General features: G+C 43.9%; 3 protein-coding genes across 3 annotated transcripts; all 3 read left to right on the top strand.

The window, feature by feature from the left end:
• Nucleotides 1-51419: 51419 nt before the first annotated feature.
• LMAN1 (lectin, mannose binding 1) lies at nucleotides 51420-77692 on the top strand (the record flags this gene model as incomplete). The annotated part of the gene is made up of 13 exons (XM_079717088.1): nucleotides 51420-51657; nucleotides 55103-55257; nucleotides 55341-55448; nucleotides 56213-56274; nucleotides 57251-57350; nucleotides 63047-63170; nucleotides 64964-65022; nucleotides 65427-65559; nucleotides 66966-67159; nucleotides 67290-67360; nucleotides 75509-75662; nucleotides 77230-77351; nucleotides 77656-77692. The coding sequence occupies 13 exons, from the start codon at nucleotides 51420-51422 to the stop codon at nucleotides 77690-77692; spliced, it is 1557 nt and encodes a 518-aa protein (XP_079573214.1).
• Nucleotides 77693-83463: 5771 nt separating this feature from the next.
• On the top strand, nucleotides 83464-105025 carry CPLX4 (complexin 4; the record flags this gene model as incomplete). The annotated part of the gene is made up of 3 exons (XM_079718268.1): nucleotides 83464-83630; nucleotides 88580-88667; nucleotides 104798-105025. 3 exons carry the CDS (start codon nucleotides 83464-83466, stop codon nucleotides 105023-105025), a joined length of 483 nt encoding a protein of 160 aa, XP_079574394.1.
• Nucleotides 105026-123068: 18043 nt separating this feature from the next.
• RAX (retina and anterior neural fold homeobox) lies at nucleotides 123069-127204 on the top strand (the record flags this gene model as incomplete). The annotated part of the gene is made up of 3 exons (XM_079717703.1): nucleotides 123069-123357; nucleotides 123643-123899; nucleotides 126704-127204. 3 exons carry the CDS (start codon nucleotides 123069-123071, stop codon nucleotides 127202-127204), a joined length of 1047 nt encoding a protein of 348 aa, XP_079573829.1.
• Nucleotides 127205-144179: the final 16975 nt, after the last annotated feature.

Here is a 144179-nt window from a genome sequence, read left to right as displayed (position 1 = left end):
AAATATGTACTCTGTTTGCCCAAATTATATTTTTCAAAGATGAGACATAATAAGGCATTGTTATTCCTAATGTGTCTTTTAGCTATGGGTGGAAAACCAAAGCTTCACTGTCTAAACAGGACTTCTGCTTAGAACCTAATGGAAAAGGATTTTGGGGGTAGAGGGCATAAAATTTGCTAGTTTTGGTAATCCACTTCATGTGTCATGGGGAAGAAAGGTCTTTTTACACTCCTCAAGTCTTTCCCAGAAATGCTGGCTTCAATTTTTTGCACCCTGATAACTAGAACTTAGAATAGGACTTCATAGATTGCTTCTGTTTCGGAAAGCAATGGGCATAAAACTCTCCTGTTCAGAAAAGTGCAAGGAGGGGATACATTTTAGTTTAAGAAAATCCTCCTCCCTTTCCAATTCCACAGGGAGAAATTATAAGCTTTATGATGCCAAAGCCTATGGGGATACAAAGGGAATGCTGTCTTGTCTCTCCTTCTGTATTAATTCTAACACCTGCCACAGAATGAATTGGTCAACTAAAGTCATTTCTACCGTATAAACTCAGGCAAGTGTGTTCCTAGCCAAATAGGTAAATGACAAATGCACATTGGCATCCAGGGGTCGGGGGTTTGTTACTCCACCAGATACCAGGTGAAGGGCCCCCAGGTTCTGGCCATGCTCCCTTTCTAGGGTTCATACTACTGTCGGCCTCGTGAGGCCTGCTGCCAGGCATACAGGGGGAGGATATTCTTCGTGACTGGGCACCAGGCATCTCCTTGGGGTGATAGCAAATCCATCCTCATACTTCGAGTGTCCCTCCCCCTCTGCCCACTCCAGCCTGTCACAGAGCAGCAGTATCACCTTAACATCTTTCAACTAACCTTTCCTGAAAAGGAAATTTGTTTGCAGGAATCCAGGCCAAACAACTAGAAGAACAGAGCCATCTAAAGTTATTAATAATGAGTTCAGGAAATAGATGAAATCTGTCCTGGCACCATCAGCATGCATGTTTCACAACAAATCAAAAAATAATTTTCCATTTGAGGAAAAAACACAAACATGACCGTAATTGTTAACGCATAAAACCTTGGACTTCACATGCTCCTGCAACAAATATTACTGCTTTAGGGATATCATAGAAAAAAGACCCTTTTACACATCCCCCAGGGGCCTCAGCGTCCTTTACGAGATCCCCAAAGCAAGCACCCTGGGGAATTCCATGTGTGTCGTGACTCTATTTTTATTTCCAGTGGCTAGTCATATACTTCAGTAGCTATGTTCATTATTTATAACAGGTCCATATTAACAGTTGAGCTAGTATTCAATTATGGATGTGATGCTATGAAATACTTTTGATAAGATTATATATGCCTAATAACAAAGTTATTTTTCTTATGTGGTTGTATTGTGCTTTATCCTGATGCTCAGTCCTGAAGAAGTAGTCTATTTATCAGATGGATACGAGGTGATGGAGAGACATGTTTCCCTGAGGAGCCAGAATCTGCCTTCTGGGTGGGCCACCTCCTGGGGGAGGTTGGGACCTCCTGAGGTCCCAACATTGGAGTCTGAGTCAAGGTCTGAGGGCCCGGGTTCCACTGAAGCTGAGTCTCAGAGGCCCACGTCCCCAGATGGGGGGGATCCTCTGGGACCCCTGTGGTGGGGTTTTCAAACCAGAAACTCTGGGGATCGTTGGAGATGCCTTAGGGGGAGGCTTGTGAGGGTTCCACGTCACACGCCATTCTCCCTCCGTGTCTCTGTGTCCCTGTGCCTTCCCATGGCATCCTCCTTTCCGTGTGTTCTGTGTCTCTGTTTTCTCTTCTTATAAAGACACTACTTACAGGATGAGGACCTACCCTAATCCATTATGACCTCATCTCAATTTAATTATATCTGCAAAGACCCTATTTCCACAAAGATCACATTGAGAGGTACTAGGTAGACATGAATTTTGGGAGGACACTATTCAACCCAGTACAAGAAGAAAATGTTCTCCCTAGCCATTGACTCTTGTCACCTGGCTTATTTCCTTTAATAGCATTTTTTTCCAATCTGAAATTCTTACTGGCTCCCTTCATTCAAGACAAGTTTATTGAGGGCCAAGGATAGAGCAGTGATAGTACAAAGTCTCTGCTGTCATGGAGTTTGTCTCTTGGTCCAGGAAGACAAACAGATCTATGTTTTAGGGTTCTCCAGAGAAACAGAACCAATAGGATATATATATATATATGGGTGGATGGATGGATGGATATAGATGTGTATGTGTGTGTGTATGTACACAAACAGAAAGACTTAAGGAATTGGCTCATATGATTGTAGAGGCTGTCAAGCCTTAAAACTGCAGGGTAGGCTAGCATCCTGGAGCCCCAGGGAAGAGCTGATGTTGCGGTTTGACTCCAAAGGCAGACTCCTGACAGAATTCCCTCTTCAGGGTCAGTGTTTTTCTATTAAGGCCTTTGACTGATTGGATGAGGCCCACCCACATTACAGAGGGCAGTCTGCTTTATGCAAAGTCTACTGATTTAAATGCTAATCTCATCTAAAAAAATGCCTTCACAGAAACATCTAGAATCACGTTTGCTCACATATCTGGATACTGATACCAAATACTGGGCCTAGCCAAGTTGACACATAAGCCATTATAATATGTATCAGTATTAAAAAGAACTATGGGGGAATATTAAGTAGGGTAGAGGAATAGAGTGCTGGAGGGTGGGAGTGTCTATTTTATGTGGGATCTTCTGGAAAGACCTCACCAACAAAGGGGTTGTGAGCAGAGACCTGAATGAAGGGAGAGGTGAGCCATGTGGAGATCCTGGGGGAGAATGATCCACACAGGACCCTGAGGAGGACCTGCTTGGGGTGCTCAAAAAGTAGCAAGAGGTCAATGTGGCTGGAAAAGAATAAGCAAGGTGGGGGGAGGAGTGGTAGGAAATGCCTTGGAGAGGCAGCCAGAGCCCAAGTAGAGCCTTAGGACTTTGCATTTCCTTCTGGACCCGTGGAGGGTCTTTGAAGGGGCAAGGGTGGAAGCAGGGGAACCCATTGGGAGACTATTGAAGCAAGTTCCTTGTTTTTTGACTGTCTCCCTCTGTGAGAACTTGCTGCTTGTCTGGTGTCTGCTCCCTTGCTAGACTAGAAACTCAGCGGGCAGGAACTTTCTATTTCTCTCTGCTGTTTTCCCAGCATCTGCCACTGTGCCCAGTATACAGCAACATTTTATAGCGTATTTGATAGAATTACACATTTAGCCTTCCCCAAACCCTATAAGGTAGGTACTTTTATTATCCTTAATATAGAGAGAGGTAAAATTGCTTGCCCAGGGTGACACAGCTAAAACAGTTGTAACAGAGCCGTATTTCAAAACACATTAATTCACCATCTGATTAATCCTGTAGGATACATATAACTCAGCCACCCAGCCCACATTCTCCCCCGACATTGGAGTCAAACATGACTTCACAGAATGGGTTTCCATGGTGCAGAAGACCAGGATCACCATTTGCTTCCACGATGCAATTTCCTAATCTATAAAGAATTAACCTTTCTGACCTTCTGATATGAGGTGACCGGCAAATGCACACAGACTATTAACATATATTCTCAAGGTAATGAAGAAAGACTTACAAAACAATTATAGTGACTATTATGTAGTGTTGGATATGGCCCAAAGATAACTGGGAGTTAAGACTCAAAAAGAAATACAATAGATTAAATAACACATTATCTAATAGAAGGAAACATGCTATTTTTCAGGAAAGATTTTTTTTTCTAGAAGGAATATATCAAATGAGTCTTTATCACTGACCTACATACAAAACCATTTCTTTATAAAGCTTCATGGTGAAAGTGAGGGAGCCTAAGAAAGCATGTTTTCTTTCAGCTGTCAGAGGGGTTAATTTCATGCTGCAGGTATATGTCTGATGGGTGAACTTAAGGAAAGGGTAAAGCTTAGACTGCCTTGAGGAGTAACCAACCAGATCATAAGATCAGCAGCTTTCACGGGACTTCCCTGGTGGCGCAGTGGTTAAGAATCCTCCTGCCAATGCAGGGGACACAGGTTCGAGCCCTGGTCCAGGAAGATCCCACATGCCACGGAGCAACTAAGCCCGTGCGCCACAACTACTGAACCTGCGCTCTAGAGCCCACATGCCGCAACTACTGAGGCTGCGCTCTAGAGCCCGTGCTCTGCAACAAGAGAAGCCACTGCAATGAGAAGCCCACTCACCGCAACGAAGAGTAGACCCCGTTCGCCGCAACTAGAGAAAGCCTGTGGGCAGCAACAAAGACCCAACACAGCCAAAAATAAATTTTAAAAAAAAGATCAGCAGCTTTCAAATGTTTTGACATTGACCCACTGGAACAATACACATTTTACACACTGACCCAACACTTACAATAATTGAAACAAATTTCACAAGATTTACCCCTACTACATATGATGCACTCATATGTTCTCTCTATGACCGCATTTTTTTTTAAATCCTGGTCGCAAGCACTGAATTGATTTCATGACTTACGAACGAGTGGCAGCCCACAGTTTGAAAACCGCTTGCTTAGACCACTTGCGTCTCAAACTTTATTGTGCATATGGATCAGCGGGGGGACTTTACAAAAGTGAAGATTCTGATCCAGTGGTGATGGCGAGGTTGGGGTCTGAGATTTGCATTCTAACAAGTTCCCAGGTGATGTCACCCCTGCAGCTCCGTGAACCACACTGTGAGTGGCAAAGACCCATCTGCAACACAGGAGTATCTGCTCTGAGCTTTAGATGGGAGCAGGAGAGAATCCGGTTAATTTAGGGCTCTGACAGAGAGTCAGGAATGCACATATGGCTATTCTATCTCAGTAATGTAATCCCTTGTGCCTGCTACTGTGTTAAAGAAAACATGGCTTCCCTGGGAAATGGCACATCCTAAGATACCGTCAAATAAAACTGACCTCGCCATTAATGTTTTCTGAGGAATCAAGTTGAAAGCCAGCTGAAGGGGAAAGAAAATGTCTGGAGGGAAAATGGAGACCCTGGTGGGGAAACAGGAGGGTGGCAAACACAAGCTTTGTGCAGGTTGCTGCTACTTGGGAGGCTGGTTCCCAGAGATGGGAGGACAGAACTGAAGTCCACGCAGCCGGTCGACTCAGCTGAGCTGGATTTGCCTCCTGTTCCCACGCGGCGTGGTGTCTTCACCAGCATCCCCAGGCAAGTCAGGGACTCCAGATTCTCGTCCGTTTCTGGCAAGGTGACAACTTATGTTTTGAATTCTAACCTCTTCAGTCTCTTTTCTGTGGCTTTTTATCCCCTTCTGTCTCTAACCTCACTGCCAACCGCGCTGGGAGTGGAAGCTGGATGGGGAAATGATTAAGCCAGAAGGAAAGTTGTATCTATAGAGTCATGTTTTGTTTTATAAATAGTTTTTACGATATATAAGGATGGAACTGTTTCCAAAGTCAAGCTTCATTGGTTTGGTTTTGTTTTTTAACTGTAACCCATGGGTGTTCTTGGCGCTCTCTGCTTTGTCTCCCCCTGCTCCCCCAGAAACACAGTAATTCACGTGGAGCTGCCCTGAGTCAGCTCGGAGACAGCTGTTGACCTTCTTACGCCCAGAATTCTGGAGATAATGCCCAGCATCTTGCTAGTCTGCCATCACGCCATGTAACTGAAAGACCACGTCATGTAGAATATGCCTCCCCTGTACCAACAGGATCATTTGTTTACAATTCAGTAAAAGTCTCAGCCCAAACCAGCAAAACCATCTATATGATTGTGGAGAGCCATATGCGGGTAATTTGCCTTCTGACAAAAATCTGGAGAGGAGAAAGGTGCCACGAAGTGAATTAGGCTCAGATGGTTCAGAAAGGAAATCACAGCTGGAAAACATTTCAAACAGAGATCCCTTGGAAGAGCCTTCCAAGGACCGCCGCCAAGTACATTTTTCTTTCCAGGCTTATTCCATGTGCTGTTGGCTGCTGCAGTCCATGCCACCAGCCAGATTGACACACGCTTTATATATAAATATTCACACCGTGTGGGATGAGAGCCTGTGGATGGACAGGATTTGATTTGGGTGTTCCAAATAAGTGAAAGTGGCCCCAGGGAATTGGCTTTCCCAGCTATAGGGGCGTCTTTCTGCCAAGGATCAAATCCATGGTCAGTGGAAGGAGCACTTTCTCTGAGCAAGGCTCTGTTGAGTTATCAGCACTCACTCTGTTGCACCTGGGTCTTCCTCCGCTTGGTTCTCTGATGACTGGACTTGGAGTTCCACTTGGTGGCCTGTCCGTGGTCAGAGGGGACTGAAGGGCTGCAGCTGTGCTCCTTCCCGTCACCAACTTTGCAGAGAGGTACCAGGGCATCCCTCCCTCGGGCAGTTCAGTCTCTTGCCTTTTACTTGATTCCCAGAGTCTCCAGTGAGACCAGAGAATCTGGCTACTCTTCTCAGGGGAGAGTTGCCCTGGGTTGCCTCAGGGCTAAGGGGTGAAGGTGGATCCTGGATGCATGGTGGGGACCTCAGAGGAGTGAAGGACCACCCTCTGGGGGAATGGGGAAGCTGCAACTGACAACCCCAAATACCAAGCCTCCCCACTCCCCCCGCCCCCGCCCCCACCCCCTGCCATGAGTCTGCCTCAAGTCTGAAATTCTCACCGCTAACTTCCCTTCTTAGGGGCCGTCCACTCAGGTTACCGCTTTCGAGAGCTGGTTTATCCATAAACCAGCAGGTACATGGAAAAGTTAGTTACCTGACTCTACATTAAGACCCAAACAGAAAACAATTTTGAGGGAATTTGTGATATATAATGAGGAGGGAAAAACAGAACTAATCTCAAAGCTAAACTCCAGTATGGCTAGTTCCAGGGAAAGAGGGAGGATTATAAGAGAATCCAAGACAGCAACCCATGAGCTTTGTTATCTCAAACGCACCTCTCTTCCAGTTCAATGAATGTTCTCTCCACTAACAATCATTGTGAATTAGGAGGCTTCTGAGCCACTTCCATTGTAGCTGGGTGACCCCCATGTCACAGTAGGGGAACAGGAAGGAATGAGTTCAGCCTCACTTGCAACAATTCGGATCAGGGCTCTATCCGGGTCAGAGCTGTGCCGGAGGTTTCTCCACCTCCCACTCTTGGCTGTCTTGAAAGACCGGGTCCTTGCTTTCTCCCAGATGGAAGCTGAAGGCACTCTTAGTAGGCAGTCATGCCAACCTGTTTCCTACCCTTCATCATAAACTTTTTGAGGACAGGAATTGACCATCTTCATAGCTTCTGGGGAACCTAGAACAGTACTTGATGCACACACATTAAGAGTTCAGAAAATGTTAGCAGGTAGCAACTAGTTGTTAAGGATACAGTCACGAGTGGCCCCCGATTACTTCCATGCATTCAACTCTTCAACAGATAACGCATCGACTGCCCTCTGTGTGCCAGGCACCGTGGTGAGCACTGGGTATATAATCGATATCAAGACCAGCTCTGGTCCCTGTCTTTATGGGGTGGTGTAGTCTAGTGAATGAAATCACCGGCCTGTGTGAATACATACTGAAGCCCCATCACCTTTTTAATTTTTGTACAAAATTTTCCCACGGATCTTTACAATTCGAAACTGGATTCTTCATTCTAGACGCCACCACCTGCTCTCGCCCATTTTATAGAAGAGCAACCACACTGGCCAACAGGACAAGGCCTGTCACATGCTTCTCCTGCTGCTTCCTCTTCCACACTAAGTGTGTGTTTACAGATGGGTTTAACAAGCTGCAAAACCTGCTCAGGACGTGGAATGTTCCTTTTGAACCAAGATTGTGCTTTGACCCAAAGCTGAGGTCAAAATGCACTAAGAACCCTCACATTCAAAGTGAGCATCTTCTAACAGGCAGTAGCCGCCTCCCCACAAGGCTTGCAGCTCCTGTGCAGGACGATGCCTCTCCCTCTGCCTCCCACACACCCCCAACTGTGGGAGAAGAGGGCTGGAGAGAGGGAAGTGTAGACAGACTTGCAGAGAATACGGTGTTCTTGATGCCGAGTTATTCCCTACCCGTGGGGTCCAGGAGGGGAGTTTCCCATCCCTAATGTCAAGTGAACGGGAGTTCCAAGAGGCTCACCCCTAACAATGTAGGTGCTTCTAAAATGTACGAGGGCAGCTGTTCTCTGGCTGGACGTGCACTGAGCTGCAGAGCTCACGGGCCTGTGCTGTTCCTGCCACTCAAGCAAGGCCCGGCACAAGCATTCATGGGAGGATGCTCTAGGAGGCTAGGGGTAGGGTTTGCTTTCCTTTTCCAGCTACACCTCCAACCACCATGGAAAAGAAGAGAGGGGTGCTAGGCATGGCTGCCTTGAAGAGAGGAGACGTATTTATACCTAGAGATGCCTCACCTGCTGGTGGGAGGAGCCTCTCCCACAGAGCTTGAAGGCACCCTGGTTTCTTGTTCCTGGGAAGAAGCTGGGGATGCTCCAGCCACCCTCCGCTTGCATGTGAAGGAGCTCAGAGGTGAGAAAACGAGTGGGAGCCCAGTAGCAGGGTCCCCTCCCCACTCTGACATGTGACAGTGACCAAAGCCAGCCCTCACACCTCCTGCCTGGCTCCAACCCTCCAGGAGCTTGAATTAGTGGAGACAGGGTGTGGAGGAGCCTCAGAACCAAATCCCTGATCCCTTCCAAGACGCCGGGCCCACAGCCCCGGCCTCCACTGGAGTTGGGGAGGAGGGAAGAGCCAAGCTTTAAGTCAAGTTCAAGTTTAAAGTGTTTTCAATGAACAGGGCTTGGTCTTAAACCCTAAAACCGATGAGAAAGTTAGAATTTGGTCAAGATTTCGTGAAAAGAGCCACAGCCAAAAAAAAGGGGGGGCGGGGCAGAGGGGATTCAACAAAAGTTAAAAAAACACTTTCTATCCCTAATAAATTTAGACTTTTCAACAAACCAGTTACAGATGAGATGCATTTTTTTAATTAGTACTTTCAAGTTCACTTTATAGCTACTTCCTTGGGGTACTACTTCAGTTATTGTAATTAGCCATGGAGATCACCTGTTTTTATCTTTTAAGTATGCTTGGGTCCAATCACCGTCCAAAGCAAGTGCCAGAGAAACTGTAGATCTGAAAAAGTAGACATGTTCCTTCATCTTCGTGAGATGCAGCATCCTGTCGCTGTTAGCACCGTCCATCAGAACTCTGGGCTCTGTTTGCTGAAGAGAGATGTCTCTGCTGTAACCATTCTGGTATTTCACAACTAACGTTGCCCGGGGGATGCATGTGAGGAAATCCAGACATAGGGATTTCTTTCGAATGCCAGGGGAAGTGACAAATGGAAGATGTGCGTGGCAAACCCAGTGTTGAGGTCATTAGGTTTCAAAACGGGAGGGAGAAACACATGCACGTGTGGATTTGCCTGCAAAGATTCTCAATTCTTGGACCTCGGGCCCATAGTTGAGATTATGCTGTTGGCGTCAGGGATGTCCAAATATCTCCGTAATGATTCTTGACTGAGTTGACTCACTTTGGGGGAAGGTGGATGGTGGGGTGGGAAAGAGAAAAGAATTATCTTCTGGCCAGGTTTATCCAATTCTCCTTTGTGAATTTGTGGAGGTCAGTCAGTGACACCATTAAAACATTTAATGTATGTTTCATGATTTTTAAAATCTTTTTAAAAAAATTACTTAAAATATTATGATGTCTGTTATATGATAGCTGTAAATAATCCCATGGGGTGGAGAGACTATAGATAAAAGAAGCTTGTCCATGGGTTGATAATTGTGAAAGCTGAGTGGTGGGTACATAGGTGTTCATTATAATATTCCCTCTACTTTTGTATGTTTGAAAATAAAAAATGTCTGTAATAAAACGTCTTTCAAAATTGCATGAAGGGGGCTTCCCTGGTGGCGCAGTGGTTGAGAGTCCGCCTGCCGATGCAGGGGACACAGGTTCGTGCCCCGGTCTGGGAAGATCCCACATGCCGCGGAGTGGCTAGGCCCGTGAGCCATGGCCGCTGAGCCTGTGTGTCTGGAGCCTGTGCTCCGCAACGGGAGAGGCCACAACAGTGAGAGGCCCGCGTAAAGCAAAAAAAAAAAAGAGTTGTTTGGGGACTTAACGCACAAAGATGGGAGCTTTTGAGCAGATCTGCCCCAAGTTCCTAGAATACACTTGATGGTGTTTGGAACCCGTGCCAAATTCATGATCACACCTGTGACCCAGCAGAGACTGCTTTGCTTCCATGCTGACAGAAACAGCCATGACAGTGTGTCCCTTTCCAGAGAATCAGAAAATGACTCTTGCAGCCTCAGAGAAGTCTCCAAAGTGAGTTGCGTGGAATAATGTAAAGAATTAATAAGCCAGTTTTGAACTTCCTCACCACCCCAAAAGACCCACGTGATTCCTTTGGTTGGTAAATCTAATTAGAAGTGAGAAAGACAGAGAGGTAAGTCTGTCCGCAGAACTGGCCCAAAAAACTCAGGTAAGAGACTCTGGGATATACCTGGGAAGCCAGAAGTGATACAGGTGTGACATACAGCCCTTAGAATTGGACCTGTGAGGCAGAGACTGCTAATTGTCCTTCACCTTCTCCCTTAGTAATAAAACTCCTGGTTTTTAGCTGGGGCTTGTGACCATCCAAAATCAAGACTACCTTTCCCAGCCTCCCTGGCAACTAGAGATGTCATGTGACAAGGTACCAGTCAATGAATATAAGCAAACTTTTATGTTTAACTTCCAGAAGGTGTCCTTAAAGGAAGGAGACAGTCTCTTTTCCTCCTTCCTGCTGGCTGGGATTTAGATGTAATGTTGAGGAGGTAAGCAGCCATTTTATACTGTGAATTGGACCATGAAGGAAGATAAAGCAGAAAGAAAATGGAGCCAGGGTCCCTGATGATCATGGAGCCATTACACTAATCCTCGGCAGCCCACCTCTGGCCTTGTGTGCAAGGGAAACGTGAACTGCCATCTCTTTTAACCACTGGAATTACTGATATTTGTTAGTTTTTCGTAATGTGCAGTCAAACAATCTGATATGATTAAAAAAACCCTCAACAGACAAATTCTCTGCCAGTGAAAATTAGCAAAACCTCAAACCCAATTAGAAGACCCTCCAAAACTCTTCCTCAGGTCAGAGATGGACAACAGTCATCCAGCATCTCACCTTTTGCCCCAGGATTAGTGAGATGGATTCTGAAAAGGGGACTGGAGCTATCTTACTTTCTCTGGCTGTGGCATTGAGCAGGTTTGAGGGGCTGCTTGCTCTCAGACTTGCTTTTCTTCCCGTTCAAAGGCTCTAATCTTAGAAGGGAGGTGGTTAAATCCTACAACTCACGTGTTTGCACGCTTGCTGTTTGGGAATCTGCTTTCCCCAGTCCCAGTGTTTGTAAGAGACTCCAATACCTGTCAGCACCTACAGGGGCAACTGAGAGGGACTGAATATGCACCTAGTAAGAGAAGGAAAGTAGGAAAGGGAGATGTTAGCCCAGGGGCTCTCAAACTTGACTGGGAATCAGAATCAGCTGGAGGGCTTGTTAAAACAGGTTGTTTCACCCCACACCTAAAGCCGGTGAGTCAGTAGGTCTGGGGTAGGACCAGAATATTTGCATTTCTAACAAGTTCTATGAGTCACGTTTTCAGAACCCCTGCTGTCAACTAGAGATCGAAATAATACATGGGTGTCTCCTTTCCATATTAGTCTTCTCTTTGACCAGAGGAAGTGTAACCAGACCAAAATAATTAACATGTGTCAAGGTACTTTACCCCAAAGCAGAAGTGAAGAAGAGACAGCTGAATGAAAAGAGACAGAATCCTTCAGAATGCATCCCATGTTTAAAAGCAGTGAGTGGGAGGAAAATGGTCCTTTCAAGGAAGCTCTGCAGAGGCCTGTCCCCAGGGACAAAGGCAGTCCTGGTGAAGGCGAGGCAGTGGGGTTGGGAGGGAAGGTTTGGGGAAAGAAGCTAAGGTTTAGCTATGCTATTGTGAAAGAGGGGGATGGGAACGAACAAATCAATTTTTTTTTTAAAGAACAGAGGTATTGTGAAACTGTGTCCTGGCAGGAGCAAACACAAATCTACTCTTGAATATATACCACTTGGAAAATTAGCACATGCATCAAGGCTTTATAAGCACCAAACTACTTAAGTAAAGTTTATTGTTGTAGTCAGATCTGATGTGTGGGTACATATAGTCTTCATTCCGTAGCCCTGCAGTTTGCTGGTGGGATAAAAAGTTATTGGAGGTTGGGCACTTCCCAGGTGGTGCAGTGGTTAAGAATCTGCCTGCCAATGCAGGGGACACGGGTTCGAGCCCTGGTCCAGGAAGATCCCACATGTGACGGAGCAGCTAAGCCCATGCGCCACAACTACTGAGCCCGCTCATCTAGAGCCCATGCTCCGCAACAAGAGAAGCCACCGCAATGAGAAGCCCACACACCGCAACAAAGAGTAGCCCCCGCTCGCCGCAACCAGAGAAAGCCCACGTGCAGCAACGAAGACCCAACGCAGCCAAAATTAATTAATTAATTAATTAATTTTTAAAAAGTTATTGAAGGATGACTTCGAACTTTTAAAGAATGTGTCAGAACAAAGAGAACTAATTTGGATAGTTCCAAATTTATATCAGCATCTTACCAGTTCAGGCAGGAGGGACAGCACTGCTAAATATTTTCTTTTTCTAAATATAGAATTCCTGCCAGGATTACATTTTGTTTAGTTTTCATGTCTTTCCTATCTTGTGCCATTTTAGGATGAGTATTTGGGAGGTATATTCAAAAATATTGATTACGTTAAACCAATCATTTGAAATTTTTACTTCTTTCAAAGGGGAAGTCATGTAGATCTTCTGCATTCATCTTCCACTAAAAGGAGTTCCCATTTCCAGGAATATTTTGGAGTAGATATTCTGACAAAACACTCCTTTTGTGAACCTTAACATGATGGATAAAAACGTTAAAACATGTTTTTAAATGCCTGGTTGACCTGGTGGGAAACTAAGAGAATTATTTGGAGGTCAAAAATGACAGATCCAGGGCTTCCCTGGTGGTGCAGTGGTTGAGAGTCCGCCTGCCGATGCAGGGGACTCGGGTTCGTGCCCCGGTCCGGGAAGATCCCACATGCCGCGGAGCGGCTGGGCCTGTGAGCCATGGCTGCTGAGCCTGTGCGTCCGGAGCCTGTGCTCCGCAACGGGAGAGGCCACAACAGTGAGAGACCCGCGTACTGCAAACAAACAAACAAACAAACAAACAAACAAACAAAAACTGATGACTAATAAGAATCTGCTGTGTAAAAAAAAAAGAAAAAACTTTAAAAAAAAGACAAATCAAAGAAATAAGCAAGAAATGTAAAAGTGAAACTTTAAAGCCTGTTTCATCACAAAGGCCCCTTTATCATTTCACATCCATGAGCTCCGTAAATGGTTTAAAACAGTGGTTCTCAAGTGTCACCTGAGGATCCCTGGTGTCCCAAGACCCAACCGTTCAAGGGGTCCAAGAGGCCAAAACTATTTTCACAGTAACAGTAAACGTTATTTCCATTCTCATTCTGTTTTAAGTGTACAGTGGAGTTTTCCAGAGACAAGATATGTGATAACATCATAGCTCTAATGGTTAATAGAATGTATGATTGTGTGTGCTTGTATTTTAAATTTTTCAGTTTTATTTTCCAATACAGTAAACATCAGTAGATACAATCTACTTAAACAAAAAGTTCCTTGGAATTCTCAAGAAGTTTTAAAAGTATAAAAGGATCCTATATCTGGATCATAAAAAAATAACTAATAAATAAATAGATAAATAAAAGGATCTTAAAGCCAAAAAAAAGAAAAAGGTCTCGACAGACGCACACTATTTACTTCTGGGAAGTGTACTTGGAAAGTATGGAGGGGAGTCATATGACTTTACCTGTAATTTTTTTCATTTGTATAAGGAGAACATATACATGAAATAATGTGAAATTTATCTTTTTAATTGAAAGCAAATGCAAAACATGAACACCCATTTTTTTACAAAAAGCTAAATTACAGGTTTATTCCCTGCAACAAAACAATTTGCAATGGAATCTATTTCAGTCGTGAGCATCCTTTCCAAAGTGTTCAGTTGACCAAGGTTCTATCTACACACATTTTCTCATCTCTCTGTGCTGTGTAAAACAAAGTATATCCACTCATTAGAAAATGGTAAGAGTGGTGGTAAATCCAGAATTAATGTAGTAATGGTCCTTATTTATGGGGGTAATATTATTGTGTTTCTATTTGCCCACCTTCAACTCTACATTTATGAGGGCCAAGCTTCAGAACCAGGCAGAATTCTGCCATTTAGTGATTTTGGGACCTCAAATAAGTTACCTAATGTCTCTAAGTTTCAGGTTCCACATTTCTAAAAATCAGGAGAACACCTACTTCAAAGGCTTGGGTACTAAATAAGACAAGTGAAATTATTTAACAGAGTGCCCGATGGATGGTTCTAGGTACTTTTGCCAAAAACATCTTTGCCACAAGCATTTCACCACATAACTCATTGGCCATAAGGCAATTTGCCATAAAAGATAAAATAATGAAATAAACAATGAGGACCTACTGCATAGCAAAGGGAACTATATTCAATATCTTATAACACCTATAATGGGAAATAATCTGAAAAAGAGTGTATATACTGATATATACATATATATGTAACTGAATCATTTTGCTGTACACCAGAAACTAACATTGTAAATCAACTATACTTCAATTTTAAAAAGATAAAATAATGAAAAATAAAAGAGGAACATTAAAAAGAATATAATGAAACATGAGAAATGAATGACGAAATTAGAAAGACTGTTGCAAAATACAAAATATTTGGGTACATTTGAAATGGGTGTAAATTCATGACAATACAAATAACTGATTTTATTTTGGGGGTTGTACCTAAGCACGTGTCTTCCAAGTCTTTTATTATTATTATTATTACTATCACTATTATTATTATTTTGCTTGTTGATTCATCTCCTTGTTTGGCATCATACTTTTTTTTTTTTTTGATGGTGCCATGCGGCTTGCAGTCCCTGGCAGTGAAAGCATCCTAACCCCTGGACCGCCAGGGAACTCCCAGCATCACACTTTTTATTTTTCACTAAAATTTCTTCCTTCATTAAGAGAGGTATCAGCCAAAAAAAAAAATTTTTTTTTAATTTTTTAAAAGGGACTTCCCTGGCTGTCCAGTGGTTAAGATTCTGTGCTTCCACTGCAGGGGGCACAAGTTCAATCCCTGGGCAGGGAGCTAAGATCCTGCATGCCATGTGGTACGGCCAAAAAAAATTTTTTTTAATAAAAAAAATAATTAAAAAAAAAGAGAGGTATCAGTTTCCAAACACTAGGCTGCGTGTTGGCACCTGAGCCTTGTGCTACGCTGAGAGCCTCTACATCATGGATTGTCCTTGGCACATTGTCACATGCCCCTTGATAGATGTTCCAAAGTTCTACTGGAACTTTGTGGGTTCAACTCTGTGCCTTCAAGGCCCTCGGCCTCTTTCTCCTCCAATGTAGTGTGTTTCACAATAAGACAGCAACTCTTGGGGCAAATCATCATCATCTGTCAGCTCCAGGAAGACATCAATAACATCAATAACTAGAGGAAAAGCTAACACATTTCAACTAGTTGAAAACCAACTGTCAAACCAAACCGTCCACCAGTTATTCTATCTTTCATGGCAAAATTGCCTTACAGCCAATTCCTTATGCAACAAAAATGTTTGTAGCCAAAGTGCCTGCAGCCAAGACGTCTATGGCAAAGAAGCTTCCAGTGAACATACCAGCCACCCGGACCAACAACATTAGCTCCCCCTACTTTCGTCAGTGGAAGGCCTTGAAAAGTCAAGCACGTCACTTAACAGTTGTGTGAACTTGAGCAGAGTAATTCAACCTCTTTGAGTTGCTGTTTCCTCACCTGTGAAATGGATATAACGATGTTTTCCTTGTATGGGTTTCTCTGACTCACACACGTGATGACCAGCTCATTATGTGGGCCATCACAGTTACCACGTCCGGCTTTGCTTCCCTTCCTGATTCCTCCCCCTTCCCCTCCAAGTGTCTTCTGCATTTCCTAGTTGACTCGGCAGATGGAGCAATTGAATCGCACGGTGAGCCTCACGGCAGCTAGCCTGAGTCACATCCCCACCAAGCAGCTGCCTCTGTGCTGCTTTCATTGGGGACAAAGCTACATCCCTTCTTGAATGTTTGTCAGACCAAGGCAGTGGTCCTGGCAGGAGGTGGCAACAGCAGCATTGAAATACAGTCTGAGATTTCACTTAAACACCAAGCCCCCGGACGCCCCCGTAGATACAGTCTGTCGCTGTTCATGACTGTGGCAGTTAGACCAAATATCTATTGCTTTTCCACAGGCTCTTGGGCATGCTTCAGAGGTGCTTATTCAGGGCCCAACTTCTTATCAATTAACATTCTGTGTGTAAGGAAAACTTTGTTAATTGCCTGGGTTTAATGAAGTTGTGTTTTTTTGTTTGGGGGGATTTTTTTTGCTTTCGGAATCGAGGAGAATATGTTCACTCTCCATTTTTCGGCCTGCTTTGGTGAAGGGAAGTTGATATTCTAGGCTGGATTCAAGACTGGAAGAGGATATTCAGAGGTAGCTTCCTAAATAGGGCCACCTTTCCTATGCCAGTCCTCAGAATTTTATGAGTAAATCCAGCACCTAACTTACCAGGATCCAACAAGCATTGCCTTGTTTTTCCTGCTCCAAGAAGCTGGTAAGCCCTGGACCAACATAAAGAGTGGAGGGTTGAGGTCGGGGCACCTGCGTTACAGCTGCAGGAGGGCCAGCACCTGAGCAGTCACTAGAGTGTGCCAGGGCAGAGCCCATAGCAGTGATAGCCCAGAGGACAAGCCATTTCCATGTGATTCCACCACAGCAAAATTGCTGGGGGCTGCAAGTTCAATTGGACTAGCACTTCTCCACACTATCAGAACCAATGCCCCCCTTTTATAACAAATAGAGTGTAAATCTCCCTTATAGGGCTTCCCTGGTGGCACAGTGGTTGAGAGTCCACCTGCCGATGCAGGGGACACGGGTTCGTGCCCCGGTCCGGGAAGATCCCACATGCCGCGGAGTGGCTGGGCCCGTGAGACATGGCCGCTGAGCCTGCGTGTCCGGAGCCTGTGCTCCACAACGGGAGAGGCCACAACAGTGAGAGGCCCGCGTACCACAAAAAAACAAAAAACAAAAAACTCCCCTATAGTATCCTAAAATCAAATGTACAGAATACAACTTATCTACACAGATAATATTTTAATCACTCTAATGTCCTAACAGTAATATGAAGCATAAGTATAAACAAAATCATTATAATAAATTAATATGTATTAAATATGTGAATGATACCGTTACAACTAGAAGACAGAAGGAGGTAGTTCGAGGCTTGTGCCTGTGCATATACCCACCCAAATATGACAGCTACGGAGTAAATGTTTGTGACTCAAAATACCATTAGCTGCATTGCATTGGTCAATAACTCTCAGTAAAATTCCAACCAAATGTAAGTATAATCTTTCCGTAATTTAGAATTATTACAGATTAAAGTCATAAAAGACAAATTGGGTTCATTTGTAAAACAGAGTTAGGTTCTGGGCTCTTCATTAGTTGTGACAACAACCCCTCCTACACGCGCGCGCACACACACACACACACACACACCCCACTCATAATTTGCTAAACAATTCCTAGGAGGCAGTTTTGCCACTATGAAGCCCAGGAGTGCACCCAAAGCTTGCGAGTGCCCTTAGCTGCCTTCCAGAACTCCTAGAAAGCATCAGGTTCTCCAGGTAATTACCTAACACCTCTCCCAACTGCAAAATCATGACTTTTGCAAACCTGGTCCCAGATTTGTTTACAGCACAGGGTAGAGACCTATCATGGGTGGCTCTAGGCTAGATTCCTGTGTGATTACACAGCTATTATCTCTGATCTCGGATGGAACAGCCCTGCAGCCCAGCACAATCAGCCTGGGAATTGTAGGCAAAAAAAGGACACCTGCTTCATTCCCCTGGGCCACCTTCCACCCTACCCCACCTTTCCAGGCTACTGAGGAAAGGCCTGGAAGCTAGGCCCACAGCAGATCCCCACAGAACATGGCTGGTCACACTCTGCATCAGCCTCTGGGGTTGTTTGATAATCTGGGATGTCGAGGAGCTCCTGGCTTGGGCTCTAGTTAATTGAATGGTCTGGTTACTAGACAGTTAATTCACAATCCTATGTGCTCCGATCCTTGTAAAACTTTTCTAAAATTCATGAATTCACCCTTCACCAAAATAACGATGGTTTAGTTAGTAGGCAAGATTCCTTTTTCTTTCCTCTTTTTTCCAATTTCCCATAATGGGGTTATACGTCTATATTAATAGAAATGCATTTAGTACACACACGAGTTCGGTTTCCTGGCTTAATCAATAGTTCGTACTAGAGAAGTGAGCTTTTGTTTTAATTAAGAATACAAGTTTCAGGCTTTCAGTTCTCACCACTGAAGGTACCTATGTAGATTGTGTTTAATGTGGATTATGATTTCAGGAAATCTGAAAGCTTAATTGATTTTTTGTTTCAGTTATTATGTATTTTTCTACTGCAATCATTTTTTTCCTACAGTAAATGCAGTTATGGGCTGTGTCAGTTGGGGGTCTTCTGAGAAGCAGATGCAAAGATGGAATTCGATGGGCATGGATTCTATTAGAGGAAAGACTGTGAGAGGAAGTGGGGAAGGAGCCAGGACTGGCTGAGAGCTGTCAGGTCATGAAGCAAGTGTAATCCCAAGTACCTGTTGGCGTAATAATGTAGCTGATTAAATGTTGACTAAATCTACAAACAAAGGAGTACATGAAAAAAGAGAACAAATGTGACTACTTTAAGAGACTTGGTAAAAACAAATAGTTGCTAAAACATTTTTGATCAAATCAGATATGAGTAAGATTGCTATGGAAGTTTAGGGGAAATTGATTAATAGTTATGGGTAGTATAATTCTACTCTTTTATTGTTTGCAATGTCTCTGCATTTTAGAGAAACCAAAACTGGCAGTCATCATCAATACATTAAGGATGTGACTTGTGCAAAACAAGTGATAAAGAACTCTCATCAATGGAGGCTTTGCAAAGAAAAGACAATCAGTTTACATCACAAGACTGGTGTGAATATACCTGTCTATACTTTAAGTAAATGAAAATGTTTACTTTTTTAAAAGTCTATGATTTGATGGACTTCCTCAATTAACCACCCAACTACTCCTGACCATGAGAGGCTTCTACATTTGTTAAACACAGTCCAACTGCATTTACCACAAATTTTTACATGTGCGATAATAATGAAAAAAAGATGTTCCTAGGATGGAAAGAGGATGTGAAGGTCAACTTAGGGTCGTGACTAGGTCCTTTCATCCCCTAAATATTAAGAATGGTTTTAGAACCTTGCCAAATCATAGATGGCCTACTTTGATTTCGTATCTATATTTTGCAAAGCTGTACATATATATATATGGCATAAATTTCTGGACCCCAAGAGATCAATCAAAGGGTTTCTCTACTGTCTCGTATGCTCTCTGCCCAAGATATGCTAGGGAATATTCAGCTATCACCTACATTCATCTCAACTCTCTCTGCAGGAAGCATCAGTTTTAAATTTTGATTTGTCCAGGCCCTAGTGCAACCCCATTTTGTGTGGTTAATTCATTCATGCAGAACTGTCTGCAAACCCTTCACCAGACCCCATCGCGCCCCCAGCGTTGTATGAGGAAAGCACAGACCTAAGCTCCACAACCTCTCCCTGCCACTCACAGGTGGTGTGATCTGGGCAGGCCCTTTGCCTCCCTGAAGCTCCAGTTCCTCAACTGTAAATACAGGTCCTAATGTCTACTTTGAGGACATGTCATGGGGCCCACAGAAATGGGTCGTTAAAGCTCCTGGCTTAATACTTACCTGGCATGGGAGATACCATGATCGCAAAGCTCCTGGCTTACACTGAACACCAGGAGTGGACACTCCCTCCCAGCTAGTTGCATCCTCACAGCACTGCCAAGTTCTGTTCTAGAAGAACCTGGGTCATTGTCCCCTTTGTACACCTCTGTTCTCAACACCCATCATGCAAATACCGTATTTAATCAACTCTTTAAATGCACATCATCTCCCACTTTAACATCTACAGAATTGGATGTGTCTTAACAAATCAAAGGCATTTTATAATTGCTGTCAACCAGGTGACAGTCTTCACATATTTGCCATCACCTGTGCATCTGCCAACTTATCACTGTTCATATCATCATCACTTCCGTTGAGTTATATGCATCCTTGGGACTCCCGTGCCCTTTAAGATGGCTTCCAAAAAATTCCACTCTGATCCGACATTGTAACAAAAAATTATTGTGTCCAGGGGCTTCCCTGGTGGCGCAGTGGTTGAGAGTCTGCCTGCCAATGCAGGGGACACGGGTTCGAGCCCTGGTCTGGGAAGATCCCACATGCCACGGAGCGACTGGCCCCGTGAGCCACAATTGCTGAGCCTGCGTGTCTGGAGCCTGTGCTCCGCAACGGGGGAGGCCGCGATAGTGAGAGGCCCGCGCACCGCGATGAGGAGTGGCCCCCACTTGCCACAACAGGAGAAAGCCCTCGCACAGAAACAAAGAAATAACACAGACAAAAATTAATTAATTAATTAAATTTTTAAAAAAATTATTGTGTCCAGAAAAAGGCACAGAACTAGAATAGCTGGGTGTGGATTTGCTATTAGTAAAGCAAATATTCTTTGATAGCAATATGACCACAATTCTATATTTTCTCGTTAATCACTGTCAAAGATTTAAGAATCATGGATACCCACGAGCAAGTGAAGCTGGGTCACTTCTTGTTTACTGAGATACATGCAAGAGGGTGGCTTACCAGGCTCCAAGAAATGCAACAGCAGGCAGAAAAAAGGGCCAAATCCCTCAGAATGGATGAAAGAAATGTCAAAGCGATAAGAGGCCAATGACAATCAAATAGTGCCTTGCAAAGGACTATTGTTAGGATGGTGTCAGGGTTTAATGGGTGGTGGTTTTTCTTTTTTAGTGATACTTAAGTTAATGGTAGATTTTATAACCCAAGGCCTCTTAGAATGGATAAGGTATGGTACCTTCCCTTTCTTAAAGAAAATAAGTGAAATCAGCATAATGTGAGTGTCTTCTGTTCTGAAGTCACACTGATATCCAAGGATCCACAGGAGAGGCAGCTTGTAGACCACGCTGCCCCAGAAGGAGTGGGCAGTGGCTGAGGACCCTCTGCCTGCCTTCCTTCTGGCTTTGCCTTTCATGATTCCTCTTCCTTACGAGGCCCAGCTGCTCTGTTTAAGACACTCTTTTGTCCTTGTGATAACTCACCGCACCTTTTTCACTTTGTTCTTTGATTGGGTTCTGCCCGTTACGGTCATAACAGTCTTGCTAAGGCATGATGGCTGCATGCAGATCCTCACCCATCTGTCTACTCCTCCAGTCCAGACTTAGTCTCTTTCTCAAGGTGTGATGATGAGTTTTACTGATTCACCCACACCCTCTTGTCCAGGCTTCTAGGAGCCCAAGCCATGCATGTCATGCATGCATGTGGGGAAGGAACAAGAGTCTTCTGAGTGAGAAATCCAAGTGCACACTCCACGGCAACCACTCGGACCCTCTCCATCCACCGGCCTGTGGTTTGGGGTGAGATACTTATATTTAATATTTAACTACCCATTGAATATGAGGCCAAGACAATACGTTATCTGAAGTGACTGAGTGTGGGAAGACTTCTTAAATATTCCGATTTTTAGATAAATGTCATACACACCACAAACAAAAGAAAACTACAGAGAACTTTACAGAACACCATTCTGAGCACAATGTAACAGGGCAGGATGTTACGGATCTTTGTTCTAAAAATCAGTTGTCTTCATCCAATAAACTCCAATTCAACTCCAGGTTTAATAAAGAGGCCTGATTAATTGAATGCCAAATAAACCAACATCTCATAACTGGGTTTTGGAAGAAATTTCTGAGATGTCAGTTGTGTATTCCATGTGTGCCTTTCGACGGTTTCAAGACTTCTGTCTCGTCTAAAAATGACGTGAGGCTCGAACCATTTCCCTTACCCTGCTCTCCATGCAGCCAAGCCAGCTAAGGATGTTCCCTTCTTCTCAGAAGCACATTACCATCCTCGGGTGTGTAGGCTGGACGCAGGTGAACCCTGGACGTCAGATGATTCTCTCCACCCGCCAAGTTCAGCCAAGCTCTGAGTGCCAGAGGCACCGAGTTTTGCCCCATTGGCCACTGCAGTTCCAAGGGAAGGGGAGTAAGATGGTGGGAACAGCAGAGGGCTCTTTGCCCAATCACAGCTCCCTGGAGGTTTTCAAGGAAGACCTTGGGGAAAATCGGGCTGGACCTTCAGAGCAGTCTACGGGGGGATGCTAAGAAAGCTAAGTATTCTGGTGAAGTCGGAGACTGGGATTTCTGACCCTTTTAGGAGGAAGAGGACATGGCTGAGTGTGGCACTGGGGCGCATTAATGCCCACATGCAGAGTGGATGTTTGAGAATTAAACCATCCATAAAGCAAGGCATTATACATGGGCTGTGAGGGTGACAAACATTTACTTTGGGCCACAGAGGTCTGGATTTGCTGAGCGTCACGGGTGAGTGAATGATGGGGGTTGGAGCCAAGGAGGTTACCAGGGGAGCCCCAGTGCTCTGGAGTGTTTTCAAGTCAATAAAACCTACCCAAGTGCAAGCCGGTGGCTGAATAGGACAATATAAAAAACCACAAAGAGACTCCAGCCTAATTCTCTTAATAAAGTTATGTGGGCAGGGGCCGGGGGTTCCTATTAGAAAGTTTCATAGTACTTTCTCAGGAAATTATGAATTCCACTTTGGAACCAAACAAAACTGAACATACTGCTTTCCAAAGCTAGAATAACAGGCTATCAGTGCTGGGTTTGCTAACCCCCCAGGCTAAGCCACCTACAGTCTTGTGGAAGAGAGAAATCGCCCCTGTGGTCTTGTTGCCCTGGCTCACCCCTTAAGGACCCCCTTTTTTTCTCTTTCCTTTTTCCTTCTTTTATGTACATTTAGTTCCCACAGGCTTCCTTTATCAATATTTCAATTGGTTGCTGCTGACCTATACTTGAATCCAAATATTTGCCCTATTCAGTGTGAATTGTGCATTCAGCCAAATGCTTGATTATGTCTGTGCTCTTTTGAGCACAGAATGGGCTACTTGACTAGGTAATGCCGATATAGCCTGGTCATTAGGAATGTTTGTTAGAATTGACTAGATGCAACAAGGAAGGAAGGTGGGGGAGAGGAGAAGGGGGTCTGTGTTCAGTGTTCCTTCCAGTGCAGCCATGGTGAAGAAAGTGAAATTGTGTGCTTTCCAGGGCATAATTACAGATTGTCTCCATGTTCTTCAAAACGGGCCCTTAATCTAGTATGAATCAAATGAGCCAGTTTCAAGCAAAGGAGATGGATACCCCTGAAGGCTCACAGTTTTATTTAGTCATTGGAAAATTATCCTCTGTAAGATAAATATGGTTGTTTTTTTTTTTTTTTTTTTTTTTTTTTTGCGGTACGTGGGCCTCTCACTGTTGTGGCCTCTCCCGTTGCGGAGCACAGGCTCCGGACGCGCAGGCTCAGCGGCCATGGCTCACGGGCCCAGCCGCTCCGCGGCATGTGGGATCCTCCTAGACCGGGGCATGAACCCACGTCCCCTGCATCAGCAGGCGGACTCTCAACCACTGCGCCACCAGGGAAGCCCAATATGGTATTTTTTTTAAGGGTGGCTAGCATGTTTGGTTTCATTGTTTAGATAAGGACAGGAGAAATGCAGTAAAGCAGTATGTATCACTTGCCATCAATTACTCTCACTCTCTACACTGCCATACAACCATGGCATTGTTCTCCATATATAGACTGACCTTTTATGAAAATCAAATGTCACAGGACTGCACAACTTATAACGCTAATATGCTAAACCGTAATCCATACAATTAGGTACTGACCTACAAGATGCCCAGTACTGAGTTATGCTGTGGAAACACTTTGTGTGCAATACAATCATGGAGTTATAGTATTCCTGGCCCTGACACAAGGGAGGAAACCAGCACAGGTCCAGGAGGATTTGGCCAAAAACAAGAATGGCTTTGAAATGGACATGAATTTGGTGAGTGCCCCAGAGCAGGACGTGGTAATAAGAATGTCCCTGTGTGTTTACACTTGCCCTTAAGAAGTTCATAAGTTATTGGAGAAGATAGACATGTCAACAACATAGAAAATGTAGGCATGAGAATACTTGGGACAGGATACAAAGTGAGGTCATTATAGACCAAAACAAAATATGAATAAAATGGCTCCTGCCCTCTGTGAGCTTACAGTCTGTTAGAGGAGATCATTTACAAACATAAACAAATAGTATACAAGGCAGATCGTGTTTAAAGGAACAACATGGCGACAGGTATTCAGAGCTGGAAAAGGCCACATCCACATGCACTGGGTATGTCTAACCTGTGTTTTTTATAAAATTTTTAAAAATATTTATTCACTTGTTTATTTATTTATTTATTTTGGCTGCGCTGTGTCTTAGTTGCAGCACAAGGGATCTTTGTTGCGGCACGTGGGATCTTTTAGTTGCAGCATGCATGCGGGACCTAGTTCCCTGACCAGGGATGGAGCCCGGGCCCCCTGCACTGGGACTGTGGAGTTTTACCCACTGCACCACCAGGGAAGTCCCTAACCTATGTTTTTTATCTTTTTTTTTTTTTTTTTTTTGCGGTATGCGGGCCTCTCACTGTTGTGGCCTCCCCCGTTGCAGAGCACAGGCTCCAGACACGCAGGCTCAGCGGCCATGGCTCACGGGCCCAGCCGCTCCGCCGCATGTGGGATCTTCCCGGACCGGGGCACAAACCCGTGTCCCCGGCATCGGCAGGCAGACTCTCAACCACTGCACCACCAGGGAAGCCCTAACCTATGTTTTTTAAAGTCCTGTTTGAAACTCCTGGCTCTGATGTACCCACAAGCTCACACCACCTGTATTTTAAATTTGTCTAAAGAATTTACCGAAGTGTTTAAGCACCTGCTACATAGCTCTTTGATTGCAAGTAGATTTGCTGCCTGACTTCTGTTTCTGTTACACCTATTGCAAAGGCCCGTTGTATAACAGAGGAGAGGGAAGGATGAAAATGAGTATCTATTAAGCAGTTACTATGTCCCAGCCATTGAACTAGACACTTCCAACTCTGTTTCTCAACTTATTTATGGAGAAGAGTTTCACTTACTCCTTGGTTCCTAATTCCGTCAATGGTTATAAATATATAGTTTCTCCTATAAATTTTTGAAGTGTACATATATTATCTTCATTTTAAGAATGAAAGATGAAAATGACTTCCTGTTTGTGAGAAGGTCACCTTGACACCTGATGATTCTCGATAGTCAAGAACAGCACAGAGTAAAGACAAGACACTGAAGGAGCCTGTACATACGACATTTGATTGGGGGGGGCAGGGAAGGGGGCAGTGTCAGAGAAGTGCCTCAGAAATATTTTTTTTCCTAATAAATATCTAGCAATGATCAAACTTATGGCTTGAAGATCTTTAGAAGAAAAGGATTACATAAATTAAAACTAAATATTGCTCTACTAAGAGCATATTAACATAATTTATATGATAAATTACTATTACTAATGATCATGATGACATAGCAGTAAAGCCCATTACTTATAACGAGGTTAAATAATCAATTCTAAAAATGTTTATATTGCAGTCTATCAGTTTTCCAGAGCTGTCATAACAAAGTACTACAAAATGGGTGGCTTACAAAGCAGAAACTTATTAGCTCACAGTTCTGGAGGCCAGAAGTCCAAAAGAGAGGTGCTGGCAGGGGTGCTCCCTCTGAAGGCTATGGGGAAAGATCTGTCCCAGACCTCTTTCCTAGCTTCCAGTTGTTTGCCAGCAAGCTTTGATGCTTGGAGCTGCATCACTCCAATCCTCCATGTTCACGTGGCATCCTTCCTGTGCCTTCACACCATCTTCCCTGTGTGTGTCTGCCCCTGTGTCCAATAGTCCTTTTTTAAAAGGACACCAGTCATACTGGATTAACGTCCACCGTATTCCAGTGTGACCTCATCCTGACTAATTACATCTGCAATGACCTTATTTCCAAATAAGGTCACATTCCCAGATACTGAGGGTAAGGACCTCAGCACATCTGTTTGGGGGAAATGTAAGTCAATCCATTACAGTGTCTATTTTCCAGTGACCTTCAAGCAATTTGGAATCGTATGTAGAATGCATTCCTAATACAATATGTTTCTAATTCTAGAACTAGATCACACTGTGTAATAATTTATTGATATTAGTGATGTGACAACAGAAGGTCCTAAATTAAGAGGAAGTGCATTAAAAGATTCTTCACAAATCCTTCCCTTTTAGTATCAAAAGCCCAAGGTCAAGTCTAAAAACTGCACTATTGGAGTGAGGGAAATGTGGGCAGGGCTCCAGGATGTGCCCATTACAGATCATACTACATTTAATGAGGTGTGTTGGCCACATCACTGTGTCTGACACGTCAGGATGAGAGAAAGCCTCACAATCCAAGTCAGCTGAGGTCTAACCTTTTCCAATATCGCACACAAACACACATGTACACGCTGTAACCATAAATAGGGAAGGAGAAGCCACTCTGCTGATTTAAATAAAAGAATTTGGTCGTTAACATGAATGAAAGTTTCCCTGAGAAGTTAGCATAAAGATCTGGTGTTCGGGGCTTCCCTGGTGGCGCAGTGGTTGAGAGGCTGCCTGTCGATGCAGGGGACACGGGTTCGTGCCCCAGTCCGCGAAGATCCCACATGCCGCGGAGCGGCTGGGGCCCGTGAGCCATGGCCGCTGAGCCTGCGCGTCTGAAGCCTGTGCTCTGCAAAGGGAGAGGCCACAACAGAGAGAGGCCCGCGTACCTCAAAAAAAAAAAAAAAAAAGATCTGGTGTTCGTTCCCCAGCTATTCCAAAACCTGAGTGTTTCATGTTTGCAAATCAAGAAAATAGGGTCTTGATCAAGAGCATACAGTGGCCATTTCAACAATGACCAAGCCCAGTGAATTCTAACTGAAGGCCAGAAAAATATCGGTCCTCACATACACAAATTATCTATGTGCAAATTATCCTGATAGAGTTATATAGACCTGATGTAGAAAATAAAATTTTTACCCATTCTTGGTATTTTCTACAAGGTCAGAACTACTTGTATTTGTTGTTTGTTGTCCAAGTATTTTATAATCTCAAGTGTTCAGAAACGTATAAAGTATTATAATGGCATGCTTAATATCTGGTGGTTTTAAAACAGTTGTCACTTAAAATATCTTGTAAACGATAACTATTAAATATATGAATTAATGCAAAACTACATGAATTGATGCATCTTGGGACTTTTCTAAGGTATGGAAGGCATTTAGCTTGGGTCAATAAATAGTTATTATTAATACCATTTTTTCCTTATGAAGGGGTCCAGAATAAGCCACTATGGCATAAAAATTATTTTGACCTGAAAGCATTCAAGTTCCTGAAACCCCTTATCTACCTAAAAGCACTCAATTGTCATAAATTCTCTTCCCTGGAGCAACTCTATTCTCTTCTTGGAGAGGAAGAGTTGGCACCACAGGCATTGCCACAAAACTATTGTATCTCTCATCTATTCTCCCATGAGCCCAGTTATCTTTCCAAAAAGTAATTTGCTTTTCTTAAGCGCCCTTTCTCCCTCTCCCTCCACCTTATTCTAAGAAGTCATTTGTTTTCCCAGAAGTGCCCCTCCCCACCCCCTATTAAAATGGTATATAAGCCCCCAATTCCTCCTTGAGTCACAGTTTTCTGTGAATAGAAATCTGACTTTTCTCTTGTTAATCTAGCAGTTGTCAGATTTATTTACAGGCCTCAAGTACAGAATCTAAGAGGGTAGAGGAAAAGTTTTTCCTCCCCAGCACTTACTCTCTGACACTTGCAAGCCACTTGTATTAATGTCTACTCTTTTCATGGGTTTCCTTATCTTCACAAATGGGTTTTACTATCCTCATTGAACAAATGAATCAACTCAGATTGAGAAAATAGAAGTAACCTGTTCACAATGGAGGTGAAATGTTTAAAGCAGATCTGACCCTAAGTCCCACACTTACCGCTGAACCTCTATATTGTTTTGATGGTTGTGTCACGTAATTTCAGGCTTTGAAAGAAAAGGCTACATGGTCTTACTTGGGCCTCTTTCTCTCTCTCTCTCTCTCTCTCTCTCTCATTGCTTGTGCTTAATAATAGAATACCACTTTGCATCCAGAAAGACCCTCTCCATCCATTTGCGATTCACTGACATGCAACGAACCATGTGTTTCTGTGATTGATACTATATATATATTCCACCTAGGATAGTATAGCCTAGTTAGGTAAACTGTCTTCTTTATATACAAATTGAGATTGAGCCAATGTAAACATACCTGATGCTCTGGATGTTACAAAAAAGTAGCTCTGTCCTCAAAATCGAGTATTGCCTGTTACCCCAAGCTTGAGGTGTAGTGGCTTTTGGTCCTGCACTTGCCACTAACCATGCTTTTTTAGTAAATCCCTCAGACTCCCCAAACCCCTGCTTTTTCACCAGGCACTTAATATCTAAGTCTTGCTTCACAGGATCCTTGCATTAAATAAGAAAACATCTAAGAATGAGTTTTTTTAAGGGGTAAATCCCCAAAGTGCTGTAACTTTTAAAAAATCATTATGAAACATATTATCAGAGCTCATGTACCTGGTGCTGCCCTCGCCGAGGTGTTAGGTCAGCAACCCGCTTGCTCAGTCTGTGCACTTAAGGGTTTATTTTCGCCTAGAAACAGGGACATGCACGGCGCCTTCAAGACTCATGTTAGAAAGCATGGATAATAAATTATTAGGAGAACAAAGGCTGAGCTCATCAAAAAGCTATTGCTCTGTGGGTAAATACAACCCCACTGTGTATTAAACAAAAATTAAACCCCATTTTCTTTTTTATAGTTAAGTTGCCATCAATTCAAATAGTGAGAACAAGGCACTGGACACAGTTAATAGTCTGCAGACAGGCCAGGCCCGGCTTTGAAAGCGTTTAAGCTTCACTGAAGTGCTGCTTGTACCCAATTATAACTTACTACTTACCATCTTCATAATTTAAATCTGTCCGCCCCTTAGGGGGGAAAATTTTTTGCTAATCAAAGCCATGAATGCACCTTTTTCCTTTTGACAGCATTAAATTAAAGCTAAATGGTTGGTTTTGAATGAGTTACTGGGAAGAATAAAGGCATTAATGAGGTAATTTCATTATGGAGACTCATCCAGGCCTATGTGAATACAAGGGAAGTAAGTAGAGGGGAAAGCTGAAAGCTGCAGAGGAAATTAGGGTTCCTTCCACCCTAATTAATGTTTGGAGGCATTTAGTACAGGCACCAAATTAACTGCTCCAAAGAACTCTCCTAAAAAAAAAAATACATTGTTGCCCTCCCGTATAATTAGAAGACAGTACAAGGCGAACCCTCAGTGAGTATAAAGCCAGCCTTTAACTGATGCTGTGGTCACAGAGAACTGGCCATTAAGGATGCTGAAGTTTAAGGAAGCAGTAGGTAGACAATATAGGATTGTTTAGGTCCTTGGGTTCTGTGAGCTGTAAACAGGTAGCCTCTGAATGAGGAATTATGAGACTCCTGGGAGGCCTGTCTTCCCAGCAAAACAGTCTTAAATGCATCCAAAAGGAAGAAAGAAAGGTGAATAGGCCCAGCGCAGTTGGCAAAGAGAATGCCCGATGCTTGTCTTAAGTGATTACATGAGGTTGTGCGGGCCTCTCTCATTGAGTTATCTTTACACGGCTTTTGTCTCCTCTAATTGGAGCTGATGAGGTGCTAATTGGAGGCCTTTTTTAAAAGCCCACTACTTTAATCATTGGAAAATCTGGGGAGACCGAGGGAGTGGAGTTAATGAGAAAAAAAAAAAAAAAAGAAAGAAAACTTATAAAGTGTAGCTTGACAAAAAATAAAGCTGTCGTTTGTGTGGATCTAGGAGGGTGAAAGGGAAAGGTTTGATGGGAAAGAAAGGGGAGCAACCGAGGTATTTCATGTAAAAATCTTTGCAAAGCATCTTCACAGGTTAGCTACAAGGGGAATAATCTGGTTAGTTTGGCTGTTCCTGCCCCTTTAATTCCCATCGTGGACCTGAATTCAGGCTAAAACCTTTACGTTTCAACTCTGAGTCCCTTTCAAAATTGTAGAGAGAAATTAGTGTGGAGACAGGACTGCATCATGCTGACCCTCCTCTCAAAGCGGAAGTTTTTCTTGAGCCCATTGGATGAGACCTGCCATTTCTTCTGGCTGCGGAGAGGACCCTTCATTTCAGACCTTCCTCTACATCACAGGCATAGAGTGAAACGTGGTTATGAAAATATCTTTAAGGAATATGACTTGGGGAAAAGAAGGCAGAATTAACTTACCCACCGTACCTCTAAGAGTTGGGTGTGTTCTGATTTTTGTGGGTTTTTTTGGCGTTCCCTTTATGCTTTCCAAACCTTTAGAATGCGGCTTCATCATTTTTATCATAAGAAAAATAGCACTTTAATATCTTCATTCAAGGTAATGTTGTCTACTTTTTTTAAGTAGCAAAGAAATCAGAATGGAGTGTGTGGCAGGGAGGAGAGGAGATGCTGTGGAAGCGTGTTCTTCCAGAAGCACCTTCCTGAGGGCACCACACCTGGCTTGCCTGGTCCTACTGTGTCACAGGACCTCATGGAAAGTAAAGGTGCCATGGAGACTAGAGATAAGCATCAAGCACGTGGGTTACACAGGCTCCCATTCAATTCTCCCTTCCCTGACGGCTTGGAGGACTTGTAAAGTATGCCAAGGGATTTAGCACTTTTTATATTATCTCATATTGTTGACAAATAGTTCTTGAAGGTTTCTTTCCTGACACATTATAACTGACTTTAGGGCAGTGACCCTGCAGGATGTCTTCCATTCCCACCTAAGTATTCAAGTGCTTAAGTTACCTTTTCAAAACATGCGGCCTTAATGTAAAATCCAGCCACACTAGAGCTTATCAACCAATGACATACAAAACTGACATGCCTCAGGTTGGCCTGTAAATACATGCGCAGAACCTTGTGGGATTGCACTCTACGTGAAATGAGTTGATCCACATCAGGTGCTTGGAACAGTGCCTGGCACTACAGTTGGGAGTCAGTAATTTAAAGGTGACACAAGGAGGCTGAGAATGAGAGAGGAAAACCTGGCAAGCAAAGTCCCAAAAGGCAAAAATGATGTGCAAGGGCTTCCCTGGTGGCGCAGTGGTTGAGAGTCCGCCTACCGATGCAGGGGACATGGGTTCGTGCCCCGGACCGGGAGGATCCCAAGTGCCGCGGAGCGGCTGGGCCCATGAGCCATGGCCGCTGAGCCTGCGCGTCCGGAGCCTGTGCCCCGCAACGGGAGAGGCCACAACAGTGAGAAGCCCGCGTACCGCAAAAAAAAAAAAAAAAAAATGATGTGCAAGGAAAGAGATGCAGCATTTGGTTTGAAAGCTAAGGAAGCGTTTGGTTTCAGGGGAGATATTTCCAATGAACATCATTTATGGCATTAATGGGCAGAGGGGGCAGCCTGCCAGCATCTTGACTCTGGTTCGGTGAGGCAGCTCTCCTCACATGCAGAATCTGAGGATCACAGCACTAAAAGGATCCCTACAGGTGCCCCTGTTCTGCAGATGGAGACGTGATGTGCTCACAATCACCCGGGCCGCCATGAGTGGAAGCAGACTCCAGATCTTCGACCTCCCAGCTCAGTGTGTTTTCTTCCCCTAAGAACATGCAGGCCCACAGGACCAGGAGCCGGCCAGCCACCTCCTCTGAAGCGCCTCCTCTGTATACACATACGTGCATTTACACACGTATACTGACACGTAGACCTACACGTCGGCCCTAATTTGGGGACAAATCCTTCTTTCATTTTACATGGACAACTCGTACATCAAGAGGAAAGTCTCTGTGTGTCCGGTTGGCTCTCCATCAAATTGACTTATTTGTTCACTCACGTACCCATGCATTCAGCATCCAGCAAATACTGGGATGCCTGCAAGGTGCCAAAGCCCAAGCTGAGTGCTGGGGATAGGAAGGGAAGCAAAATCTGGCACAGCCTGCCCCCATGGAGCTTGTTGTCCACTGCAGGAGGCAGGCGTTACACAAAGATTTGCACAAGCAGTGCTTTGATTCCCGGTGCTGTGATAAATGCTGTGGAAGAAAAGCACCGTGTGTGATGCCCTAGTAGGTGGATGTTGTAGGAGACGTTTACCAAGGTCTCCAGGTGACGCTGAGGCAGGTGCTTCGAAAACCCTGAGCTACAGACAGCAGAACCTCCCCCACAGCTGCTATCAAAGCATCTTCTAATGAGTTAATGAGCAACCTGAGGATGGAGGGTGACTGGGCTGGGGGAGGGAGGGTGCGCAGCCTCAGCAGATGCTTCAGCAGGAGGCTGGACAAGCTATTTGCCAGTTGGCTGCAGCTTCTGAAAGGGCAAGCAGGAGGGTCAATCAATGCAGCCTCTACCAACTCAGGGACCATATATTTTTTTTTTAATTTTTAAATTTAATTTTATTTATTTTTTTATACAGCAGGTTCTTATTAGTTATCTATTTTATACATATCAGTGTATACATGTCAATCCCAATCTCCCAATTCAACCCACCACCACCATCCACCCCTGCCACTTTCCCCCTTTGGTGTCCACACGTTTGTTCTCTACATCTGTAAGGGACCATATTTTTTAATAATAATTTTAAAAACCAGAACATGTGATCTAACAATTTTTTTTGTTTTACAAATAAATTTGGTAAAATAACTTTCCCAGACAGAAATTAAATTGAACTCTGTAATACAATTATTCAATTGACTTTATTGGATAAACATCTTTATAGGAATTCTGGGGCACATGAGATCCAGGAATTAAGATCTCAGCATTTTAGATTGAGAGGGACATTTAAAGATTATAGAGGCACCCTCCCCCACAATGTGATAAGGAAGAAATGATCCTAAAAGATAAGTGACTTCCTTATAGGTCATCCCAATGGCCAGATTAGAGAACAGGGCTCCTGGTTTACAGCTCAGGGCTATTAAGAACAGCCCACCACCTGCCTGGCCCATGCATTGGTTAGCTGCAAACTCAAAATACACCCAATTAAATACATGAAAAGCCCTGTACCTCACTACTAATAAAAGAAATGCAAATTAAGATTCCATGATTCGAAAAGTTCAGAAAGCAAGAAAACTATCAAAGATTATTGGGACTGTATCAACAGGACTCAGGAGGCACCGGAATGATTTGAGCATCATTAAGGGTAATAACAAGTGGATGAAAACACATCAAATATGTTAAAAAATAAAATAAAATGAAACACATCAAATATGTTAAAAAGCCATGAGCTCGGGCTTCCCTGGTGGCACAGTGGTTGAGAGTCCGCCTGCCGATGCAGGGGACACGGGTTCGTGCCCCGGTCCAGGAAGAGCCCACATGCCGCGGAGCGGCTGGGTCAGTGAGCCATGGCTGCTGGGCCTGCGCGTCCGGAGCCTGTGCTCCGCAACTGGAGAGGCCACAACAGTGAGAGGCCCGCGTACCGCAAAAAAAAAAAAAAAAAAAGCCATGAGTTCAAAATGATAACAAACAAACAGAAAAACAGTGATAGCCAACAACAACAAAAAGATATAGGTCATTTTTGGAGGATGCCTGGAAACTATTTAGCTTGAAATTAGTTTAAATAAAAAAAGGAAAGAATCAAACATTTCTCCTGCCCTTGTAAGAACTGTAGATCAAAGTAAGTAGAGATGAGATGTTTCTTTTTACAGAAGCATCCAACTGATAAATGAAGAAGAAATGATGGAATTAGAATATCAGCATCTTATCAAACCTAATGAAATAATGGCTGTAGGAAATGATCATCAATGAATGTCAGAACCAGACGTTATGTCTCCTTGTGGAAGAACACATTACCCACGGCCTGTGAACTCTGCTTGCCAGAAGTTCCAACTGGGTTGGCCAGTGCTTTTGATGGCTTGGCATTCTCAGACACGGCCTTTGGCCAGGCCTCAGCTGTTCTCACTTATTGTTTTGCAATAAACTCCTAACTAATCCTCCAGCATCTCGTGGTCCTCCAGTCTCCCCACCTCAAACCTCCAGAGTGATCCATGAATATTTGTGTGCATCTCTCCTGTGCTCTAACTGGTCAGCCCCTTTTGTGGGTTGAACTGTATCCCTCCACAAGATATGTTATAGTCCTAACCCCTGGTACCTACGAACATGACCTGATTCGGAAATAGGGTCTTTGCCGGCATAATTAGTTAAGAGGAGGTCATACTGGATTAGAGTAGACCTTGATCAGTGACTAGTGTCCTTATAAGAAGAAGGAAATTTAGACACAGAAACACAGAGGGAAGATGACCACGTGAACACAGAGACAGAAACTGGAGTGATGATGTATCCACAAACCAAGAAATGCAGAGGATTACCAGCAACCACCAGAAGCTAGGAGAGCTGCCTTTCCAGCACATCTGCTGGGGATCCCTCCCTCACACCCTATGTCAGCTGCACCGAACCAGTCCCAGCTCCTTGAGGGAACCAGGTCTTAGAGACCTCCAATTTTTGCACATATGGTTCCCTCTGGCTATGACGATTGTCATCCCTCTCCTGATCTACTCAGATGCCCCCTGGTCTTTGATCCCTCACACTTCCTCCTGGGCAGACTTAAGGTCCTTCTGGGACCCAAAGCACCATGTGCCCACCTCTTCCTTCATGTTTGCCAGGCAGCATTGTAGTTGATTTCCCAGAAGACACGAGCTCTTCCTTAACAGGGAGGACATCTTACTCTCTCCATAATCCCAGTGCCCAGCGGAGTAATCATAAGAGCAGCTAACGGGATTGAGGGACTCCTAAGCTCCAAGCATTGTTCCGTATCTTTTCCATGTATTCACTCAGTTAAACCTCACAACTCTGAATCATTACCCCCATCTTACAGATGAGAAGACAGAGGCACAAAAGGTTAAGTGACTTGCCCGGTTATCACACACAATAACCGGTGGTAGCACGATTCAAGACCACTCCAGACCCAGAGCTCTCAGGCTTTACTGCCTCTCAGGACACGGAGTGGTGGTAGGTGACCGGGAGACAGGACAAAAGTTGGAGTGGGGAGGGGGAGACAAACAGATCAACAATATGCGATAACTTCTCTTCATAGGTGTTCATAATCTAGATCTAACCAATTCCCGGCTCTCCTTTGTTTCCCAGTTTACCAGGTGCAAACCCCACAGTTGGAAGCACAATCTGAGAAAGTATCCCAGAGATACTGAACAGAATAGCAAGGGAACCAGTGGTTTCTGTGTGATCTGTGGTTCCCCAATACCCAAGTCCAGTTACTGAAACTGATTTTTTGTCCAGAGAGCTCCCTCTGGCCATGCTCGCTGACCCCTCAATTTTAATCTCTTGTACTTTTTTTCACCTTCCTGCCCTTAGCAATTGTTCATTTCTCCTGCGTGAGCTCACAGAATTGCATTTTACTTGATTCTGACCTAATTTAGCCAACAAGTTCTTTTACTTTTAGCTTTCAACAGGTCTATTAGTGTGATGTTTTCTCAAAGAAATGTACGTGCATTTTATTTTTTATATTTTTCGGTACACGGGCCTCTCACTGTCGTGGCCTCTCCCGTTGCGGAGCACAGGCTCTGGACGCGCAGGCTCAGCAGCCATGGCTCACGGGCCCAGCCACTCCGCGGCATGTGGGATCTTCCCGGACCGGGGCACGAACCCGCGTCCCCTGCATCGGCAGGCAGACTCTCAACCACTGTGCCACCAGGGAAGCCCAGTACGTGCATTTTAAAGTGTTAGTGTCCAGGTCATTAATAAAATGTTAAAAAATTGAAATACAATTGGCAGCTGCCCACTAAACACACAAATGTCCCTTGAGGAAATACCATTCGGTGTGTTTTCCACTCTTGTTTTTTACAGTCTTTTATTTTTTTAAACTATGGTACAATACACATAACATAAAATTTACCATCAGTGACATTTAGTCCATTTACACTGTTGTACAACCAGCACCACTAGCCAGTTGCTGAGCGTTTTCACCACCCCTAAAGGAAACGCTGTACCCCTTAGGCAGCCACTCCCCAGGTGCCTTCTCCCCTTCCTCTGGCAACCACCAATCTGCCTCTGCCTTTATGAATTTACCTACTTTGGATACTTCATCTAAATGGAATTATACATTGTGTGACCTATAGTGTCTGACTTCTTTCACTTAGCATGATTTCAAGGTTCAGTCATATTGGAGCACATATCAGTACTTTCTTCCTTTTATGGCTGAATAATATTCCATTATATGGATACACCACATTTTGTTTATCCATCTTCAGTTAATGGACATTTGGGTTGTTTCCACTTTTTGGCTATTGTGACTAGTGCTGCTTTGAAGGTTCAGGTACAAGGTTTTCTTCAAACACCCATTCTCAATTCTTTGGGGTATTTACACAGGAGCGGAATTTCTGGGTCAACTGGTAACTTATATTTAAGTTATTGAGGAATAGTCAAAATGTTTTCTAATGCGGCTGCACCATTTTACATTCCCGCCAGCAGTGTATAAGGGTTCCAGTTTCTCCACATTCTCACAACACTTTCCTTTTTTAAGAAAATTATAACCGTCTTCATAGGTTTTCCTTAGAGTCTTTTAAAAACACAAATATGATTACAGCAGTGCTTCTCAAAGTTTCACACCCCCATTCATCCCTTGGATCTTGTTAAAATACACATTCTGATTCAGTGGGTCACACTCCAGTCATTCCGCGCTTCCTTTCCCACCCCAGGGACTTTGTGCTTTCTGTCCCCTCTGCCTGGGACACTCTGCCCCTGATCCTCACTTGGCTGCCTCTCCATCCCTCAGGCCTCCAATCAGATGTGTCCTCCATAGAGAGGCCCTCCCAGAGCCCTCTACCTAAAGCACCGGGTCGCCCTGCCCACCCAGCCCCACCAATCACACTCTCAGCCCCATTTCTGTTTGTTTTGTTATTGTTGTTCCTTGTTTTTGCAGCATTTATCGATACCAAAATTTGAAATTTTCTTTTTTTTTTTTTTTTTTGCAGTACGCGGGCCTCTCACTGCTGTGGCCTCTCCCATTGCGGAGCACAGACTCCAGACGCCCAGGCTCAGCGGCCATGGCTCACAGGCCCAGCCGCTCCGCGGCATGTGGGATCTTCCCGGACTGGGGCACGAACCCGTGTCCCTTGCATCGGCAGGCGGACTCTCAATCACTGTGCCACCAGGGAAGCCCTGAAGCTTTCTTTTTAAAAATTTGTTGGTAGTTTTATTGTCTGTCTCCCCAGATTAGAGTGTAAAACTCTACAAGACCGAGGCCTCCTCTGTCTGGTTCACTGCTCTCTCCCTCATGCTTAGAGCTGTGCTCACACATATAAGTGCACAATGAATGCTTACTGCATGTATGAATGGGTTGGTTACAGTTTCAGGCCTTTCTTGCACATCTCCCTGGTTTTCAGTTGTGGCTATGCACATCTGAAATTTAACCCAGAGCAGGTTATAAATTATTACCTTAATGACAGGCCTGGAGCATCTTCCTGCATACTTCCAGATCATTTAAACAGACAAATAGCTTCAGTTTACCTCTATAGTCATCCCTGGGTATCTGAGGGGGGTTGGTTCCAGGAACCCCACAGACACCAAGATCCAAGGATGCTCAGGTCCCTTGTCTAAAATGGCACAGTATTTGCATATAACCTATACACATCCTCCTGTATACTTTAAATCACCTCTAGATACTTATAATACCTAATACAATTTAAATACTATGTAAATAGTTGTAAATACAATATAAATACGATGTAAATAGTTGCCAGCAAATTCAAATTTTGCTTTTTGGAATGTTCTGGAATTTTTTTCGCCTAACATTTTTGATCTGCAGTTGATTGAATCGAAGGATGCAGAACTCACAGATGCGGAGGGCCGACTGTACATCCCAACAGGCGTGTTCATTGTCTCTGCTCTCAATCGACTTCCCTTCCCACCCCAGTGCTTTCATAGCTGTTTACAAATACTCAGAGGAAGGAAAACAAGATGCCCCCTTACCTCTGCCTGTTCCACGTCCCTTTGTAAACTCACGTGGCTGCGTGAACATAGCTGAGTCATCTCTTTCCAGTCTGAGCTTCCTGTGCCCCATCTAATAAAGCAGCACATTTTCCCCACTCGAGTGCCTTCGCTATACAAGGAGGTGTTTTCAATTTCCCTCGGTAGAGCTGGCATCTCATTTTCTCGTTTTTGCCTTTGGGCCTGAAGACCCCGAATTTCTTTGGCCCTTCTTTGGTGCCCTGCTTCTCCCTCAGTGATCTTAGTTGGGTCTCACCTCCTCAGAGCATTCTGAGCTTTATTCTGTCAGATACGTTTCCTTCTTTTTTTTTTTTTTTTTTTTTGGCAACACCACCCACCTTGTGGGATCTTAGCTCCCCAACCAGGGCTTGAATTGGGCCCCAGCAGTGAAAGTGCCAAGTTCTAACCACTGGACCACCAAGGGATTCCCATAGGTGTCCTTTGGTCTTTCTCATCTTTTGTCAAAATTGGTCCTTCATTCTTTTATCATTAAAACAGTTTCCTAAATAAACATCCAATCTTCATAAATCCCATCAGCCTTTACATCTGTTTCATGGAATCGTACGACTAGTTCCCTATGACTGTGAAACCTGTCTTTTTCCTATTTAGTGCCACATTTAAAGTGAATTCTCTTTCCATTTCCTCTCATCTACACCTGGTCGGTTTGGGCTCACTTTCCTCTCTCACACACTCAAATCCGTCCTGATGGAAGACTTAGCTCAGAAGGATGCATACCTCGGCAGACCCTGAAAACACATCGTGCTGGTCTTATATTCCTGTCAAGGAGGCTAGAGTAAATCTTCACCAAAATATCTTCCTTGCTCCTTACCCTTTTCTACTTTAACCCAGAAATTCACTACTTTCTGTTTTTCTTCTTTTTCTTGACTTGGTGATTATGAGCTAAAAGTTTTCACTGCCAGTATGTCCTCAAAACTTTTCTTCACGGTGTTGCCGTCAACCATGCCATTGGCCTTGGTGATAAATCATCTTCTGTGTCACTAGCTCTCCTTCTTGTTACGGAACATCCAAGAATACACGGCACCAGAGGTACGTCCAGCTGCGTTTACATCCCTCTCAGAGTTCACGACACGTTTCTGCTCGCTTACCTGCCTTTCACTCCCTTCACGGTGAGGTCCTTCTGTCAGACACCACATTTTATTCACCTCTGTATTGCTGGCATTTAGCATGGTGCCCACCTCACCCTTGAGTCTCAGTACATGTTTCTAGAATACTGAATAAATATACCATGACTTACAAGCCAAGAGACACAAAATCAGGGCAAGTGAAACTGTTAACAAGCCTTGAAACAGAATATACAGTTGAGTGTGAAATGTGGTTCAGTGAATGTTTGGAGAAGTAAATAAGGGCTCAAGAGTTGTAGAAAGCTTTATGGAGAACGTAAGACCCAAACTTGGCCATTGGGAAAAACAAAAAGAGAGGATCCGTAAGACATCAACAAGGGCACTTCAATTTTCCACTCTGTCCCCCTGAGTTTTCCGAGTGGGGCTGCCTTTGTTTTTCTGCTCATCTTATCCCAGCCTCTCTCATTAGGTCGGCTGCAGGCTTGCCTTCCACCTTTACCAACCTGGCCTAAAAATCCTCTTAGGGTGCTCATCTGTGCAACTTTATCTTATTTTTTAGCCCAGCGTGAGATATCAAAGACTCTGATGGACAATGCCACTTTTGTCTCTTCTTCCAAAGGTCCCTTGGGCCACTCTCCCAGCCTGGTCTGGTTACTGAGGCTGCCCTTCTGGAGAAATGAGGCTGTGGGGTAATTAGGTCATAGAAAGCACTGAAACCAGAGGATTCAGCTGGAGATGAGGCTAAAATTCATAAATAAAGATTGGCATAGCTTGAATTCAAGATAAGCTAATTTTAGATCCCTAGGCTTGGTCTAGCAGAACAGTGACAATTATATCCTTTCTTGAAATGTTTTGCCTCTGCTGGCTTTTGAAGCATTTCTTTTCTACCGCTGAATCATTCAATAGCAATATAATTGTTATTTCCATGTCCCTGGTTCGACCGGGTCTGAGAGCCAGTTACCATTCCCAGTTCATTAACCGACTGGCCTTCGAATTAACAGCCCCTCCATCGGGGGTTGCCTTGGAGACAAAGCTTCCTGTGGGTAATCCAAGATTATCTAGCTCTTTATCCTGCATGTGACCCTTAATTACTTGCTAAATTAGAATGGTTTTCTGAAAATCACAAGCGGAGGTTAATATGTTCTTCCAGAGCTGGTCAAGCTAAGATGACACTGAATTCACAGGGAATTCAAGTTACATGATCCCTGAAGGCGTCTCTTTGAGGAAGAAGATGAACTCTCCCACTGGGAGGCACTGCCCCCCCATAAAGCCCCTGTCACTCACTGTTCCTCTGCCTGCTTTTCGAGTTGCAGTTTAATCTCCTCCGGACAATTCGCTATGTCAATATTGAGCAGATTCATTCTGGTGCAGGAGCCTGCACCCATTTGTCTTTGATAACTCATGCTTTCAATTTAAGGACATATTTTTATCATAATTGCAGATTTTTGCTCTATGCATTTACTCAATTACAAGGCTTCATGGACCAGTTATGGACAAACAAGGGAATGGAAGAAACTATTTTTTAAAAAACAAACACTTTGGGGGAAAACGTTGGGGCCCTATAGTATTTTCCCTAACATTATACAGACCTCAAAGCAAGATTAGTGGAAAGGAGAGACTCTTAGAATGCACCTAATGGGATGCCTCTTGAAATGGCTTTGGAAATAAGTAAAATATGAGTAAGTGCAGGTACTGAATGAGATTTGTCATGAAAGCATACATTTAGCATTACTAGGTTTTTATTCATTTAGACTATAATGAAATTATTGAGTGTAGTTCCAGAAGATTTTAAAAAACTGTCTTAAAATCTTAAATATTATTAATAGTCCTCATCATTAAAGTATCAAACTCAAAAGAGTACAGAGCCTGGAATCTCACAGGCATCCATCCAAAAAGCGTTTAGGAAGTTGAACTGAATCGAATTAGAAATAAACATCATTGGTGATTCGGCACCTCAAGTAATTCATTCAGATTCCTGAAGGAGTTGCCTGCAAACTGCTAAAATCCTAGTCTATCAGAATGCTTGACTGATTACATATACAGCTTTGTGTGTTCATGATTATATTCCTCAGCTGTGTACCGCCTTTAAACATATTTAAGCATCTATTGTGTATAAGGCATCACGCAGCCCTCATTCTGTTCAACTGTAGCAGTCAGAATAGGAATTATTAGAAAGGTTATATGAGAATCATTTAATTACATTTGTTCATAGCTTAATCATGGTATGTGGGGAAAACCAGGAAATTGACTTTGACTATGGCACCTTCAATAAGCCATCAGAGTGATTTGCTTTTAGAGAGGTTTGGTAAATCTTGGAGTGGTTACCCATGTAAACTGAGATTTTCTTTGACAGTGTTTTAAAGTAGTTTTGTTCAAGACTTATGGTTGCCAAGGGGGAGGGGAGAGTGGGGCTATGGGATGGATTAGGAGTTTGGGATTAGCAGATGCAAACTATTATAGAGAATGGATAAACAACGTCCTACCGTATAGCACAGGGAACTATATCCAATATCCTGTGATCAACCACAATGGAAAAGAATATGAAAAAGAATATATATACTTGTATATATACTTGTATACTTGTTGATTAAAAACTGATTATTTAAACGATAGTGTAATCTTGAACTGAAAACTCTTTGTTCTTATAATCATGTTATCACATCCTCCTAACTTAGATCACTCTTTCATTTTGCATCCTTAGTAATCTATAAACTCTATAAGACATTATCATGTTGTTGCTTGAACAGTGGAGACACTGTTGGTTGCCTTCCGGTCTTGCATTTCAACTTTCTTCCTTCTGAACTGAGCTCCCGGCTTTGGTTAGATATTCACCCCTCACACATATAGCCCATGTGGCTCGGGAGCCGACCCCATCTTCAGCTCCTAGGATAGACCATGATTTGTCCAGGCCAGTGATTCTCAACACGTAGTCCCCAGAGAAACATCACTAGCATCACCTGGAACTTGTTAGCAATGCAAATCCTTACATCCTATCCTTAGCCTACTATGTTATCTAGAAATGTTGGGCATGGGGCTCCCCAGGTGATTCTGAATCCCACTAAAGTTTGAGAACCATTGTTCCTAACCACACCTCCTAATCCCATGCTCTTTACCAGTAACTGAGTCAGTGCATGGTCTTCCCCTGTCTACTGTTAATGTTCCAAAGATGGACATGTAACCTAAGCGGACCTCATCAAATGAAGGGCGGAAATTTTATTCCAAGGTTGGAAGAGAGATTTTCTATCTCTCGTGGAACATGAGGAAGGAACCGCCATCTTAGAACTTGGAGAGAAACCTGAGGACAAAGTCAATGCAAGGTAGGGCCACAGACATGTCCAAGATGCAGAGCAGAGATGGCTTATACCTTCCTGCATCCAGCCCTACCTACCTCTAACTTACAGTTCTGCCCAATGCCAGGTTTCCCTATTGTTTCAGCTATTTCAAATTGAGTTTTTTCATTCTTGCAGCTGAAAGCATCCCATTTATTAAATTTTTTTTTTTTTTTTGGCTGAGTTGGGTCTTTGTTGCTGTGTGCAGGCTTCCTCTAGTTGTGGTGCGTGGGGGCTACTCTTCACTGCAGTGCGTGCGCTTCTCTTGTTGCAGAGCACAGGCTCTAGGCCTGTGGGCTTCAGTAGTTGCGGCTCGCGGGCTCTAGAGCGCAGGCTCAGTAGTTGTGGTGCACGGGCTTAGTTGCTCCACGGCATGTGGGATCTTCCCAGATCACGGCTCGAACCCGTGTCCCCTGCATTGGCAGGCGGATTCTTAACCACTGTGCCACCAGGGAAGCCTCTATTAACATTTTATAACAATTTTTTAAGCTTAAGTCTGAAATCTCCCAGGAAGTTGTATTCCTACTACCTTGCCTCTAGTATAGCGGATCACTCAATATTTTTTTTTATTATACCAGCAAAGCAAGTTTATTTGGGAGCAGAAAACAACTGCAATTCAAGACACGCGATTATAGTAAACCACATGCAAGTCCAGCAAAGAAAGGAGAAGAAACGTTTTGTTGAGGAGAAGGGAAAGTTGGGAGGGGCTGTTATAAACAAAAAGTCCACTAGAGCAGGGGTCCGCAACCCCCGGGCCATGGACTGGTACTGGTCCATGGCCTGATAGGAACCAGGCCGCACAGCGGGAGGTGAGCGGCCGGCGAGGGAGCCATTCAGCCCCATCACCCTCACCAGCGCCTGAGCTCCGCCCCCTATTGGATCAACGTCGGCATTAGATTCTCATCGGAACACAAACCTGTGAACTAAGCATGCGAGGGATCTAGGTGGCGCGCTCCTTATGAGAATCTAATGCCTGGTGATCTGAGGTGGAGCTGAGGCGGCGATGCCAGCCCTGGGGAGCGGCTGCAAACACAGATTATCATTAGCAGAGAGGTTTGACTGCACAGAGACCATAATAAATCAATTGTTTGCAGACTCTTATCAAAACCCTATCAGTGAGTGGCAAGTGACAATTAAGCTGCATCTGGTGGCAGGCTTTAAGTCAGAATTCGACACTTATTTTAGTCCACGCATGGTCTGCCCATTATTTTATTTACCACTTCCATCTGCGCCTCTTTCCCGCACTGTGCACTTGTCTCAGTCACAGTTTTGGTAAGCCCACAAGCTCACCCTAGCCAAAATGGGTAAAAAAACAAATGTTGCTGCAGAGCTTCTTTGAAAAGGGGGACGACCCAATGATTAGGCAGCAGAAGACTCTAAGGCTGCCAACAAAAAGAAAGCTGCATTTAAAAGAAAATACCAAGAGTCCTACTTAAATTACAGGTTCATTGCAACAGGTGATTCACATTCTCCAAGCCCACTTTGTATAATATGTGGCAACCAGCTATCCAATGAAACCGTGAAACCTTCAAGACTGCTCATCTATCTCAGCTTTCAAAAGAGTTTGAGCATTACTTCCCAACCACAAAAGACCCCCCGAACTGGGAAGGAATGGATCTGTGACCCATTTGTGAATAAACCTGGTGAATTGACTTTGTCCATGCTAGAAGAGGATCAGCTGCTTGAGATCGCACATGACGGTGGCCTTAAAAGTATGTTTGAGACAACTTCAAATCTCCGAACGTTCTGGATTAAAGTCACGGCGGAATATCCTGAGATTGCCACAAAAGCACTGAAAAGCCTGCTTCCATTTCCAGCATCCTATCTTTGTGAAGCAGGGTTTTCTGCAGTGACAGCGACCAAAACGAGATTACGGAGTAGATGGGACATAAGCAACACACTTCGGGTGACACTGTCTCCCATCACCCCCAAACAGGAACAGATAGTTGCAGGAAGACAAGCTCAGGGCTCCCGCTGATTCTGCATTATGGTGAGCTGTATAATTACTTCACTATATATTACAGTGTAATAATAACAGAAATAAAGTGCACAATAAATGTAATGCTCTTGAATCATCCCGAAACCAACCCCCCCACGCCTGGTCCGGGGAAAAATTGTCTTCCACAAAACCGGTCCCTCGTGCCAGAAAGTTTGGGGACCGCTGCACTAGAGGAAACTGGGAGTTCGAAGTATAGTGGCTTTCTTTTTTTTTTAACATCTTTATTGGAGTATAATTGCCCCACAATGCTGTGCCAGTCTCCGCTGCACAACAAAGTGAATCAGCCACGTGTATACATATATCCCCAGATACCCTCCCTCTTGCGTCTCCCTCCCACTCTCTCTATCCCACCCCTCTAGGAGGTCACAAAGCACCAAGCTGATCTCCCTGTGCTATGCGGCTGCTTCCCACTAGCTATCTGTTTTACACTTGGTAGTGTATATATGTCCATGCCACTCTCTCACTTCGTCCCAGCTTACCCTTCCCCCTCCCCGTGTCCTCAAGTCCATTCTCTATGTCTGCGTCTTTATTCCTGTCCTGCCCCAAGATTCATCAGACCCTTTTTTTTTTTAGATTCCATATATATGGGAGCACTCAATTTTATTTGATGAGTAAATAGGAATAACTGCATGCATACATGAATGGATAATCACATTCAAGAAGCAAGCAGACAATACCATTTTCATTACTCTTATCAAATACAATTGATTCAAAGTCATTATGAGGTTCCACTAATGCAAGCAAAGAACTGACACGTAACTGTAGTTTTAACACCATTTTTGCTGCAACTAAGTGGAATCCTTTCCAACTAGCTTAAGCAAAAATGAGGATTATCATATCGAATTCTAAAGCTACTGAAGTGTCTCATGGACGATAGATCTCACCTCTGACTCTTTGCTAACAAGAATATGTGCCTTTGGTGAGGGGAGTGTCTGAAAGTTCCCATTTCTCTATATACTAGCCAGTATTTGACATTATCATACTTCTAAATTCTTACTAGTCTGATAACTAGGAAATGGTATCCCATTGTTTTAATTTCAATTTCTCTGATTTAATTCACATTACTTGGGATAAATCTTAACATTTATTTCTTGGCAATTCAGATTTCCTCTTGGGGGAATGGCCAATTCTAATCCTTTTTTTTTTTTTTTTAATTGGGATGTATGTTTTTTCTTATAGATTTCAAGGAGTTCTTCTTCTGTTCTGGATACTGATCCCTTGCCAGATTTATGCATAGAAATTATATTCTTCCTGTATGTGACATTTTCTTCCACTTTGTTTAGTGCACCTTTTGTTGAATAAAAGTTTTTGTGAATTTTCAGTAGGTGAGTATATCAATATTTCTTCTTTATGAGTTGAGCTTTTGTGTTTGTTTGAAAGAAATATTTTCCTACACTGAAGTCATAAATATATTCACTTATATTTTCCTCTAAAAGATTTATAATTTTGCTTTTTCACGTGTAGATTTTTAATTCACCTGGAATTTAATTTTGTATAAAGTGGGAAGTTTGAAATAATATGGTTTTACTATATGCCTGCTGTTTTGGAGAGAGGAGAGGAAAAAAACCCTAATTCTGACCTAAATTGCTTAAAGCATGTTTTTGGTCTGGTGGGAGATTGGCATTTCTGGAGATTTGTTATTAACAAATTATTCTCTTTCCAGCATCATCTTGCCATGGGTGCCACAACTTGGAAAGAATTAAATAAAAAATCCTTTACTTATTGAGCTAGCCAGTAGCTGACAAATTTTTGTTATTGCCTCACATGTCACTGAGATTTCTTTCAGTTTCCATATTGAATACACTCCAGCATTCCAAATGTGTGCAAAAGTCTTTATCTCCAGCGAACGGAGAAATAAACTCCTAAAAGCTCTGGTTCAATTCTTCTTTAATATATAGTGAAGGGGTGTGATTATTCCCTATCTATGTTAATGTCCCCTTTCTTTACACCAAACTTTGACTCCCAATTTAAATGTTTTGCTTAACCTCCCTTTACTGGTCTTTGTCATTTTGCATTGGGAAATCAGTATCTACAAATATTTATTCTGTGGTCAAAAATGGTTCAGGATATCACAGTTCAGATAAGAACATTTTCCTCCCCTCTCCAAACATTTCTTTCTCTCTTCTTTTGCTTTCTGTTCTCCTGCCTACTATTTCTTCCCTTTTTTCCCCCCTCTTAACTTTACCTTGAAGTTGTCAAAGGAATGAAAGATAATGTTTTGTCCCAATGGAAGTATAAAGGGTCATATTATGACTGACCTTTTCATATATGAAGAAAAGTTGAACAGTTGTTTTATGGTGAACAACATATCTTCTTTCAAGTGTCAGGCCTAATTTTACATTTACCAAGATGTAATTTACATTTTAACAAAATCTCACATTTTGGTGAAATTCCAAACTTAAAATTATATATTAAAGGTTGGAATGGGGTCAGTTAGTCTATTTCAACATCACAGGACCAAGAAAAGTATCTTCACATACACCGACTGCTTAAGACAAATATTATTTGATAGCTTATGGATACCTAACCCACACATGACATATTAATACATAGACAACTGAAGTCGACACACACTGTGCCAAATATAGCATCATTCTCCCTTCTCTGTCCTAACCTAAACTGCATCCAAGGCAATTCTTACCTGTATTTTATTCATTGACTAAAGGGTAACCATGAAGAAATTAAATTGCAAATTTAAATGTAACTGGCAAATTCTTTAGCACTAACTACTATAGCATTTGTAATACAATTAAAATAGACCAAATTAGTCATATTAGCTCTGCTCTTTCCAAATCTGTGGCATGACTCTGAGGCTATTCATAAACTATCTGCTACTTACCTAAAAGATGTTGGGCAGTTTACATTACTATGAAGTCGCGAGTTCTTCAGTGTTCACTGTTCAAACCTGACTGCAACTTGGGTGTGTTTTCTTACCTTGAGGAGAAAATAAGAGATGGGAAGAAGTGATGGACTGCGTTTCCTGATGAATGCAACCGTGATGTGACTGATTTAATGGGGCTGAGTTAGGCTTCTCTTTGTTATCAGTGGAAGAGGGAAAAGATGTCACCAGAATAGCTCACGTTTATTGAGACCTTACTGGGTTCCAGGCAGTGAATTCTTTCTCAAATGGAAAATTTTAAATGGCATAGGTACTGTTATGAATCTCCCTTATCTAGATGAGGAAACAAAGCTTTAGAGAGGCTAAACACCTTGCCCAAGACCACACGCTGGGAAAACCAAGGGTCACCCCCCAGTCAGTTGACTCCAAAGCCTTTGTGCTTCATCACTGGTTTATAATTGGCAAAAACTTGGAGAAGAGCCTTTAAGATGTCCAACATGTGACGTTAGGGAAGGTAGTCAAGTACGTTAAGAGGACTGTTTCTTATGCATGAAACAGCTAGCAGCAGAGTAAATGAAAACATTGGGTTAATTTCCTCTTAAATGAGTGAATGTATATTTACCACCCAGAACAGTGCCTGATACATAGTAGCACTCAATGCATGTGAGCTATGGTACCAGTTAGGATTGCAGGTAACAAAACCTGGAAACAGTGGCTTAAATGAGTGAGAGTCTTATCTCAGAAGATAGAAGTCTGGAGATAGGCAGAACGCCCCTGCCAGAGGGGCTCCAGAAAATTGCTAAAGATGGGGTTCCTCTGGCTTCCTGGACCATCATTCTTAACGGTCACAAGATGGCTGCTGCTCTCCGTCATCGCATACACATTTCAGGCAGAAGGTTTTATCTTTTGACTTGGTAAGTGACTCCTTCCTCAAATATTTCTACCTACCTCTCATTAGATGCCCAGCAGGCTGGAGAAACAAGTATTTCCATATGCTGTTGTATAACATAAGCTACAAGGATGTACTGTACAACACAGAGAATATAGCCAATATTTTATAATAACTGTAAATGAAGTATAACCTTTAAAAATTGTGAATACTATATAGTATTGTACACCTGTAACTTAGATAATACTGTACATCAACTGTACTTCAATAAAAACATTTTTTAAATAAAATAAATAAGCTAATATGTGCAGAGCGTTTAGTGCAGTTTCTGGTATATAGTAAGCATTCATTAAGTCTTTGCCATAAAGATAAACGTTAACATTTCTTTAACATTTATTGATTTTTCACTCTATGCAAGGCATAGAGTTAGTTCCCACAGAGATGAAAGAATTGGAGGTAAACTGATTAAATCCTATGAATTGAAAACCCTGAAGAGACTGGAGCAATGACCCACAGGTACTATACAGACACTAAATGTTGGTTCCCACAGGTACTGTACAGACACTAAATGTTTGTTCCCACAGGTACTGTACAGACACTAAATGTTTGTCCCCACAGGTACTATACAGACACTAAATGTTGTTCCCACAGGTACTGTACAGACACTAAATGTTTGTTCCCACAGGTACTGTACAGACACTAAATGTTTGTTCCCACAGGTACTATACAGACACTAAATGTTTGTTCCCACAGGTACTATACAGACACTAAATGTTTGTTCCCACAGGTACTTTACAGACACTAAATGTTTGTTCCCACAGGTACTATACAGACACTAAACGTTTGTTCCTGCTATTGCTGAGGTGGTAATGAGGAGTGTACTTTCGTTTAGTTACATCTGGAGACTGAAGAATGGGGAGCCATAAATCCATATTCAACTTAAAGGTTTGATTTGAGCACTAGAAAGAGATTTAATAGTAATGGCCCATGAATCTGGAGGTAAGTTGAGAGGTCAATGAAAAATAAGTTAAAATAATGTGGGCAGGCAGCTCCTAGGGCTAATGTGGTACGGCCCACATTAAGAGCTAACAAGGAGAGGGGTCCTGATGGAGGAATAAGAGGACGTGAAGTTCACCTCTCCCCACAAGTACATCAAGAATACATCTACAGGGGGCTTCCCTGGTGGCGCAGTGGTTGAGAGTCCACCTGCCGATGCAGGGGACACGCGTTCGTGCCCCGGTCCGGGAAGATCCCACAGGCCGCGGAGCAGCTGGGCCCGTGAGCCATGGCCGCTGAGCCTGCACGTCCAGAGCTTGTGCTCCGCAACGGGAGAGGCCACAACAGTGAGAGGCCCACGTACTGCAAAAAAAAAAAAAAAAGAATAAATCTACAGGGACTTCCCTGGTGGTCCGGTGGTTAGGACTCCAAGCTTCCACTGCAGGGGGCGTGGGTTCGTTCCCTGGTCAGGGAACTAAGATCCCACACACAGCTCGGCCCCCCCCAAAAAAAAGAAAAAAAGAAAAAAAATCTACAAATGGAACAATTTGCACAGAGCACCTGCTGAACACTAGAAGAGCTAATGAAATAAGCTATTTAAATCATACTGCTTATTCTCAGATTTGAAAAAAAATTCAGTAAGACATTTATGAAAAAACTCTGGATGATCATGAATATTTTGACAATATTTTTTTCTAGGTAAGGCAAAGGAGATTCCCTTTTAAAATGCAGAACTTATTTGTTGAATCAAAGACCAATACTATCTCAAATGTCCCGGTTCTGTTTCTCCCTCCCTTCACAGCACATTATTCCTCTTATCAAAACTAAACTCAGTTTCATTTGAATGCCTTATTGCTATGGTTTCAAAATTTGGAAAGCTCTTGGGATTAGATTTTGAGAACGGTAAATGTTGAGTGATAAACTCACACCTGATTCAACACCAACAAAAAGATCTTAGGTTTCTCTGGGCCTGTGGATTGCTGGTTCCCAGTGTGAAATGTCCTAACACAGGTTGGTGGAGCTCAGGGGCTAGGACCATTAGTATTCGTGATTATGCCTTGTTTCTGGAAAGACATAATTCTGCAAAGTCCACCTAATGAAAACCAGCTACTGAACAATGGGTATCACATCAAAAGGAATGCCTTTCTTCTACCTAATATTGAAAAGGTTTATTATAGTCAGGGAGGATTGGTGTGGTGGGTCCACAGGTGTCAGGGCTCGAGAATTCTTTTTATTTTTTTTAATAGTTAAAGTATTTTATTTTATTTTTTTAACCTCTTTACTGGAGTATAATTGCTTTACAATGGTGTGTTCGTTTCTGCTTTATAACAAAGTGAATCAGCTATACATACACATATATTCCCATATCCCCTCCCTCTTGTGTCTCCCTCCCACCCTCCCTATCACGCCCCTTTAAATGGTGACAAAGCACCGAGCTGATCTCCCTGTGCTATGCGGCTGCTTCCCACTAGCTATCTATTTTACATTTGGTAGTATATATAAGTCCATGCCACTCTCCAATTCGTCCCAGCTTACCCTTCCCCTTCCCCGTGTCCTCAAGTCCATTCTCTACGTCAGCGTCTTTATTCCTGTCCTGCCCCTAGGTTCCTCAGAACCTTTTTTTTTTTTTTTTAGACTCCATATATATGTGTTAGCATACGGTATATGTTTTTCTCTTTCTGACTTACTTCACTCTGTATGACAGTCTCTAGGTCCATCCACCTCACCACAAATAACTCAATTTCGTTTCTTTCTATGGCTGAATAATATTCCATTGTATATATGTGCAACATCTTCTTTATCCATTCATCTGTCGATGGACACTTAGGTGGCTTCCATGTCAGCGCTCGAGAATTCTAAAGTATGTTAGGAGGCAGGAGGAAGCTCCTGGCCTTCGGGTCTGCTCCTCCAACACTCCACATCAGGTGGGAAGGGTATGTTGCAGTCCCTTTCCCGCCCTGGGAGAGGATAGGAGGAGCGGGAGGACCTTGCCGCCCCAGGCCCCGCCCACAGATATTCTGGGTCCAGCAGCCTCCTGGACAGCGGAGGCTGGGGGCGGAGCTCACCCTTGCCCTCGGGGTCCCCCGGGCTCCGCCAATCATGGAGCGCCCTGTTGGCCGGCGGCAGCGCCCGCCCCCTCCTCCTTCCGCCGGCCTCCCGTTTCCCAGAATCCAAGATGGCGGGATCCAGGCAAAGGGGTCCCCGGGCCGGAGCTCGGCCGCTGTTCTGCGCTTTGCTGCTGTCGCTCTGTCGTTTCGTTGTGGGCGACGGCGTGGGAGGCCACCCGGCAGCTGCCGGCGCCACGGGCACCCCAGGCGCGCAGCCGCATCGGCGTTTCGAGTACAAATACAGCTTCAAGGGACCGCACCTGGTGCAGAGCGACGGGACCGTGCCCTTCTGGGCCCACGCGGGGAGTAAGCCAGGGCAGAGGTCGGGGGGCCTGGGTCCCCTCCCCGCCTTGAGCCTCCTCCTCTTCACCTTCTCCCCCGCTGCACCCCGTATGCGCGGTGGAGGGGACCTTTCTCAGCAGCCTCGCCTGCACGCCGGCTCTGGTCCGCAGGGTTCCCTCCGCCAGCCCCCCAGCCTTTCCCACATTCTCTCCACCCGACCTTCCTCCTCCCTTCTTTGATGTTGTCTGTACTTTCCGTTTGGGCTAGAGGTTTTTCGTTAGTTCCCGCACTTCCAAGTACTCCCTTGAGCTCGCTTCTGGGCATCACGTCTCACCCCAACGCCACGTCTCCTCCGAACCTGAGATCTGGTCTGGCAGCCCTCCACCTTCTTTCCCGCTCCCCCTCGGCCCTCCCCTGCTTTTTCTCCTCCGGTGTTAGCAGTGGGTAATGCTCCAGTTTGTACCCGATGCCCCCTGACGGCTTTAGAGGTGGCATGTGTTGGCTTTAGAATAATCTTTAAGTCTTTATGTCAGAGGACATTCTTCTCACCCTCTTGGAACTGTACGTTAAGTTTGCCTTTCTCAGTGACTTGGTGTGATCTTTGATCTTTTCTCTTGTATTAACACAGTAGGTAATTTAATAGTCACACTCGTTGCTTTATTTAGTAGAAGAAGGGAGGGGGGTTATTGATTGAGAACTTGAGGCTAAGAATAGCATTATATATACAGCTGTTTTGTTTTTAGTTTTTTTGTGGGGGGGTGAATTGAAATAACCTGTGCTCCATGTGTTACTGATTTTATGTGTTTGGCACTGTTAAGCGCTGTTAGTGGGTAAGAGAGCCTTGCTAGGTATTTACATATGTGAAAGAAACCATATCTGTACTTTAGTGCGGGTGTGTCACCTCTGACTAAGGAATCAGCCGTAGCACTTGGCATGCTGTAAACTCTGTTCAGTGACCATCAGATGCAACCTTTGAAACAAGTGGCAAATGCCTTTATCTGGGGTAAGAAGCACTGGCAGTTTGAATTCCATCTTTATGTGTTATTAAGCAATCATTTATGTAAGGTTTGTATACCTCGTTTTAGATTGTCGAGTGCTTGAAACAAAATGTTCCATTTCTAGAAAGTAGTTGCTGAATAGGAAGCACACTTTTAGGAAGTGCTATTTCACTGAAATTAATATATAATTAAAAGGCATACATTTCAATTTGACTTAATGACCAAGTCATTAAATATTTGAAGTGGAGTGCATTTTGTTACTCAGCAGATATTTATTATATGCCCACTCATCAAGGGTATGTAGCTGGCAACTGTTATCAAGGTAGCATTGTTTGAATACACAAAGACGATGCAGGTGTACGAAACACAGGTTTGGGGGATTTTTGTTTCTTTTCTTGGAATGATGATGAATTTTTCAGTAGTGGTGGTAAATGTGTTGACAGTTTTTCGCTTCTGCCATTCTCCATTGCCGGCTTGCTCTTCTTTTTCAACTACTTAAATTAGTCACATTGACTTCCTTCTCAGAACCTATAACCAACTAAGCTTTTCTGCTGCAGAAATGTCAGATAATGTACCTGGGTGAATGAAAGTTGTATGGCTAGATTGAATTTGAAATAAAGAGATTAGAATTTTAGCTAGTGACTTTTCTGTCTGTTGACTCTGGGAATCACTGCTTATGGGTATCCCTTGCTTTCATTATCACTGTAATTTTTAGTCTCACAGCTTTCTTAACTCCACGGATCATTTTTTCCCCTTTCATTTTGCCCTGAGATCCATTATTTAAAACAATTTTTTTAAATAGAGAAATTTTTAAGATTTAGTTTAAACGTGTCCCCTTATATCATCCCCAAATTAAGACCAAATCTATGGTGTTTCTTCTCCTTAACTCTCATGTTCTTTTGTACTGTCAGTACACATCCTTGGGTCCATAAGGACAAAAATGATAACAGCAATTTGTAAGCCTTTATAGCTCTCAGAGCTCTTTCACCTTCTTCATGCTCTGATTAGATCCTTGGTAGGCAAGGCAGGTGTTACCTGTTTTATAGATGAAAAAAACTGATGTTCAGAAAGGTTAGGGTTCTTGGAAAAGGTTACATAGATAGTGTCAGTAGAATAGTCCTCAAATCCGGGTCTTCTGATTTCTATATCCAGGGCTTTTTCTGTGATGACTGCCCCAAACCTTTAAGTGTGTGAAAGTGATGATGACAAATAGTGGCTGAACTTACTAAAATATCTCAACTTGTCTTTTAGTCCATTTTTCCTACCTGTAAAGAGACAATACAGTTATGTCCCAGCGTGGACGTCAGAATGTCAGAACTGGTTAATATCTGAAAAGGTGTGCCAGAATTGTTCAAATTTAGACCTCAAAGGTGCTCTAATCATTATCTAGTCCAATAATAGGAAGAGCTAACATTTATTGAAATATTTATATGCACTTATATAAGCACTTATATGCCTATGAGGTTGTTAGAGAAATGGAGTAACTTGCCTACGATCAAACAGCTAGTAAGTGAATGGAGATGCAGACCATCATTTGGGGGATCACTGTTCTCTCTGAGAATCTCCTGATGCTGAAGAACTGATTATTGACTTGAAATTCAGTTGATTGACCCTCTCCCTAGAAGAATGTATATATGCTCAAACTTTTACATATAACTTTTAGGGTGTATATAAGTGATTGAGCCTAGCCCCTTCATTTTACAGGTGAACATATGGTGAGCCCGAGAGAGTAAGAGAATTATTTGCTCAAAGTCACACAGCTGAACTGAGACTAGGAATAAGTCTCTTGATTCCTAGTGGTATGTTCTTTTCACACTGTTTGAGCTTTCTAACATTTGTAAACTGGTAAAAAAAAAAAAAAAATCGCAGTTTTAAAAAAGAAAATATGCAAATTTTTCAGGTATTTGAAAAAGAATATCATGAGAATTAAATAGTTGATTTGCCTTTCAAGCTGTAGTTTCCTCCCTGCTGCCCCTTGAATCTTTAGTGTTTGGTTGCAGCTTTAATTTTTTTTGCAGAGATATTGCACTCTTCCAAAGATAGGAGGGGAATATCAAAACCCACTAAAATTTAAAAGCTGAAACTGTCGGGCTTCCCTGGTGGCGCAGAGGTTGAGAGTCCGCCTGCCGATGCAGGGGACGCGGGTTCGTGCCCCGGTCTGGGAGGATCCCACGTGCCGCGGAGCGGCTGGGCCCGTGAGCTATGGCCGCTGAGCCTGCGCGTCCGGAGCCTGTGCTCCGCAACGGGAAAGGCCACAACAGTGAGAGGCCCACATACCACAAAAAAAAAAAAAAAAAAAAAAAAAAAAAAAAAAGCTGAAACTGTCGACATGAAATTTTTTCCTAACAAAGTTACCATACAGGTAACTGAGTTAAACCTAGGTCTCAGTAGGTATATGTAACAGTTTGGTGGTGATTCATTGAGTTTTATCTAATTATAACAAAACTTTTCTTCCCTGATTTCTATTCTAGATGCTATTCCAAGTTCAGATCAAATTCGAATAGCACCATCTTTAAAAAGCCAAAGAGGATCGGTGTGGACAAAGACAAAAGCAGCCTTTGAGAACTGGGAAGTTGAGGTGACATTTCGAGTGACTGGAAGAGGTCGAATTGGAGCTGATGGCCTGGTACGGTAATCTCTTTAACTTGGAAAATTTGTACACATGCATATACCACTAGTCTCTAAATGTCCCGTGTCATGTATTTACAGGCAATTTGGTATACAGAAAATCAAGGCTTGGAGGGTCCTGTGTTTGGATCAGCTGATATGTGGAATGGTGTTGGAATATTTTTTGATTCTTTTGACAATGATGGAAAGGTATATTTGTTTTCAGGACTGTTACCCATTTTAATATATTTGCTAACAAAGTTAGGCTGTGAACAATATAGCTTATTTAACACTTTTGTCAGTTTAATAGTAGAGGACTCCCCAAACTGTATTTTAAGTGTGATGATTAGTCTTTATATAGCTGAGAATTTATAAATTTAAAGCTAGGAGTTCATGATTTGTCATCTACCAACTTAAGGTAACAGTGGAACCTCGGGTCTGAGAACTTTTCAGTACCCACCTCCCCATTACCCTGTTTATGCTTAATAATTTTGATGGATCAGCATGAGTCATTTAGATGTAGGTGGTTAGTGTTTAGAAGATTATTACTGTTTGTTTTCATGAAAATATGTGCATAACTACTACTAGCTCACATGTTGATGTGTTTTCATATATGTTAATCACACTTTTTGATCAGCCGATTTCTCTAAAACAGTTAAGAGCAAAATGTACTTATGAATTGGAACCATTAACTTGTCCTTAGCAGCCCTAAGACTGATGATCATTGTTTTAGTCAGTAGTTTGTCCGCTGATTATCCGAGGTCATGATTAGCAATTTAAAGGAGAGCTTTAACATTGAGCTCCTTGAGTGCTGAGGCCATGTTAGTCCTCCTGTTACCGAGCTCCCATAAGTCCCACCCCAGTCCCATGCTCACAGTGTCCTAGGATTTTAGAGGTGTAAGAGAACTTACAGCACACCCAGAATGATCTTTGGTCTAAAGACTTTAAAACAAATACATTCTCTTTATTTATAGAAAAATAATCCTGCAATAGTGATTATAGGCAACAATGGACAAATCCAATATGACCATCAAAAGTAAGTGTATATTTTTTACATTATTCCTGATTTCAGCTTCTTTTTAGAAACCTTATAAAATATATTGTTTCAAATCTGAACATTTTCCAGATGAAGTAAGATTATTCTTTTCCTTGAGATGTCTTTTGTAACTTAGTGGAAAGGTCTTATCTTAATTTGGTTTTGTTTTTAAGTTCTTTCTGCGGACCACCTAGATTTCAAACATAAAAATGTGTTGTAGTTAACCTGAAATTAAATAGTACCTTTAAAGGTTGATAAAACATTCCTGGCTCTCGGTGATAACAGTAGTCATGTTTTTTCATCTTTATTAAGAGGGATCTTTAAAAAATAAAGTTCAGAGCCTTAACCAACCTAATGACTGAGCAACGTGTGCCCTGTCATTCAGCCTTTGTATTGCCGTATTGAAAAGATTCTCAGTGGGCTACAAAACTTCCGAGTGTTTAGTATATTTATAATGTGTATGAATCACGTATGTACATTTTTAATTTTCACATGTTTGTTGGGGGGATTACCTTTTAGCCAGTCAGTGAACTGTAAGAAAAATTACTTTCCTACCTTAGTGATTTGTAACTCTGGAAGTTCATCATGACCACCCACTGAAATATTTAAACAAGAGGTCCAAGCCTCCCCCTTGTGATTCTGCTTCAGCTGATTGAGGGTGGGATCAGGAATTTGCGTTTCTGAAAGCGCCGTATGTGACTCTGACCCTGCCCTAGTCTTGTGGAGAGGAAGAGTATCCCTTCCCCTTGCCGGCAGGCAGCCGTGGTAACGTTGGCTCCTTTTGTTATCCAGAGTCCTGAAAAACTCATGTGTCAACTTGGTGTTTTCTGCATAAATAACTTCAAATATCCCAAAGCTTTGTCATAACTTGATTTTGTTTTGACCTTTCTGGACATTAATCATTTTAAATAGTGAGTTTTTAACATATCGAGAAGCTTTAAGTTTCTTGTTTGTCTTCCTTTCCCTCACACTATAGTGATGGTGCTAATCAAGCTTTAGCAAGTTGCCAAAGGGACTTTCGTAATAAACCCTATCCTGTCCGGGCAAAGATTACGTATTACCAGAAAACATTGACAGTAAGTAACATGCATTTAGAGATAATCAAATGAACAATATTCTGGTATGACTTCTCATTCTGAATCTTTGATAGAAATTCAATGCATTTTACATTTGGATATTGTTCGCATACTCATCAGTGTTACCCTGAGAGAGCAGAAGTGGCTGCAAAGCTCAGTGTAAGTGGTCACGTGTTGTCACATTTGCCAGTAGGTTTGTGTTTAGTCAGTGAATGTTTAGGCATTCTACTGTGTGCCACACAAGTATGAATAAGACAAAGGTCATTTTCTCCACAAAGAGCTTGTCTAATGGAGGTGACATTATGTAACATTATGCTTATGTAATGTTAGTATGCTGTGTGATAAATTTAAGGGATCAGGAGGTTAGAATCCTGCAACTCTGCCAGGCTGGAGAGGTGAAAGTCAGGAACAGTTTCTCAGAGTTGAGCTGCACCTTGAAGGAGAAGGAGAAGTTTCCTAGATGGGGTGCATATTCCAGGCAGAGAAGACAGGCATCGGGACTGTTGAAAGATTTGGGAAAGGCAAATAGTTGGTATGGCTGGAGGGTAGAGGAGATTTGGAGAGTGAGGTTGAAAGGTTGCCAGTAACAAGTCTTGCAGCCCTCTGTGTAGTTTATCCTGCAAGGAACGGTTTACAGAGTTTTAAGCAGGAATGTGAAATGACCAGGTTTACAATTGAGGAAGATGACTTAGGCAGCAGTGTTTTTATAATGGTATTTGTGAAAGGAGCAAAAAATAGGATGATTTTAGCCTCCTTGCTGTAAATGAGCCACGACCTGTACTTGGTACTTTACATGCAGTTTCTCACTTTTTCTTTTTTCTTCCAGTTTTATTGAGATACAGTTGCCATACAGCACTGTAGAAGTCTAAGGTGTACAGCATAATGATTTGACTCACATACATCGTGAAATGATGACCACAATAAGTTTAATGAACATCCATCATCTCATATAGAGAATTAAAGAACTAGAAAAAAATTTTTTATATTAGATTAGAATTTTTTATTAGATCATATTTCGTGCATGATTTCCAAGCTGAAATAAAACTGCACATGTAAAATAAAATTTTAAAAATAAAATAGTAATGTCAAACTTTTTTTTTCCTTCTGATAAGAACTGTTAGGATTTACTCTTTTAACCATTTTCATATGTAAGATGGCAGTGTTGATTATACTTACCACGTTGTACATTACATCCCTAGTACTTATTTATCTTATAACTGGAAGTTCATCCCTTTTGACTGTCTTCATCCAATTCGCCCACCCCCATCCCCTACTGCTGGTATCCACAAATCTAGTGCTATAAGTTTGTTTGTTTGTTTGTTTGTTTGTTTTTCAAGTAAAATTGACCTATAACAGTGTTAGTTCCTGGTATACAATGTAGTGATTCAGTATTTCTATACATTTCAAAATGATCACAGTGATAAGTCTAGTTAGCTATCACCATACAAAGATATTTCATAATTATTGACTGATTTCCCTACACTGTACATTTCATACCTGTAACTCATTTATTTTGCAACTGGAAGGTTGTACCTCTAACTCTCTCTCACCTATTTCTCTCCTCCCTGCCAATTCCCTCCCCTCTGGCAACCACCTGTTTGTGCTCTGTGTCTATGACTCTGTTTTGTTCTGTTTGTTCATTGGTTTTTTATATTCCACATATAAGTGAAGTCATACAGTACTTGTCTTTCTCTGTCTGACTTACTTCACTTAGCATAACATCCTCTAGGTCCATCCATGTTGTTGCAAATGGCAAGATTTCAGTCTTTTTATGGCTGAGGAATATTCTGTTGTATATATGTACTACATCTTTATCCATTCATCTGTTGGTGGGCACTTAGGTTGCTTCCATATGTTGACTATTGTAAATAATGCTGCAGTGAACGTAGGGGTGCCTATATTTTTTTCTCATTAGTGTTTTCATTTTCTTTGGATAAGTACCCTGGAGTGGAGTTGCTAGATCCTATGGTAGTTCTGTTTTAAATTTTTTGAGAAATAATCTCCATGCTGCTTTCCATAGTGGTTGTACCAGTTTACATTTCTGCCAGCAGTGCACAAGGATTCCCTTTTCTCCACACCCTCACCAGCATCTGTTATTTGTTGTCTTTTAGATAATAGCCATTCTGAACAGATGTGAGGTGATGTCTCATTGTGGTTTTGATCTGCATTTCCCTATGATTAGTGATGTGGAGCATCTTTCCATGTACCTGTTGACCATCTGTATGTCTTTGGACAAGTGTCTATTCAGATCCTCTGCCCATTTTTTAATCTGGTTTTTTGCTTTTCTGATGTTGACTTGTTTGAGTTCTTTGTATATTTTGGATATTAACCCCTTATCATATATATCATTTGCAAATATTTCTCATTTATTCCAACAGCCCTATGGGGAAGGCATCCCCATTTTATAAATGGGGAAATTGAATATGGGAGAGTTTAAGTAACTTGGAAGTGTCTTACCACATAAGTAACAGAACTGTGATTTGAACCCAGCACTATTTTAGCGGCAAGACTCCACTTGTGGTCTGAACGAGGGTAGAGGAAAGAGAAGAGATGATTAGGAGGTGGAGACTACAGAACTTAGTACTAGTTGGCTTGGGGCTGGGAGAGTGAATATAGTTGTGGAGTCAAAGATAGTTCCTGAATTTCTGGCCAGTGTTCAACTACATGGTACCATTAACTAGCCAAAAAGCAGCACGTTTCTTTGTGTTTGAGGGAGGAGTGGGAAGGCAGACAGTTGGTAAGGAGTTTAGTTGTAGACAAATTGAGTTTGGGTTACTATTTAGGTTAGGTGGATATACCCAGCAGGCAGTTATAATAACTAAGGTCACTAATACCATGTGAACATTGCATTTTTAACAATGCCATCAATACCTGGTTATATAATGCTTATAAGTAAAGAATATCTTGTATACATCTTTCTTTTCCCTAAATCATGAGCCAACCTTGCACTCCTTTGTATAAACTCTGAAAAAGACAGTTATTTGGAAAACTTTTTATTGGCTCAGTCTTAAATTTCAAACTAATTTGGAGACCTCAGAATAGAGGCACTGTCCAGTCTATTATGACTAACTTGGATTTGAGTTCCACTGGAATTATTATACATCCTGTACAGTTTCATCAGGGGCATCAGTAGGTCACACTTACCTTCATGTGGCAGAACCCAGATACCAACCGTGGCAAGTACAGACACACACCGGAGTACACAGATCACAGGGAGGCTGCTTACACACCCCCACGCAGTGAGGCCGTCAGCCCTACCAGCAGTTCGCAAAACAGTAATCCTGCAGAACCCCCAAAAAAGTTCCATGGTCAGATAAGATTGGGAGGTCTGTGCATACAAGCACGTTAAAGACGCTGGGAAGTCCCGAAATAAAGAACCCTTATTAAACCCCTCATTCTTTAGGCTTACTGGGCCATGGAATTCTCTTTTCACTTCGTATCTGTGAGTGTCTATAGAGCCAGTGTTCTGAAGAATACATTTTAGAGAGACTTGGCAGGACATCTGGTTGTGACTTAACGGTCCTGGCCTTTGTGTGCTTGCTCCGTCTGCTGTCCCTTCCTGTAATGCTCTCCCCTTTCCTCTCTACCTGGCAGAGTCGTGCTCATTCTTGAAAATACTAGTTCAGGATCCCTTTCCATCAGATTTCCCAAACATCAGCTCGTAATGATCTGTCGCTCTTAAACTCTTAAGTGTTTTTTTTCCTCTGGTGCTTATTTGCCCTTTAAAATATGTTGTCTTGACTTGCTAGTTAATTATGGTTTGTATGTCTTTTCTCATCAATGTGACTGTACACATCTCTCTGCAGGCGCTGTATCCTGCCTTCCTCATACTACCTAATATTGTGCCCGTGTTTAGTACTCAAGAAATGTTTATTAAATGTACTTACATCTTTAGCTCCCAGTTGTTTCAGCTTTGGAGGGAAAAACAAAGCAAGGGGAAAAAGAAATGCTGTTAGTGGAGGAAATATGTCAAAACAAGATATCATACACTTTTTTTTTTTTGGCCACGCCGTGTGGCACGCAGGATCTTAGTTCCCCCGATGAGGGATCAAACCCACGCCCTCAGCAGTGAAAACGTGGAGTCCTGACCACTGGACCGCCAGGGAATTCCAAAACAAGATTTTAAATACTGCAAGCATGGTATTTAACAACGGGTCGAAACTGTAAGATGAATAAGGGATGTTATCAGTAATCTCAAAGAAGCGTTACTGGCATTAATCAGTGGATATATTGTACCTGTACAGTCACAGCCCTAAGGTTCCTCCAAACTCATCGTGCAGTGAATATATTGTACCTTTTTTTTGTTTGTTTAAAGAATTAGAACTGGATAGTAAATACTTCTGATGGATTTTCAATTTCTTAGGGCTCAAGGAAAAAATATTGAACAGTTGAAAGTTCTTAGTATTAATTTTAGAACATGATTAACTTAACACTTCTTTTTTTATCTCTCAAAGGCAAATGTCTTACTGATTGGCGATTTGAAAGACTGTAGGAGAATCAGTTGTGCATGCTATAAACTCAAATAGGAACATTACTGAGCAGAGGAAACAAATATTAATATTAGTCAATATATGGCAGGTGATTTTTTAAAAATTGGTAGGAGTTCCCATGTTGCCGTCCTACATTATATAGAGATTAACCCTTCATATTGCCCTGTCCCTTACTCTTTTGCTAAAAATTTGGATCAGGTACTGTCACATTTTACCTGTATGACTTTATCTTAAGTGTCACTAACGAAACTTTGCATCTGGAGGTAATGATGGAAGTGCCCTTACTCTGGTGCCGTGTACCTACTCCCTTTGCTTCCACTCTATCTCCGTGGCTCTTCTTTAGGGTGGGGCTAGTGGTTGGGTTGCTAGAAGTGAAAGGTATTGAAGAGGCCAGACCACTGCTTGACTGGGCTCATGAGAAGAATATTCACATGCCAGGTGGATTCCTGTGCTTGCTTAGATTTCCAAAGTTCGTTTAAGACATGTAGGGTCATTATTTCAAAAATACATTCTGCAGCGTAGAAGCTTATGTGTCTTTCTGTTTTTTTCATTTTCTGCCTTTTTTTGTCTATGTGACTTGTCACTTTTGTTGACTCTCTGCTAACTTAGTACAGTCCAGTTACCCCCCTAATTTAATGAAGAGGAGCTCACTACTTGCTGAGGCAATCTGTTTAATTCTCAACTTGCTGTAGTAAAAATTGTCAATTTAACTTATTCGTTGTAGCTCTGTCACTGGAGTTTCAGACCAAGCCTGATCCCTCTTCTGTAGGAACCATTAAGAGAAAGTAATCATGGTTGGTTCCTTAAGTCTTCTTTAGAGAACATGCACCACATTCTATTTTAGAAAGATTTTCATGGAAAGTGACCAGATTTTTATTTTTAAGCCTTTGACACACAGTAGGGCAAAAACCATTTTCTGAAGTGAACTATCTCATTGTATAATGATACCAAATAAGTGAGTTTATTTAATGGACAAGGGATTACAGCTTTAAAATTTTTTTTATTTTCATTTTTTCTTCCAATTTTATTGAGATGTAATTGACATACAACACTGTACGTTTAAGGTATACAGCATAATGATTTGAAGCTGATAGCTTTTTGGTGGTTATTAGACCAAATATAAAGATCAAATAGTCATAAACTGACCACTTGAGATTCATTTTACAAGATCTTTGTAAAAGCTATAGCTACTGTTTGTCTTTCTAGGTAATGATCAATAATGGCTTCACACCAGACAAAAATGATTATGAATTTTGCACCAAAGTGGAAAATATGATTATCCCTGCACAGGGGCATTTTGGAATATCTGCTGCAACTGGAGGTCTTGCAGGTAAAATCTTGATATCTTTTAATATTGAAAGGTTTTGAATTGAATTTTATTGGGAATAATATATTTTGGAGATGGGTAGCATTGTTTGCTTTTAACCTTTTAAGACTGGTTGTAACCTTCCATGATCTGGGGTGCCAGTCTTTTGGGTCTCTTAGGACTGCTGATTTTCTACTTTCTGTAGGCTTACAGTTGGCTCGGGCTACGTGCAATTATGTAAATTAGACTGTCAGTTTGGGTGAGATATTTTATAGTGAAGGAGACATTTAAAAGGTTAACTGCCAAGTGTTTTAGGATCCTGAGAGCTGTCACAGCACATTTAAATGAATTTGGTAGCCTGAGGAAATATTATTGGGGGCTAAACTTTAAAGAAGATGTACTTATCCTTTTTTTTTCCATGAGTGGTGATAAATGAACTTATCATTGGATGTTAATACCATCTTTTGTTCATATTGTATAATATTTTTATTATTTTCAAATATGTGAATTTTTCCTTACAATAGAACAAGGAGGGAAGGAGAAAGGGTAGATCATATGTAACCGATTTTTAGGTGACTTTGCCAAATCTTGGATTAAAGGGCTTTCTAAAGATCACATGGCCAATAAATCAGACCCAGGCAGGACTTGGTTTAGATTTCTGGCTCCTGGGTCCAGGGCTCTATTAACACTGCATGACTTCTCCTAATGTTACCTAACCTGCACTATGGTATTAAAATTTTCTCTTTAATCTGGCTGTATATCTAGATCTCCATAAAAGTAGCAGAAAGCAAAGAGATTGCTGCAGTGGAAATTCATCTCTCTTGCTTTGTGGATGTGAACTAGCCAGGATGAGTATTGTAGTTCGATGTTATGAGGTTTGATCTGTTAGCTGTTTTTAGCTTAAACGGCTTGAAATGAATTTGATTTTTTTTTTTTGGCGGTACGCGGGCGTCTCACTGTCTGTTGTGGCCTCTCCCGTTACGGAGCACAGGCTCCGGACACGCAGGCTCAGTGGCCATGGCTCACGGGCCCAGCCGCTCCGCGGCATGTGGGATCTTCCCGGACCGGGACGCGAACACGCGTCCCCTGCATCGGCAGGCGGAGTCTCAACCACTGCGCCACCAGGGAAGCCCCTAATTTGATTTTTTAATAGGATTTTAGGTGAAATAAAATCTGTATGAGGGAAACAAATATAAATGATATATGGAAAAGTAATCATATTCTAATCGAGATGCTTTGGGAGTAACAGGAGACGCTATTAGTAATGCCAGGGCAACACAGATAAATCAGGACTGTCCCAGTAATCCAGGACAGAGCAGTGTCATGGTTAAAACAGGAAAGTAAGGCTGGGATTGGTAAGCAGTATAAGAAAGGCTCAGAGACAGATAGGAACAGGAAGTACCTGAAGAATAGGATTTTGTCTCACTTGACTGGGACACAGTGCATGAAGGAGATTTGTGGAAAAATAAAGGAGGATCTTGGTGCCAGAATTAGGAGTCTGGGCTTGTTTTGACCCTTATTTGTTTGTTCATTCCCTTATCAGACATTTATTAAACATCCATCATGTGTTCAACACAGCTAAATGTTCTGGTTTAGGATTTGAAAAAGTGAATTCTAACCTAGTTCTAATATAAGTCAGATGAATTTTTGTCTCTAAGCTCACAGAGCACCGTTGCCTTTACCAAATTAGAGCAATTTTTGTTATTTCCCTTATTGATTATTATTTTAAAGCAACAGGTGTCTATAAAGTAAATTCACAACCATAAAAATAATCTATTACAGAACTTTTTCAGATTTTTTTTTTTTTTGCTTTGTAGATGACCATGATGTCCTTTCTTTTCTGACTTTCCAGTTGACTGAGCCTGGGAAAGAGCCAGTAAGTACACTCATTTTTTTCCAAAAGTTTATTTGTAATTTAGTGGTACTGCCTCGTAGCTGAAAACTTGAGAAGACTGACTTAGGTTTGGATCTTGTTTCTGCCAGATATTGCCATTATGACCTGGTACAAGTTACTTAACCTCTGTAACACTCCATTTCTTCACTGGTAAAACAGATGTTTGTACTGGCCACCTTAACGTTGTAAACATTAAAGACAGTGCCCTCTGGCAAGCACTCAATAAATGGTAGTGGCTATTTTTATTTTTTGTTGTAATATTAGTAGCAAGAGTAAATTAACCTTTCAGCTAGTGGTAGAGTAGTTAAAATGAGAAAAAGAACATATTGAGGTTTATTATTTTCTTTTTAATTTTTTTAATGATCTATTCTTAAACTCCAAAAAAGCCTTCACCAGATAAAGAAATTTCTGAAAAAGAAAAAGAAAAGTACCAGGAGGAATTTGAGCACTTTCAACAAGAACTGGATAAAAAAAAGGAGGAATTCCAGAAGGACCACCCTGACCTTCAAGGGCAGCCTGGTGAGTTGCAGCAGAGCTGGCCTCCGCTGCAGCGATAGCTGTGGCGCTTCTGTGTCACCCGGCACTTCATTCATTTTACCTTTGCTCTGTGATCTGGCGCGTTCCAAGTAATTTCGGGAAATAACTTTTAAACAAGTCTTCAGTCTTTAAAGGGCTCGGAGATTGATGTTCTTACCAGGAAGAGTATCGCTTAGTGAAGTGTGCAGTCAGGAGTACCTGGGTGATGTGGACCGTGAACCGTTGGAGTGTAAGCTCTGTGAGCACAGGGGTCTTTGTTTGCTGTGTCTACTTCTGTGTCCCCTAAGCCTAAAAAACCAACAGCGGTGCTGACGTAGTAGTTGAGACTTTGTTGAATGAAATCGTCCAAGGTTTATTTCTTTCCTTTTGGTGACACACAATTACCTTAGTAATATAGAGCTAACACTTGAAAACTGTCAAGACTTGCTAGAGTAACGTGAAGTAATTATCTACTCCTCTTACTACTCGACAGAATTCTGGACATTAAAGGTTGAAAATTTTTAAACATTAGTCTAAGCTAATGTAATTAAGAACTTACATGGGCTACATGTCAAAAACAAAACAAGATAAGGCCAAATAGAGGGACTGTATATAATCTGCTAACTTTTATGATCTCGGTTCCCTATGAGCACAAATGATCAAGGCTATATTTAATAAAGCCTGGGGCTAGCTTTTGAACTAAGTAGTGTGTTAATATAAATGATTAACAGTGTGATTCAGATTTAATGAAGATAAAAATGAAAGGTAAGTTTTATTTTTTCCTTGGATTTGTTTTAAACATCACATATGATTTGTGAACATATCCTGAAGCTTATTGTAGTAGGTGTTTGAATGAAACGATCTGATTTAAGCATGGTCAGGCATAAAAGGAAAATCAGCTGTTCTCAACTCCATTTCTTAATCTTTTATGTAAGTAAAATGCATAAATTTTAAGAGAATAGTTTGATGAATTTTGACAAATGTGTATACCCCTTTAACCATCACTCAGGTCAGTATATAGAATATTTTTATCACCCCAGAAAGTTCCCTTACCTCTTTCAAGTCAACCCCCTTCCAGAGGCAACCACTATTCTGATTTCTATTAAGAAATTAGATTAGTTCTGCCTGCCCCTGTAAATAGAATCACACAGTCTATTTAAAAGACAAAATAATTTTTAGGTGAAAAAAAATTCAGACCTAATTTATAAAAAGTATTCAACCACCAGAGATGGTGAAAACAATTAGTAATTAATCACAATTGAATTAATTACATGCATGTTTAACACTGTGGGAAGATCATAACACTGTGTTGATGATGTTCTTATTCTAGTTTGGTCACTTAAGAGTAATTTGAAAACTACCTATGTGTAGGTGATTCTAATAATTTTGATGTGTAATTTCCATTTCAGCGGATGAATTATTTGAGAGTGTAGGAGATCGTGAGCTGAGACAAATCTTTGAAGGACAGAATCGTATTCATCTTGAAATCAAGCAGCTGAACCGACAATTAGATATGATTCTTGATGAACAGAGAAGGTATGTCTCTTCCTTGACGGAGGAGATCTCTAAAAGAGGAGCAGGAATCCCAGGGCAGCATGGACAGGTGAGCTTTGAAAATATGCAGATATGCCTTAGTTAGCCTTTGGTGGCAGAGAGGTAGAAAAGAAAAGCTGTATGTTCTGTAGAGAATGGGGATTATTGAGCTGGGTGGTCATGTTTTGTTTTTTCTCCAGACAGCTCAACAAGAACTGGATACTGTTGTGAACACTCAGCATGAGATCCTGAGACAAGTAAATGAAATGAAGTAAGTATACGAAAGTAATGTCTGAGTATTGCGTGCTACCTTTATCCTAAATTCATGACCTCTCTAGATATGCAAGCACATTATTGTTGTAAGACTGCAGCATGAGTAAGAATCATGTCCTACATTATTTTGTAAATAGGGGAATGTAAAGTATACGGGAACTTCTGATATTTAGGAAACCTGTCTAAATTTTTTTTATTTGTTCCAAGCTAGAAAAGAAAAAGATGCTTTAGCATCTTTAAAAAAAAAAAAAAGGTTTTGTCACAGTTGTTTGACAGCATTTGTGCATTTCTAAAGTATAAAAAGAATATGGGCAATACATAACAATCCTAGGAAAAATAACTGGAGGAATAAGCATGCATAGTATTACTGGTCTGTAGAACAAACATACCCGATGCCGGAACTTCTTTTTGATGGAATGAAACCATTTTGAAGGAAATATGCTATGTGTGACTACCTCTTTTTCATCCTGTGTTGTACCCTAAGAGAGCCTGGGCAAAGGGTTGCTGCAGAGAGGAGACACTGTGTCCTTGGAACATTGAATGATAGGTTTTTAAAAAGGATTCACTTATCAGATAATTAGCATTCAATGCCTGAAGCAGAGAAACAGCGGACATGTCACATGTCATAAGCTAATACGTTAGGGCACTGCCCCAGCCAGTACAGCCCTTGACAAACTAGAATGTTAAGGTGAGTTCTTTAGGACTGGAAAATTAAACCGAATGAGGTTAAACAGAAGGTGATAACATTTAACACCTAGAGATTAAGGCAGCCTAACTTGTAACTGCAAATTTGTATTTCTTTCAGTTGTACTGTTTGGCATTTTTTTTTAAATCTTAAAGTTTTTAAAACTCATGATTAAAATATTTATGATGTTAAATGAGTAGTTAAACTGTTTTAGAAACAGACCAGATCAATATAACATTTTAAAAAATATTTTGATCTAATTTTAGACTTCAGACATTGCAAGAAAAAATAAGGACGTATCCCTCATATATCCCATGTATCCCTCAATCTTACATAACCACAGTACAATTGTCAGAGTGGAGAAATTAACATTGGTACAGTACTATTAACTAAACTAATGATCTTACTCAAATTTCACCAGTTTTCTACCAGTGCCTTTTTCGTTCTAAGGTCCTATCCAGTACTGCACATTGCATTTAGTTATTTCTCTTGACTTCTGCAGTCTGAAATAGTTCATATTTCCTTGTCTTTCATGACCATGGCAATTTTCAAGAACAATTGATTAATTCATTGGACCAATTTGGTTCCTCAGTTTGGGTTTGTCTGGTATTTACTCATGACTGGATGGAGGTTCTGCATTTTTGACAAGAATACAACAGTGCATCATGTTCCTGATGTTGGTATGTCTTATTACTGATGATGTTGGCTGGGATCACTTGGATATTGTGGCTTCTTCCCGGTTTCTCTACTTTAAAGTTACTATCCTTCCCTTGGTGGTTAATAAAGATTTGGGGAAAGATACTTTGAGTCTTTGTAAATATCCTGTTTCACTTTAACCTTTGGCTCACTAATTTCAGCCTCCATTGATGTTTTATCTGAAACAAGAATGTGGTGTTTACCAAATGCTGGTTCTTCTATTCCATCATTCCCTCTATATCTATTTACTGGCATTCTCTAAGGACCACTACTCCTCCCCCATTTACTTATTTAATCTGTTTATATCAGTGTGGACTCATGGATTGTGTATTCTGTGGGTTATCATCCTGTACTATCATTATTTATTTTGTTGTTCAAATTGTTCCAGCTCTGGTCCTTAGGAACTCCTTCAGGTTGGCTTCTGTGTTCTTTCAACAAACCCCCATCTTTTTTAAGTATTTCTTTACTTTCTGGTACTGTAATATGTTTCAAGCTCATCTTGTATTTTCTGTGCCCCAGCTCTAGAATCAACCACTCCTCAGTGAGCCCTGGTTCCTTTTATTGGAGAAAAGTATTTAGAAACCAAGATCTGGGCACTAGGTATACTCATTACTACTGGCGTGCCATTGCTTCTAGGCCCTCTCAGCGGGCAGGTCTAGGGAATATGTGAATGTATACTAATCCACACATATACACATATTTTTGTATCCCTTACTCTACATTTGTATTTTTAAAAAACCACGAGATTATACAGTTACTTTGGATTTTGGTTGGACTGGACTGAACTGAAAACTGAAGGGCTGATTTTAGCCTTCCTCCTTCCCCTATTTGAAAATTGTTTCTCCAATAGGGAGAAACCTGGTTCTTATCTATAATGTATTTACTTATTGGTATAGTTTTAGTGTGTGCATAAAGTATACATAAAGTGGTTTCAAATTATTAAGCCATATCCCTATGAGAAACACATATAGTGATGGATTTATGTAAAGCTCCTTTTGCCTCTAGCCTTACAGTATCTAGTCCAGACACTATTTTCCAGGTAGTTCGTTTAGTTCTCTTCTTCCCCACTCTCTTCAGTATGGTTATGATATTCATTTATAATACAGTTAGGTTTTTTGTTAGTGTTTGCATTTCTCCTACATCCTGGTTGATTTTAAGTGTTTATATTTTGGGTATACGAAGGGTATGTGAATGCGATGGTTCTAGGAGCCAGAATATATTCATTGAGGTGTCACTTCCTCTTCATCACTGCTGCCCCACTTCCATTCTCTCCTTTCTAGCTCTTTCCCACCCACCCCCTGTTGGTAACTCATCCCATTAATTTCTGGTTTGTTCTTCCTCTATTTCTTCTCCACATACGTATTTTCTTAGATCTCCTTCTTTCTGATGTAAATGGTAGCATGCTTTAGATACTGTTTTGTGCTTGTTTTACTTAAGAGTAATAGTAGAACATCTTAAGATTCAGTTAGTGGTTAGCAAAGCCTAGCCATCCAGTTGTATTATCCATGCAAACACTTACTTGGGGTAGTTAGCAATCCATGTAAATTCCCCCTTATTAATGAAGGACAGATGTCATGCATGCAATAAGTTAATGTAAAAACTGAACTCAAATTTCTGAATTTGTCCTCTAAAGCTTTTTCTTCTGAATAAGCTTCAGAAAAAAAATGCAAAGAGATAGGAAATATTTGCCTTTTATAGAAAGGGTGGTTTGTGTCTTCATGGATTTTCACGCTCTTAGGGGATCATAGAATTTTTTTTAGCAGAAGCGTGTAGTTCAGTTGTCTCCAGTTTACAGAAAGAGGGGAAAAGGCTCTGAATGATAAAAGATCATGATATGAAAACAGAACTAGTTCTTATTATCTCTGTACTCTCAGGTGCTATTTTTAGCATACCATAAGTCTTTGCCAATTTTCATTTAATTATAGAAAATTTTAAACACACAAAAAAGTTGAGGCTAATATAAGGGCCTTCTCTCAGATCCCCATCACCCAGTCCAGCAGTTACTAATAACCAGATTTTGTCAGCCTGAGCCATTCATTATAAAGTGCCTCCATCAGCCTAAGTTTTAGCCAGTGATGGCCGTAGCCTAAATCCATGATTTCATTAGAGGTTGAAGAAGGATGACCCTCTTATTCTAAAATTCCCTCTCCATTTAAAAAGAATTTTTCTGATTACTTACTTGTTATCCTGAAATAGTTCAGGAAAGGCAGGATAAATACTTGATTCTTTTTTATCATTTTTTAGAATAACGAGTTGGTCCCCTGGCAGTGACCAAGGTTAAATGATGAGATAGTGAGAGGTGATGTTTGTTTGATTGTTTTTCAACTCGTGGAGTTTAACATGTTTTGCTGTTTTACATTAGTCTTTATAATTGATGTTCAGATTGTTTCATCTTTGGGCGCTAGCTGTCCCTACAGGTTAGCTTCTGCATCCTTTTGATACAACCCCAGTAGTCTTTGGTAGCTTCCTTCCTTTCAGGTGTAAGACTTCCCAGGTTACTCTTGTACATTTCTATCCCACACGTGTCAAAGGCATTTTTCTTTGGAGCCCTGGTCTTTTAGTGAGAAATGGTATTTAAAGACAGTGTCGTGCTTAATGCTACTGGATTGTCATTGCTTCTGGGCCTTTTCAGTGGACAGAGTTACTAATGTTCTTTGAACTTTGCTATTTGTATGTGTTGGCTGTGTTATTAATTGGTTGTAATTTTTTTAATAAGTTCTTTTTGGTGAGCAGGCAGCATTTAGCATTTCATATTTACCTTTACCAAATTTTTTGAGTCCCTATTGCATTCTGGGTACTGTGCTAGGCATTTTCACATGAATATTTTCACACATTCTTCTGGGATCTTGCTCTTAATTATCATCTTCTGTATCTTCAGCCTGTCCCTGTAATAGAATATTTAAGCTATTTAGTGATCTTTATTCATCCTGTATCGTCACTGATCTCATTCAAGATCTTCACCACTCTCTTCAAGCCCCATAACTCAGCCTGCCGTTGACATTCTCCTCCTTCACCTCCTCTTTTGTGCTGCACCCTCCCTCCCCACCCTTGTCTCCATCTGCACAGCTGTTGTCCAGGCCAGTCCTTAGCCCTGGATCCGATTCTTTCTACTTCTCTGACCCTTGCTCTGTCTTCTACCTTTAACTTACACCTCATACACAAGGGCTTGCTCTTCCCTTATTGAAAACTAATCAAAACAAACCTTTAATTGACACTTTCTATTATTTTTACTATTGCTTCTCTTTTTCCTTCCTTTTTAGTGAGTTTCTAAAAAAGTAGACCACACTGCCTGTCTTCGCTTCCAAACCACTGTAATTTGTCCTGAAAGCACCAAACTGTTCTTTCTGCAGTCAGTGGTGCCCTGTAATGAGTACCTTTCAGTGCTCACCCTGCTGGACTTTCTGTAGAAATTGACACCTTTCCCACCCCCTCTATCTTGAGACATTTTTTTTTCCAAGGCTTCTAGCATACCACTTACTCTTGATGTTCTTGGCCTCTGCTGCTTCTTAGTTTTCTTCACTTGTTGGTCATCCTTCCATTATTCCTTAAAAGGTATTTTTTCTCTGGTGTTCTATCCAGCCCTCTTCACTTGACCTATTCCCTAAGCTCCATATGCCCTCCTTCCATCCCAATCCCATCCTCACAGAACCCTCCTTTATCCTTTAACACTCAGCTGTGGGGGCCCAGCTAAGTTAAATGCATCTTTCTTCATAGAACTCTAGATGTGCCTCTATCACATTGCTCTCCTGCTAGTCTATGGGTCTCAGCAGGGCAGGAATTACATTTTTCTCGCACAGTTTATATCCCTAAAAATTGCCTGGCTCGTAACATGTAGCACATAAACGTTAGCAGAATCAACAGGCAAATGAATGAATGATGACTCAGTCTTTGTGTATTAAAAAGACATTTATGTATATGTAAGCAAGTTCATGCTCTGGGAAGCAATATTTTAAAATGCAGATATGTGAGAAGATTGTATATTCTGGGATGCTTTATTCTTGGTAAGTATTTTAGAGATAGTAGAATATAATTCTTAATTTGGGTTTAAGTGGAAAAGCTTAGACTCACATGAATTTCCTTGAGCATGTATGCCATTCAAAGAAGTTTTAATCAACAGATGTCATTTATTCAGAAAGCACTTGAGATATTTTGTAGCAAGTTTTTAACTCTTCATTGCTCGTGTAACTCAAGTAGAATTTTTGAAGATTTTTTATTATACTTAACATTCAGCCTGACCTACTCTGTTATTTCTAAGTAATTTTAATATTAGAGTTTCTTTTTTTTTGCTGGTTTCTTCTAGCAAAGCTTTTATTGATAAATTTATTTATTTGTTTTTGACTGTGTTGAGTCTTCGTTGCTGCGCAACTTTTTGCTGGGCTTTCTCTAGCTGCAGCGAGCAGGGGCTGCTCTTTGTTGCGATGCGCGGGCTTCTCATTGCGGTGGCTTTTCTTGTTGCGGAGCACAGGCTGTAGGCGCGCGGGCTTCAGTAGTTGTGGCACATGGGCTCAGTAGTTGTGGCTTGCAGGCTCTAGAGCGCAGGCTCAGTAGTTGTGGCACACGGGCTTAGTTACTCCACGGCATGTGGGATCTTCCCAGACCAGGGCTTGAACCCATGTCCCCTGCATTGACAGGCAGATTTTTAACCACTGAGCCACCAGGGAAGTCCAACTTGTATTGATACTTTTTAAACTAAATTTTGCTTCAAGGAAATAAGGTAGATAACTTATTTATTCATTCATCCAAATTGCACTGTAACTGTTGAAGGCTGTCAGAAAATCAGAGACATTACTGTTCTCGCGTAGCTTATGCTCTATGAGGGAGAAAACCCATATACAGTATTCCCTCCATATCCATGGGATTGGTTCCAGGGCCCTGCAGATACCAAAATCCAGGGGTACTCAATTCCCTTATATAAAATGGTATAGTATTTGCTTATAACCTCCTGTATACTTTAAGCCATCTCTTGATTGCCTGTAATACCTCATACAACGTATTGCTATGTAAATAGCTGTAAGTACAATGTAAATAGTTGTCTGTGTGGCAAATTCAAGTTTTGCTTTTGAGAACTTTCTGGAATTTTTTTTTCCGAATATTTTTGATCTATGGTTGGTTGAATCCGTGGATGTGGAAACCACAGAAAAGGAGGGCTGACTGTATACCAGATACAAAGGAGAAAAGTATGTGTGATGTTTAGGGAATGGTTGCATTTGACAAGGAAGCCTCAGGGAGAGGAAAGTGTAGAGGAAAGGCAGTCGTTTGAACAGGCCCTTCCATGTTAGACCCTCCCTCTTGGAGGGAAGGGTTGGGACTAGAAGAAGCATCCCAGACACAGAGGCTTTATGTGAAGGATATTCTCAGGGAACATCAGCACCAAGACAGGCAGTAGTAATACTTTCAGGTAAACTGAAATTCAGATATGTTCTTTTCTTTCTTAATAAATAGCCCTGTTACGTTTCTGCCATTATTAAAAAAATTTAATTGTAGTCTCTTACACTATCATGCTTACAGACTCATATCCAAATGGCATACTCAGTGATAGAGCTCTTTATCTTACATCTGAATAGTGGAATCACATCTTACATGGGAATTATATTCTGAAGTCAGAGTGTAAGGTAAAATGTATGAAGTCAGAACTACCCTTCAAAAAAGATACCCTGGTGGAGATTTCCACACCACTGCTCAGTGTGCCATACAACCAGTTTTTCCTTCATATCTGAAACAGATAGATGTTCTTTAGTTGGCTTCTGGTTGAAGCACTAGGTTTGTATATAGGGGACATCTGATAGAACTGCAAAGAGAAATTGAATTATTGATACATTTGTCTTAGGAGTCCCTGAGACCGCCTCTAGATTCTGTGGTCTTCTAGAAGTGCTTACCGAACTCAGAAAAGCTGCTGTACTCACAGTCATGGTTTATTGCAATGAAAGCATATATAATAAAATCAGCAAAGAAAGAAGATGCATACAGTGGAGTTAAGGAGAAACCAGGCGCGCAAACTTTCAGTTGTCCCCTCCCAGTGGAGTCACATGGACAGTGTTTATTCCTCTCAGCAGTGATGCGTGACAACATGTGCAAAGTGTTGCCAACCAAGGAAGTTCACCCAAGCCTTGGTGTCGGGGTTTTTTTTCTATTAGGGGTCAGTCATATAGGCATGGAGCACCCACATGACTGACCTTAACTACTCAATCTTCAGTCCCCCTAGAGGTCAGACTGGTACTGCAGCCTAAGGCCTCAGGCAAACAAACATAAATCATATTGTTGGCCTGGCCCAAGGCCCCAGGTAGACAAAGACACTCTTAACAGGCAGGATATTCCAGGGGCATAGAGATTATCTCCCAGGGGCTAGTCATGGGCCAGGTCTGAAAACCTTTGGAATGTGCGGGGTTTGGGCAGCCCAGGCCTGATGGGTTAATCCTTTACTGCACAACATTAAACACTTAGAAAGATTTAAGCTCATTAAGAGTATCATCCATTATGTTATTCAATAGCCATTTATAATATTGGTTTTAACACAGATTATTTAGTATTATTCTCTGTGGTTAGACAACCTTTAGTAAAAGATAAAGGCATAATCTAGTTTTTATAAATTATTTTCTAATCTTGAAGACAATTTTTTAAAATACTTATTTTGTTTCTGGGGTTTTTTCTTTGTATTTTTTAATGATCTGATGCATTGGGCTTAGAAATATATCTAACCATTTGAAATCTCTGACTGTAAAAATCATCTTTCTAGTGATTCCATTGTAAAAGGATTTTCTGTTTCAGGAATTCCGTGAGTGAAACTGTCAGACTGGTCAGTGGCATACAGCATCCTGGATCTGCAGGGGGCGTTTATGAGACAACCCAGCACTTCAATGACATCAAAGAGCACCTCCACATAGTGAAGCGGGACATAGATAACTTAGTGCAGCGAAATATGGTGAGCTCTTTTTTCTTCTAGTTTATGATTATCACAGCCTTCTTTTGGAAAGGAAAACCACATATTCTACTGAAAATATTTTAATTTTTAAATTAATGCCAGTGCTCCTTCTTAATATTCAAGGTAGGATTACTCCGTATGATTCAAATGTCTACATGTTCCACATCATGCTTCCATAGCCTGTTGAATAGAACTTTTTAAAAAATAAATTGCTATCCCAGTTAGTGGAATCATCACAGTCTCAGACTTTTTTTGTTCTAGGTTCTTTTCTATAAGTTCTCTTTTAAAAACATGTCTCTTGTTATCAGTAATGATACCTTTAAATGGCTCTGAACAAGGTAAATGTCTCTCGACACACCCATTTGTTAGACAGACGGGCACCAGGTAATTCATCTTCCTCTGTCTAGGCTGTTCAGGAAGTGCAGATCTAAAACTGGCTGACTGATAGCAGCTTTCTTTAGGCAAGATTTTTGTTTTTTTTCCAGCTACTTTCCTGTCTTACTTGGTTCATTTTTTTAAGTTTTGTTTTATTTACTTTATTAGGTCTTTTTTGTAGTGTAAGTCCCGTCTACATTTTTGGAGATAGGCAATAAATATTAAAAATAGGTAGCATATTTTTGAAGTTTAACATGCATAGGAGATATTATTTAGAAGACAGATCCCTGGAACTTATAAGTTTTTTTCCTAACTTATTTACTGGCTTTGAAAACCCTTATAAAATTAACAAATGTTTGTAGCATTTGCCTCTTCCCTTCCAGTTTTTCAAATATAGCTTAATAGTTTTCTTATTGACCATTTTACCTCCCATCCAAAGCATTGTCATCTATTCCCTTAGTTCTGTTTGAGTTTCTTTCCCCCCAACTTTTGCCTTTGTTGCAACGGCCAAGTTGATGCTGTGGGTAGTATATATCAATACATAGTGAAGATCTTTGTCCCATAGGTGTGAGCATATTGAGAACAACTAACCTTAGAAGCCATTCTGTCTGGATACCTTGATGAAATCTTTGTCCCTGGTATTTAATTACTTGCTTATAATAGAATGAATAATCATGGAAATAGGACAAGAAACATTTTACAAAATACTAATTAGTGATGTTGAATGTTAGGAGATTGGGGTGGATGAGAGCTGAGAAAAGGCCATTATCTCTGTCAGGTAGTTCATTGGTAGGGCAACCGTGTAATTGTCTGAAATAGAACACTTTTGAGAGTGAGGATGCTGCTATTAATAATTACTCTAGTACAGCAAGTATAAACTGGGAGTGTCGAGGGAATTGGTGATCTATGACCTTCAAGGACACTAAAATCATTGTCACTGTGATGAAGGTAGAAGCCAGACAGCAATGAGTTAGTGATGGGACAGTGAAAGAGTGGAGGCCTTCCCACATTGCCTGGTCTTTCAAAAAGTTTGGTGGTGAAAGTTAAGAGGGTGGAAGGCAATTATGAGATGAATTAATGAAAATACTTGAGTTTATACAGTAAACCATGAGTTTTATAAAGATTTCACATTTATTTCCTTTTCTAAAATACTGATTTGACTAATTGTAATAGAAAGTTCTTTGCCTTATAGCCATCAAATGAAAGACTGAAATGTCCAGAACTACCGCCATTTCCATCATGTTTATCTACGGTGCACTTTGTTATATTTGTAGTGGTACAAACGGTGTTATTCATTGGTTATATCATGTATAGGTAAGTCTCTAAAATTTGACCCAACATTTTTCTGTATTTATTTAACTTGAGATATTCAATAAAGTTATCAAGGTCCATAATAGAACTTTCAATACCTATAAAATTAGGTTCATACAATGCAAATATTATGTCTAGTCTATTTCAGTTCACACGGGAATACATGTATAGGACATATGTTTATCTCATGTATTTCATACTTCAAAAGGCATTTTTAATTTTAAGCAATCCTGTTTCATTCCAATGTAAAGTATATAGAACTTCTTTCAGTTTGTTTTGTTTTTTTTTTTGTTCTCTTTTCCCATAGGACTCAGCAAGAAGCAGCTGCCAAAAAATTCTTTTGACCACCATTTTCATATGTGTACATCATGTATGTATGTACAAAATGTCTTTTTGAGGGAATTTAAGTATTTAAATTGCTTCGTAGTCTAAATTATTAAATTTTGTATAAAATAACTGTTTAAACATTGACTTGAATAAGAATAAACCTTAAAGACAACCATATGTAAATTTGTGCATAGTACATAAATCTATTTAAATTTCAGTGAATTTCTGGCCAGTAGAATACAGCCACTAAACAGAATATTGATAAATCAGAGGTTAAATAACAGAGAGGGGGCACCCCCATATATGAACGTTACCCCTAAGTCTCTGATGTTGGAAGTTTCTATCTTTAGTGTAAACACCCTTGCCCTCTTGCCCCCCGCCAAAATATGAGGTCTGAGAGCTACCCATCCTGTGTATTTTGTAACCAAAACCTTTTTTTTAGAGGCCAGAATTTCCTACTCGAAGACTCAGTCCTGCAGTCCTTGAGTCTAATACAGCTCCCTTTGAAATCAAAGAATATTTTGTCTGAGAGTGTTAGGATCTGGATAATAGGCTTCAGAATGTTTATTGAAGTATTTTTTCCCTTTTGATTATCAATGATATATTTCACTTTTAAAGGAAATTGGAGGGGAGAATTAAGAGCTGCTTTTTGCCTGAAAAACCATTTAGGTGACAACATTCCTCTGATAATGGTTTTTATGTGTATTTTACCTAGTGATGTGTTCATTTCATGATTGCTCATATTCTTGAATGTCTATGTTCCAACAGTGTCAGTTCAATATTATGAAAATTACTCTGTGTTTATATCTCTAAATTCAACTCAGATTGCATGTCCTGAGTATATTTTAAGGTCATTAAAAACTACCACTGCATTCTGATTTACATCACTCCATGCAACCTGGCGTTTGTGATGCTGCATATTTGTGGAAATCAAGAAGGCAATAGTGGAAGCAGTGTTAAAGTTTTTGAAGGCAAAATTTGAAAAATAGTGGTAGTGCTTCTGATTTCTTTCTTTTAATGCCAGAACTAAGGATATATTGTGAAGCACTTGTTAGTAAGTTAACTTTGAAATATCAGGCTGGAAGGGGTTGTTGTACATAGTTCTAGGTATAGTAGAAACAATCTGTAAATGACATTTCATTTTGCTTTCACGACTGATGTAGACTTCAAAATACTCTTTTACTTTACCTCTTCTAGCTAGCTAAAACGATACCTTTCATTTGTCACAGAATCGAAAATAGTACCGTTTTGTAAACAGCACTGTTTAATTCTGCACAGCCTTCATAAATGTGCTCTTCGTTGTCATTTACAGACTGGACTAACTGCCAAAAATCCATACAAAGCCTCTAAAGAACTCTGCATTATAGCAATACCTAACTAGCACTACATATGCAAACGGTCCTAGCACAGCTTTTGTACAGTAGCGTTTATCCTGGGACGCTGAACAAGAACATTCTAACGATCACTCTCGTACCGACAGCCACTCCAACACAGAACTGCTTTGCTAGCACTTTTCCTTGTAGTGTTAGCATTTTGAAATTCATATTTCAGAGACATCATCATCACAGAATTTACTTTTATTCCATGAAAAAAAAATTAATACCCTCAGAAGAATGTTTCAGTTGTAGACTATGAGACTTGGAAATCCTCTTGAGATAAAAGGTTGCAAAATATCTAGTATTATAAAATCCATGGTCACGTGTGCCTGAACTTAAAGAAATGTTAGACCTATGCAGTATACATTTTCCAGGCTAAAATTCAAGAGGAATCATTCTGGTCATTCCTAACACAAGTGAAGACAGGACAAAAGAGTATGAGCATGAACCTTTTCTTTCGTACTGATTTAATTTGCTGAAAATCACTCAGTAAATCGGTTCATACAAGTTACCATATTATTGGAAATTTGGCTTATTTTCCTCAAAATTGTCAACTTTAAGTAGCTCATTTCTATAGAAAAATGTTTGCTCTACGGAAAAATCAGTCACTGCCAGGATTCTTTCATTTCTGTACTATTTTATATAATTGAATTTAACTTCTCTCACACCAGCAAGTATTTTACAGGTGCCTTGGATTAATACAAAATTGATTTTACAATTTTAGTGTAAGTCTTTGTGCTTATGCCACTTTAAAAAAGAAATGCAATTATATTCAATATAATGGTTAGTACTCTTATTTAATGTACCTCTTTGTGTTCTAAGTGTTTGAATGTTTTATTCAGCTTGAAACTCTATGAGGCCACAATATTTTGTTATGTATTAAAGGGATAATAGTGTTTCTCAGAGTGTGGTCTGTGGTCCATCTGGATCCTGGAGTGCTTGTTAAGAATACCGATTCCAGGCTCAGCTCCAAACCACCTGAAGCAGAACTCAGGGGTGGGGGGCTTCAGAATATCAGTCTTCAGCAGGCGCCTCAGGTGATTCTGAGCACGTTGCCGTTGAGGAGCGCTAAGATGGGGGGTGAACAGAAGTCTCTTGTTAACTTCAAAGCTGAGCTGAGAGCTGATGTAACGTTTTCATTGTCAGTGACATTAGCAAATGTGCACTGATTCTCTTATACTTACAATTTTTTACTTAATGTTCTTTTTACTAAAACTCTTGGTTTATTAGCAATTACAAACTAAACCCAGATTGCTGCTTGTAGCTCTTGGTACTTTGGTTGACAGCTCTTAAACGTACAAAAGCATCTTCAGATCATGGTCAAGCCATGAAAACCCCCATCTTCAAGATGGCCTGCTAAAGCTTTTTGCTTTGCTGATTGTGATTTTTGTGACATTTTATCTCAGACAGTTGTACTTTTTGATAACTTGGGGAAAACAAAAATTACTTGAATAAGAGATTGCCTGACCCGCTGCATTGCAGAGATACAATCCTTGTAAAGAGCATAAGTGACAGTTGTGAATATTAAGATGTGATTATCTTTTCCTGTCCATGTGCTTATCGCAGGGAGATAGTGAACAAATGGTTATATTGGGGATTTTTTAATTTATAAGATCCAATGTAAAATCACCACTTGCAACTTTTTAGATCTGTATGTTGCCTGTTTAATATATTTCTTTCAAAGTTTAAAAGGGTTTTCTATCCACTGTTAATTTCAATTGGATAACATTTTGTCAAGTGTTTTTTTCTGATTGTTAATTTGATGCTAGCTGGAATTTAAGAAATGACATTGACCTTATTCAAATAAAGAAATATTTTAGTAAATTTACTTTTTTCCTTCATTCGTCTCGGGTAATAAGTACTTATTTATTTCCCAAGTAGGCCCCGACTTGTGATAGTATTTCATGTGTCACGTGCTTTGCATTCTGCCCGAGGTGGCCTACCACCTGCAGAGTCAATACATGGAAGCATAAGAAGAGAATAAGAAATGATAATGGATCAATGCTTACCCTTGCTGGTAATGAAAAACACAAAATAATTAAAACAACGTATTTGATGTTTTCATCTTTAATAACCAAATACTGGTAATAGTGTGGCTAAGCTGGGACTTTTAGTCATTACTAATGGCAGTTTTATAAAAATCTTTTCCTCTTTTTGTCAAGCACCATTCAACCAAGTAATTCCAATTCTGAGAGTCCATGTGGTCTAGAAAGGAAAGAGTAGAGCTTTAGCCTCAAACAAATCCGAGTTTAAATCTTGACTTTGCCACTTACTAAAGATGACCTTCCGTTTCCTCATAATACTTCTGTCTCAGGGTTGGTAGCTTTGTAAAAGATGGTCTTTATAAAGTGGTTTCAGAAAATGGACACTAACGTAATGGACCCTTGTGCTATAAGCCCACAGAAAATACTGAGTAATGCAAAATAAAAGAATTAAATTAGATAGGTTTGAAAGAGATCAGAGGAAACTTAAAGCCTGATCAGTGAGCCTTCTGGCGGGGGGTGGGGGGTGCTGGAAACTAGACACTGGTTGGGACACTGGGGACATGGCCATAGTAAAAATCTGGGATTTTGTTCAAGTATGATGAGAAGCCTTTGGAGGGGTAACACCTAGTTGTCCTGTTTCACCTGGGGTATTTATTTTCCCTTTCTGGAGGATTCCACACACAGCAAGTAGTTGCTGAATGAATAAAAAGTTTTTAAAGACGTGATCCCATTTCCAATGGAATTATCTTTTGGGAAGACAATGGAAGATTTGATTTCATAAAGCACCACCAGGGAGTATTCATTTGTCACACTGATGTAGTTACCACGTAAGAGTTTCTGTGATACTTGACACCCACCCCTCCCCAGCCTCCCCCCGTCCCACACACACAGACAGACAGAAGAGGACTGGACAAGGAGAGGCTGCTTCACCAACTGGCTTTGGAGTTTAGAATTGAAACCCTCACCATTCATATTTCCTAATTCCTAATAAAATGGAATTTTAATAATTTTATAATCTAATAATTTAATAACTTAGAATAACTTATAAAATGGATTTTTATTTTAAATAATAATTTAGAGATCATGGTTTGAATGTATTAAGTCCCAGGCAACACATCTTAAAGTGGAAGTGGAGCTAAGTATGAATGTACATTCTCAATCAGAGAACACCGAGAAAAGTTTCTATTTCACCCTAAATCTTTGTTAATCTTTCAAATTGAGGCCATTTTAGCAACAATTTTAAATTGGTTAGTAAGATGAAAAGCAGATCTTAAAATACATTTTAAAGAAGCATTTTAGGCAAAAATCCAGTTTATATAGTTCTGTACAATCTGAGGGATAGTCATCTATTTCCTGAAAGGGCCCATGCCTACAGATAAAATAATAAGCATAGGTTACTAATAGGCTGCATCTTTCCCCTCTGCCCCACCTGCTCTTGGAGTGCTTTAATTAGAAAGATACTAACATAGATTAAAGTCTTAGCCATGCTCAAATTCCTCCCTTGACCTGGAGAAAACCACAGCCACTGAGAATCCGTGTTACAAAACATTGTCAAAAGTTTTCTCCAAGTAACACCAGTGAGCTTAAATAGAGCACCTAGGAAGTGACTGCATGTAAGAGGAAAAGGTGACCTCGATACACACTGATGATTTGACTCATATGTTCTTACCTTCTGGATCAGAGCAGTTAAAGTAGCCAGCGCCTCATTTCCATGCAGAAGTGTAACGATGCAGGAGCTGGCTAGGGTAATCCAGATGTAAGCGGAGGACCCCTCTGGCTTGCCCTTTTACACTTGCCTCGGTTGGGTATTTATGTACAGGACACAGTAACCCCTGAAACAGTATAGAATTCAAGCAAATCCTTGCATAGTACTTAGAGTCCAATGAGATAAAATGATGGAGCAAAGGATTATTTTTGCTTAATGAAGCATTTCGGGTTTTGAGTCTCATTGGACTCAGTTTTCAACAGGATGTTGTCCTCAAGGGCTGGAATTTGGAAATTCCACTACAGCCATATAATCAGTCTGCTCTGATTAATTTAATTGAACCAACTCTTGATGAAGCCCTGCTGGCTTATAATTTAAAACTTAGAAATGGGTAGGGAGAGGGATGGATAATGTGAAGGATTTTTTTTCCCTCTGAAATTAGCTTAGTGTATTAGTTCAGAAAGTAGTCGGTTGCGTCTGATTGTATGCTTTAGTAATCTGAACCATCTGCCTCTCTATACTAAGGAGTTCACCTCTTTAATCCAGCTTACAGCGCACACACCACTCTTCTGTATCATTATGCCCTTGAACAGATGAGCCTGTGCGAAGTCCTCTGCTTTTAAATGTGTAGCTGTCGTTGAAGATACTTAGAGGTTTTTTTTGGGGGGGGGGGTTCCTTCAGGTTTTGTCTGAGTTTTTGGTATTTTTCTGGGGCAGAAACAATGGCTTTCCTTATGAAAACTATGATAAGTAATCAGGTAAAGAATTTAGGACTTGGTGGCAGGTCTGAAGAAAAAAAAGAAGAAGGAGGTACATCTGATCCTGCAGCAGCTCAGGGGATGACTAGAGAGGAATATGAGGAATACCAAAAGCAAGTGATCGAGGAGAAGTGAGTACATGCAACTTCATTTCCTTTTAAAAGCACAAAGAAATTCATTCTGGCCGTACTGTCTTCAGCTCCCCAATTTCTACCTCTTTGCTCTTTAGATGCCTTTCCTCGTGCTGTTTGCTTCTAACCTGAGGAAAGTCTGTTCTGCTAAAGTGAACCATTTCCTAGCATCAGCAGTTACTATGTCCTACTTGTATGAATGGAAATGAAAAATATGAAATAAATCTGCATGTTGTCCTGAAAGCCACTGAACACTTTCTGATCCAGACACATTTTAACTGACCTCAATTGTTCAAATGAAAAACTGTGCCTAAATAACTTTACAGTCATCAGGAAACTCACCCTCCTAGCAAGTAGAAAGCTTTCAAATTGTGAAAATTCAGACTTTGCACTTGGAAGAGGACCTTAAAGAACATAGAGTACAGTGTTCTTGATCTTACATGTGCAGAAAAAAAAGCCTAGAAAATGCAACATGACAATTATGTCATAAAACTTGGCTTCTCAAAGACTGAATAAATGTGTGGACTGCCTATTATGAAAAATTTAAAGATGCAGAAGAGTACAACAGTATAATGAATGCCCATATATACCTATGGCATAAAACTGACAGTTGACATTTTGCCATATTTGCTTATAGATGATTATCTGGTTAGATCATAGATAGATACATGGAAACGTAGATAGATACAGAGAACCATTTTTAAAGTAAATTACAGACATCACGATACTTTACCCCTAGATACTTTGGCTATATACCTCCAAAAAATAAGGACGTTCTTCTGGCTATATAAAATGTAATAAAAATAAAACAGTAACATTTCAGTTGGGTATTATGGAATGTGAATATCACCAATTTTTCACTGCTGAAGACTGATCTTTAAATAAGTGTAATATAGATGTAATTTTTTAAAGTTTAAGGTAGAATTAATTTGAGTCTTAAATCAACTGAGTATTGAAGCATCAATCTTGACGTTAAGTGTACATCATATGTTACAAAAGTATTTCTTTTTGCCACCATGGCTGTTTTGCTAATGATCAATTACATAATAGTTGCCTAGGTCCTACTGCTAAGATGATTAGAGGTGAAAGGGTTAATGACCTGGAGGAAACTAAGAAAGCATAAAAGCCTGCATTTAATGGAAACCTTGTCTATTGTATTTTTTCCTGAAAGAAATTGTGACTTATAAAACTACCTAGAAAGTATTATGCTTGGCTCTGTGGTAAATGTAAGATCGGTTTTTTTAAAAAATGCAACTGCAAAAATAATGTTTGTGCTAGAATAATCCTTAGGCAAAAAAAGGCATCATTCCTTGGATGTTTAAAAAAAAACACATGTATAATGAAGAAACAGAAGCAGAATAGCACCAAATGTTCTCAGCTCAAGGGGCCCAATAAAAAGAAAATGGTCAGAAATATAGACTATATACCTGATATTAAAATATCACTCAATATGTCCCAGCAATAAATCTGGTCACAGATACGGCATCTGTTTGATTAACTAATGACCTTGTTTTACTTAATTTTACATCTGGACAGATGAAAGACCAAAACAGTCGAATGGTATGGTCAGTCAGTGGATTGGGTTATTTACCAGCTACTCAGCTCTATGTGTGTGTGTGTGTGTGTGTGTGTGTGTGTGCGTTTGTGTGTGTGTTATACATTTATGTGATCAATTTAAGCAATAGTAGCAGGACGGTGAGGCTGGCCTGCTTTCCCATGGCAAGAGGTATGACTCCCAGTCCATTGCTTGAGTTTTCAAGAGCTTCATCACCTAGAATAGAATACAACATAAAGAAGTAGGCATCAGGGAACTATACTCAATAACCTATAAGGGAAAAGAATCTGAAAAAGAATATGTATATGTATATATATAAAACTGAATAACTTTGCTGTACACCTGAAACTAACACAACCTTGTAAATCAATTATACTTCAATAAAAAAATAAAATGTATAAATGAGAGCAACTATTACAGTGAAAAAAAAATGATTCCAAAACTTGGAGTCAAGAAATAGAAACCAATTTAGCCACCTGAAAATGAAAACAGGGAATTTATTTAAGGCAAATCATGCTTCATGCAAAGATGCTTCACCAAACCCATAACAGAAATCCCCCCAGGCCTCATATGGGCCTGAACCAGGACCAGAGCATTGCTGAGAAGCCACAAGCCCTCGTTTTCAATCTCTTGCCATGGCTTCCACCTCAGTACGGCTGCTTTGTTCTTTCGGGGCAGTCAGCCCTCTACTTGGTCCTCTACCCAAACCACGTGGCCAGTGAAAAATGGCAGCCGACATCCCCCAGATTCACCCATTACAGCTCGAGCCACACTACTGGTCTCTTTCTCAGTCCCAAACCCGAATTCCCAGAGAAGAAAGTCCATTTATCCAGCTTGGTCCAATCCTGTACAGCCAGAGGGCGGGGCCAGGTATATAAATATAGCCTCCAATAATGCACTTCTTTGGGCAGCTGGGAGAAGAGGTGGTGAATGTGAGCTTCACAGACATCCCCGAAGGTGTCCACTTCTCTCTGGATCATCATGAGCGAGGGAGCCCACTTCAAACCAGCACCATCACAAGTCCAATGAGGCCACCCGCAGAGCATTATGGAAATCCATACCCTACCTTGTTTGAGGATGCCTCCCTCCAAACAGGGAAGGATGGGAACACTGAATCTAAATTGGGGCTTAGAAGGTGACCTTGTTTATTTTATTTTATGTTTTTAAATTTTTACTGGAGTCTGGTTGATTGACAGTGCTATGAAGGTGACCCTGTTTAGCTTGTGTAGGAATCGCCGAGGGAGTTTGTTAAAAGTGTTGCTTCTCAATTGTGGGGCTATGATGGAAGCAGGGAGATCATTTAAACGGCCAGGCCCTCTCCAATCAAGTGGCCCGGCATAGTATTTATGATAGAGAAAAGTGGACAGACCATATTTGCTGTTTCCATGCCGGGCAGTAGAGGCCCAGGGAGATTGCTGAATTCAAGAGGAGCTGATTTAAACAGTGCTTGAGAAAAATTAATCTTCCAGCCAGTGACATGCTGGAGCTGACCTACAGCAGCCTGCGCTGACTCATGAAAGCTGATTGTGTTCATCTCTCCCCAATTCCTCATTCACCGACATCAAGTTGATAGTTTGAAATCCGCCCGGGTGGGAGTATTTACACCATGGAAATTGGCAAGTTCTGCAAACAGCTTCTTTCCCCAAAGAGCTGGTTGTGATACATTTGCCAGCACAACACTGCTTCCAGCTCTTCTGATAGAATACTTTAGTCAACAGACTACTATTTAAAGAATCACTGCACGAGATACGGTGTGGAGTAATGGAACATTTGTGAGGCTGCTATAGTTAAAATGAAAGGGGTGGTTATGAGAGACGCTGGGACGAAAAAGTCTGCAAGACTTGGTGGTTTGTAAATGGCAACAATGGGAAGAGAGGATCAGATGTGTTTTCTCCCCTGGACGAAGGCATCGTTTCCAGAACACATCTCTCTTTGGTAAGATTACAGAGAGAACAGTTCACAATTGGATTCCCCGCCGTATGTTTTTTAAATGTCCCTGCTTTAGCTGTCAAGGATTTCAAGTGCTTTTTAAAAGTTCCACATTATTGTAGCTCAGAATTCTGAATTCTATCACAATTTATTGGTGAAATTAAATGAACAGAATAATAACTGAATCTCAGTCACTGAGTGTAACTGTCTTGTGGAAACACAGCTCTGCAGAGATCTGAAGGAGAACATCCTTTAAAACTCAAAACTGGGGATTTCCCTGGCGGTCCAGCGGTTAAGACTCCACGCTTCCACTGCAGGGGGCGTGGGTTCGATCCCTGGTCAGGGAACTAAAGTCCCGCATGCCGCATGGTGTGGCCAAAAAAAATGAAAAACTCAAAAATGTCTTCCACTTCGGGAATGTTGTAGAATCAAGGCAGCATGGGTGGAGATGGACCCGGACCTTAAATAGATATGTGGAAAGTCCACATAAGGGTTTAATAAAGGGCATCAGGAAAGGAACTAGAAGGAGATGCTAGGGGTTTGCTCCAAACATTTTTTTCCATAAAAATAAGTGTTCTGTAGAATTTAAAACTTATGTCCCAGGTACAAACTATTATGTATAAAATAAGCATCAAGGACATATTGTAACACAACACAGGGAACACGGACAATCTGTTATAATAATTATAAATGGCGTATAACCTTTAAAAATTGTGGGGAAAAGGGAGGAGGGGAAAATTCCCCGGCAGTCCAGTGGTTAGGACTCTGCGCTTCCACTTCAGGGGGCACGGGTTCAATCCCTTGTCAGGGAACTAAGATTCCACATGCCACATGGTATGGCCAAAAAAATTAAAATTGTGAATCACGATACTGTACACCTGTAACACAATATTGTACAGCAACTATATCTCAATTTTTTTAATTTAAAAATTAATAAAACTTATGTCCCAAGAATAACACTCAACATCCTTTGTCATCAGCTCATACACCTAGCATTTCAGAAGAACTAAATGTGTTAACCCCTAATAAATATAATAAAATAAGAAACAAAATGATTTTTAAAATGTAGCTTCTCTCCACCATGCAGTCGGACTGGGAAGCTGCATTCTTAATGAGCGCTCTGGGTGATTCTGACGCTTGTGGTCCCAGGTTGTACTTAGAGAAACATAGTGAGGTCAGGTCTACATCAGGAGTAATCACCCTGCCTCTCTCCCAGGGTGCATCAGAAGGAGATTCACCAGAACTGAGCTGTCTTTGGGATTTAGGGTCTGTACTGAGTTATGATAGTGGAATGACAGAGAGGCAGAAATTTGGGGATGTAGGAAAAACTCCCCTATTTCCCATTTGTCTGCCGGCAGTGGGAACTAAGAAAGTGTGTCCCAGTGTCTGGCTCCTCTGAGCAGGGGCTGGAATGGCCTTAGCTCTCTTCGTCCTTTGATTCTTTATTCTATTCTTTTACTTTTAGGATGGAAAGAGATGCTGCCTTTACACAAAAAAAGGCAGAGAGGGCGTGCCTCAGAGTTCACCTCAGAGAAAAGTACAGACTCCCAAAGGTGAGACACTCAGCACAGTAAACATCCAGTCATTTTTTACGTAATAAGAAATGGAAAGTGTTTGATTATCAGCAAAGGGTCACACTCATGGGTATATATATATATATATATATATATATATATATATATAACATGTATATACACACACATAGATGTACCTATATATAATACATAAATATATGTATATGCCTTAATCGTAATTGAGGTATCTGATATAGTGAAAATAGCATTGAACTTATTCATAAAAACTAGATTCCAGTCTTTTAACCTCTGAACTTGCATTTTCTCTCAACAAAATGGATTAATACCTGTTTATGTAAATTTATCTAAAGACTATAGAACATCTATATATAAATGCACAATGGGGATAATCATCACAGCTGACATTTCTTGAGCTCCTTCCTAAGTGCCAGGCACTGTTCTAAGTGCTTTGCATGTATCAATTCATTTAATCCTCAGGACAGTCTTGTAGGTTTCTTAGAGGAAACAGAGGAAGAAAGAGAGTAAGTACCCTCCGGCCAAGGGCCATGCTGCCAGGCAAAACTGAGCCCAGGGTCTTAATTTCTACGACATTCTTCTTCCACTTCAGAGGAACAATCCGTTCCTTCCTTTTGGAGATGATGTGGCAGTGATGGTGATCACCGAGCACCATCTTATCCATCTTGGCTGAGAGGACAAACACCTTTGGGCTTTGGTCAAGTAGCTGGTCTCCAAAAGTCATGGGTCTGACTCGTAAACTAAAAACTGCTTGCAGGGACTTCCCTGGTGGCGCAGTGGTTAAGAATCTGCCTGCCAATGCAGGGGACACGGGTTCGAGCCCTGGTCCGGGAAGATCCCACATTCCACGGAGCAACTAAGCCCGTGCGCCACAACTACTGAGCCCACGTGCCACAGCTACTGAAGCCCGTGTGCCTAGAGCCTGTGCTCTGCAACACGACAAGCCACCACAATGAGAAGCCCGCACACGGCAACTAGAGAAAGCCCGCGCGCAGCAACGAAGACCCAACGCAGCCATAAAAAAAAAAATAAATAAATAAATAAATAAAATTAAAAAAAAAAAAAACTTCTTGCAGTGCCCTCTACTGCACAACTGTTTTACCTTTGCTGGCTGGGAGGTGGGAACAGGATATGTTGACATGATCTGGCACAGGGCTTGGATGCACTGCGTCAGGGCTTGTATCCAGGGGTGACCAAGGGCCCAGTTCCCTGCTCCTGACTCACTTCTCATTTCCCCCTACCTGGGGATTGCCCAGCTCCTCTAAATGACTCCACCTCCACCTTCTGGGTTGGCTGTCCAACTCCCCCTTTCAGAGGGGCACCCTCCCTGAGAGAACATCTTCCACCTGGAGAAGCCAAGGAGATCCTTCCAAAGCACATGGTCCTCTCACAGGAATGAGAGCCAGCTTCAGCAGCCTGGGCAGTTTAGAAAGTGCCGCTAAACCAGTTGCTTCAGTGGGTCCCCTGCAGATCCCTGGAAATACTGACTTCAGAAGCTGCAAGCTCTAAACAAAGGGAGTGAGCCCATTGCCCATGCAAGGTCACTGCTGAGCCACTGAAGAGGTATAGAGCCCCACGCCCGGGAGACATTGATCCTAAGACGGACGTGCTCACTGAGGTGGGAAAACTCACAATAAAATTTAAACTCATGTTCATTTGCAACCAATGAATTTCGAAAAGGGTGCCTTGCTTTTTGCCCACGTTATTCCAGGTTAGTACTTTTTCCCACCGGGACTGCATTTTGGGAGCGTGCAGCATCTCTAACACGGTCCCTCCGCTCCTGCTACCTGAATTTCCTGAAGCTCCCTGGGATGGCCGGGCTATGTTTAGCAATGTGGCAGCAGATTCACGCCGCTCAACTGAAGCCCTGGCCTCCCGCCTCCGGCCTCCGGCCTCTGGTGCATCTGACGAAAGCACCACACATCTCGTTTGGAATGAAGCAGAAATTAAGTGCACTTGCGTGCTTGCACACACACCCACACACACCATCAACTGGCTGTGTCTCTTCCAGAAGGTGGGGCTTTTTTGTGTTTTTTAAATTTTATTTATTTTTGGCTGCGTTGGGTCTTCGTTGGTGCACGTGGGCTTTCTCTAGTTGCGGCGAGCAGGCGCTATGCTTCCTTGAGGTGCATGGGCTTCTCATTGCGGTGGCTTCTCTTGTTGCAGAGCCCGGCCTGTAGGCGCGCGGGCTTCGGGAGTTGTGGCTCGTGGGCTCTAGAGCACAGGCTCAGTAGTTGTGGCACATGGGCTTAGTTGCTCCGCGGCATGTGGGATCTTCCCGGACCAGGGCTGGAAGCCGTGTCCCCTCCGTTGAAAGGCGGATTCTTAACCATTGCGCCACCAGGGAAGTCCCAAAGGTGGGGCTTTTTAAGAATATATATATCTCTGTTGTTGTTGAGGATATGTTTTTGCTGACTGTTCTGTTGTTTGGTGAAGATATAAGGAGAACTGGCTTTCAATTCTGGCTCTGACATTTGCAATCTCAGATGGTTTTTTAATATATCTGAGCCTCCATTTCCTCATCTATAAAATGGGAGCAGTGATACCTACTTCCTGAGGTCTTTGTCTGAGATAATAAGGTGTGCCTGACAAGGCAGGGCCTGAGCAGTGGAAAGAGCTCCATGGATGATCGCTCTAATTGCTGTTATTATCTCTATGCACAAAAGTTTGATTTCTTGATAATAACAACCAGGGGTCTTGGAGGCCTGGGGTGGGCACGCTGATGTTTGTAAACAAGGCAAGAATTGGAGATCCCTGAACCACAGGTATCTGAACTTTGTTGGTGAGTCCACGGTCTTGCTCACCTCAGTTCTCAGGGGTGGACACCTTCAGGCTTTGTAAAATGAGTTTGATGCTCTTCAGAGAAAAAATAATTCCCAAATCTCTGAGCCAAGCTGTCCTTTGAGACAAGAGCCTTTCCAACAGAAACTATGGGAAGAGAGGAGAATTATAGCCACATAACGTACGGATTCATATCCTCCCTGGAGTGATAGTGACTCTATCTGCATAGGCTACTGCTCCCTAAAGCCAGCTAGAGGAGGGGGACCCCAAAGAAATCTATACATTGTTAACGACGGAGCCCAGTGTCTTTCGTTGCATGGGTCACTGCTGCCCATGTACCCGTTTTTCTGCAGCTGTTTCAAATGCACAATACATACGAGAACCCACCTGATGTTTTCTTAGACCCTGAAGGAGACCTTTGAGTTCATCTAAGAATCTAATGCCGCGGCCTCACTTTAGACCTGAGGAAACTGCAGCCAGTGGGGGATGGGGGTAGGGGTGCTGTGGCTAAGGGACTTCACAAAACCCCACAGCTGTGGAGTGACAGAACCAGGATTGGAACTTGGGCCTCTCAACCACGCAAAAGGGCATCTTAACACACAAAAGGATTTGAATGTAGCTCCTTCTGGCCCCAAGGTCTCTGCTATTTCTACTCTTAATATTTGAGGTGTCCCAAAGGTTTTAGAGCAGTTTGAAGTTCCATATGGTTTAAAATTATCTGAGACTTTGGGGGAAACCGGCACTGCTCACTATTTCAGCAAAGCGTCGCAGAATCCGTCCCCCAGAGGACCAGGCGCATCACTTTTCCTGCCCCTGTGTCAGCTGATGGCTTGACCGGAGACCTTTGAGTTGCTGACGCAGTTCGAACACAATTCAAGTAAACAGTGATAGTGTGACTTGAAAGCATTCCACACGTCATCTTTCACCGCAGAGTTTACTTTCTGGTGGAGGCCTCCCTAGGGCGCTTGTATAACATGGCTGGATTTTGTAAAAATGGATGCTACAGGGGAGTTCCCTGGTGGCGCAGTGGTTGAGGGTCCGCCTGCCAATACAGGGAACACGGGTTCGTGCCCTGGTCCGGGAAGATCCCACATGCCACGGAGCGGCTGGGCCCGTGAGCCATGGCCTCTGAGCCTGCACGTCCGGAGCCTGTGCTCCGCAGCGGGAGAGGCCACAGCAGTGAGCGGCCCGCGTACCGCAAAAAAAAAAAAAAAAAAAAATGGATGCTACACATAATGTTGCAAGACTTTGCTTATGGTGTGAAAAACCCCAACAATACAACTGCCTGCTTTTTTGTAAGAACATGGGTATTCTATCTAATCCAATGTGCTCTATTCATAACAATGGTAATTAATAGGAAGAATGCCATAAAACGTCACCTGGATCATATTCTGCTTTGTCCAGTTCTCACCAGATGTGGCCGACACCCCAACCTCAATGCAGGCCTTGGGGTTGGAGTGCAGACCTGCCCCACTTCCTTTGCCTTGAGTGGCTGTCACAGGTTACATGCTCTCCTCCCACCCACTGAGGCACAGGGTGCAGGGGGCCTTCAACAGCACCCATGGCTGGAAAGGGGCAAAGAGGGACAGACACTTTTCCCAGGCCAAGATCAGCCCAAGGGTGGCAGCTTCCTGTCTGTGCAGACAGGTCACTCCTGTCCAAGCCAGATTCTGGCTGTGTGGTACTCATGGTAGGAGACACTGCCTGCACAGGGACAGGAATCTGGGTCCTTCCAGCTCCCTGGTGTCCCCAGACGCAGCCACAGGGAAATGCACCCGGGCTGCCCCAGAAAAACCGCCCCTCAGATGTTCTCAGTTCTTCCCCGGGGACTGTGTGCTGTAGCAAGGGCCATGGTGGTGCTGAGGAACAGAAATAAATTTCTGGACATGACTTTTTTTTTTTTTTTTTTGCGGTACGCGGGCCTCTCACTGCTGTGGCCTCTCCCGTTGCGGAGCACAGGCTCCGGACACGCAGGCTCAGCGGCCATGGCTCACGGGCCCAGCCATTCCGCGGCATGTGGGATCTTCCCGGACCGGGTCACGAACCCGTGTCCCCTGCATCGGCAGGCGGACTCTCAACCACTGCGCCACCAGGGGAGCCCTGCATTTCTCTTTTTATTAAACATTTTTGATATACAGAAAAGCACAATCATAGGTGTACACTCAATGCATCATCGTGAAACTCATGCAAATCAAGGGACTTGCCCAAGGCCTCAAAGTTCCCCTGAGCCTCTTTGGTCTTTTCCCAGTACTTCTTCATGCTCCATTCTTCCCCCACCCCCTGCAAACCGTGTGTCTCCACCCAGGATGGCAGACTTGAGAACTGAACACAACCGCCTAACAAAGAAAACGGTGCTGGGCAGAAAGCAAGGCTCACCAGGACCTTATTGGGCTCCTGATAACAACCTTCCCTCCCCTCGTGGTTTGCAGAATCCTCAGCCCTGGTGCCGTCTTATAAAATCCATGTTGGGTAAAAAGCCGAACTAATAGTATTAACAGCCCACAGGCAGTTGGACACATTCACCAGGTCCTCCAGCTAACGAGGGGGGACCCCTGGGGGCCTCATTCACAGTTCCTCCTGGTCACTCGCAGCGGTTACATAACCGGCAGGAGGCGATTCTGGGCCCGTCCCTTCACCCAGGCCCAACGGAGGGCGGATTTGAGGAAAATGTCTTCCCAGGAGCTGTCAGGTCTAATGAGGATAACTATGTCACATTTTGGAATTAGAAGTGTATTTGCTAAAGAAATTATTTGGCTGGTGTTTCCTGTGAAAAAAGAGTTTCAGTCGATTGCCAACGGGGCAAAGGAAATGTGGCCTCTGAAAGGAGGAGTGTAGCCCTGGTATCCGGCAAACAGCACAGGCCTCCTCCTCTCCGGGTTTATTGTGCACCGTCAAGGTCAACCCCGTTGGTCGTACCCTTGTCTTTTGATGACCACTTTTCACTTCAGTCATCACATAAGGAGTCAAATAAGCACAAGCATCAAATCACAGTAATCGGACGTGTATGTAGGAAAGTATTTCCGTCGTGAGGACGTTCACGTCCACTCTTAGGTCGGTTTCCTCTGCTTTTCAAATTCCAGGTCATCAGGGGACTTCAACTGCCTAAAGTAACCCATGATGCTCATGTTAGATTTGGGTCTCATTCCGCTAATTATCGTCTGTCCTGTATCTTCAGCGTTTCCTCCCTCTGGGCCTCTCCTTTATAAAAGAGGTCAAGTCTCTCCCAACTAAAGCAAACAGCACTTTGAACGCGGCTTTCTGGGCATCTTCCTAAATGACTTGTTCCCACTGCTCTGCCGAAGGCTTCCTCCTGCCGACGCTCGGCGGTCGGTCTCAGTGCAGTAGATGGTTCCTCTCTTTCCTTTGGGGACCTCCTCCTGGAGCAGTTCTTCCTGGGGCAGAAATTTCTTTGCCTCCTTTAGCTCATTGCTTCCTCCTCAGCTTCTGGATACCATCCTTCTCCTTCTCCTTCTCCTGAAACTGTTCCTTCTCTGTCTCTTTCAAGGGTTACCCTTCCCCTGACTGCCCCCAAATTTCTGAATATCCAGGGGTGTTTCCTCCATTGCTCTTTGTCCCACTCAAGCCATCACATTCTCCCTGAATGGCTGCGTCTTCTATTGCTTTCAGCTGCCACTTAGGTGTGAGTTGATGACTCCAATCTATACCGCCTTCCTAGACCTCCTCCCTAAATTTCACCGCTGCGTCCACCTCTGCTCGGGCACCTCTTAGCTCGGATCCAGGACAGACACCGATCCTCCCCCAGCCCTGCGCCTCCTGCAGGCTCCACCTCCACTGAGGGCTCCCCCCAGCACTCCCCCTGGAATCACCCTTGCCTCGTCCCTCCTCCTGCAGCCCCACATGGAGCAAATCTCCAGGTCACTGTCATTTCGACTCATAAGTCATTCTCAGCTCATCCCCAAGTGCAGGGCTCGTCACTCCTCAGCAATTTTACTACAATACGTCAAGTAGATTGTTGACTTTGTCTTGCTCCCCTCAAAATTGCAGAATGAGGTTTCCAAAATGCAAACTGATTCTGTTCCTTCCGTTTTTTAAATATATTTTTTAAATTAATTTATGTTTTGTTTTATTTATTTATTTATTTTGGCTGCATTGGGGCTTCGTTGCTGCGTGAGGGCTTTCTCTAGTTGCAGCGAGTGGGGCTACTCTTCGTTGCGGTGCACAGGCTTCTCATTGCGGTGGCTTCTCTTGTTGCGGAGCACGGGCTCTAGAACGCAGGCTCAGTCGTTGTGGCGCATGGGCTTAGTTGCTCCGCAGCATGTGGGATCTTCCCGGACCGGGGCTCAAACCCGTGTCCCCTGCATTGGCAGACGGATTCTTAACCACTGTGCCACCAGGGAAGTCCCCTTCTCCCGTTTTTATAAAAAAAACAACAACGAAAGTTTACCATGACTTTTCAGAATGAAGTCCAGCCCCCTTGGCCTGTACACCATGCTGTGGCTCCCAACTTTCCAGCCTCACTTCTTGCTGCCCCCTGCCTGGACGACACTACTCTCCTGCTTCGCATCCCCTACCCCCTGCTCCTTGTGACCCCTTTCCTTCCTGTAAGATGCTGGTCTAGTGCCACTTCTTCCAGAAACTTCCATGACCTCCCTCCCCTTCCCCTCCTCCGTGCTCGTGTAATACCTGAGTGCATGTCTCTTATGCCATCTCTCCAACCTGCATACTCTCACCTGCTGGATTGTGTGCTTCTTAACAAAGGGGCTGAGGTTTTGTCTCTGTCATCAGGGCCTTGCATGGTGTCTGACATGTAGAAGCTGCACATACACACACACACATGCATGCACCCACACACACCACGCACACATACATATGCACATACTACACACAAACACATAGACACACACACACACACACACATAAAAGGTTTGCTGAATGATCGATGGTATTGGGAAAAAAGAAAAACAAAAACACACCCAAAGAACAAAGTATTGAAAATAGCAGAAGGGGGCTTCCCTGGTGGCACAGTGGTTGAGAGTCCGCCTGCCGATGCAGGGGACACGGGTTTGTGCCCCGGTCCGGGAAGATCCCACATGCCGCGGAGCGGCTGGGCCCGTGAGCCATGGCCGCTGAGCCTGCGCGTCCGGAGCCTGTGCTCCGCAACGGGAGAGGCCACAACAGTGAGAGGCTCGCGTACCGCAAAAAAAAACCAAAAACAAGCAAACAAAAAATAGCAGAAGGAATCTATCAGCCATAAGAGTTATATTAAAGTCAATTTTCATGAAAAGAACAAGACTGGATTCGACATTATGATTTTGTATAAAATACAGAATTACTTTATATAATAATTAAGATGTCATATTTTTTTGCAAATAGAGCAAGTAATACATTTTAAATAAAGTCACAAAATTTTTCTCTAAAAACAAAGGTGCCCCTCTTTCTAGCCAATTCAAAATGTATATGTAAGTCAAGCCAAATTAATAAGAGAAAACAGTTCCACAATGAACCCTAATCCTATTAACAGAATTGTCAGTCTAGGTTAGTCATTGAAAAATAATGTCATGCTCCCTGCTGAGCTATACGATTTAGTTACACCTGGTGTTTGTCTGCTGTATTAAGGGCATCGTTCACTTTGAACAAAGATGAAGATAGAAGAAAATCTGTCAGTAGAGTTTCTTTAAATGTACTACATTGAAAGCTCCATTAGAACTGAATTTGAAAGTTGCCTCTTACAAACAGATACGATTTTGTGAAGCTTTCTTCGCCCGCCTCCTTCAGATCAGGAGCTCTCGGGGCTGCCTGGCAGGGTCCCAGACACTGAGACCTCCTGCTTCTGAGCAGCTGTTTCTGGTGGCAGCACAGGGAGGCCATCAGAGGCCCGTTAGGGGCCGTCCCTTCCCGCTCCTCCCTTTGCTGCCCTCGTTCAGTTGCTCCTTTTACTCACGCCCTTGAAAGAGCCGTGGATTGAAGGTCCTGGGGGGAGCCTGGGAAGGGAAGAAAGAGTCATCGGATTTGGATGTGTCGCTTAGCCGCACTTTCTCACTTAGTCCTCACAGCCACCCTGGAAGGTGGGTAGATATCATTTCCCCTTCATAGATAAGAAGAGCGGCTCAGAGAGGGAATGGCACTTCCCAAGGTCACACAGCCAGTAAATGGCAAGATTCAACTCCAAGCCAATCCGACCCACTGGCCACATTTTCCTGCGAGACCTGGCGGCAGGGCTGGTTTCTTGTCCCCTAACAAGCAGAATGACATTTATGCAAGTATCTTCACCTCCCAGGACCTCAGTTTCCTCATCTGTAAAGGAGAGGCTTGGACAAGCGGCCTCTAAGAGCTTCTTGAGTCCCTCTGGAACATCTGCGTAAAGGAAAGAAGTTTAAGATGGACACAGTGGGAACATTTCATCCCACGAGGGGCCCTATGTGTGCACCCTCTCAATCAAACATTAAAAACTGACGGCTGGGAGACTTCCCTGATGGCGCAGTGGTTAAGATTCCGCGCTCCCAGTGCAGGGGGCCCGGGTTTGATCCCTGGCCAGGGAAGTAGATCCCACATGCATGCCGCGACTAAGAGTTCTCATGCCGCAACTAAGGAGCCCGCCTGCTGCAGCTAAGAACTGGCGCAACCAAATTAATTAATTAATTTTTTTAAAACTGAAAACAGTATTTGAGGAGTCAAATCCACAGCCTCTGTCCCATTCTGGGTGTGCTGAGAGCTCTTTAAGTAGCTAAAGAGCGAAAGACAGTGTGGTATAGCAGAAGTTGCAGCTAGCAAGTCCGGGACAAGGTCTCAACACCAACTCACGCGTTAGAATCTCCCGGGAAAGCTTTTTAAAAACTCTATTGCCTGGGTCTCTGCCACAGATCCCTAGAGCCAAATATGGGGGTGGGGCCTGACCATCGTGTTTTTCGACACTTTACATAGGATTCAGAGGTACAGAGAGGGTTGAGAACCACTGTCCCCAGAGAGAAAACATAAACTCAGTTCTTCAGCAGCATCTGATCAGAGCAAGGATGAGGCTTTCTGCTGAAGCCGAGCCCCCAAGGGCCTCACACCCACCTCCCTCCTGGTCCAGCCCGAATTCCTCCCTACTTTCGGCAAAGCAGGCCATGCCCCCTTTTCCTCTCTATAGAGGCGTTTGTTGACTGGCTGTATCCTTCGATCTACACCCCACCCTCCCAATGCCTTGTAAGCTCCGGCAGGATGGGAGCCAGGGGATGCTGTCACCTTGCCTAGGGGCCAGAGTGGCTGCCTCACTCACCACCAGGACAGTGAGGGGTGGTTTGTGAAAACAGGTGACTGCTGACATTGGTGATCCTTAGAAATAGGTAAAACATCAAATATTAGATCAACTTGTCCACGGGAAAGAAATCCATTAACCCAGCTGTTTGGTATCCTGTAGACCAAAAATAAGGAAACAAACCAAAACCAATATCAAATCTACCGGGCTTCCCTGGTGGCGCAGTGGTTGAGAGTCCGCCTGCAGATGCAGGGGACACGGGTTCGTGCCCCGGTCCGGGAGGATCCCACATGCCGCGGAGCGGCTGGGCCCGTGAGCCATGGCTGCTGAGCCTGCGCGTCCGGAGCCTGTGCTCCGCAACGGGAGAGGCCGCAGCAGTGAGAGGCCTGCGTACTGCAAAAAAAAAAAAAAAAAAAAAAATCAAATCTACCTTGTATCAAACAAACTGGTGTGTGCTTGTACACCAAGCTTGACTGACTGGACTCTAAGTGGTAAATACTCAGGTTTTTGATCATATAACCATGTAAGATAGTTTATCATCATATCTCCAGTCTGGTACAAGATCAAGGCCAGTTTATCAAGATTAGGATGTAGGAAGTCTGAATCCAGGGTCATGCTAACCCTTCAGAGAAAGGTCAGAAATCAGTCACAGGGAATAACAATGCAGGCTTTGGGGCTATTTAAATAATGGGGCATTCAGCACTGGCGATTAAGATTATAAATCTGGTTAAAAAGCAAGAGATTAAAACTGATTCTGGTCAGCCAGCATAAAAATAATTAGTTCTTAACTGCATTAAACAATATCGCCAGTTGATCAGCTTTCTAGAAAAGAGAAGACTTCTGAAACAGAGCCCCGAAGAATGACGTATAGCCTATAACTTCCTCTTTATATGCTGGTTCACTTCACTTTTTCCCTCACTCATCCATTCATTCCTTTATTCACCTACACCACGGTTCTCAGCGCCAAACTTCCCCTCCCTCCCTGGAGCTGATTTGTATTGGCTGTCACTGCATTTGCGCTCGTGGGCTGTGAGGAGTCATTGCTGCCTTTTCTTGGTGCGTGAACTCTGTCAGAATATTCCTAGCATTCCCAACCTGGAGCAGCAGAAAGTCAGGAAAAGACTTTCATTGTGTGGATTGGAGACAAGGTCCTATCAGCACGGTGGTTTGTCACGCAAAGGAGAGACAAGGCCCAGGGTCCCGTGTATGCATCCCGTCCACGGGCCTGAATCGCTTGCTCTGTCCCGGGCTGGCACTCTCCCACCCTCTCTTTCACTGCGCACGCCTTCTTTCTCCCAGGGATCCTTTCAGCAGGGATCTTGATGCCGTGCTGTGCTTTTTCCTCTAAAATATTAATAACCACAGCTACTGTCTGTCCAGAGCTGAGACGCTTACAAGGCCGTTTCACAATATGTCTCGTTCAATCTGCTCAGTAATCCTCTGAGGGTCCCTCCTGGTGGGCATCAAATTGTAAGGTGACTTGCCCAAGGTCATGCAGGGGGCAAAGGACAGAAGCGGTCTCCCGACTCTAAATCCCAGTCTTCCCACTGTCAGAGCCGCCTCTGCAGGATAGGGGTCTGGGTTGGCTGCAGCTTTTTGCAGATGGGAGGGACCCGAACCCTTGGCCTGTCCTAGGTCTGCAGCTGACCCACAGTGCTAGCGAGTCCGGGAGTTCAGGTTCGGTTCCAGAGGACTTCGTTTGGTCGTCTAGCCACTCACTAGCCCTGCCTGGTTGTCCTACGCTTAGTTACAATGTGCCCAGGGCACAGGCGGCAGCCCAAGAAAATTGATTCCAGTACTAGAATCATCACTTGCAGCAATGGCGCTTCTGATGGACAGTCAGTAGCGTTGTCCTTCTAGAAGGCTGGTGGTCATAGGACTCTCTGACCACAGCCATTGACCACACCCAGTGCCGCCCTTAGACTGGACAAACAGCACCACCTGCCCGGGGCCCTGTGCTTTAGAAGACTCTCCTCTGTCGCTCCACCGGCCACACCTCCACAAGGGGTGAGAAGTCTGCAGCCAAAGGGACAGGCCTGCCCACACCCCTCTTGTAGACCACACTCTGGCTGCCCAGTGCCCTGAACCCCCTGCCTAAATGCATGCTGGGGCCTGCCCAGGCCTCTGCACCAGGTCTGTCCTCTCGAGGGTACACTGAGCTGCTGGCCTGAGTACCACTGGGCCTGAAAAGTAGGGTGGCGGTCTGCATACGGGGAACCATATACACAAGCTTCCCATGGAAGGATGGAGCCAGGGACTGGGGAAAAAAGAGGTACAGGTCTAAGCCAGGGACCTCTATCAGTGTTTATCCTCTGTGTCCCACAAACATTAGGGTGAGCCTGACAAGGGGTGAGCGGAGCTGGACCCTCTGGGCAGGCTTCTCCCAAAACTGAGGGCCTCGTGCTAAAAGGGAAACGAATAGGCCCAGTTTGCTAGGAACGCTGAGCCTCTGGAGTGCACGGAGGGAGGGTTCATTCCCAGGCCAGAGGTGAGGGGCCAGGAGAGCGAGGCCTTCTGACGGGGCTGAGCACCACGTGCAGAGTCAAGACTATCCAGTGCACATCCCCCTCCCCCTCCCTCTGAAGGTTATTACATTCGGGAGCATCTACCTTTAATTACATATAATCTAATCATATATATGCTTAATATATTCCAAATAATTCAGTTATCATTTAATTACTCTTCTGTAACTCTTAGGCAAATAACATAACTCCAATTTATAAATAAGGAAATAAAGCTCAGAGAGGTAGTGTTAGGTGCCCAAGGTCACACAGCCTGTAAGTGGTGGCAGTAACCTTCATGCTCAGGTAATCTGATTCTCAAACCAACGCTTGACCTCTAGGCTGCACTGCCTCCACGGGAGTGTAAAGATAAACAAGTCAGTAGCTATGAAACAGAGCTCTTGACAGGAAAGAGGGCCTGCACATTCAAGTGTTGTTAAGGCTGCTATAGTCCCTGACAACGGGCTCACCGAGTCATTCAATAAACATCTATTGTCTGTGGCGACACCAGACACTCCGCTGGGTTCTGAGACTTACTGATTAAGTTACAGCCCCCTGTCTTCAAGGAGTGTGGAGCGGGGCTTCTTAAACTTTAGCAAGCACCAGAATTACCAGGAGGGCTTGCTAAATCACAGATGGCTCGGCCCACGCCCCCAGCTTCCGAATCAGCAGGTCTGGGTGAGGATGTGCATTTCTAACAAGATTCCAGGAGATGCTGCTGTGGCTGGGCCCGGGACCCCACTTGGAGAACCACTTGGCTAGAAGTTGTGCCGATCCAGATCCCCTCTGTGAGTTGGGAGGTAACGTGGAACCCCACTACCCTCCCTTCCCTGGGCCAGTGGAAGGAGGTAAAAATAAACCCGAACTGGTCCAAAGCAGCGAGGCAGGGCACTGAGCTGCCTGGTGGAGAGGGTGCTGGGGAGCACCGGCCCGGGAGCCCTCCTGAGTGCGTCGGGTCCCTTTGGGCACCAACTGGCTGGCTCGCTGGCCCTTTGGCCCCTCTAGCTGCCTGGCCCTCCAGGCCCCCAGCAGCTACTCTGTCCAGGTTTGAACCTGGTGACATGTGCAGAGATCTTATTACGAACCAGAGGGGCGGAGGTGCCAGAATTCTCAGCAATGCCTTTGCAAATCGTGTATGTGTGGGCAGGGGTCCCGCATTTACATGGACTGAGAATCGCCAGGAGGCCCTGCTTTCCCTCCCGTCCCTGTAAAAATGCCCTGAGGACCATCCTCAAAGGGAGGCAACCTCCAGGTTAGGTAAATAAAAAATAAACAGAAATGGAGGATTGGCTGGGAGCCCCTGGGGATTAACTAATTAATCCCCACATCAGTTTGACGAGGAACTAATTAATCCGTTAAGCGCCTTGAGGGGAAGAGGCCTGGCCAAGTGCACAGAGAAGCTTCTCTCACCTGGGGAGTTGACACTGAGAGTCACTATTCCCAGGGGTCTCCAGGGAGGGCCTGGTGAGGACCACCCCGCCCGAAGGCATCCTCGTCTTCTCAGCATCAGAAGTCTGCCTCCCGAGGTGGGGAAAGAAAGCAAGGAAGTAAATACGAAGAGGGAACTCTGTGTAGGGCAGGGCAGGTAATCTAGAAGTTTCACGTTGGAAGGTGAGCCGCTGAGCTCCATGACCGTGTGTGGACAATACAAAAAAAGAGCGCAGAGATGGTGGACAGGATCAGCAGAGACACCACGTCAGATCATTCCAGACAAAACTGAGACTTCTCTCTTTGGCTGGCTAACTGCCTCTGTGAAGCTAGCTCAACTGTGTTTGCAAAAGGAAAATAACGGAGCAGGGGCCACGATGGGGGAACCTGTCCATCACGGCTGAGCTGAGGCATCCGTCCTGGTGCCTCACACCCTCACCTGCCGATGGTGCCCTGGATGGTGCCCTGGGGCCGCCAACATGATGGCAGACCCTGCCCAGAGGGGGTTTTTACAACCTCATCCTGAGTGAAGTTCACATTGGTTTTGCCTAAACTGAAGTTTGGGTTGGGGGAAAATGGCAAAAGCCCTTTGCTGCGTTTTGTAACAAATTATGTCAACTTTTAATGTTTAGAATAAATATTTTTGAGTTAAAAAAAAAAAAAAAGTCGGCCTCTCAACCTGTTTCTGGAGCCAGGCTTGCTGTCACTTTACCCAGAGAACCAAATAAAAGAAAGAGCTCTGGGGAAAGGCTGTGGCCTCCAGCCTCTCGAAGGCCATTGGAGAAGTCTGGAGCTACAGAGCATCAGAAGTGGGGACTTGGCAGGTGCCCAAATCTTTCTCAAATCAAATCAATGCAGTCTGATTAAGACTAAGATGATCGTTTTGCCTTTGTGTGGTTTTTCTTTTTTTTTTTTGCGGTACGCGGGCCTCTCACTGTTGTGGCCTCTCCCGTTGCGGAGCACAGGCTCCGGACGCTCAGGCTCAGCGGCCATGGCTCACGGGCCCAGCCGCTCCGTGGCATGTGGGATCTTCCCAGACCGGGGCATGAACCCGTGTCCCCTGCATCTGCAGGCGGACTCTCAACTACTGCGCCACCAGGGAAGCCCTTTTGTGTGGTTTTTCATGCCCTTTGGTAACAAATTCCAGGCTGGTCACAACATCCTTGAGGTGGGCCCTACAGTCTGCTTAGATCTTTCCCACCACTTAGACCACAAGATCACTTAGATCTTTCCCATCACTCGCTCTTCTGGTTATCTTTTTAATCTTCTGTGTCCCCAAAGCCCAGTCTGCCTCACGTTACAACCTCAGAAATTTATATCTGAGACCTCTCAGAAAATTATATCCAAGAGCAGCCATCTGAGAAAGGAAACCCTTGCCTTTCCCAGAGAAACTTTTTCTCTAGATTCTTCTCTGTTACAAAACAAAGGGCTCTGCAGCCTAAGGGTAAAGGGCAGGAACTAAGAGACCGTGGGACAGCCACAACTAGGACCACAGAAGGAAATTGTAAGGCATCCGTGACACACAAGGCTAGACGGTGCTGGACAGTTCACTTAATAAGCTGGTTTGTGCGCCAGACTTGCTTCCAGGTGACAAGGATGTAAACTTGAGTTTGAGGTGATTCTGTGTCTAGTAGAAGGGAGGGAAGGGGCGATGGTTAAACAGACATTGCCCCTGAAGAGAGATGGCTGGATCGAGGGAGCACTGCCTGGCCCTGTGAACCCAAACCCCACCCTCCAGAGTGGGATCCCTGGGTCACAACAGCCTGGGGCTGATAGACAACAAAGCTTGCAGAGCTGTCCTGAGGGAGAGTTGGTTAAACTTTTTGGGCATCAGCGGGATAGGAGAGGGATTCTTAAAATGCAGGTTGCTGGACCCCACCCCGGAGTTTCTGATTCAGTAGGCCTGGGGTGGAGCCGGAGAATTTGTCTTTCTAACATGTTCCTGGATGATGCTAATATTGCCCCGTCCAGGGACCACACTTTGAGAACCACTGTGCTAGAATGTTCCAATCGACCCAAGTGCAGTGAAAGGTTGGCGGGGGCGGCTCTCAGCCGGGATGTCTGGCCTCCATAACTGGTACCAGGCCCAGGCTCTGCTGCGAGATGGCCAAATGTGCCATTCGCTCCATCCATCCTCAACAGGCCTCTATCTCCCTGCTGCCTTCAGGATTTGTTTGTTTGTTTTAGAACGGCTTCTCTATCTCCGTGTTTGTTTTGCCACACAGAGTGAAATGGATGAGAACCAAATCCAGATGGCTGGAGATGATGTGGATTTGCCTGAAGATCTCCGGAAAATGGTAGATGAGGATGAGGAAGAGGAGGAAGATAAGGATTCTATTCTCGGGCAGTTACAGAACCTTCAGAACGTGGACTTGGACACCATAAAAGAAAAGGCCCAGGCCACCTTCACGGAAATCAGGCAGACAGCGGAGCAGAAGTGCTCTGTGATGTGAGGGGCCAGGTCCGGGTGGAGGAGGCCACTCCCCCGTGGAGCATTTCAAACCGCATAGGCTTTAACGCAGTGAACCATTAGGAAAACCATCATGAAAAGCTCTCTACAAACACATAGCTTGGTTGTTCTCAATGTTCCTGGTAGAACGATTAGCCAGCACCTTACATTAGGAATCATACTGTCCTTTTAGTTATAGATGTGGTGAAGCATGACCTTTCAGCTGTGAATGATGTAGAACATACCTCTGCTTAAAGATCTTCAGGATAGCCAGGAGGAAACAAAAGCAAAGGGCATTTCATCTGTGACTTCCTTCTTAGAGGGCAAGGTCTCACCCTGTCCAAAAATTAGCAGGACTCCAGGTCCCTTCAGAGAAAGATGTGGAAGGTCAGGGTGCCCACGGGGGAGCCCAGGCTGCAGGCTCAAGGGCTGTCAAAGATCACACCACCTCTCACTCCAGGCTTCTTGATGTTGTTGATGCTTCTCATCAAGTTGTGCATGAAGCCAAGGAGCAGGAATGGGGTAGAAGATGAGAAGGAAGCAGAGACTAGGCTTCGCCGGCATCTGCGTTGTAGACCGTCATTCTAGAAGCATGTGAAGAATGGATCTGGGTGGAGGTGGGAAGTTGGGGGGAAGGGGAGGTGGAAGCTAGAGGCAGGGGGGCAACTGGAAAGGCTGCCGCTGTTTCTGTATTCCGTGTCCTCTCCTCTTGAACTTGGTGATAGCATGGGGACCAAAAGGGTGGACAAAGAGCATTGAGATGTTCAACCCCTCTCTGTGTGTGTGTCTCTGTGTCTCTCTCTTCCTCTTCTCCCCTCTCGCTCGTCTCCCTACCTCTCTTCCTTCTTTTTCTTTCCTGTCCCTCCCCATCCCACCCCTTCAGACTGGATTCCAATAAACCATGCTATTGTCATTCTGTGCCGCAGTCTTCCAGGCTACAGTGAACCCTCGTATCCACAGAGGCGGAACCCGTGGATGCGGAACCCAGGGATAGGGAAGCCGACTGTACTATGCCATTTTATATAAGGGACTTAGCATCCTTGGATTTTGTATACACGGCAGGTCCTGGAACCAATCCCTGGCAGGTAGCCAGGCACGACTGTATACATGGATTTCTTTTGCCTAACCTTTGCTCTCTTTCAAAGGAAATTACCCAGAAGGGTTAGAACTTTTACCTCTGAGGCACTTAGAGCTGTTTAACCAAACCCAACGCAACCAAAACAAAATACTGTTTTCTCAATGAACCTTCACCGAATAAATAATTCTCAAAGACCAATTGTATCAAGAAGAACTGCTCTATCAGAGGAAAAAGGAACTAAAACCAAAAAGTTAGGGGCTAATCTGTTCTCTACCCAGAGTTCCTGAATGTGTTGTGTAAGAAAAAGTTTCATGTTTTGAAAATATGTAAGGAAAACAGATTATTAGGGGTCCAGAATCCATGGTCTTGGGCAAAGTGTAGCCCCTCTCAGAAGTTTCTGGGAGAATACTGGTACAGTGTTTAAGGATAATTAGCCCTCAAGTCCACTTAGTCCATTCAGGCTTAGTCCATTGTAATAAAATACCAATAGACTGGGTGGCTTATAAATGACAAACATTATTTCTCATAGTTCCTGAGGTTGGAAGGCTGAGATCAGCATGACAGCATGGTTGGGTAAAGGCCTACGACTGGGTAGTAGAATTCTCATTTTATCCTTACATGGTGGAAGGGGCAGGGGGGCTTTGGATGGGGGGGTCTCTTCTATAAGAATGCTAATCTCATTCATAAGGTTCTCTACCCTCATGACCTAAGCGCCTTCCAAAGGCCCTACATCCTAATACCTTCTCCTTGGGGGTTAGGACTCAACATGTGAATTTGGGGGGGACACAAATTCAGACCATAGCTATCCATGAACCCCAGATACCATGAACACTTTTTAAAATCATGCTCATCTTTTATCAGAACTGGCATGTGAGTTGTGATTTGTTTTATACCAGCAACTTTAAAACATTCACAATTTTTTAAGACAATTTTTTAGAGCAGTTTAAAGTTCACAGCAAAATTGAGAGGAAGGTACAGAGATTTCCCATCTGCCCCCTGCTCCTCCCCCAGACACACAGCCTCCCCCAGCATCAGCATCCTCAGAGTGCAGACATTTAAAACATTCACAATTTTAAAACTATAAATAGTAGATAAGATTTTTTTTCAGTTCAATACCTGACTCTGCCCTATAATTGACGACGTGGATGAATGGGTGATGCACGTGACCCTACTTTATACACTTTGTTGTGACATAAAATACTGTGACTGCCAAATTATTCCCAGACCAGTTGCAGGATGACGTAGGAGACTTGCTTTCTTGTCAGAGATGTAGCCAATGCTGCTCAGAAAAATCACTAAATTGGCATTTCATCTTGACAACCCAAATTGCTCCAATACCATTTGGTCCCTGCCCCAGTGGGGCTATATAACTGCTAGAAGACTCTGGCCATGGTTATCTGATTCCTATCGTATGACAACACACCACACCACTTTACACCACACAGCCCCACACCATGGCGTATCACACCACACCACAGCACACCAGACACCACCACCCCATCAATACAGTGTCTCAGGTCTATGGGGTCGGGGCAGGGAAGGGCCTGTATTAGGGCATTCAGAAGGCCTTTTTCCCTCTAAAGGGTAGATGTGTCTATGCCATGGGATGGACACAAAACATAGACTCCAACAATTGTAAAGGACCAGGAGGGAATCTATTCTAAACTCCCACCCAGTAAAGGGGCCTCTTCTACAACAGCCTAGTTGAGGCTTATCTGAAAGCTCCCAGTGGTACAGAATTCACCATCTGCCACTCCAAGGGAATTCAGCCACCACCCCTTCCATCTGTGGACACCTTTAATTGTTAGAAAATCCTTCCTTGTCTTAAGCTGAAATTGGCTGCTTCTTCGGCCCCTTGGTCATGATTCTGTTGTGTGGCACTCCACAGCTATGCCTCAGTTCTCACTCAGTTTCCCCTTTTCCAGTGACGACCTCCTCAGTTCTTTTCTCAATTCTCATCACACAGTATCGACACTGTTAACCCACCAGGTAATCCTGCTCTGATTGTCCCTGTCCACTAGTGAAGGCAACCTTGCAGAAGACTCTGATGCTACCGCTCTCCACACCTTGCCACCAGACTTGATGCTTGCAGCCATTCCTTTGAGCCAACTGGTAGTCAGGAGTTAGGATTCTAGCACAAATTCTGCTAGTGTGTGATCTTGAACACGTCATTGATCGTCTCTGGAAATTCATTTTCTCAATAGTAAAAATGAAGGGGCTGGGTTACTTTACATTCTATGATTCATTCTATGGTTTCAGGGCTGGTCAATATCCAATGCAGATTTATCTTGTGAAAGAGAGCAGATTGGCACCAGTCACCGTCACAGAACTAGGTTTCTGTACCTTTACTAACTCCAGCTGAGCAAAGAGACAACAGGCCCCAGGGGTGGTGAGGGGACAGGGTTTTGGTAGGTACTAGAAGGGAGAAGAGCCAGGAACACAGAGGGTTGCCTGTGGAGAGAAAATCTGGAGGTCAGGTAGCATTTCTAGCTGGGGGGAAGGAACCACAGTGGCTCTGGGGAGAGGTGCAGAAGAACGAATTCCAAGAAGACAAATTAAATGGAGTTTCCAGTTTGCCAGGAGTTAATCTAGTCCTCAATTAGATATGCACTCCTACAACATAATGAAACAGGAGGTCTTCTTTTGAAAGAATATTGACATAGTGAGCTCAGCCATTCAGAGGCCAACTAATCCAGTTTGTGAGTTATATAAGCACTTCAGTTTTCGCTCCTGATGCTAGAAATCTGCCAAATCACCGCTTACAAACGGAACCATCAGAGACAGGGAGAGGAGTAAGATTAAAAATGAACAAACTGGGACTTCCCTGGTGGCGCAGTGGTTAAGAATACACCTGCTGGGAGGCACCAGGAATGCATGGGCAACTAGGAAAGGCCTTCTAAAGACACAGCGAAAAAGTAGCCATCTGCAAGCCAAGGAGAGGCCCTCAGGAAAAAACAACCCTGCCGGCACTTAGAGCGTGGACTCCTATCCTCCAGAACTGTGAGAAAATAAATTTCTCTTGTTTAAGCCCCACCCCCAAACAAAAAGAATACGCCTGCTAATGCAGGGGACACGGATTCGAGCCCTGGTTGGAGAAGATCCCACATGCTGCGGAGCAACTAAGCCCATGCACAACTACTGAGCCTGTGCTTTAGAGCCCTCAAGCTGCAACTACTGAGCCCACGTGCCACAACTACCGAAGCCCATGCTCCTAGAGCCCGTGCTCCACAACAAGAGAAGCCACTGCAATGAGAAGCCCGGGCACCGCAATGAAGAGTAGCCCCCGCTCACCACAACTAGAGAAAGCCTGTGTGCAGCAATGAAGACCCAACGCAGCCAAAAAAACCCTAAATAAATAAATAAATTTATAAAAAAAAAAGATTGCTCACAATCCCACCATCAAGAGTCAAAAATTAAAAAAAAAACAAAACACAAAAACCATGTATCTGACAAAAGACTGGAATCTGGGAGATATATATGTCTTTTTTCAGGTATAATTTTATATCAATATATAGTTTATGTATTTTATATAAATTACATATATATACCTTGGATTCCAGTGTTTTGTCAGATATAAATTATATAATTTATAGAAACATATATATCTGAAACTCTTACAACTCAGTAATAAACATTTTTAAAACAAAAATAGAAAGGCAAAATATTTGAGCAAGACACTTAACAAAGGCAGATATACAAATGGCTAAGCATATAAAAAGGTGCTCACTGTAATTGTCAATTAACATTAAAACCAATCACAAAATGACATTTTCTTTTCTTTTTCCTTTTTTTTTTTTTTTTTGGCTGCACTGCTTGTGTTGCTTTTTTTTGGCTTGTGGGTTCTTAATTCCCCAAGCAGGGATCGAACCTGTGCCCCATGCAGTAGAAGCATGGAGTCTTAACCACTGGACTGCCAAGGAATTCCCTTTTTTTTCTTTTTTTTTTTACAGAATGACATTTTACCACAGACCCATTAGAGTATTTAAAATTTTAAAAACTGACAACAGCTAGTGCCAGTGAGGATGTGGTGCAACTGGAACTTGTATATTATTAGAGGGAGTGTTAACTAATGCAACCACTTCTGAAAAAAGTTCTGGAAGTTTCATATAAAAGTAACATACTAGGGCTTCCCTGGTGGTGCAGTGGTTGAGAGTCCACCTGCCGATGCAGGGGACGCGGGTTCGTGCCCCGGTCCGGGAGGATCCCACATGCCGCGGAGCGGCTGGGCCCGTGAGCCATGGCCGCTGGGCCTGCGCATCCAGAGTGTGTGCTCCGCAACGGGAGAGGCCACAGCAGTGAGAAGTCCGCGTACCGCAAAAAAAAAAAATAACATACTAAACTAAACTGCATCTGACCTAGCGTTCCACTCGCAGGATTTGAAAGCTCATGTCCTCAAAAAGATGTGTCTAATCACCAAGGGGTGAAAGTGGCGGGGGGATGGGGGGTGGGATGAATTGGGAGATTGGGATTGACATGTATACACTCATATGTATAAAATGGATAACTAATAAGAACCTGCTGTATAAAAAATAAATAAAATAAAATTCAAAAAAAAGATGTGTCCAAGAATGTTGACAGCAGCTTTATTCATAAGAGTCAGGAAGTAGAAACAGTTCAGGTGTCCATCAATGGGTGAATGGATAAACAGCCATGGAATATTCTACAACTCAGCAATAAAAATGAATGAGCCTCTGATACACAAAACAACATGGATCAATCTCAAAAGCATCAAGTTGAATGAAAGACATCTTGGGCAATGTACGTGCTATACTATTCCATTTGTAAGAAGTTCTTGAACAGGTAAACTATTCTATGTTGAAAAATACCAGAACAGTGTTTGCCTCTAGGGGAATGGTGGTGAGCACTGACTGGGAAGGGGCAGGCGTGAATTTTCTGGGGTGATGATAATGCACCCTGTCTTGATAGGGGTTTTTTATAAAAAAGCATATTAAGCCATATGTCTTTGTGAAACGTTAAATAGTACACTAAGATGTATGTCTTTCACCATATGTATGTTTTACTGAAAAAGAAAAAGAGAATCCTTAAAAACTATTGAACTCTAGGTCTTCCCTGGTGGCACAGTGGTTAAGAATCCGCCTGCCAATGCAGGGGACACGGGTTCGAGCCCTGGTCCTGGAAGATCCCACATGCTGCGGAGCAACTAAGCCTGTGCACTACAACTACTGAGCCTGCTCTCTAGAGCCCATGAGCCACAACTACTGAGCCCATGTGCCACAACTACTGAGCCCACGTGCCACAACTACTGAAGCCTGTGTGCCTAGAGCTTGTGCTCCACAACAAAGAGTAGCCCCCGCTTGTGCAACTAGAGAAAGCCCGCGTGCAGCAATGAAGACCCAACGCAGCCAAAAATAAAATAAATTTAAAAATAAAAAAATATAAATATTAAAAAAAAGTTTTTAAAAGAAACAAACTATTGAACTCTAGCCAGTGATATGCTTGCATTTGTGTATTTGGGACTGAAATGCACTGAAATCTGCAACTTACTTTAAGAAATACAAAACAAACAAACAAAAAACAAGAGATTGATGGGTAGATAGAGGGATGGGTAGATGAATAGATAGAATACAACAATATAGCAAAATATTAATTTTAAAATCTAGGTGGTGGATACATGGTGTTTACAATCCCTTCAACTTTATTATATGTTTTAAAAATTTCTAAATATATGTTTCATATTTTATAATTAAATTTTGGGGGCAGAATGAATAAACTTCTCTACTTTAGCAGCTCTAGTGAAAAATGTATGATGGGAAGAAAGGCTGAAACAAATGAGTGAAACAAAGTTGTAATGTAAATTGATCCAGCCACTGTGGAGAACAGTATGGATGTTCCTTTAAAAACTAAAAACAGAACTACCATATGACCCAGAAATCCCACTCCTGGGCATATACCCAGAGAAAACCATAATTTGAAAAGAGACATGTACCCCAATGTTCATTGCAACACTATTTACAATAGCCAGGACATGGAAGCAACCTAAATGTCCATCGACAGATGAATGGATAAAGAAGACGTGGTACTTATATACAATGGGATATTACTCAGCCATAAAAAAAGAATGAAAAAATGTCACTTGCAGCAACATGGATGGACCTAGAGATTATCATATTAAGTGAAGTAAGTCAGAGGAAGACAAATATCATATGATGTCGCTTATATGTAGAGTCTAAAAAAATGATACAGATGAACTTATTTACAAAACAAATAGAATCACAGATGTAGAAAACAAACTTATGGTTACTGGGGGGGAAGGTAGGGGAGGGATAAATTGGGAAATTGGGATTTACATATACACACTGCTGTATATAAAATAGATAACTGGGGCTTCCCTGGTGGCGCAGTGGTTGAGAGTCCGCCTGCCGACACAGGGGACATGGGTTCATGCCCTGGTCTGGGAAGATCCCACATGTCGTGGAGCGGCTGGGCCCGTGAGCCATGGCCGCTGAGCCTGTGCGTCCGGAGCCTGTGCTCCACAACGGGAGAGGCCACAACAGTGAGAGGCCCACGTACCACAAAAAAAAAAAAATAGATAAGTAATAAGAACCTACTGTAGAGCACAGGGAATGTGCTACTCAATACTCTGTAATGACCTATATGGGAAAAGAATCTAAAAAAAGTGGATATATGTATATGCATAAATGATTCACTTTGCTGTACAGAAATTAACACAACATTGTAAATCAACGATACTCCAATAAAAATTTTTTTAAAAGAAAGAAAGAAAGGGTTCTAAGAGATAGCTGAAGGGTCCTGAGTGGAATCTGAGTAGAATATGTCTGCTACATAATAGGTATTCAAGGGCTTCCCTGGTGGCGCAGTGGTTGAGAGTCCGCCTGCCGATGCAGGGGATGCGTGTTCGTGCCCCGGTCCGGGAAGATCCCACATGCCGTGGAGCGGCTGGGCCCGTGAGCCATGGCTGCTGAGCCTGCGCATCCGGAGCCTGTGCTCCGCAATGGGAGAGTCCACAACAGTGAGAGGCCCGCGTACCACAAAAAAAAAAAAAAAAAAAAAAAAAAAAAATAGGTATTCAAGTTACCTCTGATGAAAGAACGGATAAACATTATATATATATGTTAAAATGAAATAAATATACTCACTGTCTAACCACAGGAATTCTGGAAGGAAAAATCATGTCTTCTTGTTCTCTTAGGGATTTAAAAGACTAGCGCTTCTAGGTGTTCAAGTCAAAAGTCGTGTTTTGTGTGGACTTTCAGATCCAGTGCAACGATAAATGCAGAATGTGGCTACTGCAGTCTTTCTGTTTCCCCTCCCTCCTCCTCCCCGCCTCCACCTCCTCCAGACTGGCTTATTTCACTTAGCATAATGTCCTCAAGCGTGTGTCAGAATTTCCTTCCTTTTATGGCTGAATAATGTTCTGTTGTATGCAGATATCACATTTTGCTTATCCATTCATCCACTGATGGACACTGGCTTGATTTCACACTTTGGCTATTGTGAATAATGCTACTATGAACATAAATATCTATTTTAGTCCCTGCTTTCATTTTTTTTTCAGTGAAATTGGGTGGAATTCCCCCCAGAAGTGGAGTTGCTGGGTCTTCCTTAAATTTTTGTCTACATTAGAAATGGCAGTTTGGGGAGCCACAAAAATTGTTTGGAGGAGGTAATAAAATTTAACCTGAAATTAAATTCAGATTCAGAAATCTTGACATTTGTTTTGTCTCTTCAAAAATCTTTTATTATGGAAAACTTTCAAACCTAACCAAAAGTAGAAATATAAGTATAACAAATCCACTTGGACCCAAGTTTAGCCTCTTTACCCTACTCTAAAGTGTTGCTATTCTTGGAAAACTCTATATTGTCACAATTTCATCTATAAACTGAAGACATCGTCCTTAGATGGGGTCTAAGTCCTTGAGCTATAGAAGGATAACACAGGTGTACACAGTGATGCTTGCTTGTTTTCTTAAGTCATTTTAGAAACCTTAAAAGATTTCCAGGGCTTCCCTGGTGGCGCAGTGATTGAGAGTCCGCCTGCCGATGCAGGGGACGCGGGTTCGCGCCCCGGTCCGGGAAGATCCCACATGCCGCGGAGCGGCTGGGCCCGTGAGCCATGGCCGTTGAGCCTGCGCGTCCGGAGACTGTGCTCTGCAACGGGAGAGGCCACAACAGTGAGAGGCCCGCGTAACACAAAAAAAAAAAAAAAAAGGAAAAAGAAAAAAAAAAGATTTCCAAGTTGTGTTTCTTTAAAGCTCATTCCTTTAACGTACAATGCATACACCCTGCAGTAAGTGTGGGTCAGCTCCTGACATTTGAATAAAGATAACTTCTGGGGAGCATCTTGAAAACCCTATTGAAAGCATCTGGTGGTTAAAAGGGGCTAATTAGATTGGTCAGGACCTATAAGATCAGCATTTTTAGGGCTTAAGGGGTCAAAGGAGAAAGTACAACAAAAATTGACAAACAAATGTCCATAAAGTTGCAGTCAACTGTAAAAGCTAATAGTCTACAGTAAAGATGCAGGGGCCTCTCTGGAAAAAGAATGGCATTCCCTAAGAGGGTGCACCCCGGCAAGAGAGAAGCGGGGTGGCGGGGGCTCTCAGCAGACGGCAGAGGCACCGCATACAGCCCTGTCTCCTCATGTGATGAACACTCACATCAAAGGCCTTGGAGGCAACCCCGGTCAGAGCTGATGCTAACAAGACTGGAGTGGACTGAACTGACTTTTGAAAGTGATCAAATGATTTCTGTGGACTCTTTGGGAAGGAAAGCAAAGCAGTTTGACATTTCCAAACATCTGGGAAATAATATTTTAGAAAAACTCCAGAGAACTGATTAAAAGAATGTGAAAAAAAATGTATACTCATGCTAATTAATAGCTGTGTGAAAAGAGACAACTTACTTAATCTGTTTCCTCATCTGTGAAATAGAGTTCCTTGCAGTTATTCATTAAATCAACCACCACTATGCGCCACATATGTTCTAGATGCTAGGGATCTAAAAACAAGGTCCCCGTTCTCATGCAGCTTAGATTCTAATGAGGGGAGACAGGTAACAAACAAATAAACAAATAATAAGTAAGATAGTTTTGGAGAGGTGCTATGAGACAAATAAAATGCCAAGAAGGATCATGTGAACATTTGGGTGAGGGTATCGCAGGCAGTGAGAATAGTCAGTGCAAAAGTCCTGAGGCAGCAAGGGGCTTGGGTGATTTCAAGAAGAGAAAAAAAAGCCAATGTGGCTATAGCTCAGTGAGCAAGTTGGAGCAGATAGGAGAGTGGTCAGAAGGATTCAAGGAGGCCATGTGAAAAGTGGGGAAGAGGTAAGTCTTACAGACCTAAAAGGGCTTATGGATTACGGGTGGTACAGGGGAAAAAAGCATTATAATAATATTGACTTTACAGGGTGCTGTGAAGATAAAATGAGAATTGGCTCCCTGGTAACTGTCCTTTCGAGGAGAGGAGGAGAGAAGAATCCTGGAGATGGCCAAACTCGGGGTGGGAGATGGGTCAATGCTGCTGCAAAATGGGCATTCTCAGATTTGCCGTCTTAGCACTCTAAGAGGATTGATGGCCTTCAAGACCATCATCCCCTGGAGATAAATGTCTCTTGTACTTCCCCTAGTCACTCCGAATTCAATTAGTTTAATTAGAAAACAAGTAAAGAGGAATTATCTTAATATAGCTTTGCTTCTAACAACTCAAAAAAGGCCTTTCTTTGGCAGAAATCCAAGTTTCCCCTTATTTACATATTCTGAGATAATGATGTAAATGTCCCATTTTTTGGCAAAAGGTAGACATCTCTTGCCCAAGAGATCATATTTTAGTTTTAATAGTAATGATACTTTCTGATTTCTTCACTCCTTAATGGAGTAGGAATATTGATACGCTAGTAAATATTTTTAAAACATTAATGGGGGTTGGGGAGGGGGGAGAATGTCCTGATTTTTAGCGCTTGCTAATTTCAGTGGTAAAAATACTCCCACGATGGCTGATTTCAAGCTACTAATGTGAACTCAGAGCTGGGAAGAGATGCTAACTGTTGGCTCTCACAAGCCAGGAAGAGCTGATTCCGGCACACCAGTGGGTAGAAATATCAGTTGTTTGCCCAAACGCCCTGCAAATCTATTGCCAAGGGAAGTTTTCTCCTCCACAGAGGCTGCTTGAATCTGCATCAGCTGCAAAAGCAAGCTCAGGACCAAGGTAATTGTGTTGATAAATGACTGGGGAGTAGTGTGAGGAGTAACTTCATTGTATGTGTGCAACAAGCATATTGCTCAGGGTTCAAGCACAGACTTGGTCTGCGTGCAAGCATGGGGCATCCAGTGAAGGCTCCTGAGGGCTGAGCGGCAGTGGGAAAGCCGCAGCAGCCTGGTGGAGCCTGGAGATTTGCCTCTAGCCCAAGCCCTGCTGCAGATGCCCTGTCTCATCTGGGGCAAATCGCTTAACTTTTCTGGGTCCACATTTCCATGTCAACAAAGTGGAGGCTAGAAGTGAAAGAGCAGACACGACCCTCATCAAGCTTCCTCTTATAATTCTTAAGCCTATGGTCCTCTGAAATAACAGAAAACTAAATCAGAGGCGAATTTTAAGGATGCTGTTCCCAAAATATTGTAATTGGGCAACAGGGGAGTGCCAGAGGGGGACAGACATCTCGCTAATTACTGGCTGGTCGGCAGAGACCTGTGGTCCCTGTTCTTACACCAAAGGAAGGCTTGCAGACTCTAGGTCCATCCACCTCACTACAAATAACTCAATTTCGTTTCTTTTTATGGCTGAGTAATATTCCATTGTATATATGTGCCACATCTTCTTTATCTATTCATCCGTTGATGGACACTTAGGTTGCCCTAGAGTCTGTCATACAGAGTGAAGTAAGTCAGAAAGGGAAAAACAAATACCATATGCCAACACATATATATGGAATCTAAGAAAAAAATTAAAAAGATCATGAAGAACTTAGGGGTAAGATGGGAATAAAGACACAGACCCACTAGAGAATGGACTTGAGGATATGGGGAGGGGGAAGGGTAAGCTGTGACAAAGTGAGAGAGTGGCATGGACATATATACACTACCATATGTAAAATAGATAGCTAGTGGGAAGCAGCCGCATAGCACAGGGAGATCAGCTCGGTGGTTTGTGACCACCTAGAGGGGTGGGATAGGGAGTGTGGGAGGGAGAGAGACACAAGAAGGAAGAGATATGGGAACACATGTATATGTATAACTGATTCACTTTGTTATAAAGCAGAAACTAACACATCATTGTAAAGCAATTATACTCCAATAAAGATGTTAAAAAAAAAAAAAAGGAAGCCTTGCAAACAGGGCATTACTGCCGGAAAATACAACCACTCCCACTGCACTACGTTTCATTTTTGTTATTAGATGAAATATCTGTTTCCATATGCCCTTCCAATAGGGCTCTCAATTCAGCCAGAGATGCCTGTGAGGCCCATCTCTTCACTGATTTATGTATTTTAGCCACAACTTTGTTATGGGATTTTTATTCACTGCAGATCAGCTTGCGTGATCTTTGTTCCCAGGTCGAACCCATGCCCCCTGCAGTGGAAGCCTGGAGTCCTAACCACTGGACTGCCAGGGAATTCCCAATACTTATTTCAATTTAGTCTGAAAATAGAGAAGATTCAGGTGTTCATATTGACTAATAAACTGGTATATAGGAAGGGTGTTGATCATTTGTGCCAATTTTATGGAAGTGACAAGGGATATAAGTTGCCTACTTATAAATATGAAGTTTCTGATAAGCATCTCCAAGGACATTTTCTTGATATACCTTCCGTCCTGCTTCAGGTAGGGAAATGTTTCATCAGTTGGGAAGATCTGACAGTGAGAGATGAATAAGCATAGTATATTTTATCTCTGGACTCAATATGTCAATATTAAAGAGAGTTTAACTATTGATTTTTTTTGTTTTTGCAAAGACTGTCAGCAGCTTGTACACTGTGCTCATGACATACAATAATAAACAGTAAAGGGACTTCCCTGGTGGCACAGTGGTTAAGACTCCATGCTCCCAATGCAGGTGGCCCGGGTTCGATCCCTGGTCAGGGAACTGGATCCCACATGTATGCCACTAAGAGTTTGCATGCCACAACTGAGGAGCCCGTGTGCCACAACTAAGGAAGCCTTGAGCCGCAAATAAGGAGCCCTTGAGCTGCAACTAAGGAGCCCTCGAGCCGCAACTAAGACCCGGTGCAACCAAATTAATTAATTAATTTTTAAAAATAGACAGTAGAGTATAGAGGAGAATATTTTGAATCAAAGAAGGACAAAATAAATGACACATGGTAGATGCTTAAACATATATTGTTCACAAAACCCTAAGAGTGAATTGGAACTCTGGGAACAGAGAGAGAATTCCCTAAACTTTATAAAGCAGCCTTGGAAATTTGAATGGTGTACTTATTTTTTAAGCATATCTGGCATCATTATAATTGACCAAATTGACTGCCCATTACACCTTTTTCACTCCCACCTCCCTCAAACTCTGAACCACATTATTCCTGGACCCTTTGACTCCTAATTTTTTTTTACTTTATCTGCTAGTTCTCATATAGCCACAGGAGAATCAACTGTGAATATGTATATACACCCACCATATTGGGAGGTGGTATACGCAGTGATTAGATGGATATTCCTGAAAAAACACCAGGGTTCAAGTTCTGGCTCCACCTGAAACCAGCTGTACAACCTTAGGTGAGTGACTTATCCTCTCTGTGTCTCAGACCCCTTATCTGTAAAGTGGAGATAATAATCGTATCTACCTCACAGGTTTATTGTGAGAAATAATTAGGTAATCTACATAAAGGACTTGGAAGAGTGCCCACTGGCATATTGTTAGTATTCAATAAATAATAACTGTTATTATATATACATATATTTTGTTTAACTCTTGACAGCTGAATTTGTTGAACTTCAGTGTGTGTGTGTTTAATGATTGTATGAGTTGAGTTTTGCTTTGGCTACAACTAAATTTAAGTTGTTTTGACCGAATGAACGTGTATCAGCTTGTGGGAGGAGATGGTCCTCCAGTGTGGTATGAGACAGATGGAGTTATTCCAGGATTAAAATACATCTACTAAGAGGATAGTCTCCATGCAGACATCAAGTTGGTTTTATACACTTTATGGAGTGATAACCCATAAGTCCTCCAATAGACACTTTTCTCACCCAAACCGAAAACATTGCTTCAAGGTGAAATTACTAGACTCAAATGCCATGAGCTCACTTGTGAGTATGTCCCCTGCCCACCCAGGGTACAGAAAATTCACTCCATATATGCCCATTTTCTCAAGAGGGCTGTGGGTGAAGCAGTCCACCTAGAATGCTTCTAGAAAAGGGACCTCCTGTATACATCCAAGATAAAAGAGCCACCTTGATGGCTGGTTATGTTTAGACTTTGTTTTCTTCGTGCTAGCCAGTCCCTAGCCCCTTTCTCCTCAAAATCTCCCCAATCCAGTTGCCATTCTAGATTGTCTACCCCACATCAAGCTGAGCCTCCCTTCTTAAACATCCCTGCAAGCCTCAACCACTCTCATTCTCCTCCTCACTTCTGGAAATGCTTCTCCAAACCATGCCAAGTTGAAAGGGGCTCTAGCTGTGTAAAGTTCAGCCCGTGTGTTGGAAGCTCTGAGGATGGAGTTTTCTTTGATCCACCTAATGAATTAATGAATTAAACAGAGGTGAGTTCAGAAGCCAGGCTCCTTGCTTTTGCCGAAGCTGGGTTGGGTATGAGCTGGCGTAACTGCTGGAAAAATGCAGCTTTGGGCTAGAAGAATTAAGGACATGGCCGAATCCATTCATCTTCCCTAATCGAGTTCTTGGGAAATACACATGTAGATTAGTCCCTCACAATGACCCCCGGCTGATTGCTTGGAGTACCCTCCACTGTGCCCACAATAGTATTGACTAGCTCTTTATGTCACGTACAAAAGAAGTCCCAGCCTCCCCTTGTCCTGCTTTGCCCTGTTTCCCCCGTGGTCCCTCGCCAGTGGCTGTTGAAGTCTTTGCTGCTTTTCTCCTGAGACTCTGAAATAAACAGTAAATAAAAACTAACCTCACCTGGACCTATTAGGGAGAGCTGGGCAGTTCCAGAGGGAATTAACTTTGGAAAACAAGACCATAAGCCCCTTAGCGTGTGGGCAGGAGCTTAAGAAAATGCTGCCAATCTTTGTTTAGCAGTGATTATAGAGATCAATTTAATATTGGGGGAGTTTACATAAAAAGCATACTCAGAGGGGAAACAACAAATACCAATTAATTATCCCTATGGCTGCCCTCTGGTCACCAAAGCGGCAGCATCTCAACCACCTGGCCTTTGTAACTGGTTCGTGGGACCTTGTGGTGTGCCACCAGATCGTTTTGGGGGAGAGTGCCTTTGACAGCCTAGAAAATGCGAAGAGGCCAAGTGGCAGACTTCCCCTGCACTGGGGCGGGAACCTCCAGAGGGTTTGTCCTGTCGTCCTGGACACCAGCGCCCAAAGGCCACTGACTATGAGCTCTGACTGCATTTCTTTGGGAAACTAAGCTGCCTCTTCCTCAGCCTCTTACATGCAGGATCCAGTCTCCAGGAAGGATTAAAAATGGACTGCAGACTAAGATATGTTTTGATTCTGTTCAAAAATACCACACTCTGCTGTAAGAATTACAAATGAGGGGCAGCCAGAGAGCATTGGACAAGGAGTTGGCCAGTCTGAGTTCCAGTTCTGTCCCTTCCACTTAATAGCTGTATCACTTTGAGCCTCAGTTTTCTCTTCTGTAAAATGGGGACAAATATATTTGTCCTGCTCACCTCACAGGGTTGTGAGGCTAGGATGGCATGAAGAATGTGCTGAATACCATAAAGTGATACGCAAAAACTGTAGTGTGTATTGATTTTCATTAATTTAGCTTTTACTTGAAAAATAATTTCTCACTTGAATCAGTAGCTCAATTCTACCTACTGTAAACTCACATGTTTGCTGTTTTAATACACTTTTTACAGCTTTATTAAAAATAGAGAAATTGGTGTACTGAACCCCTCCCATGTGCCCATCACGGAGAATTAACCATTTCCATTTAAAGATCCTTAACATAGTTACATGTCCTTTTAAATGTCCTTCTAACATTAATTTAAAGATGGAGGACCCTAAGATACAGGTTTTTCTTTGGTTTCTTCCTTTGTCTGGTCTCTCAGGCTGGACGTTAAACTCCTTAAGGCCTGTGGCCCCAGCCTCTCCTTTCTTTTGTGATGTTGACAAGGCCCACATCAGTGCCCGACCCTCAGAAGGGACTCATGAACTGCTTGTCTCAATGCAAAATGAAGTCAACCAACGTTGTAGAGGCAGGGGTGGGGGGAAGGGGAGATGCCCCTGCGTGGAGATCAGAGGGCCTCTGCAAAGGAGATTTTTTAAATCTCTGTTTTGTATCTCTATGAGATGGTGGATGTTAACTAAACTTACTGTGTATAGGTGTCAAATCATCACGCGGCACACCTTAAACTTATACAGTGCAGTATCTCAATAAAACCAAGAAACAAACAAAAAAAGAATCTCTGGGTCCTGAAGATTTTATTAGGAAAGCATTTTGGTTCACATTTCCAGCCAACATTTCAGTGAGGGCAGGGGCTGCCTCGGGTCTGGCATCAGCTTTGAGAAGAGCCGGCGTTTACAGTGCTATTCATAGCACTGAGGGGGGATGTGAAAAAACAAAACAAAACAAAACCATCCGCCCGCACAAATCATCTTCCCACTTGGCCTATGAGTCACTCTGAGCCTCGGAAGCCTCGCGGGGTCCCCTTTGCCAGCGGATTGTGCCTGTAGCCCCCAGAGAAGCGCGAGGCCTTGCACCCTGACGACGGTCCTTCCCCCCTCAGCCTGAGGCTGGGTCATCTCCTTGGCCTGGAAGATGGTTTGGAGGGGAGGGTTCCCTCAGGACAAATAGTCTGCGAGGGTGACAACCCCTAGCGGGTCTCCCACCGGCTTGAGCCCAGCAGCGTGTCCGATTCGGCGCCTTCCAGCCTCCTGCTGGGCCGTGGGACTCTTGAAGTCGCCGGGCCTGCGAGCACAGATGGTCCCACCGTCTCCGGGGGCGGGCGCCGGGGTCAGGGGGCCTGCGGGCGCGCAAGTGAGAGGGGGCAGGGAGGAGCAGTTAAATCAGATATAGACAAACAAAATAAACCCGAAGTCCGAGGCTTCGGACTACGGAGCCGAAAGAGGATTGCCGGTGGGGCTAAAAAAGAGGAAGAAAGAGGGGAAAATTCAAACTGGGAAGAAGCGTGGACTGACTTCCAAAGCCAGAAAGCCAGGGAGCCTTCTCTCGGTCTTTCCAAGGGTCGCCCCTGGCGCTCAGCCCGGCGAAGGAAGCGCGCCTCGTTGCAGAAGGCGAGCCTGGGCGGAGGGAGAGGAGCCGAAGGAGGGAGGCAAGCCCGAGGGGGAGGTGGGACCGAGGGCGTCGGCCCCACTGAGGCAGGACTGCGGGGAGCGGGCCCTCGGACCCGGGTCCCCGGGCCCGTCAAGCATACCCCCGCGGTCTCCGCAGTGTTCGGAGCTGATCGAGAGGTGGGAGGTGGAAGGTTCAGAGTGCCGGCCCCGCCCGGGGTGGGTGGGCGAAGACCCTGAGGCTGGGCGAGGGAAGGACCCGCCCCGCTGCGGGGGGAGGGACCAGGGAAGAGGCTGGGTCCCGGGAGAGGGGAGGAGCCGGGGCGACCCGGCTTGGAGCCTTCAGCGCCCGGAGACCCAGTCACCGGGAGTTGAAACTCCGACTCCCGCCGGGACCTAGGCGGCCGCGGGCCGAGCGCTCGCCCTCCTCTGGCGCGCGCGGCCGGGGCCCGCATCGCCCGCGGAGCTTGACCTTGAGTCAGGACCCCTCGGGTTGGACGACCGCACCCGGGAGGGGCCGACTTCAGCCTCTTGCTCTGGGTCTTCCAAGCAGGCGGCGCTACGGAGAGCGCGGGCCGCGCCCTCCGGCGTCCCGGCGCTCCCCATGCACCTGCCCGGCTGCGCCCCAGCCATGGCCGACGGCAGCTTCTCGCTCGCCGGCCACCTGCTCCGCAGCCCGGGCGGGAGCACCTCGCGGCTGCATAGCATCGAAGCCATCCTGGGATTTACCAAGGACGACGGGATCCTCGGCTCCTTCCCGGAGGAGCGGGTCGCCCGGGGTGCAAAAGAGCGGGATAGGAGGCCGGGCGCGCGGACCTCCTGCCCCAAGGCGCCTTCAGGAGGCGCCGAGCCCTCCACGCCGCCCGCCCCGGCACCGGCTCCCGAGTACGAAGGTGAGTGCGCACCCCGGCTGCTCCGAGACCCTTAGGGCTCCCAAACTAAGGAGCTCTGCAAGAGGAGAGAGCCCTGCCTTAACTTTTATTAAGGCATCTGGGCGCAGGGGTGGGGGCTATGTGCGTAGCAGGAGCTTCCAACTTGCGTTCAGGGAATGTTAAGGGGGCCCTCGCAGCCCTGACCCCCGACCTCCCTGGGCCATCTCGGAGCCCGCCTGGGTAGGCGGGGTGGCCCTCGGATACTCCGAGGAGTGTCTCTGACCGTGCGGGGTCTCGTCGTCCCAGCCCCTCGCCCCTACTGCCCCAAGGAGACCGGGGAGGCGCGGCCGAGCCCTGGGCTGCCTGTCGGACCCCCAGCCCCCGGCGACTCGAAGCTGTCAGAGGAGGAGCAGCCCAAGAAGAAGCATCGACGGAACCGCACGACCTTCACCACGTACCAGCTGCACGAGCTGGAGCGCGCGTTCGAGAAGTCCCACTACCCCGACGTGTACAGTCGCGAGGAGCTGGCCGGCAAGGTCAACTTACCCGAGGTCCGGGTCCAGGTAAAGCGCCCAGATGGGCCCACGCGAGGGCCGGAAGCTCAAGCTGCAGCCAAAGCTCCCTTGAATCCCTAGGCGTCCACGCATTTATTATGGCACTTTTCCCACGGGCCTTCCTGCTCTTGGTTCGCCCAGAGCCCCACAGGAGCGTCACAGATTTTCCACGCGCCCCACGCTCCGTCCCTTGGACAGTCTGTTCCAATTTGTAGTAGCATCTCCCCTTTGGGGTCTACCTCGTTCTAAGCTAAAAGAGAGGAACTGGGAATGGCTGGCAAGCTGAAGAGGCGACAGCACCCAGGACCGGGGCGGGGGGTGGGAAGCACTGAGTGGAGAAGGAATGTAGACAGAGGCTCGAGGGTAACCGGATTGCGGCCCCAAATGCCACCATAGTCAGTTACGGCGCGCACCTTCTTGAAAACGAAAACCCTATCTTCTTAACGAGAGCCTGGCGCCTCGCAGTTGAAACTTTCGGTGGATTTGTTTAAGAAACTGACTTTTGCTTCTCGGGTGCACATCCAGCCAAACTTCCCACTGCTGCAGAGGCCTTTTCTTTTTTATTTAAAGGGGTTTTCGCTTTAATTAAAGCTGAATTATCTTTAATCCCTGATCATTAAAATATTTGAAAGCCTTAAATATTTGCTAGTCATCTGTGAAAAATCCGGGAGAATTTCCAAATTGGGAGAGTTTACAGAGGCCTGAAAGGGAGACATTGGGAACAAATTTCACCGCATCTGAAAGGCAGTGGGACTAAGATGGAATTTTTGTGTGTGTCTAATGAATTAGATTTCCAGGAAGTGAGGATACTCAGATGTTTGGGGCTTTTAGCCTTGTCTTAAAAGTAAAAGCGGACAGGCTCTTGCCTTTTGTCTTTTCTGTTTAGTTTAAGGGGTTAAAGTAATGAGTAAATGTCATGGTTTTAAAAAATAGTTTCCTAATGTGACTCAGGATTAACTGGCAAGGACAGTTCAATTTCTCCTAATTTGGGGCAGTAGAGCTGCAAGGATTTCATTGAAGGGGTGGACATTTTAGCACCTACTTTTCAGGGAGGAAGGATCGGGTAGGAAGAGGGAAAGAAAACAAGTGAAAGATGAAGCAAGAGGAAAGGGCAAAGCCCTCCAGTGCCCCTCTGGGATACAGGCACAACCCACTCCGGGACTGCCTTCATGCCTCTGTCCCACGTTCCTTCCTCTTTACTTGTTTGGGGGTGTTTGCTTCTTGTTTTAAGATGTGAGCTTCTTGAGAACAGTGTCTGACTTCTCTGTGATCACAGGGCCAGCACAGTGGCCCAGCATATGGTGGGTTCTTAACACATGGGTATGATGTAATCAGATTGGGGGGGTGGGTAGGCAGAGTCTCCCACTGTGTTGAGGACAGCAGTAAAACAGGAGAAGAGCAGACTATCCCAGGTTTTAGCCCTCTGACTCTGGATACTGGATCTGAAGCCTATAGCTGATATTTTGGGGGATGGAGTGGGATGTGGGTGGGGGCGGGGGAGAGGCAGTGGGATGGAACCCTCACCTGTGCCAGTGTTTCTCTATATAGCTAATGATTCTGGGAAAATCAGGGCCTCAGATATGCTGATGAATCTTTTATTGAAAGGGGCCCGGGGTACCTGCATTTTTGTTCTTTCTCTCCCCGCCCCCCCACCAAATCCCAGCCTTGCAGACAGTTGCCCTGCTCTGCTCAGGTGCTGGATGGCTTTTTCTCAGTTCTCCTATGAGGTCCCCTCTCACTATAATTAACTCAGAACTGCTGTCTCTCTTCTGAGGTGGCAATTATTCCCACATTTTCCTTCATAAATTTAACACTGAAGCCCCCCCCAGTTTGGCCAAAGTTCTTTCTAGATTCCCCACTAAACTAGACCAGTTCTCTCTGTTCTGTTCCTGAGGGTGGTAACTTGGTAGTGAAACCTTAATTACACCCTTTCTTGTGCTTTTATTAAATCAGTAATGGAAGTTGCAGCCTTAAGAGACCAGACTTCACTCTTGGTGTGGACTTTCTCTATGTAAAGAAAAAAAGAAAAACTTGAGCTCCTTGAATTCATCTTAGGGTAACGTCAAAACTAACTCCACGAAGTAAAAGTAGATTATTAAACTTTAACTATTGTAATCCTTGAAAGCCATTCTTAGGAAATATCAGAAGTACTAGTCAGATATCGATTAAATAAAAATGAAAATCTCACGAACAGTAATATGCATATTAAATATGCCTGGGATAAAATCAACCCACTTTGTTCTATCAGTAATTTGTGGCAATAGCTCTATTTTAACAGCCAACGTTTCCAGTTACAGTACTTAGAGTATTTGTTTATACATATGTTTATAACAGGCAAAATGTGGGTAAAGCACAGAAAGTCTGCGACAAATGCGCAGCCACTGTACCCCACAGGGAGGAAGCCGGGTCTAAAGCGAAGGGTTGGGAGGGATCGCCAACCAGCAGGTCACAGAAATTTGGTGAGATCTGGTTTCCCAAGTCCCACTGTCCGATTCCAGGGTTAACTTCATTTTTTTTTCTGCCTGCTCGGTGCCAGGAGTTGGAAACAGATACAACCACAGCTAAGGGTGAGGTAAACAGGGACAAGGGTGGGAACACCACGGAGGACAGGGATGGGACAAAGAGACTCGGCGCGAGAGAGGAGGAGGGAGGAGACTGGAGCAAACGGGACAGACAAGAGGATAAGGCGGGTGGGGAGGGGGGGTGGCGGCGGGGATGAAAGGAGCAGGTGAAACAGTCGAGCCCCGGTCCTTCTCGCGGGTGGGGAGTCCTACCCCCGCCGCAGCCCGACGGCGCTGTGCTGCCTTCCGCAGGTGTGGTTCCAGAACCGACGGGCCAAGTGGCGGCGGCAGGAGAAGCTGGAGGTGTCGTCCATGAAGCTGCAGGACTCGCCCCTGCTCTCCTTCAGCCGCTCCCCGCCCGCCGCGGCCCTGGCGCCCCTCGGGGCGGGCCCGGGCGGCGGCGGCGGCGGGCCTGCGGGGGGCGCCCTGCCGCTCGAGTCGTGGCTCGGGCCGCCGCTGCCGGGCGGGGGCGCCACGGCGCTGCAGAGCCTGCCAGGCTTCGGGCCGCCGGCGCAGAGCCTGCCCGCCAGCTACACGCCGCCGCCGCCGCCCTTCTTGAACTCCCCGCCCCTCGGGCCCGGCCTGCAGCCCCTCGGGCCGCCGCCGCCGCCGCCCGCCTACCCGTGCGGGCCCGGCTTCGGGGACAAGTTCCCGCTGGACGAGGCGGACCCGCGCAACAGCAGCATCGCGGCGCTGCGCCTGAAGGCCAAGGAGCACATCCAGGCCATTGGGAAGCCGTGGCAGGCCCTCTAAGGGCACCGGGGACCCATTCAGGCCAGACGCCCGTCCTAGGAGCCGACCCCGAGCCGCAGGCGCTCACGCCTTCTCTCTGGGTCCCCCGGACTCGGCCACTCTTGCCCTGCGCCGCCTGAAGACCTGGGTCTAGGATGTGCATCTGCGCCCGACTCACCGCGGAGGGCTGACCCCCCAGGCCAGCCGAGACCTTCTGGCCACACCCACACTCCCACGGACCTCGGGCCTTGCTGCTGGAGGGGGACAGGCGGCCACGCTGCTGCCACCCCGGCGGGCGCGGGAGCCTCCAAGTTCAAGGGACCCAAAGCGCCTGACCTCGGCCGCCCCCCGGGCGGCGTGGCAACCCCAGAAAAGGCCGACTGGGAGGAAGGGGAGGCGGAGAAAGGGTTTAAGGAACTGTCTGTACAAGTAGTTTCGAAGAATTGAGGAGGAGAATTAAAGATTTACCTGTTTTGGTCTGACTCTGGTTAAGCGCGCTCAGGACTGCGGTGGCGGGGAGGAAGATGTGTGTATGAAGGCGGGTTCTGGAGGGGCTGCCGTGACGCATGTGGAGGGTGCGGGAAAGCGGAGGGCTGCGCAGGAGCTGGGGCTCCCACCTGCGCATCCTCCTCGGGGAGCTGCGCTGCCGCGGAGAATCGCCAGCGTCCCAGACACAGCGACGCCCTAGACCAGAGCGCCCCTCTCCTGGCACGGCGGGCGCCTGCGAGTGTGTGGGGTTCCGGGTGTCTGGAGCCTAAGGCTCAGCTGCCTGCGCGTTCCCAGCCCCTCGGTACCCCAATAGCCGAGCTGCAGCTGCTACTTTGAAGGACAGACCCTAGGAAGCGTCTACACCATCTTCCCAGGGTAAGAGTTGAACTCCCCGAAGCTCCCGGCGGCCCCGCCTCCCTCTTTCCAGCCCGCCGCGGCCCCAGGCCCCTCTCAGATCATTGTCCAGGTCACCGGCTCGGGGCCCGCCCCTGCTACCCAGGGTTGATGACATTAGTGCTCCGAAGACTGGGGCAGAGCGACTTTTCCTTTTCTAAGCCCCGCGCCACCCTCTCGCCTCCCGAGCTCGCTCCGCACCCGGCAACCCAGTACTTCTGGTTGATGCGCGTCGGGCTGGCAGTCGCGCTCGGGGAGCATGTCCTGGGCGCTCTGAGCCGCGACCCGGAGGGCACATTCTCGCGCGTGCGTTGTGGACAGTATTGTGGCTCTTCGGCGCCGTCTCTGGGGGGCGGGAAAGGAATCCAGAAGTCTCCGTGGGCTTCAGAAGCTCCCGGGGTACTCGCGGCGTCCCCGGGGCGAAGGAGAGCCCGGAACTCCCAGCCTGAGAGGCCCTGGTATGAATAATCCGGATTCCCCGCCGCGCAGGTCCTTCTGGACTCCTATCTTTGAGTGCTTCCGGGAAGGCGCGGCCAGAGCCTTAGCGTCAACCAGCTACTTACTGTCTATATAGGTCGTTAGCACGTTAGTGAACCACCACAGCCCCCTTTCCTCCTGTAAATGAGCCCCACCTCCCTGGGAAGTGGGAAAGATGGGTAGTTTACCACATTGTGTAAACTATACCAATGGTCTGGCATGAAGCAGCACACACTGTGAACCCGATTCTCTGATCCTGAGTATCCCTGTGTTGTTCTTGGGTTCCTGAAACCTACCTGGGAAAAGGAGGACTATCCCGGGGCTGGGAGTAGAGGGAGTGTCATCACAGGATTCACTCCCTGCCATGTGGGTCCTTAGAGGCTGTGGCATAACCAGCGCTGTATACCCCTAGACCTTCCCCTGGAGCCTAACACATAGTAGGCTGGTCAGGAAGAATTTATTGAATGGGTTATTTCCCCCAATAGGTAGGGAGTGATATACTGATACTTGCGCTTTTCTCTGACAAGGAGGTTCCATAGGGAAAGGAATGAAGTGGCCCAAGCAATATCAGATCTTGGCATGAAAAACATAGGTAAACTCAGGATGGATGTGTAAGTAAATTTCTTTCACTTTGGCCTGTCTTCTCTTTTATCCTTTAATGCCCTCGTTTTACTAGGAATGACTTATGCAGAGAACTTCCAGCTTCAGTGGCCCCGGGTGAGTCCCACACTTGCTCTGCCCTCTTTCTCCTTAGTCCTGGGCGCCTCTGACCTTGCGCATCTCACCGTCAGCAACTCCTTCGATTCCCTTAGATAATTTCCATTATTCATTCTGTCTCCTTCTCTCTGCCATTTTTCTTCCTATCTTTTTGCATCTGCAGCTTTCCACCATTTTCCTCTCCTCTTTTACTAGTTTAGTCTGAGAAGGGATATTCTAAACCATCTCTTTAGGCACCAACAGGGTGAACCATACCTGGACTTCAGGGACAAGTCCTTGGAAAATGATCAAAATACTAATAGCTAATGATCATTGAAAGCTTACTATGTGCCTGCACTCTTCTAAGTGGTTTCATCTCAGTTAAGCCTCACAAGGACTCTACTAGGAAGATTCAACTAGCCCCATTTTATAAATGAGGAGACTGAGGCACAGAGAGGTTGCACCAATTAACTCTGCTTGTAAGCGTTGGAGCTGGAATAAGTAGAAGTCCCGTCAGTTCACAATCATATTGCATATTCGGGAAATAGTTGCTGAATAAGTGCTCCTTAATTCTAATTCCCAAGAACAGCTCATTAGGCCACATTGGGAAGTGAGATGCTGAGGAATGGGTGCTCGTTGTGAGTGCCTTCCTGGGCTCCCTGGAGGAAGCCTGGACAAAGCATCAGCCCTAGCGTCCCTCCCCGCCCTTCCCCCGCACCGCCCTCTTCCTAAGGGCTACCTAGTAGGGCAGCTCCACTGGGCCTGCGGTGAGTCAAGCTCCCAGCTCCAGGAGGAGGGGTGCAGGTGAGGCGGGCAGGCGGTACTGTACTTAACTCCGGTGGGAGGTGAGAATGGCTTGTGATAAAGAGCGTTAAAGCCCCAGACGATCCAGAAACACCTGGGGCCGCTGCTCAAGCTCACGGCTACGGAAAGCAGTTTGCAGAGGTGCCGGTCAAGGTGCGGCACTGCCTCCCGAAACTAGACTGTGCTGGCTCTGATTTGGGGCGGACACACGCCTTTCAGGGACTCTGGGGGAAAGGACTCCCCCAGTAAACCTTCATCACTTGGGAAATGGTTCTTGAGTCTTCCATGATGAGGCTGCGGGTTTGGCTCAGGCTACCACTGTCCACTGAAGGGGAACAGGAACCACTTGGGAGTAGTCTTACGGGGTTCGGGGAGAAAAGACACTGTGTTGCTCTAAGCAGGCCTTGCTTCAGGCCGACGTGGATCCTGTCAGACTAGGAGGGAGGCCCTGGGGACCCTCTCGCAGGAAGACGACCCCTGTTCTGAACGGCAGCCGGCGGGGGGTGGGGTGGGGAAGAAGGTGGCACGTCAAAACCGCTCCTCGGGGCTCCTGGGAGCTGGGGTGGGAGCCGCCGGGGGCCAGGCTGTGTGACCGCGGGGGCGGGGCGGAGAAGGGCGCCTCAGATTGGACGGCTCCGAGGGAAGGGCGGAGTCAGGCACGCCCAGCCGTGCCGAGGGCGCAGACTGGCGCTCCCCCTGGACTGAGGGCTGATGCAGAGATCCCGGGCTGGCGCGGAGCTGGGCGCCCCGCTAACCTAGCCGCCATCAACCACCCCCGCCGCGTTGGCGGCATTTCAGTTTTCGCATTTCTCCCTTTATGGAGGAGTCTCTTTCTGCCCGTGAGGGTGACGTGACCGTCCTGCGCGCCGTGGCTCCAGACTTCTGGTGGTGATTTTTCTCACCCTTGGGGACGCAGGGCACTGAGGGCTCCGCCTCTCCAGACCGCCGGTCTCCAGAGTCACGAGGTCCAGAGGCGGCCGCAGCCGCGGAGGGTCTTCCTCGCTCGGTGTCCTGGAGCCCCGCGCTGCGACCCCAGGCCGGTCCCGGCTGTTCATCCGACGTGGGTTTCCCGCTCTCGGAACCCAGTTCTGCCTCCTGCGGGCCCGAGCTCCCACCTCTGCTGCCGGGAGGGTGATCGGGACGGGTGTGGGTGAGAGGGGGTGGGAGGGCTGGGAGAGACCCCTCGGGAGGGGCAGGATTCGGCCCAGAGGTCAGCAACGGAACGGGGGCGGCCCCGCTGTCTTTACTTATTTTAAACGTATAGCTACTGTTTGGGGAGATGGGAAATGTTACACCAGGGGAGACAGTCCCTGCCCGTCCCCGACCATCTAGAATCCGGCGAGAGGAGGCAGGGGATCCTCATCCTTCCTGCTCTCGGCCAAGTTCATCGGTTACTTGAAAGCCTAGGCGGAGAGCCCTCGGTGTAGCCAGGTTCGGGAAGCGAGGGCAGCGCGGGATTCCGCTTCCAGTGAGCCGCGTCCTCCCCGCGGGAGGTGCATGGAAGGGACACCAGGAGTCCGGACACAGCCGCCCCCAGGAACCTAGCATTTAACGTGACGCCTCCCGCCCGCGCCCGCACCCCCAGCCTCGCTGCGCACCCTTCTCGGTCTCAGGTCCAAGTGCGCCTTTCCGCCAACAGAGCCTTACTACACGAATGGAATTCCAGCCTCCAGGAGGCCAGCAAAAAAAAAAAAAAAAAAAAGATTTTCAGGGAAGATAATATTAATGAAAAGCTGGCCTTTCCTTTCCGCTCAGCAAGCGCGAGCTCTGCCTGCGTCCTGACCCGCCTGGGAAAGGGGAGGCCCGGCAGCCGCAGGCAGGCACTCCCGACTCTTCAAGAGGGCGATGGTGCGCTTTCTGGCCAATGTCGTCCCCTTAATTGGGAACTGGCTCCAATCATCTGGCCTCAGCTTGTTAGCTGTACAATAGGAGGCAGAGTTAATGACTCATTAGTGATTAATTCCTTAACTGTGCCTTAATTGCTCTCTGTAAAACTCCTTTCGTAAAACTGGATTAAATAGTCTAGATCCTTGGCCACGTCTCTCACAGGCCTGCAAGACACGCAGTGGGCCGCGTTCCCTTACCTTTGGCGGGTCATCTTCTTAACGGCAGGTGCAGTGTCACTCCTCAGCCTGGAAGTCAGGAGATCTCTGGTCCAGTCAAGGCTGTGACACTGCCTGGTCATGTGACCCCAAACAGGTCCCCCTGTACAGCTATATCTCCAAAATCTCCCTTTATCCCTCATCACCCACCATAGACTCCTGAAACAGAACACAGTTTATTCTATTCTATTCTATTCTATTTTTAAAATTTGGCCTGGCCACACTGCATGCAGGATCTTAGTTCCTCGACCAGGGATAGAATCCGTGTCCCCTGCATTGGAAGCGTGGAGTCTTAAACACTGGACTGCCAGGGAAGTCCCCGGAACACCTCATTTTTAAAAGCAGAGTTCTTCTGCTCTGTACATGGTATAAGTGTGTGTGTGTGTTTAGGTTAGTAGGTTCTGAATGAACTGCGTAGGAGGCTACCTTCCTGTCCAAAGTGGTCTGAGAAAGCTCTTTCCAGTGCTAACAGTGGCTGGGTTCTATCGTCTCCCCATTTGTACTTTAAAAACTTAGCTGTTAGTTTTTTTCACCATCTTAATTTTCCTGTCATCTTTATCCATTCCTGAAACTTGCAAGGCGTGGTGGACATGTAATGATGAATAAACAAGCGTCTCCACCCTCAAGGAGCATAGCCTAAGTAGAGGAAATAAGAATGCAACTGTACACACGTTTGCAAGTGCCTACTGGTTTTCTCCACCTGGGGTCCCACAGACCACCCCAAAACAGATATGTTCAAAACAAAACTTATTTGTCTTTACTGTGTGGCTTCCTAAAAAGCTTCTTAAAACTCTCCTCTCTCTTTCTGCATTCGTAGCCACCCAACGGATGCAATGAAATTGTTCTTGACCCCTTGAGGCAAGCTATTTTCCAGTTTCCTTTCTACCTTATTTCTCAGCCATACATCTTCCAAATTTTAGCTGCCCAGAACAGAGACATCGCCCAGCCTCCCTTTCAATTAGATATGATTAAATAATGACCAATGTCATGGAACAGAAAACACTTTTAGGATATAAGTTCTTAAAGGTCACCAGCACGCCCTGTTCTTGTCTCTTTCCTGTAGTCTGTTGGCTAGAAGACAGGTGTGATGCTGGAGCCCCCATCTTGGACCATGTCATGAAGCCACATGTTGAGGACGTTGAGTAACATGATGGAAGGGACCATATGCGATAAGTCCCTGACACTGGTGCACCATGCTAGCTCTTGACTGCTACCTGGGCTCTCTGTTTTAAGTCTAATTTTTTGGTCACTGTTAGCCAAACCTAACCCTAATTCATTCATCGCTTTTCTTCAATGCCTGTATGCAGTTAACTACTTAGCCCCATTGATTTAACTTCAGAATGTCTCTTAAATTCACCTAGCCCTGTTTTTCCAGCAAGCTCTCTAGCTGAGGGCTTTATCAACTCTCACTCATGCTGCATGGCCTCCCATGGCACACAGTGCTTCTCATGGTTCCATTTTATGGTATTTCTTCATTGATTCATTTACCCATTACATTTATTGGATTATTTCACCACTGATTCATTTACCTATTATATTTATTGGGTTCTATTTTTGATAAGCTCTGGAGCTATAAAGATACAGCTTCCATATTATCTTCCTGTCCCTAAATCCTTTCAATCTATCCTTCACATTGTAGTCAGAATTAGGTGCTTCAAATAATTCCTCTGCTTAAAACAATTCCTTATGGCTCATGGGACAAAAGCCAAGCACCTGATGAGTATGGCATCTGAGCCACTTCTGAATCTGACCCGACCCATCTTTCCAGGCTTGCCTCTAGCCTTCCTGCTCAACCCCCTTCTCTCCTCATCCTCTGCTTAAGTGACACCAGAGTACTCTGCATTTCACTGGTCCACCATGTGCTTTTTCACTTTGTGGCTTTGAGTATGAATATTCCTTCTGCCTGGAAGGACTTCCCACCCTCCCCCTCCTGGCAAACTCCTTCAGGACCTGGCCCAGATGCTCCTGCCTTCTGTGCAGCTGGCCTGCCTTCTTGCAACAGTTGGTTTCTTGTTCTTCTCCCCCGCCCAGAGCCCTTTGTTGATGGAGTGCTACTCCAGCACTCATCCCATAGTGATGTCCACGGCCCCAAGGGAGACTGTGGGCTCCTAGAAGGCAGCTGTCTGGTCCTCCCCTGCATATTCAGTGCCTGACCCAACAGAAGCACCCAGTAACTGATGCACAGTAACTAGTACAGGGGTATGTGAGGCCCAGAGAAAGCATCCCATCCTATAAGAGCTTATAACAAAGAATCTGCCCTAGACTACAAAGTCACAGAAGACTTCTCTGAAGAAGTGACACTCAATCTGAACTCTGAAAAGAAAACAAGTTAGCCAGACAAGAGGAGAGGGTGGAGGTGGGCACAGCATGGGCGAAGGAGGAGGGAGCAGGGCCAGTCTGACGCTCTGAAACAAGGCTGGTCTGGCAGAGGCCAAAGGAAAGAGAAAGTAAGAGTCTACGTGGCTAAAAACAAGTTTAGGAGGCAAGTTCTGCATCCAACCAAGTTTCATAAGGAGGGGAATTTTCCAACATAGGAAGTGTGTTCACCTGCTGGATGGCCAAAAATTAACTAATGTCTGCTATGGGTGGGGATATGGTCATTTCAAATAAATCATCTCGTCTGAAGTATGAGGAGCTGGGAAGGAGGCGAGAGAGAGTTCTAGAAGACCAGTTAGAAGGCTATTGCAGTAATTGAGGGAAAAGAGCATGAATGCCTCTTGTGATGACAAGGGGGCCAGGTCTGAAGTTGAATGAGGAGATTGTGAGTTCAGTCTTGATCAAATGAGTTTGAGTAGAGATATTGGGTAGGCAACTCCTAGTACTGGCTTGGAGCTCAGAGCTCAGAGCAGAGCTGGCTGCTATCCGAGCTCTGAGATGGGTGCACAGATGATAATCAAAGCCATGGGCAGAGATGAGATGAGATTGCCAAGAGAGACGGAGTGTGGAGTGAGAAGAGGAGACAGATGTCAGAGCCTTGCGAGGCTCCAGCGTCTCATGGACAGTGTTGGAGGAGGGCAGGGGAGTGAGAGAAGGAAAATCAGGAAAGTGTGGTGACATGGAAGCTAAAGAAAGAGAGTTTCAAAAGGGAAAGAATGGGCAACAAGACTGTTAGAATTTTCAAAACTTAAAACTTAGCCAGTGATGAAACAAGGATATACAATTTTTGCTTCCTACAGGGGGATGGGATGCAGCTATTTTGGAAACACTGACAGTGTTTTCTCCTGCCTGGGAAGTAGTCATGGTGGGGGCTGGACCCCACCAGCCACTTCTCTAAGACGGGCAGGACTTGCACAGACTTTGCCTATTTTTGTGTTCGTATTGACCCTATTCCTGTCCTTCCTTCTAAACTTTCCCCCACCTGTCTTCTGCAGCTTCAGAAAGCCACTCATTCCACATCTAGAGAGAAAGTGAAATAAGGCAATTGTCCTAGAAATGACAACTGATTATCTAAAATCCATTCAGAGTAAACTTTTTAGTCCTTCATACAAGATGACTCCAACTTACCTTTCTCCATCACTCAAACTCTTCTGCACACACCCTCTGCTCTTGCCAAACTCAACTGTCCACCAAGCTTGACCCAAGCTTTCCTACCTTTATGCCTTTATCCAAGCTCTTCCTTCTACCTGAAATATCTTCCCCCACAGAAAATACTTTAAGATGAGTGAAAATGAAGATGCAGCATACCACAACTTATGGGATGCAGCTAAAGCAGTGTTTAGAGGGAATTTTATAGCTGTAAATGCTCTCTATGTTAAAAAAAGAAGATTGCAAATCAATAACCTAACCTTCCATTTTAACACACTAGAAAAAGAAGAACAAACTAAACTAGAAGGAAATGAAAGGAAAGGAAGGAAGAAGGAAGGAAATAGTAAAGATTAGAGTGGAAATGAGTAAAATAGAGAAGAGAAAAACAATAGAGAAAAAATACTTGATATAATTAGGTATCAGGGAAATGAAAAATAAAACCACAATGAAATATCACTTCACATGCATTAGGATGACTAGAATCAGAAAGTCAGCAGCAAAAAATACTGGTGAGAAAGTGAAGAAATCAGAACCCAACATACGCTCATGGGGAAATGTAAAAATGTTGCAGCCACTTTGGAAAACAATCTGGCAGTCCTTCAAATGATTAAATATAGAGTTACCATAGGAACCATCAATTCTGGCCAAGAGAAATGAAAACATACATCCACACAGAAACCTGTACATGAAAGTTTATAACATGCATTCTTCATAATAGCTAAAAAATGGAAACAACCCAAATGTCCATCAATAGATGAATTAATAAACAAAATATGATATATATGTACAATGAAATATTATTCAGCCATAAAAACGAATGGGATACTAATACATGATCCAACATGGGTGGGCCTTGAAAACATTATGTTAAGTGAAAGAAGCCAGACACAAAAGACCACATACCACGTAAATGGAAATTCATATGAAATTCCAGAATAGGGTAATCTATACACACAGAAAATAGATTCATGGTTGCTTTGTGCTGGGGGACAGGGGGATGGGGACACAGTGGGGGATAAAGGATATGGGATTTCTTCTTGATGTGATGAAAATGTTCTAAAATTAGCTGTGGTGATGAATGGTTGCCTATATCTTTGAATATACTAAAAGCTATTGAATGAGGCACTTTAAATGGGTGAATTGTATGGTATGTGAATTATATCTCAGTAAAGCTGTTGTTTTGTTTTGTTTTTCTTTTTTTAAGTCTTCCCACTAAACTCCATCCATTTCAGGTACTCACGTTGGAAGAATTTTCCTAAATACCATGTTCATCGTGGTGCTCCCTTGCCAGGGAGCCTTTTCAAATTCAATAAGGACATATCAATTCAGCTAACAGATAATGAGCGTCTACTGTCCTAGGCACAGTGATCAATACATCCACACACTTCTTCTGCAGTTTCAAATCTCAGCTTCTCTTTCTGCCTGCAAGGCTCCACCCGCATGTCTCACTCACCCATTTCCTTTCCCGTTGACCTTCTGGGTAACAGAAAGCCTCTGCTCTAAACCGCTGACTTTGACAGCATCTCGCTCTCCCCAAGCTCCTCTTCTATACTGTTGCTTAAGGTGGACAACATCTTTTTATTCAAAAGGAGAGACCAGCCTAAAATGCCAACTCTCCTGGGAAAGAGGACGATCACTGAAATTGACTCTGTGATGTCAGCTCCTGGCTGGAGAACGTTTTCTGCAGTGATAGGTTGGTGAAGTGGGGATGGGGAGGGACAAGTGTGATGAGAGAGAGGCCTTGGGCCCCAGGGAAGCTGGGCTTACATGCCATTTGCCTGGGGCCTGCCCTGCTGCAGTGGTGCACACATTCCTGTTCTTTCACTGAGCGTCTTCTGTCTAAATTGCCTTTTCTCCTCTCCTTGCATGTTCTGTCCCTGGTGCAAAGCTCGTCTCCATATATGGGAACATATGTATATGTATAACTGATTCACTTTGTTATAAAGCAGAAACTAACACACCATTGTAAAGCAATAAAGATGTTAAAAAAAAAAAAAAAAAAAAAACAAGCTCATCTCCAGGCATCTCTCCTTGGTTTTCCCTGCTTGCTGTCCTCTTACTTTCCCGGGATCAGTCTGTCTTGTTGTATCTCCGAATCCCACTGCTTTGTGTTCCCCCCACCCCACCCCAGACTCATTTCCAGAGCAAACAAGCCCACAGTAAATGGGACTGCCTGACACTTGGCCAAAAATCTGCTTAAGCAAGACTTTGTCCTCAGACTCAAACAGCAGCTCCTTGTGTCGTTTTTGTCTTTTGCTCCATTTGGGTTGAGGAAATTCCTTCAGAGTACTGTCATAGAGACATGATTGGATTCCTTGTCAAGGGGTCGCAGGAACCCCAGTTCTGCCGCCGACTTGATATGTGGATTCTGGCAAGGTAGTTTCACCCTGGCCGAGGTCCCTTGGTTGTAAAATAGAAGGGTTAGACCAGGGAGTTCTTGGTGGCCTAGTGGTTAGGATTCCGGGCTGTCTCTGCCGCGGCCTAAACATGAAAAGGAATGGAATGGAATGGAATGGAATGGAATGGAATGGAATGGAATAGAATAGAATAGAATGGAATAGAATAGAATAGAATAGAAATGGTTAGACCATTTCAAAAATCCTCCCAGCTGCAACATTCTGATCCAGCAGAGTACTTCAGTAATTTGGCTGAGGGTGCCATCTGGTGGTCATCTTGAGAACTTCACCTTCTAATTGGGCACTAGGAGTTTTCTAACAGAACCTTACTTCCCAGAACCGCCAGCTATGAGAAGGGCATATTCTCAGCCAAGGAATGGCCTTCCTTTCTGAGTCTGCCCAAATCCATGGGCTTCACGCTGCCCCTGTGATGGAAAGCCCTTCCTTTTCTACTCAGATTCCCACTTAGGCCAAGTCAACCCAACCCCGGGGATTTTTATGTCATTAAAGCCACTAGGAAGGCCAAGAAATGTTATGCTTTCAAGTTTCTCATGCCCCTCCATAATTCAGGTTAGGAAGGAATTAGTTCTAAATCAATTTATTCAAAGCATGAGTGAGGAAATATTTGCATGTTTTAACAAAATGAGCCCTGAAGTAGGGAAATTCTTTTTTTTAAATCGAATATATTTGACATATAGCATTGTGTAAATTTAAGATGTACAATGTGTTAATTTGATGCATTTAAATATTGCGATATTATTGCCATCGTACTGATATTTAGCACCTCTATCACATTACATAATTTCCTCTCTTTTTAGTGGTTGATATAATTAAGTTTTAGTCTCTTAGCAAATTTGACGATTGTAGTACAATACTGTTGTCGACATTGAAATAGGGCAATTCTTAATTCAAATTTAGTTAATTAAAAATTATACTAAAGGTAAAATTTTAGAATTATACTAAAAGTAAAATTTTAGAATTTTACTGCCTATGCAGTAAAAAATATTTGATACATGGTATTCTCTTCCTGGTACCCTTCAAATGACAACAAATAGATAATAAGTTTAGTCCTACCATTAGACATTATATGCTATAGGATTGCCACTCAGGTTAGTTTCTAATACCTGGTATTTAATACCAGGGTATTAATGCCTTAAATATCCTAATATATCACCCACCTAGAAATATTTATGTTTTAAGAGTCAATTTCTGGGGGTACAATGACCAACCCAAAAAATTAACAGAATTTAAGCGTGTAAGAAATCTGGTGAGAAGATACTTTGAAGCTCTGTGATCTTTTTGGCCACCCTCCCATGACAGAGATGCTGATGATACTTAAGGCTCAGAGATGGGAAAGGAGATTAAGAATTCTTCTATTCATTCTTCCTTCCTAGAAGAACAGACATTAACTGTGCCAGGAAGGGAATTATCATTTTGACTCGGGGGTATTTGTAGGAGACAGCTGTGGTATATTAAACAAGACCTTGGCTCGGAGTTTAAAGGATGGGTTTTATTCCACTTTTTCCAATTTATAAGCTAGGCGCCCTTGAGCTAGTTGTTAACTTGTATACCACAAGTTACTAATCTGCATATAATTGGCATAGTATCATCTATGTTAAGGATTGTTCTGAAAAACTGAACAAGATAATCTATTTGGAGTTTCCAAGCTTGACTTCTATTCATGCTAAAGTGGTATCTATCCCCCACTCCCCCCACCCCACCCCAGTAAAGGAAAAGTCAAAGGCATGTCTTTCTGCCCTCCTTCCTCCCCCCAAACCCCACCCCCCAGTGCCCCATGGCTTGTGGGATCTTAGTTCCCCGACCAGGGATTGAATCCGGGCCACAGCAGTGAAAGCGTCGAGTCTTAACCACTGGACCGACAGGGAACTCCGCTCTACCTTCTTTTTCAAGTCCCATGGGCTAGACTTCTTGTATGAACTTAGTATTGGGACACTGCATCTTCCCATTTCCTCACTACTCTTCCTAGATATTATGCAAAGAAACAAGAGCTTCAAACACCAATGGCAATGTCACTAGAAGATAGTTATGACTTGAAGATGAAAAGAAAATATATAAATGCTGCTCCAAATAGCTGAGATTGTCATGGAAGCTGTGAGGAATCTCTTTATATACTTAAGGCAAGATTTTGAGTCTAGATCACTTTCCTCCAGGAATAGAGGCTGTGGACAAATAGTTTTTGAACGAGAAAGAATTCAAGGAACATTATTCTTTCTTAAGAGCTTTTATTAAGATAAATATTAGAGGATGGATTTCATCTAATCAAGAGATAACAGAGAAAACCACAGCAAAAGAATTGTGTATACCTATAACTGAGTCACTTTGCTATACAGTGGAAATTAACACAACATTGTAAATCAACTATATTTCAATTAAAAAAAGATTTAAAAAAAGAACTGTGGATGAGCATGAATATATGCAATCTATAAAACTAGGATGAAACAAATGTGGGACTTAGTATGACAAAACAGAACGTAAATGTCATCTACACTAATATTATCAAAATGATGTGGGACTTCCCTGGTGGTCCAATGGTTAAGACTCCGCCTCCCAATGCAGGGGGTAACGGTTCAATCCCTAGTCAGGGAACTAAGATCCCACATGGCTCATGGCCAAAAAACCAAAAACATAAAACAGAAGCAATATTGTAACAATTTTACAATTCAATTGTAAATTTACAATTCAATAAAAACTTTAAAAAATGGTCCACATAAAAAAATCTTAACAAAAAAAAAAGAAATGATGCAACAAACAAAAAAAGAGAAAATGAAGGAATAAAGACCAGAACTAAAGTAAATTTGAGGCTTACTTTATATGTAATAACTGGACGTCAAATACTCTTGTTCAATTTAAAAGAAAATTCAGAGGGGAAATCTGTGCTGAGCGGGAATCTGGGGTCACTGTGGCGTCATGTGAGTAGTTTGCTACAGAGAAGGTCAAAGATGAGAAGAAAGCCTGAAAGGGAGTCTTGGAAACTCCCAGGACTCAACAGGACCCAGGAGGAGGAGGCTGTGAAGGAGACACAGAGAAGGAGGCCGAGAGGCAGGAAGAAAGCCAGACAATGACGAGGCCAGAAGCCAAGGGGAAGTAGCTCACAGTAAAGTGCCCAATGGCAAAGAAGGCGACATTGTGACCCTAGTGATGGAGGAAACAGGAGGATTGGTGCTGGAAAAAAGAAGAAATAAAAACAGGGAAGGGAGATACACAGTCAGGTGTATGTCAGGAAGATGGAGAGGCAGACAGAAGGCAAGTCTGGGAGCAGCTCCTCCTGGGGGCTGAGTGGGGACTGAGAAAGGAGGCTCTCATCAGAGAATGAAAGTGTCGGGCAGGAGAAGGCGGCAGAGGCAGCCTGTTCCCATGGCGACCTCCTTACCTTTGCAGGTCTTCTCCGCCTGGGCTATGGGGTTAACACATTAAGGGCAAATAATTTTCTTTCCCCAGACTAGTTGCTTTTTAATAGGGGCATGCTGAAATAACAATTAGCATGTTGAGTGTCACAGATAAGCACAGGAATGATGGACTGACAGGTTCTGTGCATCCTCTCAGCTCTCACTGGGCAGGCAGGTAATGTAAACAAATGTAGCAGGCAGGGGTGGGGGGCACTAGGGCGTGGTGGGGACTGTGGCAAAGTGGAGAATGTGAGCCCCTCCCTGCCACAGGGAGACTCGTATGTGAAATCCCTTGACATTGAAATTTCTGTCACTAATTCTCATTTTTAAGACACTGCCCAGGCAAACATCCAACCAGCAGGCTGCCAGTTCCTGACTACTAAGTTAAATGGTTTTTCACATTATTCACTTTTCTTTTCTCCCTCCATCCCCAGGAGTTAAGTGAAAAGAAAAGAGCTCCCTCTACAATCTGGTCTGGACAGTTTTTTTTTTTTTTTTTTTTTTTTTTTTTTCAAATTCCAGTTCAACCCCCAGCCTATCCATGGAAGCTATCTCTAGCTGAGGCATCTTGGGAAATTGCCAGGTAGAGGAGAGTACAATTCGATTTCCTTTCCATTTCTGTTCATTTCAACGGTAGAGTCAGGGGAGCTATTATGTGGTTAGTCACGGCCACTTGTCTTGCAAGGCAAGGAAAGAGTAAAATATGAGAAAGACTCAGTCAAAAGCCAGGAGCGACCTGTCAACTGCAGTCACAACCTAAGTGCTTCCAGCAAGAGAAACGGACTGTCCCTTGCTCTAACGGACTCGTGGCCTTAAAACTATTGAAAGGACTTTACATGAGCATCTGAGAATGGAATAAAACCCAGCATGTTTACACTTAATAGCAGTGACTAATGTTTGAAATTGTTATCCTGCTAGAACCAGGGTTGTGTGAGGTCACAAGAAATGAGGTTCATGCCTATCGCAGACGCTGTTGAAAGTTCCTCCCACATGCATTCCATCCTCCTTCCTTACTGAGAGAGTCTTTGCTTAGGTTCCTGACACTCCTCCCATGTGACTCAATGGGTAAATACAAATCGGTGAGGTCAGTCGTAGTGGTCTGGTTCTCTTCATTAGTGGTAGGATTAGGGCAAGCATGTGACCCAGCTGGTCACTGAGGTGTGAGGGACTTAAGGACCTCTGGGAAAGGACTTATCACTATTAATAAGGTGAAGCCTGAAAAGAAGTGGCCTTTCTTCTTCTTTTGAATTTTGTCTTGTCTGGGTGTGACAGCTGGAACTCCAGCAGCCATCTTGTGACCATGAGAGAAGTCAGCTTAAGGATAAATCTGAACCCTGGTGGCAGAGTGGGAAGACGGAAAGACCTCTATCCTTGAGGATATATTTGGGTCACTGAATTAAACTGAACTCAACAGCCTTGAATACTACCTCCCTCTGGAGTTCTGGTATATGAAATAATAAATCTATCTTTTATGCCAATTTGAGTTGAGGGCTTTCAGTTATGAACATCCAAAGGTATCCTAACTGGTACAATGGTCACTCCTGAAGGTCTACAAAATAGTCTCTTTTCCATCTAGACTCATGTGGAATCATCCATTCATCATCCCTTAATTAGTTTAATGGGTCTGATCACAGGTCAAAGAGTAGCAGAGCCATGGTTAGAACTACCATATGATCCAGCAATCCCACTTCTGGGTACCCAAAGGAAATGAAATCAGTATCTTGAAGAGATATCTGCATTCTCACGTTCATTGCAGCAGTATTCACACGGGCCTTCTGCTTTGGGAATGGCAATCGTTTATCACTGTGGGTTTCCCTTGAAGAGCTATCTCATACTCTCTGATTAAAGCAGCCTGTGGTTGAGGAAATGAATTATGTAAATCCCACATTTTACTTAGATTACTCCCTACACATCTGAGCTAGGTTAAGATGCTCTGTGGTGATCATATATCCCCAATAGGAATGGAAAGGCGGGCATTGTGGGGCTAGAAATGGTACTGCACTGCTTGAAACCTCTGCTGAGTGTGTTACTGAACCTCTGATCATAAGCAAAGACCGCTAAATTACCCAGAGCAATCCACCCTGTGACGCTTAAAAAAAATAAAAAGACTGTGTTTTTAAAAGAGCAAATTTGAAGTCAATTATTATTGCTTTATTCCCTTTTGGATTCTTCCTCTTGATTATCCCACTTCGCTGCAAGGATTCCTAAATATTGTCACCTCTTAAAAGCAATCTTCTCGGGCTTCCCTGGTGGCGCAGTGGTTGAGAGTCCGCCTGCCGATGCAGGGAACACGGGTTCGTGCCCTGGTCCGGGAAGATCCCACATGCCACGGAGCGGCTGGGGCCGTGAGCCACGGCTGCTGAGCCTGCGCGTCCGGAGCCTGTGCTCCGCAACGGGAGAGGCCACAACAGTGAGAGGCCCGCCTACCGCAAAACAAACAAAGAAAGAAAAGCAATCTTCTCTCCTTGCTGTATGCACACACCTAGGCTGTGTGCTGCAGAGAGCAGCCACCAGTCTCTTCCTTTCCCAGAATTCCAGGCTGGATGTTAACTCTTCTCTAGAATAGGAATGGTCAGAAATCAAAGAGGAAATTCTATTTTGAGCACAAGGGGCAGGGGACATCTGTAACCTGTGGCTGACCATATCTTTTAAACACCCTCTCTTCTTTTTGATAGGGTCTGTCGACTGAAAAAAAAAAAGTGCAATG

Source organism: Hyperoodon ampullatus (genome assembly GCF_949752795.1).
Source record: "Hyperoodon ampullatus genome assembly, chromosome: 13".
Classification (NCBI taxonomy): domain Eukaryota; kingdom Metazoa; phylum Chordata; class Mammalia; order Artiodactyla; family Ziphiidae; genus Hyperoodon; species Hyperoodon ampullatus.
The sequence above is the reverse complement of the archived record's forward strand: the minus strand, read 5'-3'. Positions and strand labels throughout refer to the sequence as shown.